This window comes from Meriones unguiculatus, chromosome 3 (genome assembly GCF_030254825.1).
Source record: "Meriones unguiculatus strain TT.TT164.6M chromosome 3, Bangor_MerUng_6.1, whole genome shotgun sequence".
Lineage (NCBI taxonomy): Eukaryota > Metazoa > Chordata > Mammalia > Rodentia > Muridae > Meriones > Meriones unguiculatus.
This window is the reverse complement of record NC_083351.1, coordinates 130,264,047-130,408,225: the sequence shown is the minus strand read 5'-3', so window position 1 is coordinate 130,408,225 and position 144,179 is coordinate 130,264,047. Positions and strand designations below refer to the sequence as shown.

The window sequence follows — 144,179 nt, the reverse complement described above, 5'->3', positions numbered from 1 at the left end:
GGTCTTTTGGGGTTGGTGAACTGGGCAGGACAGTAGGAAGAGCCGAGTTCTCAGAATCTAAAGCCAGCCCTCCCTAAAGGCCCTGGCCCTAGACCATTACCAGCTCTCCCAAGTATATTCTGGTTTTAGAGAAGGAACTGAGGGCCTTAGGGTGTTACACCCAGCTCGCAAGCACCCAAAAGATCTACAGAAATTGACTCCGTTGCAAAACACATGAGGGTCTTTTTATTGTAAATTACAAGCTGCAGCTTGGGCCCACCGCCGAAGTGGTAGGAGCTGAGCGCCCTGTGCCCAGGTTAGTTGGGTGATTTAAAGATTCTGGTCCCTCCCAGCATGCCCAAGGCAGGGGCAATTCCTGCCTGGCAAGCATCTATTGGTGCTATATCTATTGATTGGCTATAGGAAGGTCCCCAGACCATAATGACCTAGTGTCCCTCCCTAGGGCCAGTTTCCTAGCAACTGTATCTCTAGTGGGTGGAGAAAGAATGCAGTAAGGCAGTCCTTCCCCTCAGGGCATTATTAGACTTCTCCACCCACCTGCTTCAGGTCTTAATAATAGCTGCTAATTTATCTTTTGGTCTCTCAAGGGAAGACCTAAGCCCCAGGCCGTAATTGGCTCTGAAAAGCATGTTTCTGGGTTTGAGAAGGAGCTATGTCATTCTCCTTACATGAGGACCTCAGGAAAAGCCATGCTTGGTCAGGCCAGCACTCAACACAACAATGTCTTTACTTTTCAAATGGTGTCACCAGTGTCTTGCCCATGAGGCAGACCTATGCTTTCCTTGGAAGAAAACTGGACCTTTCTAGTACACCAGGCCTTGGTATTAGCTGTGACCCTATAATGCCCCATTCGGCAGATTATTAGAGGTCTGCTCTTCGATATGGAAATGTGCCTAGTGGCTGGCTGTAAATCAGAGCTGTCTCCTTTGTCATGTTTGGAGCCATAGTTCTGGACAATCCTGGTGAACAAATATGTGTATCTAAGCATCCCAATCGCTAACAGCCCTGGTTAGCATATTAGCGTTGAAAGTACCCAGCTGGTTGAGGTTACAGTTCTTGCCTGGACAGAATTGCCATTAGGAGCTCCCTTCTAAAGGCTGAACTCCCTCCCCTTGGCAGGATCCCCTGCTCTCTGCCTTGCTTCAGTTGGAGAGTGCCTTTAGATTTAGCCACACTTGGTACATGTCCTCTGACAAAGGTCTCCCTTCCCTGCGCTTATCTATATGTTAATCAATCACTGGCATTCTACTCATAGGAAGAAAGAGTGCTGTATAATGCAAATCAAGCATCCTCAAAGTGCCTGGTTTAACCAATTATGTTTACCTATTCATGGAACTCCCTAAACCACTCCCCTAGGGACACATTCTTTGTTCTCTGAAAGTAAAGTTGAAGGAGCCATTCCCTGTTACCTGGGTGTGTGATCCCTGTACATTTCTTGCTGGCCATTCCAGGCACACTTCTTGCCTCTAATCTCCAGAACGTCATGACTTCGTGGGCTTTTGGGAGGCAGGCCCCAGACCGGAGGAGAACTACATACATACTACAACGCACTAATCTGTGCGTTGATTTAGAGACAGACCTCCCTCAGCTAAATTCTACTTGGTCAGACTTATTATCTCCTAAGCAATGATAAATCCTTTACATCATCAGGTCTACTCTTTTACATCAGAGCTTAATACTGGAGTGCTACGAGACACATGGTATGCGGTTTATAACCTCCACAAAACTAACCCCAGATGGATCTTACACCTAAATGTTAAATGCCAAGGGCAGAACTAGACGAAGCTAGAGATACTAGGCCTCTCCGAGTTTGGTATCCTGCCCAGGATGTTTCTACACACAAACCCCAGCTCCAAATACTTTGTGCAGATGCAGCTTCCACAGTTAAGTTATTTAGATGCCACAGTCGGGTCCGTGGGGCAAATAGGACCACAAGGAACCTCACAGAATCTGGCTTCTGGTTCCCATTCAGCTCCCGCTGCTCAGATTCCTGCTCCTCCCGGTTCGGGGCAATGGCCACATACTCACCATGTCGCCTCTTCAAATTTTGCCTGGGATCCCCCTCACAAGAAGCGCTCAGAGCACACCACAAGAACCTTTTGAACCTGCTCAGCTATTGAGTTGAAATGCAGCCTGGCCCAGGGCATCTGGAAGAGCCCTCCTCCACTTCTGAAGGGAAGGTCCGCCTGGAGGCCGTGATTGGCCGGTGAGTCTTGACTGACATGAGCACCTTCCACAGGATTAGAGTGGGCTGAAGGAAAAAGCTCAGTTGCTCTCAGCCCAGCCTTTTAGTCCAGAGGCCGTCTGTTTCCAGATCTGCAGAGATTTGCATCCCAGTAGCACTGTGTCTGACCGCTAAGAGCGGACTTGTCTGTTTCAGCACTCTGCCCCAGAGAGGACCACTCCAGCTCCCTCTGCTCAGCCGCCTACTCCTCCCCTTTGTGGGCAGTGACGCTGTCCTCAGAGCACAGTAACTTCAGAGTTTGTCTCAGTTCCCACCACAGCTCTCAGCAGACACTTGCCCTCCTTCCTGCTGGAACCAAGGTGGGTGGATAGTTTGCACAGTCCATTATTCGGCTTACAGTGGAACGAACAGTCTGACCCACAGGTGGAACCACGAATATTAATAATTAATTGAAGAGAGATTTTAGGAAAGAAAAGATTTTTGTTCTGTGACTGGGATCAGATAAACTGCAGATACTTTTCCCCTGGTATATATGGGACTCCAGACAACCCTGGGAGAAATGCAGGAAACAGATGACAAGCACTGTAGAGCACTATTGTTAGCCACCACACCCTCCACAGTGGGAAGGGGAAACAACAAAACAAACAAACAACAACCCTCCAGGGCTGTGTTAGGAAGGGTTCTCAGTGGATTCATTGCAGTGGTTCACAGGCCGTGGTCCAACTAGTAAAACAGTGGCTGTCTATCTAGAAAGTTGAAGACTATGAGAGTGAACCGTTCAGTCCATGTGGTTGGATGTCTCAGGTGGTCTTCAGTAGATCCCAGAATTCTGAAGAAGGAGGCTCTCATGCCAGGGAAAACCAAACCAAACCAAACCAAACCAAACCAAACAAACAAACAAACAAACAAATAACTATCTCACTAGCCAGAGCAGAACAAGCAGAAAGAGAGAAAGCACTACCACCCTCAGTGACCTTTATATATGCAGGCTGCTACCAGAAGCTGTGGCCTACATTAAAGATGAATCTCATCATGTCAAAAGATCCACTTTAAAGAAGCGTTTTTCACTTCAAAAACTATAATTAAGAAAAATCCTTCGAGTACCCAACTGCTGGGGGTTTAGTTAATTGAACTACTGTAATACAGTAATATGGTTTCACAATAAATTTGTTTCTTATTCAGATTCTTGGTTCCTGGTCTGTGGACCTAAAAAAATGGCCAGTTGGGGCAATTATGAACCATCTAATATTGGTCACCTCATTACTCACTGCTAACTTCAACTACAGCCAAAGCAGAATGCTTCCACCCTCCTTCTTACTGCTCCCGTTAGTGCTGTGACTACACCTGCTTTAATGTTGGCCAGTAATGTTACCTAGTTCCCTCTTCAGTTGTAAGTCTCCAATAAAATCCAGAGAGGTTAGAGGACACTCATTCACTGGTCTTTTTTTCCCTTCTCACTGACCAGTCAAGGCCCAGCCTGGATGGTGTTGCAGAACTGTCTACCAGGCTCTGTGTAGCAGATGCAGGATTGGGTGTTCAAAGCAATTCTCAATTACACAGCATGAGGAAAGCCTGGGCTTCAGGACACATTGTTCTAAACAGAAGTAAATGATCAACAGCACTTGTGAAAAAAAAGGAAAGAAATTCTTAATCACTGGGAGACTAGAAACAATTAAGAGATGAGAGTAGTGATGCATTTAAAGAAAATCAAAGTTAAAAAGGGAAACCAACAATTGACTTTTTAAAAAGTAAATATAATTGGGGGGGGGGAAGCATAGCTATACTGACTTTGAAGAACAGGCCATTCCCTGGAAGAAGAAATGACATTAATAAGATACTGTTTGACCTTGCTCGTGTGTGCAATTTAGCTGCTGAGATCTGTAACCTGACACACAGAGCTACCTCTAAAAACTGTATCTTTACTTACTGAGCTGACTTAATTATATCAATGAGGATTACACATATCTCCATAAGACAGTGCCCTAAAGCTAAATTCAATATGCGTTGGCTAAAGCTAACCTTTCCAAATTGTTCACACAACAATATGGTCAGTCTTTTTTCACATAACACAACTTAATGCATATTGCAAAATTACAAAATCACCCCCTCTCCAATAATCAGGTTCTTTTTCATACTGGTGACAATAGCAGCTGATTTCCTACCCTGTTTCTGCTAGCCAGGTACACAATAAACTATTCCTCATCTTCTGGTCTGAAGGCAGAAACTATGTTCATCATGCAAATCCTTTACAACTTAGTATAATGAACAGTTGACTCCATGACTCAGATGGGTAATTTTGAAGCCCAGGGGTGGTACAGACCTTTACCTTAAGAATTTAGTTGGCATCCTCAAAAGGACAGCAATGTCATTGCCCTAGGGAGCAACAAGGTGGAGTCAAGAATACTTGAGTCAACATAGGAGACCTTGTCTCAGAAACATTTTTCTAAAAGGGTGGAGGTGCTGCTGTTCTAGAAATAATATTCATGACCATGACATCATTGAACACATTAAAGAGATAAGTAAAAAAACATCTCTTTTAGGATAGCATGCACCTAGCACAGGCTAATGTTCTATGAGTGGCAGGCTTGAACAGAGTATGCATTGCACATAGGCTATCATCCTTAATTCTCTTTTAGGTTCAGGCCCCAGGTTATACTTTAAATAATTTATAATTATTTAAAGTATATTTAAATAATTTATAGTAAAATAGTATAATTAAAGAGACAGGAGACTGCATCTCTAGCCACTGAGGCAGAGGGAGATTTATAAAGCAAATCTACCCTTTCGATCATGATATATGATGTAAAAGAATTAAAAGATGTATCAATGCCACAATTCTCATATGTACCAAGGACAGAGAACACAAATACAGAAAGCATCAAGAAAAAGTCACCTAACAGCACTGTGGTTATTGTTCTTGCATGAACAGCTCTGCTGGACTATTCTAAACTCAGAATTAGGCTGCTATTCCTTCTGAGCAAGCTGGATCAGAGGAAGGACACAGCTGCTTCCATTTAGGAATAGGGGTGCATTTTAACTAGTCCTGAATACTGTCTGTCTCATGGCTGTGACATCATCATACAGAATTCCATTTTTAAGCTTTTTTTTTTTATGTACATGAATGCCTGCAGTGTCTGTATGCAGTACCTGCAGAGGTCAGAAAAGGGTTTTAGATCTGTTGGGATTGGAGTAATGGAGTTGGTTAACAATGCTATTATTTCCGGGAATGAAATCTGTGTCCTCTGTAACAATATCCAATGCTCATAACTGCTAAAATATCTCTTTAGCTGCTGTTTTTTTTTAATTTAAAATTTATGTTTATACATCTCAATTAAGATATATTACAACAGTTTTTGCAATTTTTATCTTTTCAAATTCATATAATATTTATTCCTAATAATGATATGTGTGGTGGGAGCTGTGGGAAAAACATAAAATATCTATCTCCTCACAAGCTTGATTCTACAACTGACCTACTAGTTTTAGAAATCTCTTTCTATCTTTATCCTTTTACCTAGCTAGTCCACCTTTCTCCTAAGCTCCACCACATCCATGAGGGCTACTTAGCTCTCTTTCCTCAAATCCTGTTTCTCCTGTGTTTTGCCAGCTACTCCTTTGTGGTTACTGTAAGCCTAAGGGGAAAATCCCCATCTCTTACCTGGAGCTTCTTCAAGCCAAGAGATGCAAACCGAGAGAGAGAGCCCAAAGAAAGCCCCCACCAAGAGGTTCAAGTGCTATAAAGAAGTCTCTAGCTCCTCCCCTACACTCTTGGCACACTGGACCACTTCATCCTCATGGTGGGGGACTCCAAGCCAAGTCAGTAATGGACCCAAACCATTTCACAGAGAACACAAATACAGAAAGCCCTTGGTGCAAAACAAGGACATCCAGGTGATTTCGCCTCGGGTCATTGAGCAAAGATTACAAACCTCTCTCAAACAATTTGTCTTAAATAGGCAGGAACTTCCATTCTTTAGCATTCTTATCTATGAAGGCTTTCAGAGGCACTGCTAAACTGCATATTTTTGGAACACATTGAAAGAATCAGACTAACTTTGTAATCTGTTTCTTTTAATTGCCTTATAACTTATATTTGCAAGTTTTAGGCCCATGTTAATTAAAGCCTCTTACTGCTTCTCCAGAGAGCTGAGGAATGTAAAAGTTCCTGACATTAGCCATCTGTGAGGGCAGAGATAAGGAAGAGAACAAGCAGAGATCTCTACTAAATGGAGAGAAAATCACTGGCTGGCGCCGGTGAGATGGGCTTTGTTTGGAAACTGGGCCAAATGGCCCCAACCCTTCTCCTGACCTTTGATCCAAAGTCTGTAACCCCAACTCCTCAGAACAGACCTGGGATGAGTTAATCACCCTCCCACATTTAACTGTGGATGGCAGGAAATTCCAAACTGACTTGAAGATCAGATATTTACGACAGGGCTGACTGGACCTAAGGGTGACCAGAACTAACCAATTATTTTAAAAGTTAAACACCTCATCCAATCCTAAATCGCCAAGAAGGCAACCCCAAGAGATTCCCTCCTTGTGTCTTTTAAAAACCTAAGGTCTTTGTCTCCTGGTGTCACTCCTAGCTGACCAGCAGGGGTGACCCCATTGCGCAATGGTCAAGAGGAACCTCTTGCGTTTTTGCATCGATGGATGATTAGTTTCCTGAGTTCTCTTCATACCTTCTTATATTTAGGCTTTTGCTGGGCCTAACAACATCTAACATCATCTGACAAGAGCAGTATCTTTCTAAGCTTGTATATTTTGCTAACAATTAGGTTTTATATGAACTACACTTAAATTTCCTCCAACAACTTCTACCTTCTTTGTCCTCTCTCCATCTCAAATTATTTTCAGCAAATTTCTTCCTTGTTATGTATGTGTGCATATGTATTCTCAAGTATATAAATAAAACTTGCTGAGTCCATCTTTGTTGGTTGTATGTACATGGTTTCAGGACTGACCTCCCTCTACTGAATAGCCAAATGGAGAACTCATTCTTGCCTGAGGCTAATTTTCCCACTTGCAGGAGAATTCCACTCTTTAATAAGCAATAGAATTTGGGAGAACAAATCATACACAGGTCACTAGGAAAACAAGAAAAACATTAAACACACAGGGGCCTCTTCTCAATGAAGGAGATAAAATACCTGCATTCAATCCAAAAGGCTAGGAGTGTATTTTGTTATTGACCTGGTGACTTTTCTGCTGTTTGTGAAGGCAGACTTTGCCTACCTTTTGCTATAGAGGCAGACCTCTTCTAAGTTCCCCAGAATGATTATCCCAGACTCTTTCCTCTTTGAACTGTTGCCTGTCATTAGGGGAAATATCAAGTGTACTTTACGGCCTGTTGACCCCTGTGCTATTGGGCACAAAACTCATTAAATTCTAGGCATTTTAGCTGTAGAACCCACCCTCATGGGCACATCTAATTTGTTAAAGAGTTTCTTTGTAGTCATACCATAAGCTTTATTGTACAACTTCAATTGGACTGATTAGACTGATTGTTGCCTGGAAATCTTTCCCCAAGTTGTACTGTGTTTAAATATGCTGGCAATTAGTTGCCTAGTATTTGACTCACCCAAGTCTGATCCAGGTTGTCAACATCAATCTGCATGAAGTTTCCATTCTCATCTCATAGCATGGTTCACTTCCCTGTTTGATACCTGGAGGGACCCTCAACAGAAGTCCAACCACCAAGTGACTTAGAGTGCTTTGGACAAGAAACATTATTAAGAATAGGAAACTTTCATAAGTTTCCCTGCATTTTTCCCAAAGTTTGGCTATGAGTCTCATCCTCTGCTTTGATACCTTGCTGGGTATTCTTTCAGAGGCGCTCTGGTAGGCTCCTGTCCTTTTCCCCATTTTCTTCCTCTTCTGGGGTGGGACATTGGAGGAGATGAGAGTGGGAGGGTGGGATTGGGAGGGCATGAGTGAGGGGCTATAGTTGGGATACAATGTGAATAAACTGTAATCAATAAAAAATATATTAATTTTTAAAAAGAATAGGAAATTTGGGGCAGAAAATTCCCCAGAAGTGAAGAACACCCAATTTTGATTCCCAGTACATAAAGCAGCTAATTATAGTCTGTAACTTCAGTTCAGAGATTCTGACATCAAACCTCCCTGGCCAACAGAACACAAAAACACAAGCACAAAGTCCACTCATACAGTTAAAATAACAACTAAAATTTTCTTTGTGGAGAAAGAGAGAGAGAGAGCAGAAGAGAGGGGGGTTAGAGAGACAAAGAGAGAGTAAGACAAAGAGAAAGTGAGAGAGAGAACAAGTATAATAAAACATGATCATAGTTGTGTATTTTTTTTTAATCCCAGAACTCAGAACAGAGTCAGGAAGATCACTGTCAGTTTGAGGAAACCCTGTGCTATGTAATCAACATACACACACACACACACACACACACACACACACACACACACACGCACAGAGAGAGAGAGAGAGAGAGAGAGAGAGAGAGAGAGAGAGAGAGAGAGAGAGAAAGAGGATGAAGATTTAAATAACACAGATAAAAAGACCTTTGGAGAATTGGGATAATGCAATAATGCAGTACCTCTTAAGGTTATTTCTGGTGTTTACCACCAGTGCCTGCCATACAAACATTTTTAAAAATGAACATTGCTAAACATGGTAGCACTTGCTTTTAATCCCAACACTTTGGAGTTTAGTTCACATCAGTGAATCTGTAGCCACACTGGTCTACACAATCACTTCCATAATATAACCCTTCTCAAATGGATCTAAAGACTAAAAATTATCAGTATGTTGTGGTGTCAGAAACCAGGAGCAACCACCTAAATATTGAAGGGTAAAATTTTATTTTACAGCCTGGTCAAACTTGTAGTCACCTCTGAACTAGAAGAGAGAAGTGTTCCTGACTAAAAGTAAGACATCCTTTTTATGTTCTAGCTCAAGGGTGAGGAACATAACAAGTGATTTCAAAAGCACTACGTAATCACATCCATAATATAACCCATCTCAAATTGACCTAAAAAAAAAGGTCACTATTGTGTCAAAAAACCAGGAGCAAGCACTATAATATTGGATGATAAAAATTTACTTTACAGCCAGGCCAAATTTGTAGTTTCCTCTGAAGTAGAAGACCTGGTCCTGATGTAAAGCAGGGCAGATTTTTTTTTAATATTCTAGATCAAGTTGAGATACATAGCAAGTAATTACAAAAGCAGAATCTTTTGCAGTTAGTAATTTGGTTAACTATCACCCAGTCCTCAGAACATACCATGGACAATAGAAACAAGTTATGTGGAAATCACAAGATTATACAATAAGAACAAGTCAAAAAAAGTTGATCTTCACCTTGGAATCAAATTTTAATGTTATGATCAATTAGTAAAAGGAAGAAAAATAAGAAGTCAGGTGGACTGTCACAAATATCATTTTGATTTATTTTGTTTGCTTGAGGGATAGTCTCATTTAAAACACCAGTGATAGTGATTCATTAAGTACACTATAATGTACAATACACATTGAATCTGTAATACATAGTCTGTTTAATCATGTGCCTTTGGACCACCATTTCTAGTATGATAGTCTTCTACAGAAGAGGAACAAAGAAGTTACTTGAAATTGGACTGGTTAGGAGTAAAGGAGAATGTTCTTAACAGGAATGCTTCTTCATGACAGGCTAGACATGTAAATCTGGGATCACTCCTACCCTCAAAAGCGTGAGACTGATGCTACTTGATATAGGGATAGATTTAGGGAAAAAAAAATCCTCCCAAGATTTCTGTGTTCTGAAGTTCCACAGCACACACTTCTGTTTAGTGACCTCTCAGTACTGTCATGAAACACACCATGGCCTAGGCACATTATAATTGAAAGCATTACATTGGGCTTACAAATCCAAAGATTTAGATTCCATGATGGCAGCATAAACACATGGTAGTAAGAATAGCTGAGAGCTCATATTTTAAATCTCAGACAAGTGGTGGACAGCACATTGGACATGGTCAGAGGCTTTTAAAGACTCCACATGATGAACCCACATGATGCACCTCCTTCAAAAAGGCCACACCTCTATTGCTTTTCAAACAATTGCACCAACTGGAAAACAAGTATTAAAACATGTGAAACTGTAGGAGCTATTTTCATTTAACCACCACATCTTTCTCCAGTTCTTAGACAGGGAAAAATACCTTTTATCCTATCACACTCTACCATTTTCCAAAATGAGACTGTTACAATTGAACAAACAATGCCAGATGATAAACAACCTAATTACAGAAAAATTCAGAACATAGCAAAGAGTGAACAGACCGAAGCAAGACCAAAATCCAGCAGGAAAGCATCAAATCATGCATCTCATTGCTCTGCTACATGAGATAATGATGACATTGACTAAACTACAAAGGACTTAGGTATTCCCACTCTTCCAATCTGTCATCTGAAGCACACAGAGCCTGTTTTTTAGCCCAACTCCAGGATACGCATGGAGCGCTCCTCAAAGTTGGTCCACATTTCCAAAATGTCTTATGTATGATATTCTATTTTCTTTATTAAAAGTGTGTATTGGGGCTGGAGAGATCATTCATGTGGTTTCATTCCAGGAATATCCAGTGTAGACTCTGTCCACCAAATCCCTGGCTGCCTCATTCACCTGAGGCACATCTAGCAGAGGTGTGCTGCAGGTGTCCCAGATCCCCATCACCCACCTTCCTTAGAAGGCCTGCATACAGCTCTCCCTGCCAACTCCCTGCCAGCCTCATTCACCTGAGGCACATCCAGCACAGGTGATCTACATGCTGTCCCTGAGCCTCACTGCACACCTTCCTCAGGAGGCCTGTGAGAGTCTCGTGGAACATTCAGCATAGAGCTCTCCCCAACAATTCCCTGTTTATCTGGACCACCTGGTGCATAGACAGCAGAGGTTAGCTTCACTGTGTTCCCTGAGTTCCATTGTCAGTACTACTGCTATGCCTCCCTTCATGAGGATGCCTGTGGGATCCAGGAACATTCAGGTCTAGCTGGGGCACAGGAGCTGCATAAGAAGAGCCACAAAGCCAACAAATCTGGGCTCATGGACCCTGCAGAGACTGATGCACAAAGCAAGGACCATGAATGGAGAGGACCTAGACCACCTTCTCAGATGTAGATGACAGGCAGCTCTGTCTCCATGTGGCTCCCTCCTTAAGGAAAGCAGGGGCTGTCTCTGAAATGGACACTGTTGCCTCCTCTTTAATCACTTCCACCTGGTGGGGGGCCCCTTGCAGTGCCACAGAGGAAGAGGATGCAGGCAGTCCTAATGAGCCTTGATAGGCTGGGGTCAGATAGGTAGGGAAGGAGGTCTCTCTTCCTTTCTGAGGAGTAGGAGAGGGGGATGGGAGAAGAGGGAAGGATGGAAGGACTGGGAGGAGTCAAGAGAGGGTTACAATCAGGATGTAAAGTGAATAAATTCTAAAAAAATAAATTTAAATAAAAAGATATAGCTTCAATATCGGCCACAGCGTCTGGTGGCAGCCTACATATATAAAGGACATTGAAGATGGCCACTCTTTCACTATTTCTGTTTCCAACTACTCTGATTAGCAAGACGTTTTTGTTTTGTAAACTGCCATTATTGCCTCCTTCTTTGGGATTCTGGCATATACTGAAGACTGGCTGAGACATCCAGCCACATGGACTGAACCACTACTGCATTCTTCAACTTTCCATTGATAGACCGCCATTGTTTGACTAGTTGGACCACAGCTTTTGGACCAATCTTATATATCCACTTTCCTCATACAGAGATTCATTCCATCAGTTCTGTTTGTCTAGAGTACCTTTACTGATACAGCTGTGGGGTTTTTTGTTTGTTTGTTTGTTTGTTTTTTTTTTTTTTTTTTTAGTTGTTTTTCCTCTTCCCACTGAGTAAGATGTGCTGGCTAACAATAGTGCTCCTTCCTGTTTGTCATCTCTTTCCTGCTTTTCATCCAGGGTTGTCTGGAGTCTCATAAGTACCAGGTGAAAAGTGTCTCCAGTTTATCTGACCCCAGCGTGAAGTCACAGAACAGAAATCTTACTTTGTTTCCTAAAATCTCTCTGTAGTTGTTAATATTTGTGGCACTCTTATACCTGTGGAACAGATTTTTCACTCTGCTACAAGGTGAATAATGGACTGGGGAAAACTAAGCTCCTTGGTTCCAGGAGGAAGATGAAGTGTGTAATGAGTGCTATGGGAAGCTCTGGAGTAGCTACAGAGGCAAGGTCACTGCCCACAAAGGGGAGGAGCAGGCGCCTGAGCAGGGGCAGCTGGAGTGGTCCTTGAAGCTGGGTGCGGAGACAAGTCGGTTCTTGGAGGGCAGACACAGTGCTATGAAATGCAAATCTCTGCTGGTCTGTGAAAGTTCTGGTCAATCTGGTCCTTGGCCAGTAGCCTCTATGCTATGTCTCTTTACTGCACTCTAACCCTAAGGAAGGTGCTCATATCATTCAGAACTCACTGGCCAATCAGGACCTCCAGACCTTCCAGTCAGAAGAGGAGGAGGGCTCTTCTGGGTTCCCTGGGCCAGGCTGCAGTTTCAGTGCTTTTGCTGAGCAAGCTCTAATGGTTGGTGTGATGTGTGCTCTTAGCACTCCTGGTATTGCTGTGAGGGGAGCGCTGGCGAAATCCGAAGTAGTGACATGGTGAGCAAGTTGCCACTGTTCCTAACAGGCAGGAGCAGAAAGCTGAGCAGCCAGAGCTTGGGTTGTGGGTCCTCCCTGGGCTGGGTGGAACTCGTGGCGAAATTCAGCCACCTGTGAGTTTCCTTGTTGTCCTTTTTGCTCCAAGGACCCGGTGAAAGTCTCCTACAAGTGTCAGAATTAGGCTCAGGCAGGAATGAGGTCCCTAATTTTTTTATATCTGCTGCAAATTATTTGTCCAAGAAAACATACAAGCACAACAACAAGAAACGATCTCAGCAGTTTTTATTCATGTGCATACTTATTCACACATACTCAACAATAAAAAAGTTGGAAAGGAAGAATATGGGAAAGGATGAAGAAAAGACAAGGAATGGGGAGAGTAATGAAATACATTTTAATTAACACGTATACAAATAAAATTTAAATAAAAAAGCTGATAGCAAAGCAGTTGAGAGAACTGGGCATTGTTACAGAAGAAACAGGTCTCTTTCCCAGGGACTACCTTATTGTTAACAATTTCCTGTACTCCAGTCTTGAGGTGTCGATGCCCCTTTTTGGCCTTTGCAGCTATTGTGCAAAGACACATGTAGGCCAAACACCCATAAACATAAAATAAAAATAAAGCTTAAAAACTGGAATTCTTGGAGAAATGGCTCAGAGGTTTAAAGCACTGGCTGCTCATCCAGAGGTCCTGAGTTCAATTCCCAGCAACCACATGGTAGCTCACAACCGTCAATAGTGAGATCTGGTGCCCTGTTCTGGCGGGCAGTCTTACATGCAGGCAAAATACTGTATATATAATAAATCTTTTTTTCCCCCCAGTGGAATTCTTTTATTTTTTAATTTTATTTTTTTCTTATCAGTTACATTTCATTAACTCTGTATCCCAGCCGTGTCCTGCTCCCTCATTCCTTCCCAATCCCACCCTCCCTTCCTCATCTCCACCATGCCCCTTTCCAAGTCCACTGATGGGGGGGACCTCCTCCCCATTCATCCGATCCTGTTTTATCAGTTATCTTCTTGACTGGCTGGGAAGCCCTCCTCTGTGACCTAACAGGACTGCTCATCCCTTTAGGGGTGGGGAGGCCAAAGAGCCAGTCATTGAGTTCCTGTTAGAAATAGTCCTTATTCCCCTCACTTTGGGAAACCAATTGGTTACTGAGCTACCATAGGCTACATCTGAGCAGAGGTTCTAGGTTATATTCATACATGGTCCTTGGTTGAATGTCAGTCTCAGGAAAGACCCTGTGCCCAGATATATTTGGTCCTTGTGGAGCTTTTATCCTTTCCCCATCATACTAACTCCCCTTCTTTCATATGATTCCCTGAACTCTGCCGAAGGTTTGGTCATGAGTCTTTGTATCTGCTTTGAAAACACTGCTAGTTAGAGTCTTTCAGATGAGCTCAGTAGACTCCTGTCATACATTCAATGCACATCCCATCTGTCTTTCTAAACGAGGATTGATCACCTTACCCCATGTCCGCTCAATTGATTATCTTTTTTAGATGTATAGATTTCATTATGTTTATCATATCTTATAGGTCTATATAAGTGAGTATATACCGTGTTTGTCTTTCTCCTTCTGGGATATTTCACTCAGAATGATCTTTTCTAGATCCCCCAGTAAAATTCTTTACTGTGATGTCACAACCCAGGGATAGAGCAATAGGGTGAGGTAATAAATAAATAAATAAATAAATAAATAAATAAATTCACTTCTTTCTGGTCCTGTATGGAAGCAGCTGTGCCTTTGCTCTGAACCAGCATGCTTAGAAGGAAAAGCAACCTACTTTGTGGTTAGAATTACTAAGTGGAGCTGTTCATATAAGAACAACGAAAACAATGTATTTTCCTTAATTTTTCTGTATTTGTGTTCTCTGTCCTTTGTATGTGTGAGAATCATGGTGGTGATTCATCTTTCAAATTTATCATGATTTAAAAGGTAGATTTGATCTGTAATCTCCATCTGCCTCAGTGGCTAGGCTTGCAGTCTCCTGTCCCTTTTTAAATTGTTCAACATATTACCTGGGGCCTAACCTTTAAAGAGACTTACAGATGACAGTATATGTCAAATATAGAATCTCTTCTAGGCTGAGTCCTCTTTGAGCATTAGCCAGAGCTATATGCATGCTGTCATGAAGATTATTAAATTAATTTCTTAAGGATGTGGTATGATTTCTCCTAGAACAGCTGTACCTCCATCCTTTCAGAAACATTTTTCTGAAGCAAGGTTTTCCATCTTGACACAAGGGTCCTTGATCTCAGTCTGTTGCTCCCTAGGGCAATAACCTGTTGTAGTCCTGAGTAAGCTAACTAAATTCTTAAGGGCTGTACCACCACTCAGTTTCAAACTTACTGCCTTTGAGTCATATAGTCAACTGTCCATTGCATTAACTGGAAAAGAATTTGCATGTGGAGCATGGCTTACCTTCAGACCAGAATAGAAGGAGAGGCTTATTGTGTAATTCACAAGGAGAAACAGGGTAAGTACCCAGCTGCTTGAGTCACCATTATGAAGAAGAGGATCATGACAGGGTGAGTGAATTTGTAATTTCCCAGCATATATTAACTCTTGTAAGATGAAGATAGACCAGATTGGTGGCCATACAATTTGGGGATGTTAGCTTGGTCCAGTCAATACTGAATTTCCAACTAGAGGACACACCTTTGCAGATATTTCCAATCCACTTGTGGAGTTACATCAGGTCATAGGGTTGAGAAACAGGCCTTTGTTTTTATCTGTGTGAATTAGGTTACATATGTCAGCAGGCAACACTGCACTTAGGAATAAAGTCAGACAATATCTTATTGACACTATTCTCTTTGCCAGGCAATGGCCTGCTCTTTTTCAAAGTCATATCCATGTATATATATTGTTTAAATTATATTTTAAAAAGTCAATTTCACCTTTACATTTGCTTTTACTTAAGTGCATCACTGCTCTTATCTTAATTTTTCTTATTCTGAAGTGTTGACAGTTATTACATTTTTTTTTCATTTTTCTCAAATGTTGATTCATTTCTGTTTAGAGCAATGTCTACTGTAGCATAGGCTTGCTCATGCTATGTTCTTTAGAATTGCTTTCAACACTGAATTCTATCTCTGCTGCTGGGACTGGGAAGAATGTCCTGAAATTCTTCCAGAATGGGCCTTGCCTGGTCAGTGAAAGGAAAAACAGACCAGGAAATGAGTATCTTTCAACCTCTCTGTGTTTTTGGGACTGGGACTTAAAAAAGAAGATGTACTTGTACAAGACTTGAGCTCAATGGCCAACGTTTTAGTCACAGCACAGACAAGGATGGGAAAAGTATGCTGAAAACTTTCCTGCTTTATGAGTAGTTAATGTTAGCAGTGATCAGTGTTGTAATCTGAGTGTCCATTTCTCAGGTCCACAGATCAGGTAATCAAGAATCTGAATAAAAAACTGAACTTATTGTGAATGCAAATTACTATAGTTACACACAAGTTTAACCAAAATAGAAGATCTGGGTGAAATGTGCCTCTGCTTAACAGACCTATTATTTTCAAGTTTTAACATGATCATCATGAGAGAAAATGTGAGAGGAATACTTGGTGTTCTCTAATACAAATCCCTAGCCTCTGGAGCACATATCCATAAAGCCAGTCTCAATTTTCTAAAATAATTTTTATGATGATAATTACATCTTTTCCACCATCTCTTTCCTGTTTCCAATCCCTTCCACAGACTTATTTGTGTTCTAATTCATGGCCTCTTTTTGCTTTAACAACAGTTCCTGTTTGAATGTGACCTCTATTTGGCTAGAGGACTTCCCAGCTACAAAGCAAAGGGATGGCTGCACTGGACACTGAGTTTGTAATGGAATGTACACACAAAGGACCCTGTGCCTCAGTAGAGGAAGAAGAAGTGCTCTGGGAGATTGTAAGAATTTCTAAAACACCACAGACATCCCAGAGCACCAAACGGAAGAGCAAGGAGGGAGAAAGTTTTCCTACTTTGGCAGTAGTTAGCAGTAGCATGGAGTAATGAGGCCATCAATTTTAGATAATTCATAATTGCCTCAATTGGCAGTTTCTCAGTCCACAAACCAGGCAATCAAGAATATGAATAAAGAACTGAGTTTATTGTGAAACCAAATGACTGGAGTCACACTAGCTCAGCTAATGAAAACTCAAACAGTTGGGTACTGTGAGGGATTTTCTTTATTTCAGCTTTTGAAGTGGTAAAACCCTGCATTGCCCTCTGGCAGCAAGGTGTGTGAGGTTCTGAATATAAAAATTGTGTTTATTTTGTTTTGGGGAATGTTTATTGCCTTTCAAACGGCAATAATCTTAAGTTGAATGCTCTGAGAAGGACCATCTGCCCTTCATTTTCTAGAACCACTGTCATGGGTTAATAATATTTATTGTTGATTTATCTTTTAGTTAAGCAGGAGTTATTCATAAACCAGCTTTATACCATAATCACCACACAGATTTTAGGATTTATTTAATTAACCTAGAGCACAATGCTGGGCAAGTTACTCCATCCTAAACCTCCAAGCCCGCAAAGTTTGCTATCATTCAGATTTACCCATTGTACTTGCTTTTAGTCATATCTTAGGTCTGGTTCATCTCTCCTCATGGTTCCAAGTCCTGTCCTGAAGATCTCTGATCTCTCTTTCCTATTGCTCCCCCTTGCTTCCTTCCTTCCCTTCAGACCAGGATGTCTCACCCTATTCTCTCCATTGCACAGCACTAGTGGTGGTTTAATTGACAATTACAGAGGAAAAATGGTGGCTTGTTTACACAAACTTGAGACAGGTGATGCATAGAATAAGCATCAAAATGCAGTGTCCAAATTGAAATTAGTGGGGTAGAGAAATCAGCATTTGAATGAACAAGGGTAAATTGTATACATTCCATCAGAATATTATACCAACATTTCCCCTTTTAAGTCCAGTAAGAGACTCCTTTTCTTCTAATACAATAATAATTATAAAATAGTTATGAAAACTACTAGGTAAGATTTTACATGTGCAATGTCCAGTCCATGTGCAACTTAGGAGAAAGTATTTGATTATCTATCCTATCTTGACAAGTTTAAAGTTCTATACCTAAATTAACTTTTATCCTTATTGGTATTACCTGTATGAAAGCATTTTCTTAAACTCTAAACAACTTAAGCTTAATTGTGGAACTATAACTATTTGGTCTTCAAGCCAACCACAGACTTGAGAAGGAATAAAATTAGTTATTGGAAGAAATAGGAAATGCATGTTAGCAGCTTCCAAAAAAAGGGGGGGGGGGGACAGAGACAGTTTACTGCCTGAGCAGTCACCTATAACTCTCTGTAACATTGGAGCATCATCTTCAGCCTTCTGGCTCAGTGTATTTTGACAGACATATATAGAAGCAGCAAGTTATTTCAGACTTGCTTACCCTGTCTTGGCAGAGTTCGGCAGTCGACTTGTCCTACACTTAAGCTTGCCCATTTTTGGCAGATTCTGTCAGTCATGAAGTGAGGGTATTTTTTTTTTAACCAGGTTGGCAAGTTTGCCATATTTGAAGCCATTTTTATACGGAGATTCTTCGATGCTCTTTATCTTCTTTGAGGTAGATGGGGTGCTGTCAGGTGATGACCTGTCTCATTGCCAAAGAATCTTTAAAATAATAAAGTCATTTTTAAATGCCATATTCTGTAGGTCTCTGAAGTCTTTGAAGACTACCTATCTTTATGTAATTCATCTGTCTACAAAATCATATTTATATGTTAAACCTAAGATGTGATAAATTAGACTAGTGTCTGACATGAGTATTATTAATTAACTAGCAGTTAACTTGCATTTCCTAATACCCTGAACAGTTTATAATAGCAGTTTAAAAATATTGAAAGTAACCTTGAATTTGTATCAATATACTAAAATTCACCATTGTAGTAAAAAAAGACTTATTTTTGCATCAATATGCAAAATCCTATACCAGAGTTAAAACTAACCTTATTTCAGAATAACAAATAAAACCTTAAGTTGAGTAGATTCAATAATCTACCATTTGTGCTTTTATTCCTATAAGATATCCCTGTATTCCCCTTTATTTCTTTTCAACCCCTTTTCTCCTTATCTAAGAAAGAGAGAAAGAAAAAAACATAAAAGAGAGGAATCCCTGAATCTAACCTTGTTTTTTCTCTGAATAAGACCATTAATAATTTATAACCATCTCCCAATGACAATAAACATTCATAGCCACAGAAAACAACAAAAAAACCTACCCAACTCCCCTTAAGGAAAATTGGACGTATTTATCATGTATTTCTTCTAGTTGACATTTTGGACAAGCAGAAATCCTGTTAGGTTGTCCAAAAGAAATTAAGAAAAATCATTAATTAAGCAAGCATTACCATTTGTGTTCCAGTCTTCGAATGTTGAGAAATTTCAGGCTTAATAGGAGCCCTGTTTGGAACAGTTTAAAATGCTGGACCAATTGAAATTAGCAGCTTTCTTCAAAGTTCTCTTGGGAGCAGGCTTTGAGGAGGAAGAGCAATTGAAGCAGTTGAGGCAGGAACAAGCAGAATGCTGGAACATGCAGATGTTGAAACAGATATATCAATGTCTAAGTATGCTAGAAGGATAAATTCCATCAAGTTTAATCCTGCATCTCTGGTGTTCAGTTATTTTTTTATTTTATTTTATGTATGAGTGCTGTATCTGCATGTACACCTGCATGACTGAAGATGACATCAGATCACATTATAGATGATTGTGAGCTACCATGTGGTTAATGGGAATAGAACTCAGGACCTCTGGAAGAGGAGATAGTGCTCTTAACTGCTGAGCCATCTCTCCAGCACCTGGTGTCCAGTTCTTCTGAAAATTTATAATTTCTCACAAGCATTATATGTTGGGATCAGTAAGCAGGCACTACTATGGCCAGCCCCAAGGGACCTGATAGACCGGTTATCAGGTATTTTTGAAGACACCCTGACCACCTGGAATTACCTGCGCATGCCCTGGGTCACCCTATAAGAGAACTGGAGCCCTCCCCCCTCTCTCTCTCTGCCTCTCTCTCTCCTCCTCTTCTGCTCACTTCCTCTTCTCTTCCTTTCTCTCTTCCTTACTCTTCCTCTCTCTCTCTCTCTCTCTCTCTCTCTCTCTCTCTCTCTCTCTCTCTCTCCTCCCTTCCCCTAATAAACCTCCCACGTGGAACCGATCTCGTGGTGTGATTTGTAAACCCGTGTGTAACCTCCACAGGTGCACACTTCCTAACATTCCTGCTTTGGTCCTAATATTATAGAGTTCTAAAATTGTGAATGTATGAGATATGCAGGATGCATAGATCAATTAAGAACAGCTCTCTGTTCTTTCTATGAGCAGGAGAAAGATATCTGTAAGTCCTTATCTATGCCATATGAAAAGATGGCATGTACATGTCATAGGGTTTCTGTAGTCAATAACAATAATTGGCTATGCATAGACATCCATGTCTCAATCAGTTTTAGAGGTATTCCCATTATTGGGAACAGCAATGTAAGTTACCATTATTACTGAACATACAATCATTATCATGTTGAAATCAAAGCAAGGTAGCAAAAGATAAAAAATATCTTTTTTTGGCTCTTGTGTGCCTGTTGTATTAGGCCAAGCTGTTACCTATCTCCCGAGAGAAGGCCTCCCATTAGAGAGACAAGCTGGTTTCCTTAAGCAATAGAAAAGGCATGTTTTAAGTAAAATTTATGTAAACTCATTTTTAATTTTGAGTTTAAGCATACCATAGGCATCTTGTACCTGTTTGGAGGTATAGGCCTAGGTTTTTATATATGTTGTAGCTATTTTTGTCTTATCCCCCTTTCTATACAGAATGGCAGTTATGCCTTTATAGCCAAACTTTATATAAGCTCCTTTTTACATTTAGCATTTAAGCATACCATAGGCATCTTGTACTTGGATTTTTACATTGGTTGTGGCTATTCTTTGGCTTGCACCTTTTTTGATATGGGAGGGATGGTTCAGCCTTTTTTTAACATACGAATTTTAATATTTGAGTTTCTAGGACTTAAAATAGGCCAGCATGTACTTTGCCACCTGAAAGCCCCCTGTGTCTTTTTTGCATCAGGCATGACTGACATTTGCCCCTCACCCCTCACTGTGAAAATTTCTCACATTTGAAAAGATAAGCCAGCCTCAGAGCAATATGACACCTTTATCTAGTCAACATTTAAAAGTTTCTTTGATGTGGGAGACATGCAGTTTGCATGTTTGTCTCCCAGCCTAAATTTGAGTTCTTACATTGATCAACAGAACATATTCCTTAAGCCAAAATGCCCTTTTGTACCAGTTCTGTGGAGGTGCCAGTTTTTGAGATTGGCTGGCCTTTTTAGAGGAGTTTGACATCATCTCTCCTTATATAAACCTAAAATTGAAGTGAATCCAACCTTTAGATCAGTAAGGACATAACATCTATTATTAAGAAAAAAGAATTTACCTAGTACCCATGAGGAAAATTTTGTCATTTTGAATCCTAGGCTAGCTCTGCAAGTGACTAAACAGCAGGAGTTGCCCTCCTGCTTTTATTATGTAAATTAGGCTGATCTGGAACTCAGAGATCTGCCTGTTTCTTTTCACTTTGTGTTGGGATTAAAGGAATGTGCCTTCACCAACTTGTTCAAATATTTTTTTTTCTCAAATTGGTATCATTGTAACTCAAAGCCTTTAAAGGAAAATCAAGCAAAGAGACAAGAAAATTTTAAGGTTTTAAATTTTAAGTTCAGTTGTGACAGTTTAGGCTGTAACAAGCAAGGCCCAGTTGGTTGTTTTTAATTGAATTTAGTTGTTGTTACAGTGACTCCACAGACCCATACCAGAAAGATCTGACAAGCATCTTGCAGCCAGAGAGCTTTGAATTGTAGCTGCTATTAATCTAATTTCTTTTAGGAAGAGTGCCCTTTCTATTGTCTGTAACTTAGTACTCCATTCCTTGACTTTTCCTCATTTTCTCCTTGAACTTTCTTGGAGAAGGCTTGTATAAGAGCCATCCCCTTTAAACATGTTGCAACCAGATCCATGACTATGACAACCAAAACAAAGCCAAAAGGGATTAAAACATCCTCTGCCATGACATTTTTAATTTTAGATGCAGTTTTAGGCCAAGCTCTATCTAGAGTTCTGTCTGCCTCCAGTTCCTTTCTTTCCAGCCATGGCTGCTGTTATTGCTGAGTTGAGCTGAGCCAGCCAGAATATAAGAAAGCCATGCTTGTGTTCCCCTCCTGTTAAACTGTAGTGGCAGCTAGTTTTGTTATGTAAAGTCTCAGGTCTGCCCACAGTATGTTGTCTTTTGCTCATGGACCTATTTAAGAATTCTCTCTTAAAGCGACAATAATTGACCTCATGTGGTTTTAAGTTTTAAGTTTTGCTTGCATTGCTGGGAGTTTATTTTCCCCAGGAAATTACATTAAAATATGATTTAAAGGGTGTAGATTCTTTGATTAGTAGGGTACCATTTGTTGTTGATTATTAGTATTTATAATTAATTTATCTTTTAGTTAAACTATGGTTATTCCTAAACCAGCTATATACACAAATCACCACACAGAAACTAGGATTCATTTAATTAACCTAGAGCAAAATGATGGGCAATATTAATACCATCTTAAACCTCCAAGCCCACATAGTTTGCTATCATTCAGATTTACCCATTGTACTTGCTTTTAGTCATATCTTAATGTCTGGTTCATCTCTCCTTATGGTTCCAAGTCCTATCCTGCCAATCACTCTCTCTTCCCCCACCCCCTTTCACCTCCATCTCCTTCTCTCCAGACCAGGATGTCCAAACCTATTTTCTCCATTGCACAGCCCTGGCTGGTTGTTTGACATTTACAGAGAAATATGGTGGCATGTTTACAAAAGCTTCAGACAGGCAATGCTTAGAATAAGCATCACAATGTAATGTCTGGATTGAAACAAGAGAGTGGGGTAGAGAAATCAGCATTTGAATGAAAAAGGGTAAATTGTATACATTCCACAAAAACAGTATACTAATAGACCACCCTGGAGAGCACTGGGCATCTAGTCTTCTTAAGCTGTGTTTGGCCTGTCTCTCGAGTTGCCATTGGAATTCAGGGGGCTTAGGTAGTATTCTTAAAGCTCCCTTATTTACAAATCCCCAATAACCAGGTGATCTTTCATCCCTAACATTCTCCTAGATACAGATGACCCTTTACAAAGTCAAGAGTTCTTTACTTTTCACAATGAGATTTCTAATAACTCTAGCAGGCTAATCCTTTTTAACAAAGGTGGTAATGTACACTATAGCAGCTAAATAGTTCTTTAGAAGCAACAGAGAATCAACAAGATAGACAAACCCTTAGCCAAGCTAACTAAAAGGCAGCAAGACACCATCCAAATCAACAAAATCAGAAATGAAAAGGGGGACATAACTACAGACACTGAGGAAATCCAAGCAATCATTAGGACTTACTTCAAAAGTCTATATGCAACAAAATTTGAAAATTTAAATGAAATGGACAATTTTCTTGATCGATTCCACTTACCAAAGCTAAATCAGGACCAGGTAAATCAATTAAATAGTCCTATATCTCCCAAGGAAATAGAAGCAGTCATCGAAAGTCTCCCATCCAAAAAAAGCCCAGGACCTGATGGTTTCAGCGCAGAATTCTACCAAACATTCAAAAAAGAGCTAACTCCAGTTCTCTTCAAACTATTCCACAAAAGCGAAACAGAAGCAACATTACCAAACTCATTCTATGAAGCCACAGTCACCTTGGTACCTAAACCTCACAAAGACCCAACCAAAAAAGAGAACTTCAGGCCAATCTCCCTTATGAACATCGATGCAAAAATACTCAACAAAATACTCGCAAACCGAATACAAGAACACATCAAAGATATCATCCACCATGACCAAGTAGGCTTTATCCCAGGTATGCAGGGGTGGTTCAATATATGGAAATCCATCAATGTGATCCACCATATTAACAAATTGAAAGAAAAAAACCACATGATAATCTCCCTAGATGCTGAAAAAGCATTTGACAAAATCCAACATCCATTCATGTTTAAAGTATTGGAGAGATCAGGGATATAAGGCACATAACTAAACATAGTAAAGGCGATATAGAGCAAACCTATAGCCAACATCAAACTTAACAGAGAGAAACTTAAAGCAATTCCACTGAAATCAGGGACAAAACAAGGCTGCCCACTCTCTCCATATCTCTTCAACATAGTGCTGGAAGTCCTTGCTAGAGCAATAAGACAGTTGAAGGAGATCAAGGGGATACAAATTGGAAAGGAAGAAGTCAAATTATCACTATTTGCAGATGATATGATAGTATGCGTGAGTGACCCCAAAAACTCTACCAGGGAACTCCTACAGCTGATAAACACCTTCAGCAAAGTGGCCAGATACAAAATTAACTCAAAAAAATCAGTAGCCCTCCTATATACAAAAGACAAAAGGGCTGAGAAAGAAATTAGGGAAACAACACCCTTCACAATAGCCACAAATGACATAAGGTACCTCGGAGTAACCCTAACCAAGGATGTCAAAGACTTGTATGAAAAAAAATTCAAGTCTCTGAAGAAAGAATTAGAAGAAGATATGAGAAGATGGAAAGATCTCCCATGCTCATGGCTTGGCAGGATTAACATAGTAAAAATGGCCATTTTACCAAAAGCAATCTACAGATTCAATGCAATTCCCATGAAATTACCAACACAGTTCTTTACAGACCTGGAAAGAAAAATTCTCAACTTCATATGGAATAACAAGAAACCCAGAATTGCTAAAACAACCCTCTACAATAAAAGATCCTCTGGAGGTATCTCCATCCCTGATCTTAAGTTGTACTATAGAGCAACAGTTTTAAAAACTGCATGGTACTGGCATAATAACAGAATAGTGGATCAATGGAACCGAACAGAGGACCCAGAAATAAACCCACACACTTATGGACACCTGATCTTTGACAAAGGCACCAAAACCATACAATGGAAAAAAGATAGCATCTTCAACAAATGGTGCTGGTCCAACTGGAGGTCTACATGTAGAAAAATGAAAATAGATCCATACTTATCACCCTGCACAAAACTGAAGTCCAAGTGGATCAAAGACCTCAACATAAAACCTGACACATTAAATCGGCTAGAAAAAAAAAGTGGGAAATACCCTAGAACTCATTGGTACAGGAGAAAACTTCCTGAACAGAACACCAACAGCACAGGCTCTAAGAGCAACAATCAATAAATGGGACCTCATGAAACTGAAAAGCTTCTGCAAAGCAAAGGAGACCATCACCAAAACAAAGCGACGACCTACAGATTGGGAAAGAATCTTCACCAACCCTTTATCTGACAGAGGACTCATATCCAGTATATATAAAGAACTAAAGAAGCTGAAAAGCAGCAAACCAAGTAATCCACTTAAAAAATGGGGAACAGAGCTAAACAGAGAATTCTCTGTAGAGGAATACCGAATGGCAGAGAAGCACTTAAAGAAATGCTCAACCTCACTAGCCATTAGGGAAATGCAAATCAAAACAACCCTAAGATTTCACCTTACACCCATCAGAATGGCCAAGATCAAAAACTCAAGTGACAACACATGCTGGAGAGGTTGTGGAGAAAGGGGAACCCTTCTCCACTGCAGGTGGGAATGTAAACTTGTAAAACCACTCTGGAAATCAATCTGGCGTTTTCTCAGACAACTAGGAATAGTGCTTCCCCATGATCCAGCCATACCACTCCTAGGCATATATCCAAAAGAGGCTCAAGTACACAAAAAGGACATTTGCTCAACCATGTTTGTAGCAGCTTTATTTGTAATAGCCAGAAGCTAGAAAGAGCCCAAATGCCCCTCAACTGAAGAATGGATGCAGAAATTGTGGTACATCTACACAATGGAATATTACTCAGCAATGAAAAATAAGGAAATCATGAAATTTGCAGGTAAATGGTGGGATCTGGAAAGGATCATCCTGAGTGAGTTGTCCCAGAAGCAAAAAGACACACATGGTATATACTCACTCATATAGACATACAACATAGGACAAACCCACTAAAACCTGTGCATCTAAAGAAACTAAGCAAGAGAGAGGACCCTAACTAAAATGTTCAATCCCCATCCGGAAAGGCAAAGAGGATAGACATCAGAAGAAGAAGAAAACAGGAAACAACCTAGGAACCTACCACAGAGGTCCTCTTAAAGCCTCTGCCCTTCAGACTATCAAAGCAGATGCTGAGCCTGATGGGCAACTGTTGGGCAGAGTGAATGGAATTTTATGTAAAAACTGGGAAATAGTAAGAGCTGGAGAGGACAGGGTCTCCACAAGGAGAGCAACAGAACAAGAAAATTTGAACACAGGGAACTTCCCAGAGATTCATACTCTAACCAAGGTCTATTCTTGGAGATAACCCAGAACCCCTGCACAGATGTAGCCCAGGGCAGTTCAGAATCCAATTGGGTTACATAGTAATGTGAAGAGGGACTGCCTCTGACATAATCTGATTGGCCTGCTCTTTGATCATCTCCCTCTGGGAGGGAGCAGCCTTACCAGGCCATAGTAGAGGACAATGCAGCCACTTTTGATGTGAACTGATGGACTAAGATCAGAAAGGAGAGGAGAACCTCCCCTATCAGTGGACTTGGGGAGTGGCATGCATGCAGAGGGAGGAGGGAGGGTGGAATTGGGAGGGGAGGAGGGAGAGGCTTATGGGGGGATGCAGAATGAATAAAGTGTAATTGAGGAAAAATTAAAAAAAAGGGGGGAAATAATTTAAGAACCTTAAATGACTTTCAAAAGTGGAGCAAAACATGGAGTTAGTCAATTTACATGGAGCATGTCTCGCCCCCCGGGGGCAATGGTTTCCTGAACCTACTCAGACCTGGGACACTACCACTGCTAGTTCTAGAACTGATGCAAGATGTTCCAACGAGGGGGTTAAGGCTTCTCATAAATATTTCCTATAAGCCCACACCTGTGTGTTTATATCCCCCATTTTTATTCATTATTAGCCAGATAGAGCCAAGTAATTGTGATGATGATACTTGCTTTTTTGCCCAATGCTGGAATGCTAGTGAATTTAGGTATGCCCTGGTTACTCGCATGCCTCGCTGGGTGCCTGTAACCGTTGATGCCCCTCACACTATGACTCTCTTCAGACAGAAAAGGGATCTTGGAACTACAGCCTCCACTGTTACTGCCATCTCATTGGCGGCTGTTGGAGCTACCACCGTGGCATTAGCTATGAGTCATAGTGTGCAGACTGCTCAGACCCTGAATAATCTTTTAGCCAATGTAGCTCATGCCTTAGATGTACAAAAAGGAATTAATGCTCAACTAAAAGGAGGCTTGATGGTGTTCAATCAGAGGATTGACCTCGTGCAGGAGCAAATTGATACCCTATGGCAAATGGCTCAACCGGGCTGTCAATGAAAGTATGCTGGACTTTGTGTCACTAGCATACATGAGAATTTTTCCTGTGTTGCAAATCTGTCTAAACAATTGTCGAGCTATATTTTAGGTAATTGGACTGGAGAATTTGATACTATGATGGAGCAGCTGAGAGTGGCCATTATTACAGTAAATTCTACCCGAGTGGATGCAGGACTAGCCACAGGATTATCACCATGGATTGCTGCAGCCATGAATCATCTGAAGGAATTGGCGGGCATGGGAGCATTAGCAGGCCTTCTGGTGTTGGTCTCCTTGGTTTGCCTGTGGTGTATATGCAAGATTAGAGTCTCACAACAGCGTAATGCAGCCATGATCATTCAGGCCTTTACAGCCATTGAAGCAGGACAGTCTCCCCAAGCATGGTTGGCTACCATAAAAAGCTAAAATGTTATGCTCAGGATGCGAGGCTAAGCACTGCACTCAGGGTCAGCAGCTTTGGACCCAGAGAAGAGCAAGTCTGATTGCATGCAGGTTGATGCCCCAGGTCCCGCCTCTGAGAAAAAGGTATTGGATGGGTCTGATGCTCTTTGGGTGGATGACACCTAAATGAACATCGGTACAAAGTCCCAATTTATTTCTAATATCAGAGATCAGACCTCTACTCTTGCCTGATGTGTCTAAAACAAAAAGGGGGAACTGTAGAGAGCTGCGTACTGCCGCGCCTTAAAGATGGAGCTGGTTTCTGCCTTCCACCTTCCCAATGGTGAATGCTCTCTGTCACAAACAACTCCACATTTGGCTAAGGCTGAGGATCTGGCTTGCTTCCATGTATGTGGTCCTATCTGCATTGCCCACGTGGCACGCCTGGGTTGGCTACCCAGAGGCTATTTAAGCTGTGGGCTGGCTTTCCCCAGGGTCCGAGGATTGTTCAAGGTTCCTGAATAAACTGCATTGGAAAAAAAAAAAAAAGAAGCAACAGAGAACAATCTGTGAATTCATTCACATAATTCAAAATTTTTTGTTTACATTTTAACAAAATGTCCAGTGGTTTGCTTATCAAACAAACTCTGCCTGCCATTAGTGGCTAGTAATCACTGAAGCTGTGTTTGAATTTTATAAAAAACAATAAGTCTAATTAATTCCACCCTCAGAAATTTGAACTTGCAGTGCCTAATGCAGTCTAGGCTAAAATGTGTGTCTTTGCCTTCTCTGTGAATCATTTGCAAACTTCCTTTGGTTCATAAACTAAGGTTTAAGACCTCATCATGAAAATTAAGAAGCCAGCCTAAATGCACACAAATGATGAGGTGGCAAGCTTAAACTAGTGCCAGAGGAGTGACCTCAAAGAGCCTTTAGTCTCCACTTTCAACGAAGAGGTGAATGGGAAAAGTAATGCTCTTTTCTCTATTTCTCCTTTAACTTTACTTATTAGTGCTACATTTAGAATATGTGTATCGAGCAGGGAATCTGTGCATGTGCACTGTGCATTGCTTAAATCAGGTGGAACATTCTGGTAAAAGCACCATCTTCTATCAGTGACCATCATCACCACCAACACTGCCAGCAACTTCCAAATGTCAAGAGAGTTTAGAGCATCTTCCTCCTTTGTCTTTTTGTGAGTTTCATTTCTGCCAAATTACAGAGCTGCCTGTCATGCCTCCTCCCCAGTAGCTTCCTGCTTCCAGAAATCTGTGTCAGTCTTCCATACTTCTGTTGTAGTCAGAATAGTAGTGCAATGCAGACTGGCCTATTTCAAATATGCCTTTTCCAGTTCCTACAGGGCACCCAGGTGCACTTCACACTGAATTTTGGCTCCTCAGATTCTTGGAGCCTACCATGTGAACCACTCTCAGGACATATGTCTACTTTTTTGGGGAAATCTCCGTAACCACATTTTCTAGATGGGGATCATAGGAAGGTTTGACTTGTGGATTCAATGAGTATGCTGCAAAGGAAATCATAATTAAACTGTTCTTTTTGAAGGTGATTGCAGGCTCTCCAGACCTTTTTCTTCATCAAGCAGTTTTATGGCTTCCATGTTATTGCCTTTCTGGGACAAAGCAAAATGCATCATTGTATTGAATGAAGACATATCCGGTGTCATGGAGGCTCATTTAATTAGCTGTATAGGAACAAACATGCTTATTCTGGGTGAGAGATGAAGGAGTACAGAGAATGATGTTTTGTCATCTGTGTGCAACAGTGAGTACTATTTGAAAAGTACTTACCACGATGTTCATTTAGGTGTCATCCACCCAAAGAGCATCAGACCCATCCAATACCTTTTTCTCAGAGTCTCCAGACTCTACAGAAAACATACAGCTTTCAGCACCAGTGCAATTAGAAACAATTTAAAACACACATTGGAATACAGTCAGTATTTTCTTCTATGGTGTGCTTGGATGTGTCTCTGAAATCCCAGAAGTGTCTGTGTATCAATAATAATAATAATAAAAGATATACCAACAGAAAAAAGTTATTTATCTATTTTCATCTTTAATATTTCAGTGAACACCTATCTCAAAAAAACAAACATAAGGGCATCAGCTGTGGACTAGTGTCTCTCCCTCTACACTGCTCTCTATCTTTTCTCTCTTTCTTCTTACAGGGAAAAGACTAGAGCACTGCCTAGTCTTTTTAACCAAGGCCTATTTAACCAAGCCAGGTTTGGCTGTGATGCAGACATAGAAAAAAGAGATCCTAAGACATAGATGGTGTCTTCACTTCCATAACTCTGCTGACAGAACACTGAGGATTCTGAGGTCCTTGCACTAGAGGCTTTGGCAGAATAGCAGGGGCACAGCAGTTATGGCTGAGCTCAGGGAGTCAGGGGCAAGCAGATGACACTGATGAGTTAAGAATAGTTTGGGCTCCATTCTCACCTGAGAGAGCAACTCAGTACAGGTTCTGTAATGCACTTAGTGATTACTGTGTTGTGAAAAGGCTTTATCAGATTGACTATGTTAGGAAGGTTTCTCTTAAGTATGAGTTTTCTTTATATTCTAAGATAAACATGATATGCAAGGGCTTTCCCACAGTGATTATACTCATAGGATTTCTTTTTTCCTTTATGTGTTTGGAGACTACTGTGCCTTGCAAAGGCTTCACCATATTATTTTGCACCTTTGAAGATGCCATTGATATGCAAAGGCTTTACCACATTCATCACATTTATAGAGTTTCTCTCCAGTATCTGTTCTTTTATGTATTCTGAGAATACTGTGACACACACAAGCTTTACGACTTTGGTTACATTCATAGTATTTATCTCCAGTATGTATTCTTTATGTATTAAATCATAGTGACCTGCAAAGTCTTTCCCACATTGATTACAGGCATATAGTTTATCTCCAGTATGCATTCTTTTGTGCATTAGAAAATCACTGTGATGTACAAAGGCCTCACCATGTTGATTGCCAAGATGCTAAGCCTTCATCTTCCAAAGAATCAGAAGGATTCAGTCTTCTTGGAAACAACAGACACTCTGCCAGCTAGTTTCATTTATTTTATTCAAACATTATACAAGGTTAATTGGGGTTGGGAAAGATTCAAACTACCAAAGTTATTTTGCCTTTGCTGCCTTTAAGAGCAGAAAACCCACAAGTAAGAACTCCACATTTGCCAGGAGCATCTTAGGACCAAGGACAGTACAGCTGCAAGTTACCATGTAGCACCAAGTGCAGATTTTCCAGAGAGACAACATTTCTTCAATGTTCACTCTCGAGACAATTTCTCAGCCTCTACTGTCTAATCCAAATAAAGCAAAAGGTCTGCTGCAAAATTTTACACAAACACAGAAACAAAGGTTTAAAATTTTACTTTTAAAATATTTTAAAGCCAGTCAAAAGCATCAATACAATCATGTGGAAGGCATCTCTATAGTATGAATTTTTACGCCTTTGAGGACTACTGTAAGGTGAAAAGTTTTTATCACATTGATTATATCTGTAAGGTTTCTCTCCAGTATGTATTCTTTTGCATATATGGAGACTACTGTGACATTTACTATTGTGACAAGCCAAGTGTTTAACATATTGATTATATACTAAAGATGTTACACTTGTATCAACTTTTTTGTGATATAAAAAACTAACTTGATGTGCAAAATCATTACCACACATAACATTCATAGTGTTGGTTACTCTCCAATATGTATTATTTCATGATTTTGATATGACTATGATATGCAAAAGCCTTTACCACATTGATTACATTCATAGGGTTCACTCCAATATATGTTCTTTCATGTATTTGGAAACTGCTCTGATATGCAAGGCTTTGACTACGTTGACTACATGTATCAGGATATTTGAGCACATTGTGAACCCCTGGATTGTGTTCTGGAAAAACCTGTTTCTAGTTGAGGTTGGCTCATCCCTAGCATACATCTTTAATCCAAGAGCTTTCTAGAAACAAGATTAAATAACATCAACCAAGGGTCAAGAGGCAGATCAATCAACCAGTTAACAGGGAGTAAACATAAGAAAACAAGAGAAAGTAGAAAGGAGGGACATTGAGTTGGAAGGTGATAAAGAGCATGGAACAGGAGGAAGACATTTTCTTTTCTTCTGGGATGCTGGATGAGTAGGAAAGTCAGCTGTGTGTTTTCTCTGCCTCTCTGAGCTAAGAGGCTGTTACCCCAGCATCTGGCTCCTGAGTCTTCATTGGTCAAATTGAACATTTGGGATTTTTACTTTTTTTTTTTTTTTTAAAAAATTGCATTGGTGGGGTTTCACTCAGGTATGTATTCTTTTATGTATTTCGAAGCTACTTCATTGTAAAAATGCTTCATTATTGTTTAGTGCTCATTGTGCGTGCCAAAATATAGAGAGAAGCTCACCAAGATGCTATGCTTTCATTTTCCAAAGGAGAAGAGGAGTTCAGGCTTATTGGAAAAGACTTGATACCCAGCTAGTTCACCCCACTTAAATTAATCAAGCCTCATACAAGGTAACTGGGGCTGGGAAAAGTTCCACCTACCCAAGTTATCTTCCTCTTTCCATCCATGAGAGCAGACAGCCTGCACAAATTTGAATCCTAGCCATAATCAAAAAAAGAACACCAGGTTACCTAGGAGTGTCTTAGGACCAAGTTCTGTGCAGCTACAAGCTCCCACGCAGAACCAAGTGCAGATTCTCCAAAGAGACATTCCTTGAAAGTTTAAACAATCTCAAAACAATTTCTCAGCATCAACTTATTAATCCAAATATAGCAAAGGCTTTCCTAAAACATTTTACTCAATGCTAGAATAAAGGCTTTACTATACATTTTACTTAAAGCCAGGCATAAAGGCTTTACTTTACATGCCATTACACTTGATCACATTATTTTATATTTGTAAGGTTTCTGTACAGTATGGTTTCTTTCATGCCTTTGAAGTTGAGTGTGATGTGCAAAGGCTTTTCTACACTGATTACATACATAAGGTTTTTCTCCACTATGTGTTCTTTTATGTATTAGGAGATAACTATGGCGTGTAAACGCTTTAGAACACTGATCACATTCATAGGATTTCTCTCCAGTATGTGTTTTTTTGTGTATTAGTAGGTAACTCTGACATATAAAGGCTTTAGCACACTGATCACATTCATAGGGTTTCTCTCCAGTATGTGATCTTTTATGTATCAGGAGATAACTATGACATGTAAAGGCTTTACCACATTGATCACATTCATAGGGTTTCTCACCAGTATGTGTTCTTTCATGTATCAGGAGATAACGCTGACGTGTAAAGGCTTTTCCACATTGTTTGCATTCATAGGGTTTCTCTCCAGTATGTGTTCTTTTATGTATTTGGAGATTACTGTAACTTGCAAATGATTTACCACATTGATTACATGAATATGGTTTCTCTCCATTATGCATATTTACATGCCTTTTAAGATGACTGTGACGTGCAAAAGCTTTACCACATTGATTACATGCATAAGGTTTCTCTCCAGTATGTGTTCTTTTATGTTGTTGGAGACTACTGTGATATGCAAAAGCTTTACCACATTGACTACATTCATAAGGTTTCTCTCCAGTATGTATTCTTTTATGTATTAGGAGCTGACTCTGACATGAAAAGGCTTTAACACATTGATCACATTCATAGTGTTTCTCTGCAGTATGTGTTCTTTTATGTGTCAGGAGAAAACTGTGACATGCAAAGGCTTTATCACACTGATCACATTCATAGTGCTTCTCTGCACTATGTGTTCTTTTATGTGTTAGAAGAAAACTGTTACATGCAAAGGCTTTACCACACTGATTACATTCATAAGGCTTCTCGCCAGTATGTATCCTTTTATGTACTGAAAGATAATAGTGACGTGTAAAGCCTTTCCCACATTCATTACATTCATAGGGTTTCTCTCCAGTATGTGTTCTTTTATGTTTTTGGAGACTACTGTGACATGCAAAGGCTTTAGCACATTGGTCACATTCATAAGGTTTCTCTCCAGTATGTGTTCTTTTATGTTGTTGGAGATTACTATGATGTGCAAAGGCTTTACCACACTGATTGCATACATACGGTTTCTCTCCAGTATGAATTCTTTCATGACTGTGAAGACGACTGTGACGTGCAAAGGCTTTCCCACATTGATCACATTCATAAGGTTTCTCTCCAGTATGTGTTCTTTTATGTATTTGGAGACTACTATGTTGTGAAAAGGCTTTCTCACATTGATTACATTTGAAGGGTTTCTCTCCACTATGAATTCTTTTATGATTTTGAAGACTACAGTACCACGAAAAGGCTTTCCCACACTGATTACACTCATAGGGTTTTTCTCCAGTATGAATTCTTTCATGACACTGAAGATGACTGTGACGTGCAAAGGCTTTCCCACACTGATTACATTCATAACTTTTCTCTCTAGTACGTGTTCTTTTATTCATTCGGAGATGATGGTATTGTGAAAAGGCTTTATCATATCGAATACATTTGTAGGGTTTCTTATTAGTATGACTTCGTTCATGCCTGTAAAGACAATTGAAACATTTGAAAGGTTTATCACATTTATTACACTGAGGAACCTTTTTATCTGTGTCAGTTAATTTTACAATTTGGTCTAATTGTAAAGAGGAATCAGATATGAAGGTTTTATCACTTAGTTTACACTGAGGCTGTTCCCCTTCACTATGGCCTGTTTTTCATCTTTGAAGATACAAGTGATAGCAAGAGCATTTATTACATGGCTTACACTTACAGCATCCCAATTGTATATGAAGTGATTCACAAATTTGAAGAGAATTAGAATTTAGAGCTTTACCATACTTAATGCATTCATAAATTTTCCATCAAAATGTGCCATACAACATTTGAAAAGTGAGCCAGAACAAACAGAAGAATTTTCAGATTTCTAGCACTCACAGGGATTTACTGCAGTGCGAGGTTATGGACATATTCCCAACGAAGTTGAAAAACCAATTAACTGTAAACTTGTATCACATTCAAAAAGCCTATCCTAACTTGGAATTATCACATATCTTCTACTTGCTCTGGGAGAGACAGAGTTACTTTATTTCTTTCATCATCATGTACGCATACATGCCTTGTAGCCATTGTGACATATGATATATCAATGAAAGGAAGAATAACAAATCACATTGCAGTCACACCCTTTGACCTTTGCTTCTCATAGATATGTGATAAAAGCATTAAAGTTTCTCCACAACAACCTGCTTGATTTCTATAAACTGCCCCTCTCATGAAACTTAGCAATATTCCTACAAGTATATGGGTATCACCAGCTTTATTATGCACTATGTGCTTATTAGAAGGTTTGGACATACACTTAACAGTTATTCGATGTGTACAACTTTTGCAATATCTGAGTGGTACAAGACTAAGTGGATTGTCAGATCTACAGTGTAGCTCTAACGGTGCTATGATTCAAATGGTGATACCTGTAAAGACATTGTTTCCACATCTCCTTTTTTGTAAACACAAATCAGATACCTGATATTGAGGTGCATGGTTTTGTGAGAACTCAGTAATCACCAATACAATTAGAGCTCTGCTTATTTACACTGTTTCTTTTCCTTAAATCTTCCAGAACACGCTAAAATTTCCTCAGAGGCATATTTGTATCATCTTGCATATGATAATTACCTTCCATGTCTTCTAGAACTTTGACAATTTTCTTCAATATTGTTGTCTTCCCAATTATAGCCTAAAATATAGTGCCAGAAAACATACAATGTATTATTGGAAATTATGCAAAATTTAAGTTACTATCTTCAGTTAACCTTAGACTCATGCCTGATTTATTTACCTCATTCTTCCTTCTTCGCAGTTGAAATTATAGAAGAGTATCAACAACAAAAAAACAGCTGTCCTTTATTTTAAAAAGGAAAGAAAGGGTTGGAGAGATAACTCAGCTGCTAGAGGCTGGGCTCACAACCATAAAAAGGGAAGGAAAATTCACAGTCTTACCTATAGCAGTGAGGTTCCTATAGGTCTCTAGCATCACATCTTTGTAGAGACTCTTCTGGGAAGGATCCAGCAAAGCCCACTCTTGCTCAGTGAAGTTCACATGCACATCATCATAGGTCACTCCATCCTAATCATGTAGAAAACAGAAAGCATGATAGGGACAACATTGGTGATGTATACTTCATTAATAATATATTCATATACTTCTGGTTCTTCCCCAATTATTACCTGACATAGGAATTCTAACAAAATTACAAAGTCATTTTAGAAGGAAACTTAATAATGAGGTTCACCTCTGTCATTTCTGTACCCTTTGAATAGGATATAGCCTTGCAAGAGAAATGCTAAACAACAAAAATAAAAGAGGCAATCAAACAGATCAATAGTATTGAGCAAACATCAGAGAAATTGTCTGAACAATTACTAATCACAAAAAACAATGAGCAAGATGGTCTATTGGCTCATGCCTTTAATCCCTACACTCAAAGGCAGAAGTATCTCATTGAGTTAGATGTCAGCCTGGTCTATTCAGTGAGTTCAAATACAGCCAGTGGTACATATTAAAACCATTTCGATCCTCCAAAAATCAACCAATCAAACAAAAAAGGTAGAAACAACTCAGAGGTTTTTCCTTAAGTTCCTAAAAAGAACTATATATCTACTCCATTTCTGTATTCATCCTCCAGAAATCTCAGGTGCCCCAGTTAAAACAGTAACATTAATAAGATCTTACTAAAAGGGAATTCATGTTTAAACTGTTATAAATGGACAGATGAAATTATAAATATTGGTGCTAAGTTGCCAACATAGAGCAGGAGCTTTGGCTTAACAGTGAAGAGCTCTTGCTGGACCTGAAAATAAAAACACTCAATTGCCAGTACTTACATGGCTAAACATAACTATCCATTATTCCAAGCAGTTAAGGAGGTCTGAGACCAATGTCTGAATATGGTGAGGACCAGGCACAATGAGGTGTATACTCATGCATACAGGTAAAATACTCATATGCATTCCAACAAAATTTAATAAGAACACACAACAGTTAGGAAGAATGTCACGCACCTGTAATCCAGTGACTCAGTAGGCTCAGGTAGTATTAATGTCATGAGTACATGCTATCCTGGGAAATAGAATGATACTCTCTGCCAAATTTTAAAATTCAAGATGTGGGTGAAGCTCAGCACAACAGCATATGCTTGACATGTACAAAATTTTACTTTCAGGCCAATAACATAAAAGCAAAAGCTAAAACAAAAACAAATGACAGGCATATTGGCCCACTTGTAGTCTCAGCAAGCAAGAGCCAGAATGAGAAGGATCTTTCAGTTCAAGGTGTGGCTGGTCTATAAGCCTACTTTGAGGACAGTGTGGGCTACACAGAGAAACATACGTCATCAAAAACATAAAAACAAAATTCAAAATATAAAAAATTAGGCTAGCAAAATATCATACCACTGAATAAAAATTGTTTCTACTGTATCTTATGTAACATAGGAATAGAATTTATAGTGACTTACAGAATTTATGGTGAAGGCAGGACAGCATGAAAAAGAAGCTGAATAAATAGTTTCAATCACATGATATTAGACACAAAGAACAGGAAATGGGTTGAGTCTATGGACACTCAAATCCCATCCCCAATGAGGAATTTCATCTAAAAAAGTTTTTCCTGCAAAAGCTCTCATAAGCTCCCCAAAGAGAACCATGATGAGTGTTCAAAGACATAATCCTGTCTGGGAGCTTTGTGATTCAAACAACTATATTCTGATTCTTGTCATTATAGTCTCATAGTCATCCCAAGATGAAAATGTATTTAGTCTATCTCCCAGCGATCTCCTAGTTGACAACAGCCCCTACACTGTCCAAGTGTCCAAAGTCTCTTTTGATACTCTAGGAAATCACTGGACTGTCACATCTTATAAAATAACAAAACAAGTTATATTTTCAACAGACAATGGTATGGAATACCTTTTTCCAACTGAGTAGAGAGGAATGGGTACATAGTGAGGGAAGACTGGACCAACACAAGAAACCCAACAGGACAAACACCAAACCCTGAAGTTCTGTCTCAGGCACATGAAGCTTCAGTTTCAAAGGGCTTAGATGACGCTTTCACTGCAACCTTCTCATACATCTATTGGTTTGGTTACTTCCACTCCCTATGCGCAGCATCACATCAACCATTTAAGTAGCAAAACAGAAATATTGATGATTGCAACAAATGGAAAACAAAGATTTATCAAGAAACAAGAAGAAGCAAGCCTTAAAGGGTAAGAAGAGGAAACTGTCAACAGAAACTTCTCAAATCAACAAAAACTCAAGTAACTCATAACACAATGTAGTAGAATTTCAGAAGAGAAAAAATAGGTAAAGCGTCATCATTTCCTAGAGAAACAATCATAGAAGTAGATTATAAGTATTAGAATCATACAACAGATGTCACCACTGGAAAAAAAATGATAAACAAAAACAGACCTGTAAATATAACATTAATTTAACTAACAAATACAAGATTATAATCAAAATCAAAGAAATCACCTATCAGTACTCATTCTGAGCACACTGGTTCTGTCTTTTTCCTATAATAGAAAATAGATTGGGAGTGGAGGGGGCTGGCTATTTTACTAAAATTGGAAAAATTAAGAATGCTAATGCTTCAGTTTTGGAGAAAGCAGTTTTGACTACGAAAAGTATCTCATTATCTTATGATTAAGAAAAAGATGTCTATTAGCATCACTTAGAAAGCATTTTGTTTCCTATAATTGATGATTGTATTTAAGCCTGCAGCAGACTGAGGAAATGCAAATTTTAAAAACCAAAGACAAGATAAAAGATTTAAAAGAAAAAAAAAAGGATCATTTGTATTTTACAAGTAAAGCAACTTCTTTTTCTCTAATTGCTTAAGTCATAAAAGCAGTTCTGAAAATAAGTCTATCCCATTTTTATATTTATGTTTGTATGGGGAAACAGAATGTTGTCCATGTGTGTACAGATGACACAACAGAAAAGAGGGTGTCTGATCTCCTGCATCTCAAGCAGTAGGTGCTTATGAGCCTCCAGACGTGGGTGCTGGTATCTGAACTTAGGTCTATCCCCAAGAATAATACTTCCTGAGTGACCTGCTTAGCCCACATAGTAATTTTCCTTAATTTTATATAATTAAGAAAAGTGTTTTACAGATTAACAACAAAAATCAAAATAAAGAACAAAGTAAAAAAAAAAATTCCTGAGAAGTTGATCATCAGTATTAAGATGTAGGGTAAGAGACCAGGTATGATGCTTGTGGACCATCCCCCCTCTCTGTTATCTGAGATCCAATACTTAGGGTTGCCCCTAGTGCCGTATCTCTCTCTTTCCCTTTCCACACCCACTGCAGATACTACAGAACATCCTGAAAAATATGAGGGGCAGCTTCATTTCCTCCTGTCCACACTTCCTGTGCATCCAATGGACCATTCCCACCCAACCTTCCTTTCCTGCCTCATCTTAGTGTCTTAGCACCTACTTGGGTAGACACCCCTTGCTCAACCACATGCCATGCCTTCCAAAAGACCAGGTAGGCTGTCTACAGGTCTACCACACTATCTGTTACCCCAGACCTAATTTTCACAGTTGCCCCTAGTACTGGAATAGCACACCAGAGGCAGCATTCCTTCCCCTTGGCCATACCTCCTTAGATACCTAAGATCCCTAATATCATCTGAATACAAATGGAAGAAAGAATCTCAATCATTAAAGATACAATAGAAGGAAGGAAAATGTTAAATCTAAAAATTTCATGGTACAAAACAACCTGGAACTCTGGAACATTATGAGAAGCCCAAACCCACAATTAATTGGAATAGAGGAAGGAGAATACTAGCTTAAAGGTCCAGAAAATATTTACAACAAAATCACAGAAGAGAATTTCCCTAACTTAAAGAAGGAGATGCCTATCAAGGTACAAGAAGCGTACAAAATCACCAAATAATAAAAGATAGTCCCCTTATCACATAATAATTAAAACACTAAACATACAGAACAAAGAAAGAATATTAAAAGGTGCAAAAAAAAAAAGAAAAGAAAAAAGAAAAAAAGACCAAGTGAGATATAAAAGCAGATCTCTTATAATTACATCTGGTTTCTCAATGGAGACTCTAAAAGCCAGAAGGGTATGAACACATGTGCTGCAAATTCTAAAAAACCACTGATGCCAGCTCAGATTACTATATCCAGAACACTTTCAATAATCATAAATAAAGAAATTAAAGACATTCCATAAGGTTAAATTTAAACAAAATCTATCTAGAAATACAGAAGGTGCAACAATGAAAACTACAACCTAAGAATGCTAAATACATACATGAACACAGAGGAAATAAATAATCTCATAATAAGAAAAAATAAGGAAGGGAAGCATGTGTGTGCACGTGCACACACACCCACACCCACACCACTACTGCCTTCTCTAGCAAAAAAATAATAGGAATTAACAGTCACTGCTCATTTCAATATCAATGGCCTTAATTCTCCAATTAAAAAACACACAAACACACAAAGATTAACACAATGGGAGTGAAAAGAAGATCCATTCTTTCACTTCATACAAGAAAACCAGTTCAATGTCAAACATATTCCTAACCTCAGGGTAAAGGAGTATCCAAGCAAATGGACCTAGAAAGCAAGCTGGTGTGAGTATTTAAATATCTAACAAAATAGACTTCAAACAAAAATTAATAAAAAGAGATGGGGAAGCACACTACATAGCTATCAAAAAGAATAAAAATCTACAAAAGAACCTTCCAATACTTACATTTATGTCCCAAACATAATAATTCCCACAGATGTAAAAAAAACACTTCTGCAGCTTAAATCACACAGTGATGTTCATGAACTGAGAGTGGGAGACTTCAATATCTTCCTCTCACCAATGGACAGGTTCTCCAGACAGAAACTAAGCAGAGAAATACTTGAGCTAACTGATGTTAACAAACAAATGAACATAACTGAGTTTACAGAACAATTCACCCACACACAAAAGAGTATACCTTCTTCTCAGCACCTCATGGATTTTTTTTAAAGTCACCAAATACTTGAACACAAAACAAGTCTAAAAAGATTTTTAAAAAATTAAAATAACCTCCTGTGTCCTATCAGACCACCATGGATTAAAGCTCCATTTCACTAACAATAGAAACAACGTAAAGCTTACAAAGTCATGGAAACTGAGCAACTTTTTACAGAATAAAAAGTGAATTAAGACAGGAATAAATAAAGATATCAAAGACTTTCTAGAATTTGATGAAAACAAATACACAGCATAATCAAACTTATGGTATAAAAATAGTGTTAAGAGGACAGTTTATAGCACTAAGTGCCTACATTTATAAAAATGACCAATCTCATAGTAGCAAGTTAACAGCACACCTGAAAACTCAAAGTAGTAAGCATACCCAAAGGGAGGAGACAGGAAGAAACCATCTAATTAGGAGTTAAACTAAATAAAATAATAATAATAATTACAAAGAATAAAACACAGAATAGGTTCTTTTAGAAAAATTCATAAAATAGAGAAACCCATTTCCAAATTAACTGAAGGACAGAAAGAGAATACCCAAAGTAATAAAATCAGAAATGAAATAGACAATGGGGATTTCTGAGATTCAGTACACATTTTAAAATCCTACACTCCAGCTATTTAGAAAATTTGGTTCTCAATAGGTACTACATTACCAAAGTTAAAATAGAATAACATAAACAATGTAAATAAACATATAACCCTTAGTGAAATAGAAGACATCATGAAAAGTTCTGAACAAAAGAGGCCAGTGCAAGTGGAGGTTGAGACTCAAGTTTGGACAGAGTTCAGGGAATCTTATCAAAGAAGGGACAGATAGAAAGACCTGGAAGGGTCTGGAGCTCTACAAGGAGAACAACAGAACCAAAAAAAAAAATGAGCCAAGGTATCTTTTCTGAGACTGATACTCCAACCAAGGACAATTCATGGGATAACCTAGAACCCCTGCACAGATGTAGCCCGTGGCAGCTCAGTATCTAAATGGGCTCCTTAGCAAGGGACACAGGGCTGACTCTAACATGAAAACAGTGGCTAGCTCTTTGATCACCTTCTCCTGAGGCAGGGCAGCCTTACTAGGCCCAGAGGAACACTATGAAAGACAGTCATGATGAGACCTGATAGGCTAGGGTCAGATTTGAGGGGAGGAGGTCCCTCCTTATCAGTGTACTGGGGAAGGGGCTTGGGAGGAGATGAGGGAGGGAGCAGGGGTGAGACTGGGAAGGGACAAGAGTGGGGGCTACAGCTGGGATACAAAGTAAATAAATTGTAATAAATAAGAAAATATTGAAAATAAATAAATTTTAAAAAAGAGCCCATGCCAGGATCGTTTTAACTCAGAATTCAAATAGACTTTCAAAGAAGACTTAACACCAATAGTACTCACAGTATTCCACAAAATAGAAACAGAGGTAACCTTATCCAATTCATTTTATTAAGCTAAGGTTATCCTGATACCCAAAGCACATAAGGACTCAACAAAGTCCAATTTTCTTCATGAACATAGATGCAAAAATACTCAATAAAATTCTGCAAACTCATTTCAAGAACACATCAAAAGATCACCCACATTGATCAATATGCTTCATCTTAAAGATTCATGGATGGTTCAACACATGAAAATTAGTAAGTGTAATTTACTAACCAAGTAAACTGACCAGAATAAATCACAGCATCATCCCACTAGACACCAAACAAGCCTTCCTCAAAAGCCAATACCACTTCATGAAAAAAGTCTTGGAGAGATTAAGAGCTACAAGGGACATATCTAAACTTAATGAAGAAAATTTATGGAAATCGTATCGCCAACATCAAATGAAATACAGAAAAGCTCAAATCAATTGACTAAAATCAGAAATAAAACAAGGGTGTCCACTCTCACAACGTCTATTCAATATAGTACTTAAAGTTCTAGCTAGGGCAAAAATACAATGAAAAATGATCACAGGCATATAATTTGAAAAGGAAAAAGTTCAAACTGTTGTGGGTTTTAATATTTAGGATTGATTAATCTTTTGTTAAGCAACGGTTATTCCTAAAGCAGCTGTATACCCAAATCATGACACAGAGACCAGGATTTACTTAATTAACCTAGAGCACAATGCTGGGCAATAGTTACTCCATCCTAAACCCCCAAACCCACATCGTTTCCTACCATTCAGATTATACTTGCTTTTAGTAATATCTTGGGTCTGGTGCATCCTTCCTCATGGTTCCAAATCCTCTCCTGCCCACTTCTCTCTCTTCCTCCTCTCCCTGACTTCCTTCTCCTCCCCTCCAGACCAGGACATCCCACCCTATTCTCTCCATTGCACAACACTGGCTGGATATTTAATTGACAATATAGAGAACAAACAATGGCATGTTTACACCAACTTGAGACAGGTGATACTTAGAATAAGCATCACACTGCAATGTCCTGATTGAAATCAGGTAGTGGGTAGAGAAATCAGCATTTGAATAAACAAGAGAACATTATTCAAGAATATTATACTAACATTTCAAACTTTAAGTCCAATAAAAGGCTTCTTTACTTTCAATACAATAATAATTATAAAATTATGAGAACTATTAGGTAAAATTTATATGTGCATTAAGCACCTTAGGAGAAAGTATCTGATCATTCTATCTATCATGACACGTTTAGAGTTCTATACTGAAATTAACTTCATCCTTATTGGTATTACCTATATGTAAGCATTTTCTTAAATTCTAAACAACTTAAGCTTAATTGTGAAACTGTAAGTATTTGGTCTTCAAGCCCACCACAGACTTGAGAAGGAATAAAATTAGTTACTGGAGTAAAAAGGAAGTGCATGTTAGCAGCTTCCAAAAAATAAAAAGTTGACAAAGACAGTTTGCTGCCTGAACAGTCACCCATAACTCTATGTGGAAGCATCATCTTCAGCCTTCTGGCTCACTATTTTGACAGACATATGTGAAGCAGGAACTATTTATTTAGGACTTGCTTACCCTGTCTTGGCAGAGTTTCAGCAGTTGACTTGTCCTGCACTTAAGCTTGCCCATTTCTGGCAAATTCTGTCTGTCGTGAAGTAAGGGTATTCCTTTTTTTACCCAGTTAGCATGTTTGCCACGTTTGAAGCCATCTCCATATGGAGGTTCTTCCATGCTCATATTTTCTTTGAGGTAGGTGGGGTGCTGCCAGGAAAAGACCTGTCTCATTGTCAGAATTTTTAAAATAATAAAGACATTTTAAAATGCCATATTCTGTAGGTCTCTGAAGTTTTTGAAGACTTACCTACCTTTATGTAATCAACCTGTCTACAAAATCATTTCTATTTGTTAAACCTAGAAGGTATACGCCTGTGATAAATTAGGCTAGTGTCTGACATGAATATGTATTGATTAACTAGCAGTTAACTTGCATTTCCTAATAGCCTAAACAGTTTGTAATAAGAGTTTAAAAGTATTGGAAGTAACCTTGAATTTGTATCAATATACTAAAATTTACCAATGTATTAAAAATAGACTTATTTTTGCATCAATATACAAAATCCCATACTGAAGTTAAAATTAACCTTATTTCAGAATAACAAATAAAACCTTAATTTGAGTAGATTCAATAATCTACCTTTTGTCTTATTATTTCTGTAAGATATCTCTATATTCCCCTTTCTTTTCAACCCCTTTCTCCTTATCTAAGAAAAAAAAAGAGAAAAGAAAAAGGAAAAGAGAGGAATCCCTGAGTCTAACCTTGTTTTCTCTCTGAATAAGATCATTAATAATTTATAACCATCTCCCAATGACAATAAACATTCATAGCCATAGTAAACAACCAAAAACCTACCCAACCACATTTAAGGAAAATTGGATGTATTTCTCATGAATTTCTTCTAGCTGACATTTTGGACAAGCAGAAATTCTGTCAGGGGGACCAAAGGAGATTGGGAAAAATTGTTAATTAAGCAAGCATTAACATTTGTGTTCCAGTCTTTGAATGTTGAAAGTTTTCAGGCCTTACAGGAGCCCTGTTTGGAACAGTTTAAAATGCTGGACCAATTGAAATTAGCAGCTTTCTTCAAAGCTCTCTTGAGAGCAGGCTTTGAGGAGAAGCAGTAATTGAAGCAGTTGAGGCAGGAACAAGCAGAATGCTGGAACATGCAAGATGCTGGAACAGATGTGTCAATGTCTCAGCATGCTGGAAGGATGAATTCTGTCAGGTTTGATCCAGCATCTGTTTTTGTTCTGTAAACATGTAATTTCTCACAAGCATTATACAGTTCTAAACTTATAAATGTATGAGATGTGCAGGAAGAAACTAAACTGTAAGCCAATTTAATCTATGTCAATTAAAAGAATGGCATAATAAATTCAGAGGTTATTATAGCTAAGGATTTATTGGCCATGTATTGTTGGGAGTTCTGGCTAGAGACATTCTTTATGTCTCAGTTTCAGAGTTGTTTCCATGTAAAGGATCAGCAATACAAGTTATCATTATCATTGAACATACAATCAATATCATGTTGAAATCAAAGCAAGCTTGTATAGATCAAAATGTCTTTTTTGGCTCTTGGGAACCTGTTGTATTAGGCCTAGCTGCTACATATCTCCTGAGAAGGCCTCCCATTAGAGAGACAAGCTGGTTGCCTTGAGAAATAGAAAAGGCATGTTTTAAGTAAATTTTATATAAACTTTTAAATTTAGAGTTTAAGCATACCCTAGTCATCTTGTACCTGTTTAGAGGTTTAGGCCTATGCTTTTATATATGTTATATCTATTTTTGTCCTATTCCTTTTTTTATGTAGAATGGGCAGTTATTCCTTAATAGCCAAACTTTATATAAGCTCCCTTTTACCTTTAGCATTTAAGCATACCCTGGGCATCTTGTACCTGAATTTTTTTTTACATTGGTTGTGGCTATTCTTTTGCTTCGCCTATTTTATACAGAATGGGCAATAATGCCTATATAGTCAAACTTTATGTAAACTCCCTTTTACTTTCAGCATTTAAGGATATCCTAGGCATTGAGTTACTCTAACACATTTTATATTATTTGAGACTATTGTGAAGGGTGTTGTTTCCCTGATTTCTTTCTCAGTCCGTTTGTCATTTTTATATGGGAAGGCTACCATTTTTGTTTGCGTTATTCTTTTATCTAGCCACTTTCCGGAAAGTGTTTATCAGAGGAATTCGGTAATAGAATTTAGGGGTCACTTACATATACTCTGAAATCATCTGCCAATTAGGATACTTTGATGTTGGTATATTCTTGTGGAATGTACTCCTGTTCATTTAAATGCTGTTTTCTCTACCCCACTATTTGGTTTCAATGTGGTCATTGCATTGTGATGCTTAGAATAAGTATCGACTGTTTCAAGTTTGTATGAACATGCCATCATTTGTTCTCTGTTATTGTTAATTAAACCACCAGCTAGTGCTGTGCAATGGAGAGAGTAGGGTGGGACATCCTGGTCCAGAGGGAAGGAGAAGGAAGCCAGGGGAAGAAGGAGGAAAGAGAGTCAGAGATAGGCAGGATAGGACTTGGAACCATGAAGAGAGACAAACTGGACCTAAAATATGACTAAAAGTAAGTAAAATGGGTAAATCTGAATGATAGCAAACTATGTGGGCTTGGAGGTTTACGATGGAGTTACTATTGCCCAGCATTGTGCTCTAGGTTAAATATATAAATCCTAGTCTCTGTGTGGTGATTTGTTTATAGAGGTGGTTTAGGAATAACTGCTGCTTAAGTAAAAGATAAATCAACAATAGATTAAATAACCCAAAACAAATGGTACCCAACTAATCTAAGTATCCACACCCTTTCAATAATACTTTATCATAATTTGGTGGGGGGAAATAAAATTCAAGCAATAAAACCCAAACTTAAAACCTAAAAACTCCCAGGTCAATTATTGACTCTTTAAGAGAGACTCTAAAACAGGCCCAGGAGCAAAAGACAGCATACTGTGGGCAAAACTGAGACTTAACATAACAAATCTAGAGGGGTACACAAGCATGGCTTTCTTATATTCTGGCTGGCTCAGCTCAACTCAGCAATAACAGCAGCCATGGCTGGAAAGAAAGGAACTGGAGGCAGACAGAACTCTAGATAGAGCTTGGCCTAAAACTGCATCTAAAATTAAAAATGCCATGACAGAGGATGTTTTAATCCCTTTTGGGCTTTGTTTTGGTTGTCATAGTCATGGATCTGGTGCAACATGTTTAAAGGGGATGGCTCTTATACAAGCCTTCTCCAAGAAAGTTCAAGGAGAAAATGAGGAAAAGCCAAGGAATGGAGTACTAAGTTACAGACAATAGAAAGGGCACTCTTCCTAAAAGAAATTAGATTAATAGCAGCTACAATTCAAAGCTCTCTGGCTGCAAGATGCTTGTCAGATCTTTCTGGTATGGGTCTGTGGAGTCACTGTAACAACAACTAAATTCAATTAAAAACAACCAACTGGGCCTTGCTTGTTACAGCCTAAACTGTCACAACTGAACTTAAAATTTAAAACCTTAAAATTTTCTTGTCTCTTTGCTTGATTTTCCTTTAAAGGCTTTGAGTTACAATGATACCAATTTGAGAAAAAAAAAATATTTGAACAAGTTGGTGAAGGCACATTCCTTTAATCCCAACACAAAGTGAAAAGAAACAGGCAGATCTCTGAGTTCCAGATCAGCCTAATTTACATAATAAAAGCAGGAAGGCAACTCCTGCTGTTTAGTCACTTGCAGAGCTAGCCTAGGATTCAAAATGACAAAATTTTCCTCATGGGTACTAGGTAAATTCTTTTTTCTTAATAATAGATGTTATGTCCTTACTGATCTAAAGGTTGGATTCACTTCAATTTTAGGTTTATATAAGGAGAGATGATGTCAAACTCCTCTAAAAAGGCCAGCCAATCTCAAAAACTGGCACCTCCACAGAACTGGTACAAAAGGGCATTTTGGCTTAAGGAATATGTTCTGTTGATCAATGTAAGAACTCAAATTTAGGCTGGGAGACAAACATGCAAACTGCATGTCTCCCACATCAAAGAAACTTTTAAATGTTGACTAGATAAAGGTGTCATATTGCTCTGAGGCTGGCTTATCTTTTCAAATGTGAGAAATTTTCACAGTGAGGGGTGAGGGGCAAATGTCAGTCATGCCTGATGCAAAAAAGACACAGGGGGCTTTCAGGTGGCAAAGTACATGCTGGCCTATTTTAAGTCCTAGAAACTCAAATATTAAAATTCGTATGTTAAAAAAAGGCTGAACCATCCCTCCCATATCAAAAAAGGTGCAAGCCAAAGAATAGCCACAACCAATGTAAAAATCCAAGTACAAGATGCCTATGGTATGCTTAAATGCTAAATGTAAAAAGGAGCCTATATAAAGTTTGGCTATAAAGGCATAACTGCCATTCTGTATAGAAAGGGGGATAAGACAAAAATAGCTACAACATATATAAAAACCTAGGCCTATACCTCCAAACAGGTACAAGATGCCTATGGTATGCTTAAACTCAAAATTAAAAATGAGTTTACATAAATTTTACTTAAAACATGCCTTTTCTATTGCTTAAGGAAACCAGCTTGTCTCTCTAATGGGAGGCCTTCTCTCAAGAGATAGGTAACAGCTTGAACTAATACAACAGGTGCCTAAGAGCCAAAAATATATATTTTAATCTATATAGCCTTGCTTTGATTTCAACATCATAATGATTGTATGTTCAATAATAATGTTAACTTATATTGCTAATCTCTTTACATGGTAACAACTCTGAAACTGACTGAGACATAAAACACAATATGTCTCCAGCCAAAACTTCAACAATACGTGGTCAATAAATTCTTGGCTACAATAACTTCAAAATTTATTATGCCACTCCTTCATTGGCATAAATAAAAGTGGTTTACAGTTTAGTTTCATCCTGCACATCTCATAAATTTATAATTTTAATAATTATAAAATTTATAATTTTATAATAGAACTGTATAATGCTTGTGAAAAGGTGTATGTCTGCTGAACAAAAGGACTGGACACTGGAGACACTGGATCAAAACTGACAAAAATCCTCCTTCCAGCATGCTGAGACATTGACATATCTGTTCCAGCATCTTGCATGTTCCAGCATTCTGCTTGTTTCTGACTCAGCTGCTTCAATTGCTGTTTCTTCTCAAAGCCTGCTCCCAAGAAAGCTTTGAAGAAAGCTATTAATCTCAATTGTTCCAGCATTTTAGATTGTTCCAAACAGGACTCATATTAAGCCTGAAAATTCTCAACATTCAAAGACTGGAACACAAATGTTAATGCTTGCTTAATTAACAATTTTTCCCAATTTCCTTTGGGCCCCATGACAGGATTTCTGCTTGTCCAAATGTCAGCTAGAAGAAATTCTAGAAATGGGAAAGACATCTAATTTCCTTTAATGGGGGTTGGGTAGGTTTTTTGTTGTTTTCTGTGGCTATGAATGTTTATTGTCATTGGGAGATGGTTATAAATTATTAATGATCTTATTCAGAGAGAAAACAAGGTTAGACTCAGGGATTTCTCTCTTTTCATTTTTCTTTTCTCTATCTTTCTTAGATAAGGAAAAATGGGGGGGTAAAAGAAAGAAAGGGGAATACAGGGATATCTTACAGGAATAATATAATTATGCTACCCAACAGATGTGATGCTATTTACAACTTCCTCCAAAATTAACTCCATTTATGACCTCAAAATTAAGTCCTGATGGATCTTAAACTGAAATGCTAAGTGCCAACAGCAGAACTTCTAGCAGATGCTAGAGACACTAAGCTTCTCCGAGTTTGGTGCCCTGCTCAGGATGTTTCTAAACACAAGCCTCTGTTCCAAACACTTTGGGCAGTTGCAGCTCCCATAATGAAGTTATTGCGATGGCACCGCAGGGACCCTGGAGCAAACAACCACAAGGAACCTCACAAGTGCCTGCATCTGGCTTCCTATTCCCACCCAGGCCGGGGAGACCCACCACCCCAGCTCCTGCTGCTCAGCCGTTTGTTCTTCCCTGTTAGGAACAGTAACCCTGTGCTCACCATGTCTTGGTTCCGATGTCTCCTGATCTCCCCTCACAATACCCAGCAACAGCGCTCAGAGCAGGTTAGACCAATCATTTGAGCTTGCTCGGCAATGAAGGTAAACAGCAACACGGCCCCGGAAATGCCCTCCTCCTCTTCTTACTGGATGGTTCGCCTACGGGTTCTGATTGGCCAGTGAGTATTGAGTGACATGAGCACGTCCTTTAGGGTTAGGGAGTGCTGAAGGGACAGAGCATTAAGATTACTGACACAGGCTTCTAGTACAGGGTCAGACCTTTTCCAGATATATATATATATACAAATATATATATATATATATATATATATATATTTGTACTTGCGTTCCAGGAGCACTGCGTCTGACCGCTAAGAGCAGACTTGTCGGTTTCAGCACTCAGCCCTGGTGAGGACGGACCACCCCAACCCCTGCTGCTCATTCCCTGTTCCTCCCCTTTGTGGGCAGTGACACTCCTCACAGCACAGAAACTTCAGAGCTTGCCTCAGCTCCCACCATAGCTTTCAGCAGACACTTGCCCTCCTTCCTGCTGTAATCGAGGAGGATAACTTGCAGTTAATCAATTAATTTGCAGCGGAGTGAACAATCTGTACCACAAGTGTAAAGGTGTCACGAATATTAACAGTTAAAGAGAGATTTTAGGAAATGAAGCAAGCTTTTTTTTTTTTTTGTGACCTTATGCTGGGGTTAGATAAACTGGAGCTTCTTTTCATTCTTTTCATTTGCTAGGTATGAAACTCTCCACAAGCCTGGGAGAAAAGCAGAAAACAGATGACAAACACCATGGAGCACAGCACTATTGTTAGCCAGCACATTTTCCTCAGTGGGAAGGTGGAAAAACAACAACAAAAACCCACAGCTAACTTAGGAAAGGTTCTCTAGATGAACAGAACTGGTGCATCGTTCTATGTATGTAGAAAGTGGCTGTATTAGAATGGCTCACAGGCTGTGGTCTACCTAGTCAAACAATGACTGTCTACCAAGAGAAAGTTAAGGACTAAAAGAGAGGTTCAGTCCATGTAGCTGGATGTCTCAGCTGGTCTTCTGTACATACCAGAATTATGAAGAAGGAGGCTCTATTGCCAGAGGGGGGAAAGTGGTCATGCTAAGCAGAGTAGGGCAAGCAGAAAAATAGAAAGAGCTACCATCTTCAATGTCCTTTATGTATGTAGGCTGCCACCAGAAGCTCTGGTCTAGATTACAGATGGAGCTTATCACCTCAAAAGATCCAATTGAAAGAAAGGATTTTCCACTTCAAAAACAATAATTAAGAAAAATACCCTAGATTACCCAACTGCTGGGGTTTTAGTCAATTGAAGTAATGTAAATACAGTAATTTGGTTTCATAATAAGTTTAGTTCTTTATTCAGATTTTTTTTTTCTGATCTGTGGACCTGAGAAATGGCCAGTTGAGGAAATCATTTAGAATTGATGACCTCCCTACTTATTGGTAATGTCAACTACAGCCATACCAGGGAAGTTTTCACCCTCTTTCTTGTTCCTCCCTTTAGTGCTGTGACTACGCCTGCTTTACTGTTGGCAAGTGAACTCAATTCTTACACAGGTCCCTCTTCATTTGTAAGTGCTCCATAAGAGCCAGAGAGTTTGGAGGACACTGATGCACTAGTTTAATTTTCCTTTTTACTGACTAGTCAAGGCCCAGCTTGGAAAGAGATACAGGACTCTTTCCTAGCATGTGGCAATAGAGGATTAGGTCTTAAAAGCAATTCTCAATTGCAGAGCATGAGGCAAGCCTAGGCTTCAGGAGACATTGTTCTAAACAGAAATAAATGATTAACAGCACTTGTGAGAAAAGGAAAGAAATTCTTAATCACTGGGAAACATTGGAGACAAGAAACAAGTAAGAGATGAGAGCAGTAATGCATTTAAAGAAAATCAAATGGGTGGGACTGGGAGGAGATGAGGGAGGGGGCTACAGTAGGATACAAAGTGAATAATAATGATAACTAAAAAGTTTTAAAAAGAAATAAGCAAAAAAACAAAAAAAAAAAAAAGGAATAAGAAACCAGCTGAGCTGCCTGGTAGTGGTTAGAACACCTGAGACACTCGGAAGGGACACTCTTCAACTTGTTGAGGTAACATAGGCTGTGCAGCATGCTCCAGTTTCCCAGCTTTTGTGAGCTGTCACTATGCTGGAATTAGTTTGCTGATACAGCTGTCTCTGTGTCATTTGTACTTCTGTAAGTAATTGTTCATTGATATTCCTATAGGTAACCCCAATAAAACTCATGGCTCTTCAAAAAAAAAAAAAAAAAAAAAACAAAGTTAAAAACTGAAACCAATAATTGGCTGTTAAAACTATAAATGTAATAGAAAAAAACCACATAGCTGTACTGACTGTGAAGAAGATAAGGCCATTTCCTGGAAGAAGGAATGGCATCAGTAAGATAAGTTTTGACCTTACTCATGTGTGCAATGTTAGCTGCTGAGACATATAACCTGACATAGCTATAGTCAAAGGCCTGTGCCTTAACTTACTGAGCTGAGTTTGTCAGGAATGATTGTATGTATCTTCTTAGCACAGTGCCATAATCGTAAATTCAGTACTCATTGGCTGAAGCAAGCCTTCCCAAATTGTACACACAACAATATGGTCTATCTTCATTCAAATAACATAATACAGCATCACCACTCCCTCCAGTAATCAGGTTCTTTTTCATACTGGTGACAACAGCAGCTGATTGCCTACACTGTTTCTTCTGTGTACACAATAAACTATCCCTCATCTTCTGGTCTGAAGGCAGAAACTATGCTCCTCATGCAAATCTTTTGCCCCTTACTACAATGACTACATGACACAACTGGGTAATTTTGAATATGGGGTGGTGGTGGTGGTAAGGGCCTTTACCTCAAGAATTTAGTTGGTTTAATCAAGAGGACAGCAATGCTATTACCCTGGGTAGCAACAGGTGGAGTCAACATAGGAGACATTGTCTCAGAAACATTTTTCTAAAACGCTGGAGGTGCAACTGTTCTAGAATGCTTATCAATTTCCAGGGAGAAATCACTCCACACACTTAAGAGTTCAATAAAAAAAAAAAAATCTCTTTAATGATAGCATGCATCCAGCTCTGGCTAATATTCTAGGAGGGCCAGCAAGAACAGATTGTGCATTGCACATATGCTGTCAACCTTACTCTTTTAGGTACAGGTCCCAGGTTGCACTTTAGATAATTAAATAGGGCAAGGAGACTGCAAGTGTAGCCACTGAGTCAGATGGAAATTTACAGAGCAAATCTACCTGTTCGATCATGATATATGATGTAAAAGATAGAATTAAAGGATATGGCAATGACACCGTTCTCACACATACCAAAGACAGAGAACACAAACACAGAAAGAATCTAGAAAAAGTCACCTAACAGCACTGTGGTTACTGTTCTTACATGAACAGCTCTGCTCTGATCTATTCTAACTTCAGAATGAGGCTCCTTTTCCTTCTGAGCAAGCTGGATCAGAGAAAGGCCACAGATGCATTTTAAGTAGCTCCACCTGCTGTCTGTCTGTGTTACTGCTGTGGCATTACCATACAGAATTCCACTTTGAAGTTTCTTTTAAAATAACTTATTTAATTTTATGTTCATTAGTGTGAGGTGTCAAATCACTTGGAATTGGGGACACATACAGTTGTAAGCTGCCATGTGGGTGCTGGGAATTGAACCTGGTTCCTTTGGAAGAGCAGACAGTGCTCTTAACCTCTTAACCACAGAGCCATCTCTCCAGGTACTTTTTTTTTTTTTTTTAACATGTATAAATGTTTTGCCTGCACGGTCTCTGTGAAGTACCTGAGGAGGCCAGAAGAGGGCATTAGATCCTTTGGAATTGAAGTAACAGAGCTCTTTAACAACCATGTGGTTTCTGGGATTGGAATCTGTGTCCTATGGGAGAATATCCAGTGCTCATAACTGCTAAGCATCTCTCTAGCTGCTTTTTAAATTTAGAATATATTTTTATACAGTTGAACTAAAATATATTACAACAGTTTTTGCAGTATTTACCTTTTCAAATTTATCTAATATTTATTCCTAATAATGACATGTGAGGTGGGAGCTGTGAGATGGGAGCTGCTACCTCAGTGAGGTGACTTTGTTTTCCTAACTGTATTCAAAATATCTATTTTCAAGATTGATTCTACAACTAAATTTCTAGTTTATCAGAAATTTTTTTTTTCTATCTGCGTCCTTTTACCTAGCCAGTCTACCTTTCTCTTTAGCTCCTCCAAATCCATGAGGGCTCCTTAGCTCTCTTTCTTCGAATCTTGTTTCACCAGCCAGCTGCTGCTTTGTGGTTTCTGTAAGCCCAGTGAGATAATCTCTGTCTCTTACCTGGAGCTTCTTCCATGAAGGTTTTTCAAAACAAGAGAGAGGGGGAATAGGGAGAGGGGTGGAGAAGGAGGGAGGATTGGAGGGAAGGGAAGAGCTAGAGAGCAGGAAGGGGGAGATGGAGAAAGAGAGTGGGAGGGGGAAAGAAAGACAGAGGGAGATAGATAGTGAGAGGGAGAGAGAGAGAGAGAGAGAGAGAGAGAGAGAGAGAGAGGGAGAGAGAGAGAGAGAGAACCCAAATAGTACATGGACCAAGATGTCCAAGTGCTATAAAAAAAGAAGTCTCTAGCTTCTCCACTATACTCTTGGCAGGCTGAACCTAGTCACCCTCAAAGTGGAGGGGTTTGCAAGAAAGTCAGTATGGGAACAATCCTTTTCACTTCGCCCTTGGAGCCACACAAGGTGACCTGGATGAGGTCACATTGCCTATTATCACTGAGCAAAGACCATAAAACTTCTCTCAAACAATTTGTCTTAAAATAGGCAGAAATGTCCATTCTATAGCCTTCTTATCGATGGAGGCTTTCAAAGACACAGCAAAACTGAATCTTTTTAGAATACACCTAACTTTATCTGACAAGAGTACTCTTTCTAAGTTTGCATACTTTGCTAAAAATTAGGTTTTCTATAAACCATATTCAAATATTCTGCAACAACTCCTGCCTTCCTTGTCCTCTCTCCATCCCAAATTGTTCCCAGCCAATTTCTTCCTTGTTATGCATGTGTGAACATGTATGCTGAATGAAACTTGCTGAATCCATTTCTATTGGTTGTGCATATATGGTTTTAAGACTAACCACCTTGCATTATATAACCAAATAGGGAATCATCTTTGTCTGAGGCTAATTCTCCCATTTGCAGAAGAGTTCTACTCTTTAATTAGCAATAGGATTTGGGGAGTGCAAATCATCCACAGATCACTAGGAAACCAAGGAGTGTTAAACTCACAGGGGCCTCTTCTCAATGAAGGAGATAAAACATCTGCATTCAGTCCAAAAGGCAGAGAGTGTGTTTTATAATTCACCTGGAGACATTTCTGCTGCTTGTGGAGGCAGACCTTACCTACCTTTTGCTATAGAGGCAGACCTCACCCAAGTTCCCCAGAATGATTATCCCAAACTCTTCTCTCCCATTCTTAAGGGAAATGTTCCATGTACTTTATGACCTACTAACCATTATGCTGTTGGGGAGAGACCACATTAACTTCCAGGAATTTTAGCTATAGAACCATCATGGTCACATCTAATTTGGGAAAGAGTTCCTTTGTAGTCACACCTTAGGCTTTATTATGCACCTGCAATTGGACTGATTGGACTGATTATTGTCTGGAAATCTTTCCCCAAGTTGTGCTGTGTTTTAATATGCTGGCAGTGATTTTTCTGGTATTGGAATCCCCCAAGCCTGATTCAGGTTGACAATGTCAATCTTCATGATGTTTTCATTCTTGTCTCATAGCGTCATTTGCTTTCTTGTCTAATACCTACAGGAATGCTCTGAACAGAAGTCTGACAATCAAGTGACTCAGAAGGCTTTGGATAATAAATATATCAGGAATAGAAAAATTGGGGTGGAAAATTCCTCAGAAGCTAAAGCACCCATGTTTCATTTCCAGTACATAAAGCACTACAGTCTGTAACTCCACTTTAGGGATTCTGACAATATCTGGCCTCCCTGGCCAACAGGCATGACACAATCAAGAAAAATACTCATATAATTAAAACAACGATGAAAATTCTCTTTGAGGAGATAGATAGATAGGTAAATACATAGATAGATAGATAGACAGAAAGACAGAGACAACTTATACAATAAAACTTATTGTTCAGGTTGAGCATGATTGTACATTTTTTAAAAATTCCAGGACTCAGAACTCAGAGTCAGGAAGATCACTGTAAGTTTGAGGAAACAATGTGCTACATAGTCAACACACACACACACACACACACACACACACACACACAACACACACACACAGAGACATGTAGGAAATGAAGAATGAAATTACATAGATAAAAAGGAGCATTGGAGGACTGATACGATGCAATACATCTTAAAGCCATTTCTGCTGTTTGCCAACAGTGCCTAACAATAAAATGATTTTCAAAGATGAACATTGCCAAACATGGTAGTACTTATTATTAATCCCTTCACTTTGGATGTTAATTCTTAACTCATGTCTGCTAATCTGAAACCACACTAATCTACAAAATCACTTCCATAATATAACCCCTCTCAAATGGACCTAAAAATGTGGTCAAATTTCTTGTGGTATCAAAAGCCAGGAGCAACCACTGAAATATTTTATGGCAAAATTTTATTTTAGAGCTGGGCCAAACTTTTAGTCTCCTCTGAAGTGGAAGAGAGATGTGGTCCTGATTGAAAGCAGGGCAGCCTTTTTATATTACAGCTCAAGGTAAGTTACATAGCAAGTGATTAAAAATTAGAACCTTTTCCTTTTAGTAATTTCATTTATTATCAACCAGTTCTCCAAAAATACCATGAACAGCAGAAACAATTTGTGATGTACAAATCACAAGATTATGGAGGAAGAGCAAGTAAAAAAAAAAAAGTTTACCTTTAACTTGGAATCAAGTTTCAACATTAAGTTTAATTAGAAAAGAAAGAAAAAATGGAGTCAGCTGTCCGGTCACAAATATAATTTACATTTATGTTCTTTGTTTGAGACAGGGTCTCATTTAGAACCCCAGTTACCATGATTCACTAAGTACACTCTAATGAACAATACACATTGAATCTGTAATGAATATCAATATGTGTTTAATCCTATGCCTCTGGACCACCATTCCTAGCATCATAGTCTTCTACAAAAGAGGAAATAAGTCAGTTGATATCTGACTGGTTAGGAGTAAAGAAGAATGTTCTTAACAGGATTACTTCTTCATTAAAGTCTGACCGTATAAATCTGGGATCACTCCTACCCTGAAAATCATGGCACTGAATCTAACTGCTCTAGAGCTATATTTAGAAAAAAATCTTTCCTGGTTTCTGTAATGGAAGAATGATTTTCTGTGTTCTGATCATGCACAGCACACTTCTGTTTAGTGACCTCTCAGTGCTGTCACAAAACACACCATGGACTAGGCACATTATAATTGAAAGCATTACATTGGGCTTATAATTCCAAAGATGGCGTGATGGCAGCATAAAGATGTGGCAGCAAGAATAGCTGAGAGATCACATTTTCAATCTCAGACAGGAGGTGGAAAACACATTGGACATGGTCAGAGGCTTTTAAAGGCTCCAACTGCTTCCATATGATGCACCTCCTTCAAAAAGGCCACACCTCTATTGCTTTTTAAACAGTTGCACCAACTGGAAAACAAGTATTCCAACATATGAAACTATGGGAGCCATTCCATTTTAACCACCACATCTTTCTCCAATTCTTTTATTTAATTTTTATTTTTTAAATATTAGTTACAGTCTGTTAACTTTGTATCCCTGCTATATCCCACTCCCTCTTTCCTTCCCAATCCCACCCTCCCACCCTCATCTCCTCCCTGCCCCTTTGCAAGTCCACTGATAAGGGAGAGCCTCCTTCCCTTACATCTAATACTGGTTTACCAGGTATCTTCAAGACTGGCTGCAAAGTCCTCCTCTGTGGCCTAGCAAGGCTGCTCCTCCTTGGGGGGTGGGGTAGTTACAGAGCCCACCATCGATCTTTCTCCAATTCTTACATATTGAAGACTTCCTTTTATCTAATCACACTCTACCATATCCCCAAATGAGACTGTTATGTTTGAATATACAATGTCAGAGGATAAACAATCCTTTTCGACAAAGAATCAGAGCATAGCAAAGAATGAACAGAACAAAGCCAGACCAAAATACAGCAGGGAAAGCATCAAATCATGCATCTCATTGTTCTGCTACATGAGATAATGATGACATTGACTAAACTACAAAGGACTTAGGTATTCCTACTCTTCCAATCTGTCATATGAAGCACACAGAGCCTCTCTTTTACGCCAACTCCAGGACACACATGCAGCTTTCTTCAAAGTTGGTCCCTATTTCCCAACTGTTTTGTGTATGATATTCTATTTTCTTTATTAAAAGTGTGTATTGGGGCTGGAGAGATCATCCATATGGTTTCCTTCCAGGAATATCCAGTGTAGACGCTCCCCACCAAGTCCCTGGCTAATTCATTCACCTGAGGCACATCCAGCATAGGTGATCTATATGCTGTGCCTGACCCCCATTGCCTGCTTTCCCAAGGATGCCTGTGAGGGTTTCCTGGTACATTCAGCATAGAGCTCTCCCCACCAATTCCCTGTCTACCTAGACCATCTGGTGCACAGACAACAGAGCTTAGCTTCGCTGTGTTCCCTGAGCTCCATTGTCAGTACCACTGCTATGCCTCCCTTCATGACGATACCTGTGGGACCCAGGAACATTCAGGTCCACTTGGGGCATAAGAACTGCATAAGAAGAGCCACAAAGCCAACAAATCTGGGCTCATGGACCCTGCAGAGGCTGATGCACAAAGCAAGGACCACGAATGGAGGAGACCTAGACCACCTTCTCAGGTGTAGCTGATAAGCAGCTCTGTCTCCATATGTCTCCCTCTTTAAGGAAAGCAGGAGCTTTCTCTGACATGGACTCTGTTGCCTCCTCTTTGATCACTTCCACCTGGTGGGGGCCCCTTGCAGGGCCACAGAGGAAGAGGATACAGGCAGTCCTAATGAGCCTTGATAGGCCGGGGTCAGATGGTAGTGGAGAAGGTCTCCCCTCCTTTATGAGAAATAGGGAAGGGGGATAGGAGAATAGGGAGGGGTAACGCTGGGATGAGTCAAGGGAGAAGGCTCCAATTGGGATGTAAAGTGAATGAATTCTAAAAAATAAATTTAAATAAAAAGATGTATATTCAGTATAGGCCACAGCTTCTGGTGGCAGCCTACATATATAAAGGACATTGTAGACGGCCATTATTTTTCTATTTCTGCTTCCCCTGCTCTGGCTAGCAAGTCATGTTTTTGTTTTTTAACTGGCATTATTGCCTCCTTCTTTGGAATTCTGACATATACTGAAGACTGGCTGAGACATCTAGCCACATGGGCTGAACCACTACTGCATTCTTTAACTTTCCATTGATAGACAACATTGTTTGACTAGTTGGACCACAGCCTTTGGGCCATTCATATCCACTTCCCACATAGAGAGATTCCATCAGCTCTGTTTGTCTAGAGTACCTTTACTAATACAGATGTGTTCTGTTTGTTTGTCTTAGTTTTTGTTTGTTTGTTTGTTTTCCCCTTACCACTGAGTAAGATGTGGTGGCTAACAATAGTGCTCCTTCATGTTTGTCATCTGTTTCCCGATTTTCTCCCAGGCCTATCTGGAGTGTCATTACTATAATGTGAAAATATCTCCAGTTTATCTGACACCAGCACAAAGTCACAGAACAAAAATCTCAATTTGTTTCCTAAAATATCTCCTTAATTGTTAATATTCGTGGCCCTCTTATACCTGTGGCACAGATTGTTCACTCTGCTGCAAGTTGAATAATGGACTGGACCTGCTAAGCCCTCGGTTCCAGGAGGAAGAAGGAGAAGTGTCTAACAGTTCTATGATAGGAGCTGTGGGAAACTCTGGAATTTCTACAGGTGCAGGGTCACTGGCCACAAAGGGGAGGAGCAGGCAGCTGAGCAGAGGAGCTAGAATGCCAGGTCCCTGTGAAGCTGGGTGAAGAGAAAGACAGGTTAGTTCTTGGAAGACACAGTGCTACTGAAATGCAAATCTCTGCTAGGCTGCAAAAGTTCTGGTCCTGGAGTAGAAACCTGGTCCTTGGCCAGAAGCCACTATGCTATGACCCTTCAGCACACGCTCACCCTAAGAGAGGTGTTCATATCACTCAAGACTCAGTGGTGAATCAGGACCTCCAGGTGGACCGTAGAGTCAAAGGAGGAAGAGCCCTGGGCCTTGCTGCAGTTTCAGAGCTTTTGCTGAAGAAACTCTAAGGTTGGTGTGGTGTGCTCTGAGCACTCCTGTTAGGTGCTGTGAGGAGAGCTCTTGAAAGATCTGACATCCCAGCATGGTGAGCTGGTGGCCATTGTCCCTAACAGGGAGGAGCAGAAAGCCAGCAGCCAGAGCTTGGATTGTGGGTCCTTCCTGAAGTCTATATTAGGCCACCTGTGAGTGTCCTTTTTGCTCCATGAAGCCAGTCAGTCTCCTGCAAGTGTCAGAATTAGGCTCAGGTAGGGATGAACTCCCTAATTTTATATCCAATGGAAACTTTACATCCAAGAAACCATATAAGCACAACCACCAGAAATGATTATAGAAGGTTTTAGTCATATATTTGTACGTTCTTATTCACACACCCTTAACAACAACAACAAAAAAAAAAATTGGAAAAGAAGAATATGGGAATGGATAAAGAAAAGACAAGGAATGGGGAGATTAATGAAATACATTTTAATTAATACGTATAAAATAATTTTTAAATAAAAAAGCAGCCTGATAGATACAAAAGCAGCTCAAAAAACTGGACTTTGTTACAGAAGAAACAGGTCCCATTTCCAGGAAACACGTGGAATCTAACCATCTCCTGTACTACAGTCCTCAGGGGTAAATGCTGCTTTTGGCCTCTGCAGGTACTGTGCAAAGACACATATGGCCAAACACCCATAAACATAAAATAAAAATAAACTTAACAAATGGAATTATGATGTCCTGAGTGAACTATCCCAGAAGCAGAAATACACACATGGTATATACTCACTTATAAGTGGAGATTAGACATATAGGATACACCTACTAAAATATGTACACCTAAATAAGTTAGGCAAAAAGGACCCTGGGTAAGATGATCAGTCTTCATTCAGAAAAGCAAATGGTACTGACATTGGAGGAGGGAGAAAACAGGGAACAGGACAGGCTCTTGCCAGAGAAGGCCTCTACCCAGCAGGGTTTCCAGGCAGATGCTGAGACTTACCCAAACTTTGGGCATAGTGCAGAGAATCTTACAAAATAAGGTGGAGATGAAAGACCTGGAGGGGACAGGAGCTCCATAAGAAGAGCAACAGAACCCAAAAATCTGGGCACCTGTGTCTTTTCTGAGACTGATGCTCCAACCAAGGACCATGCATGGGGATAACCTAGAACACCTGCACAGATGTAGCCAATGGCAGCTCAGTCTCCAAGAGGTTTTCCCTAGTAAGGGAAACAGCAGCTGTCTCTGACATGAATTCAGTGGCTGACTCTTTCATTACCTCCCCCCCGAGTGGGGTGGCAGCCTTACTAGGCCACAGAGGAAGGCAATACAACCAGTTCTTATAAGACCTGACAGGCTAGGGTCTGATGGAAAAGGAGGAGGACCACCCTATCAGTGGACTTGAGGAGGGGTGTGGGAAGAGAAAAAAAAGAAAGTGAGGGATTGGGAGGGGAGGTGGGAAGGAGCTACAAGTGGGAAACAAAGTGAATCAACAGTAATTTGCCCCTCACTGTATGACTCTCTTCAGACAGAAAAGGGATCTTGGAATTACAGCCGCCATTGTTACTGCCATCTCATTGGCGGCTGTTGGAGCTACCACCTCGGCATTAGCCATGAGTCATACTGTGCAGACTGCTCAGACCCTGAATAATCTTTTAGCCAATGTAGCTCATGCTTTAGATGTAAAAAAAAGGAATTAATGCTCAACTAAAAGGAGGCTTGATGGTGTTCAATCAGAGGATTGACCTCGTGCAGGAGCAAATTGATACCCTATGGCAAATTGCTCAACTTGGCTGTCAATGGAAGTATGCTGAACTTTGTATCACTAGCATACAATATGAGAATTTTTCCCATGCTGCAAATCTGTCTAAACAATTGTCTAGCTATATTTTAGGTAATTGGAATGGAGAATTTGATACTACGATGGAGCAGCTGAGAGTGGCCATTGTCACGGCAAATTCTACCAGAGTGGATGCAGGACTAGCCACAGGATTATCATTATGGATTTTGCTGCAGCCATGAATCATCTGAAGAAATGGGCAGACATGGGAGCATTAGCAGGCCTTCTGGTGTTGGTCTCCTTGGTTTGCCTGTGGTGTATATGCAAGATTAGAGTCTCACAACAGTGTGATGCAGCCTTGATCATTCAGGCCTTTACAGCCATTGAAGCAGGACAGTCTCCCCAAGCATGGTTGGCTACCATAAAAAGCTAAAATGTTATGCTCAGGATGTGAGGCTAAGCACTGCACTCAGGGTCAGCAGCTTTCGACCCAGAGAAGAGCATGCCTGATTGCATGCAGGTTGATGCCCCAGGTCCCACCTCTGAGAAAAAGGTATCAGACGGGTCTGATGCTCTTTGGGTGGATGACACCTAAATGAACATCGGTACAAAGTCCCAATTTATTTCTAATATCAGAGATCAGACCTCTACTCTTGCCTGATGCGTCTAAAACAAAAAGGGGGAACTGTAGAGAGTTGCGTAATGCCGCGCCTTAAAGATGAAGTGGTTTCCACCTTTCACCTTCCCGATGGTGAGTGCTCTCTGTCACAAACAACTCCATATTTGGCTAAGGCTGAGGATCTGGCTTGCTTCCGTGTATGTGGACCTATCTGCATTGCCCGCGTGGCACGCTGGGGTTGGCTACCCAGAGGCTATTTAAGCTGTGGGCTGGCTTTCCCTAGGGTCAGAAGATTGTTCAAGGTTCCTGAATAAACTGCATTGAGGAAAAAAAAAAAAAAAAGATCAGAAAGGAGAGGAGAACCTCTCCTATCAGTGGACTTGGGGAGTGGCATGCAAGCAGAAAGGGGGGGGGGGAGGGTGGGACCGGGAGGGGAGGAAGGAGGGACTTATGGGGGGATACAAAATGAATAAAGTCTAATTAATAAAAGTTAAAAAAAATAAAATAAAATAGAAATTCAAACAAACAAACAACAACAACAAAAAAGAAATAACTGAAGTTAGACAATCTTAAAAACAATGAATTCTTTGAGAAATGGCTGAGAGGTTAGAGCACTAGCTGTTCTTCCGGAAGTCCTGAGTTCAGTTCCCAGCAACCACATGATAGCTCACAACCATCTATAGTGAGATCTGGTACCCTGTTCTGGTGGGCAAGTATACATGCAAGCTAAATACGGTATATATATTAAATCTTTTTTTAAAAAAGATGGAATTCTTTATTGTGATGTCACGGCCCAGGAACAAAGCAGTCACGTGAGGTTAAAAAAAAAAGTCACTTCTATTTGGTCCTGCATGGAAGCAGCTGTTCTTTTGCTCTGAACCAGCTTGCTTAGAAGGAAAAGCAGTCCTACTTTGAGGTTAGAATAGCTAAGTGGAGCTGTTATGTAAGAGCAATGACAAAAGTGCTGTTAGTGACTTTTCCTTGATGTTTTCTGTATTTTTTTTTCTGTCCTTTGTATGTGTGAGAATTGTGGCAGTGATACATCTTTCAAATCTGTGTTTTAGACCATACATCATGATCTAAAAGGTAGATTTGCTCTTTAATCTCCTTCTGCCTCAGTGGCTAGGCTTGCAGTCTCCTGTCCCTTTTTAAATGGTTCAACAAATAACCTGGGGCCTGACCCTTACAGAGGCTTAAGGATGACAGTACATGTCAAATGCAGAATCTTTTCTAGGCTGAGTCCTCATTGAGCTTAGCTAGAGCTGTATGCATGCTGTCATGAAGGAGATTATTAAATTATTTATTAAGGATGTGGTATGATTTCTCCCTGGGAAGGGATATTAATTCTAGAACAGCTGTACCTCCATCCTTTCAGAAACATTTTTCTGAAGCAAGGTTTTCCATCTTGACACAAGGGTCCTTGATCTCAGTCTGTTGCTCCCTAGGGCAATAACCTGTTGTAGTCCTGAGTAAGCTAACTAAATTCTTAAGGGCTGTACCACCACTCAATTTCAAAATTGCTGACTTGAGTCATATAGTCAACTGTCCATTGCATTAACTGGAAAAGATTTTGCATGTGGAGCATGGCTTACCTTCAGATCAGAATAGAAGGAGAGGCTTATAGAAGGAGAAACAGGGTAAATACCCAGCTACTTGAGTCACCATTATGAAGAAGAGGATCATGACAGGATGAATCATACAGTGAATTTGTAATTTCTCTGCATATATTAACTCTTGTAAGATGAATGAAGATAGACCAGATTGGTGGCAATACAATTTGGGGATGTTAGCTTGGTCCAGTCAATACTGAATTTCCAACTAGAGGACATGCCTTTGCAGATATTTCCAATCCACCTGAGGAGTTACATCAGGTCATAGGGTTGAGAAACAGGCCATTGATTTTATCCGTGTGAGTTAGTTTACACATGTCAGCAGGCAACACTGCACTTAGGAACAAAGTCAGACAATATCTTATTACTGCTATTCTCTTTGCCAGGGAATGGCCTGTTCTTTTTCAAAGTCATTACAGCTATGTGTGTGCTTTTTAAAATTATGTTCTAAAAAGTCAATTTCACCTCTACATTTGCTTTTCTTTAAATGCATCACTGCTCTTATCTCTTAATTGTTCTTATTCTGCACTGTTTTCCAGTCAGTACATTTTTTTTCCATTTTCACAAATGTTGATTATTTCTGTTTAGAGCAATGTCTCCTGTAGCACAGGCTTGCTCATGCTATGTACTTTAGAGTTGCTTTCAACACTGAATCCTATCTCTGCTGCCAGGACTGTGAAGAAAGTTCTAGGATTCTTCCAGGATGGGTCTTGCCTGGTCAGTGAAAGGAAAAATAGACCAGGAAATGAGTGTCTTTCAACCTCTCTGGGTTTTTTTGGGGGGGGGGTTGGGGGGACTGGGACTTAAAAATGAAGATGGACCTGTGCAAGACTTGAGTTCTATGACCAACTTTGAAGCTGGTAGAGTCAGAGCACAGACAGAGATAGGAAAAAGGGATGCTGAAAACTTTTCTGCTTTATGAGCAGTTAACACTAGCAGTGACCATCGAGGTAATCAATTTTAGATTAATAAATACCTGGAGTGTCCATTTCTCAGGCCCACAGATCAGGTAATCAAGAATCTGAATTAAAAAAAACTGAACTTATTGTGAATGCAAATTACTATAGTTATACACTAGTTTAACCAAAATAGAAGATCTGGGTGAAATGTGCCTCTGCTTAACAGACCTGTTATTTTAAAATTTTAACATGATCATCGTGAGAGAAAATGTGAGAGGAATACTTGGTGTGCTCTAATATAAATCCCTAGCCTCTAGAGCACATGTCCATAAAGCCAGATTCACTTTCTAAAATAATTTTTGTGATTATAAATACATCTTTTCCACCATCACTTTCCTGTCTCCAATCCCTTCCACAGACTCTTCTTTGTGTTCTAATTCATGGCCTGTTTTTGCTTTAACAACAGTTCCTGTTTGAATGTGACCTCTGTTTGGCTGGAGTACTTCCCAGCTACAAAGCAAAGGGATGGCTGCACTGGACACTGAGTTTGTAATGGAATGTACACACAAAGGAACCTGTGCCTGGGTAGAGGAAGAAGAAGTGCTCTGGGAGATTGTAAGAATTTCTAAAACACTACAGACATTTCAGGCTAAGGCCTGTTCTGTCCACAGGGTGGAATTGCAGAGCTGGGTAAGTCTGTGCTGTCTGAGTCATTTGATTTCTGTTCACCCAGTTGGGGAGCTGCCACTGTCCTGAGGCCCAGCAAGGTGACCTTAGGTACAGATGACCTCTGGGAAGACCTAGGAATCAGGAACACCAGTAGGATATATCCTATGGGTTTTTCCCAGGATTCTCTTCTGATGCAACTCTAGAGGCTCTGATGCACAACACAAGCTATACCATGGTGAGTGTGGGGACGACTGTCCCCAGACCAGGAAAAGCAGTTTGGCTTATTTCTCAGAGTCTGCTCTGTTGGGATTGGGATGGACTGTGAGGCAGACTGTTGCTCAGTTGGCACATGTGGTGACGTGGGCAGAGGCTTTCGAGCCTTCCTGAGGTTATATTGCCTGGGGAGGAGGATGCTCTGCAGTCCTGGCAGTGGGAAGCTGTGCTGCATATGGCAGAACTATCAGGTGTACACATATAGGCACTGTTTTTTTGTGTGAAGTGGTGAGAACAGTTTGGAAAAAAAAATGAAGGTCTGGTTGGCAAGAGTTCTGTACCTCGCATTCTGCATTCACTTTTGTGTGATAAATTTTACAATATTTTAGAAACCTGTACAAAGAAGGTGATGGGGATCATCTTCAGTAACATTTGCTCTTAATGCTTTTTACTTTTCACTACCACCAGCCACAGTGGCATGATTCAGGAAATTTCAACCCAGGGCACATGGATCCTAGAGATGCAGAGGTGTCTCAAGTATGCATGGTGTTCTGCAGGTGGAGAGGGCAGATTCTACTTCCTGTGACTACATCCATGTAGCAGGAAGCAGACATTAAATTATTCATCATTGTTTTGTATGTGGGCATCATAAATTGTTTCCATTGTTCATGGTACGTTCTGAGAAGTGGTTTATATTTAACCAATAAATAATTGAAAAAAATTCTGCTTTTGTAATCACTTGCTATGTACCTTGGCATTGAACTAGGGTGTAAAAGTCTGCCCTGCTTTTAATCAGGGCTTCCTTCTCTTAATTCAGAGGAGACTGCTAGTTTGGCACAGCTGTAAAATAGATTTTTATCTTACAGCATTTTGGTGGTTGTTCCTGCTTTTTGACACCACAACAATACTGACCATTTTTTAGGTCCATTTGAGATAGATTATAGTATGGAAGTAATTCTGTAGAGCAGTGTGGCCTCAGATTCATTGATATGAATTTACCTCCAAAGTGCTGAGATTAATAGAAAAAGTTCCCATGCTTGGCAATGTTCATTTTTGAAAATGATTATATGGATACTAGTGACAAACAGCAGAAATGACTTTAAGAGGTATGGTATTCTTCTAGCTCTCCAATGCTTCTTTTTATCCATGTTACTTATTTTTGTTCTTCTATTCTAATCTCTCTGTGTGTGTATGTGTGTGTGTCTCTGTCTGCCTGTGCGTGCATGCATATGCGTGTGTTGATTACGTAGCACACACATTTCTTAAACTCCTGCCTCTGTATTCTGAGTTCTGGGATTAAAGAAGTGCACTACTTTGCTCAACCTTTTTCCATTCATAAAACTTTTATTCCACTTATATGTACTTTAATACATGTGTCCTTAACAATTATGCTTGGATTGTTCATGAAAATTTCATAAGACATTAAAACATAGCTAACTGTCATCTCAGGTTATTTCCCTGTCAGCTATTTTTACAGTGCATGCATATTAGGCAAGTATCAAAAAATAAAAAATAAAATCACAAAAGCAAAAAACAAAACAAAAATCTTAAGAAAAATTTAAATACATGGGCTTCTGTTTACCACTGTGCTTGGTACACATGGAGCGGTGACCACCATCAATTAAGCTTACTGCATCTATACTTTTACATTTGTTCTTAGATTGACTAAAACACTTAAATACAAACAAAATGTGTAGAAAAATAATGAAAGCAAACAGCAGGTAACTTTACAAATAATGGAATGTGAACCATTTCTGCCCTTATCAGATTAAATTGGGTCACAACTTTGTCTGAGGACTACTTCTGGAGCTATGGTCAAGGGTATACATGCAGAAATGCATGATCCCAACGGGCATTCACGGGATGTTTGTTTGTACCATAACCTCATGAGTGCGGCGCCAAACCTTAAAGTACCCAAAAAAACTATACTCCTGACTGGAACCAATTACTCCTTTTATTCTCCACCAGCACAAACCAATATGAAGGCTGTTTTCTTTGCTTAGACATGGAAGCAGTTTTAACACTGGCCCCTCTGAAGCCACAATGTACCAAAGGTACTGTGCCAAACATGTATAACTCGTGTAAAAATTCCACCTCCCCATATTGGCCCCCTCAAGATGAAAACGAGTAACTCTCTAAAGTTAACTGGCTCTACTCCCCTAATATTAAAACATAAAAACACATGGGAAGTATAGAAATTCAAATAGAAGTAATGTAAACCTGTCATAAATCGTAAACAGCAACAATAACAAAACTATTTCTGGGACAGAATGGATGACAAATGGTCTACTGTGTGAATTTTAAAATGAGGCAAAGGTTGGAAGGTCAGTTAATTTTTCCCTCCTTCTGCTTCTGCTTTGTCTCCTTGTGTTTCCGATGTCCACATGTCAAGTTCTCTCTCAGTAACTCCATTATTAGCGTGCTGTCTTTGTACAGCACTTCACTTAATGTATCAAGTTCAGCAATGGCTTCATCAAAAGCTTTTTTTTTTTAATTTTTTTTTTTTCAAGAGAGCAGGCTTTCTCTGGGAAGTTCAGAATCTCGTAATAGAACTCAGAGAAGTTAAGAGCCATACCTCTTCTGATGGGATGTGTTGGTTGCATTTCCTTTTTGCTTATTTCAAATGTTTCTTGGTATACTTGCTGTGACTGGTCCACAATTCCTTTCTTGTCATCACCAACAGAAGCCTCAGCCAAGTAGCGTTGACAGTAACCCTTCATTTTCAAATAGAAGACTTTGCTTTCTGCTTGTGAAGCATTGGGGACCAAGAACTTCTCCAAAGGAGACAACACATCCTTGCAGGTGTCTCTTAGCTCAGTCTCCGTTTTCTCTCTGTATTCTCGAGCCATCTGTTGCTTTCTCTCAGCACCTTCTGTCTTTGGCTCAGTACTCGAGATGACCCTCCACGATGAGCTACGGGCTCCTACTACATTTTTGTGAGCAACAGAGAGAAGATTCCTTTCCTCATTAGATAACTCAGCTCCTTGCTCAGTTACAGATTTCATGCAGGATACCATATCGTCATATCACTCAGCCTGCTCGGCTAGTTTGGCCTTCTGCACCAGCTCATTTTTACCCACAAAGGATATTCTGTGTCCGGAGTGGATGGAGGCACAAGGACCAGTCTCGGAGTCTCTAGGCGGTGGCTGCAGCAGCTGCGAGGCTGAGACTCTGTCCCTGATATGGTTGCTCACGGGACAAGTCCCCCCCCCCCGAAAAAAAAAAACAAACAAACAGAATTTCAGTTGTTTGTTTGTTTGCTTTTTGTGTATGAGGGTTTTTCTGAATGTGTGTCTTTTTGCCCATTCATGCCTGTTGGCTAGGGAAGCCAACAGATGTCAGAATGCCTGCATTAAAGTTACAGATTGTAGCGAGCTGCTTTATGTACTGGGAATCAAAAGTTGGGTGCTCCGGAAGAAACTTTGGTCTTCTTAGCCTTTGAGGTATTTTCTGTCCCAGATTTTCAATTCTTGATAATGTTTTTTTTTTGTTTTGTTTTGTTTTGTTTTTTTGTCCAAGGTATTCTAGGTCACTTGATTTTCAGACTTCCTTTGAGGGAATCCCTGCAGGTATCAGACAGAGAAATGAAACATGCTGAGATGAACATGAAAGAGTCTTAAGCATGACAGCATATGCAGAATGGAAAACCTGTTCTAGGCTGACCCCTCTTTGAGCACTAACTAATGCTGGATGCAGGTTATTATTAAAGTGATTTGTTTAAATTAATGTTTTCAATGTTTGGAGTGATTTCTCCCTGGAAAATTATATTAATCCCAGATCAGATGTACCTCTAATCTTTCATACAAATGTTTCTGAGAGAAGCTCTCCTATGTTGACTCAGGTAGCCTTACTCCACCCTGTTTCTCCCTAGGACAATGACATTGCTGTCTTTTTGATTAAACCAACTAAATTCTTAAGGTAAAGGTCTGTACCACCTATGAGTTTCAAAATTATCCATTTGAGTCATGTAGTTAACTGTTCATTGTAGCAAGAGTTAAAGGATTTGCATGAGGAGCATAGTTTCTGCCTTCAATCCAAAAGAGGAGGATTGTGTACACAGCAGGCAAAAACAGGGTAAGCAATCAATTGGTGTTATAACCAGTATGAAAAAGAACCTGATTCCTGGAGGCCGGGGTGATTTTGTAATTTTGCAGCATGTATTAATTGATGTCTTGTGGATGAAGACAGACCAGGTTGTTGGATGTGCCATTTGAGGAGGTTAGCTCCAGACAATGCATACTGAATTTATAATTAGAGAACCGTCCTAATTGTATATGTGCAATCCCCATTGACAAAGTTATGTCAGCTCAGAATATTGAGACAGAGGACATTGGCTGTAGCTGTGTGTGAGGTTACAGATCTCAGCAGCTAACATTGCACATTGGGATTATGGCAAACAGGATAGCAATGAATTTTTTTCAATTGTATTACTCTTTTAAGAGTCATATTTATCTTCTTAAAAAGTCAATTATTAGCTTCAGTTTTTAAGTTTGATTTCTTTAAATGCATCATTGCTCTCATGTCTTATTTGTTTCTAGTTTCATAGTTTCTCCAATGTTTTCCAGTCATTAAGAATTTCTTTCCATTTTTAACAAGTGCTGATGATCATTTATTTGTTTTAATCAATGTCTCTGGAATCCAAGGCTTACTGCATACTATGTAACTGAGAATTGCTTTGAACACCCAGACTTGCCTCTATTGCTCCATGCTGGAAAGACAGTCCTGCAATGCTTTCCAGGTTGGGCTTTGACTGGTCAGTGAGAAGGAATATTAGACCAGTCAATGTCCTCCAATCTCTCTGGCTTTAACTGGGCACTTAGAAATGAAGAACGACCTATGTAAGAACCTAGGCCACTGACCAACATTAAAGCAGGTGTAGTCAAAGCACCAAAGGGAGGAGCAAGGAGGGAGAAAGCTTTCCTGCTTTGGCAGTAGCTAGCAGTAGCATGGAGTAATGAGGCCATCAATTTTAGATAATTCATAATTGTCTCAACTGGCAGGTTCTAAGCCCACAGATTGATTCAAGAACCTGAATAAAGAACTGAATTTATTGTGAAACTAAATGACTGGAGTCACACTAGCTCAGCTGATGAAAACCCAGACCGTTGGGTACTGTGAGGGATTTTCTTTATTTCAGCTTTTGAAGTGGGAAAACCCTGAATGACTGCCTCTGGCTGTCAGCTAGCTGCATTAGGTTCTGAATAGAAAACTTGTGTTTATTTTGTTTCTGGGAATCTTTGTTGATCTTTAATGGGCATGCTGTTAAGTTGAATGCTCTGAGAAGGACCATCTGCCCCTCACTTTTGAGGACCACCCTGGAGAGCTGGAGAGCACTGAGCATCCAGTCTTCTTTCTTTCTTTCTTTCTTTCTTTCTTTCTTTCTTTCTTTCTTTCTTTCTTTCTTTCTTTCTTTCTTTCTTATTTTTTATTTAACTTTCATTAATTACACTTTATTAATTTTGTATCCCCCCATAAGCCCTTCCTCCTCCCTTCCCGATCCCACCGTCCCTCCCCTTTCTGCATGCATGCCCCTCCCCAAGTCCACTGATAGGGGAGGTCCTCCTCTTCTTTCTGATCTTAGTCTATCAGTTCTCATCAGAAGTGGCTTCATTGTCATCTTCTGTGGCCTGGTAAGGCTGTTCCCCCCTCAGGGGGAGGTGATCAAAGAGCAGGCCAATCAGATTATGTCAGTCCTTCTTCCCATTACTATGCAACCCACTTGGACACTGAACTCCCATGGGCTACATCTGTGCAGGGGTTCTAGGTTATCTCCATGAATAGTCCTTGGTTAGAGTATGAGTCTCTGGGAAATTCCCTGTGTTCAAATTTTCTTGTTTTGTTGCTCTCCTTATGGAGTTCCTGTCCTCTCCAGCTCTTACTATTTCCCACTTCTTACATAAAATTCCACTCACTCTGCCCGACAGTTGGCCATCAGGCTCAGCATCTGCTTTGATAGTCTGCAGGGCAGAGGCTTTCAGAACCCTTTGTGGCAGGTTCCCAGGTTGTTTCCTGTTTTCTTCTTCTGGCTTTCAGAGGTTCTCTGTAGCAGGTTCCTAGGTTGTTTACTGTTTTTTTCTTCTTCTGATGTCCATCCTCTTTGCCTTTTGGGATGGGGATTGAGTGTTTTAGTCAGGGTCCTCTCTCTTACTTCGTTTCTTTAGATGTACAGATTTTAGTGGGTTTATCCTATGTTGTATGTCTATATGAGTGAGTATATACCGTGTGTGTCTTTTTGCTTCTGGGACAACTCACTCAGGATGATCCTTTACAGGTCCCACCATTTACCTACAAATTTCACTCTCTTTCTTTCTTAATTACACTTTATTTATTTTCTATCCCTCCCTGTAATTTCCCTCCCTCCTCTCCTCCCAATCCCTTTCTTCCTCCTCCTTCTCCATGCTTGCCTCTCCCCAAGTGCACTGGTAGGGGAGGTCTTCTTTTTCCTCCTTCTGATCCTAGTTTGTTAGGGTCTCATCAGAAAAAAATATGGAACGCTTCACAAATTTGCATGTCATCCTTGTGCAGGAGCCATGCTAATCTTTGTATCGTTCCAATATTAGTACATGTGCTGCCAAGGCGAGCACACATCCAGTCTTCTTAAGCTGTGTTTGGCCTGTCCATTGAGTTGCCATCTGAATTCAGGAGGCTTAGGTAGTATTCTTAAAGCTCCCTTATTTACAAATCCCCAATAACCTGGTGATCTTTCATCCCTAACATTCTCCTAGATACAGATGACCCTTTCCAAAGTCAAGAGTTCTTTACTTTTCATGATGAGATTTCTAATAACTCTAGCAGGCTAATCCTTCTTAACAAAGGTGGTGATGTACACTATAGCAGCTAAATAGTTCTTTAGAAGCAACAGAGAACAATCTGTGAATTCATTCACATAATTCATATTTTTTGTTTACATTTTAACAAAATGTCCAGTGGTTTGCTTATCAAACAAGCTCTGCCTGCCATTAGTGGCTAGTAATCACTGAAGCTGTGTTTGAATTTTATAAACACAATAAGTCTAATTAATTCCACCCTCAGAAATTTGAACTTGCAGTGCCTAATGCAGTCTAGGCTGAAATGTGTGTCTTTGCCTTCTCTGTGAATCATTTGCAAACTTCCTTTGGTTCATAAACTAAGGTTTAAGACCTCATCATTAAAATTAAGAAGCCAGCCTAAATGCACACAAATGATGAGGTGGCAAGCTTAAACTAGTGCCAGAGGAGTGACCTCCAAGAGCCTTTAGTCTCCACTTTCAACGAAGAGGTGAATGGGAAAAGTAATGCTCTTTTCTCTATTTTTTCTTTAACTTTACTTATAAGTGCTACATTTAGAGTATGTGTATCGAGCAGGGAATATGGACCATCTGTGCATATGCACTGTGCAGAGCTTAAAACAGGTGGAACATTCTGGTAAAAGCACCATCTTCTATCAGTGACCATCCCCATCATGTCCACCATCACCACCACCAACACTGCCAGCAACTTCCAAATGTCAAGAGAGTTTAGAGTATCTTCCTCCTTTGTCTTTTTGTGAGTTTCATTTCTGCCAAATTACAGAGCTGCCTGTCATGCCTCCTCCTCAGTAGCTTCCTGCTTCCTGACAGTGTGACAATCCTGCCTCCAGAAATCTCTGTCAGTCTTCAGTACTTCTTTTGTAGCCAGAATAGTAGTGCTATGCAGACTGGCCTTTCTATTTCAAATATGCCTTTTCCAGTTCCTACAGGGCACCCAGGTGCCCTTCACACTGAATTTTGGGTCCTCAGAGTCTTGGAGCCTACTATGTGAACTACTCTCAGGACATATGTCTATTACTTTGGGGGAAATCTTCCTAACCTTTTTTTCTAGATGAGGATCATAAGAAGGCTTGACTTGTGAATACAATGAGAATGTTTCAAAGGAAACCATAGTTAAACTGTTCTCTTTGAAGGTGATTGCAGGCTCTCCAGATCTTTCTCTTCATAAAGCAGTCTTAAGGCTTCCATGTTATAGCCTTTCTGGGACAAAGCAAAATGCATCATTGTATTAAATGAAGACATATCTGGTGTCATGGTGGAGGCTCATTTAATTAGTTGTATAGGAACAAACATGGTTATTCTGGGGGAAAGATGAGGGAGTAGAGAGAATCTATTTTGTCATCTGTGTGCAGCAGTGGGTACTAATTTTAAAGTACTTAACAGGAATGTTCTCCAGGCCCTACAGAAAACCTACAGCTTTCAGTATCAGTGCAATTAAAGACAATGTAAAGCACATTAAAATACAGTCAATATACAGTCAATATTTTCTTCTATGGTGTGTTTGGATATGTCTCTGAAATCCCAGAAACAGAGGTGTCCATGGATTAATAATAATAATAATAATAATAATAATAATACAAAAAAGACAGCTATCTATTTTCATCTTTGATATTCCAGAGAAACCCTGTCTTAAAAAATAAAAAAATAGATAAACATAAGGACATTAGCTGTGGATTAGTGTCTCCCTCTACTCTGCTGTTTTTTTTCCTTCTTACAGGGAAAAGACTAGAGCAAGGCTGATCCAAAGGCCTATTTTATCAAGACAATTCTGGCTGTGATGTAGCCATAGAAAACAGAGATCCTAAGACATAGATGGTGTCTTCATTTCCATGACTCTGCTGACAGAACACTGAGAAGTCTGAGATCCTCAAACCAGGTGCTTGAACAGAATAGCAGAAGCCCAGAAGCCACCACTGTGCCCATGGAGCCTGGGCAGAGTGGATGACATTGAGGCTGAGTGAAGAATAGTTTGGGTTCCATTCCCACTTGGAGGGAGCAACTCAGAATATGTTGTTATGCATTTGGAGACTACTGTGTTATGAAAAGGCTTTATCAGTTCGATTATGTTGTGAAGGTTTCTCTCCACCATGAGTTCTTTTTTGTATTTTAATTTAAATATGACATGCAAGGCTTTCCCACAGGATTATATATATAGGGTTTCTTTTTTCCTTTATGTGTTCAGAGACAAAATGCCTTGCAAAGGCTTCACCATATTGAATTCTAACCTTTCATATGGTTACTGTCTCGTATGAATTCTTTTGCACCTTTGAAGGTGCCATTAATATGCAAAGGCTTTGCCACATTGATAACATTTATAGAGTTTCTCTCCAGTGTCTGTTCTTCTATTTATTCAGAGAATACTGTGATGAAGGCTTTACGACCTTGGTTATATTCATAGCATTTATCTTCAGTATGTATTCTTTATGTATTAAATCAAGGTGACCTTCAAAGCTTTCCCACATTGGTTACATACATATATTTTTTTCTCCAGTATGTGTTCTTTTGTGCAGTGTGGTGATATGCAAAGGCCTCACCACATTGATTGTCAAGATGCTAAGCCTTCATCTTCCAAGGAATCATAAGGGTTCAGTCTTCTTGGAAATGAGAGACACTCTGCCAGCTCACTCCAGTTACTTTATTCAAATATTATACGAAGTTCATTGGGGTTGGGAAAGGTTCAAACTACCAAAGTTATCTTGCCCTTGCTGCCTGTGAGAGGAGACAACCCACAAGTAAGAACTCCACATTTGCCAGGAGCATTTTAGGACCAAGGTCAGTGCAGCTGCAAGTTACTATGTAGCACCAAGTGCAGATTCTCCAGAGAGACAACATTTCTGCAAGGTTCAAATAATCTCAAGACAATTTCTCAGCCTTTACTGACTAATACAAACATAACAAAGGCTCTGCTGCAGAATATAACTCAAAGACAGAAAGAAAGGTTTTACATTTTAATTTTAAAACATTTTACAGCCAAACAAAAGTATCACTACACTTTATCACATTGATTTACATTTAGAAGGTATTTCCATATTATGAATTTTATGCCTTTGAGGACTACTGTTATGTGAAAAGGCTTTGTCACATTGATTACATTTGTAAGGTTTCTCCCCAGTATATATTCTTTTATGTATATGGAGACTACTGTGACATATAGTATTATGACCGGCAAAGTCTACTGATTATATACTAAAGATGTTACATTTGTATGAATTTTATTGCGATATAAAAGTAACTTGAGATGCAAAGACATTACCACATGGATAACATTCATAGCGTTGTTTTTTCTCCAATATGAATACTTTCATGCCTTTGAATAAGACTGTGATATGAAAAAGCATTTACCACATTTATTACATTCATAGGCTTTCTCTCCAGTATGTATGTGTTCTTTTATGTATTAGGAGGTACCTCTGACGTGTAAAGGCTTTAGAACACTGATCACATTCATAGGGTTTCTCTCCAGTATGTGTTCTTTTATGTATCAGGAGATAACTATGACATATGAAGGCTTTAGCACACTGATCACATTCATAGGGTTTCTCTCCAGTATGTGATCTTTTATGTACCAGGAGAGAACTATGACGTGTAAAGGCTTTAGTACATTGATCACATTCATAGGGCTTCTCTCCAGTATGTATTCTTTTATGTATTTGGAGATTACTGTAACTTGCAAATGATTTACCACATTGATTACATGAATATGGTTTCTCTCCGTTATGAATATTTTCATGCCTTTTAAGATGACTGTGACGTGCAAAGGCTTTACCACACTGATTACATGCATGAAGTTTCTCTCCAGTATGTAATTTTTTATGATGTTGGAGACTACTGTGATATGCAAAAGCTTTACCACATTGACTACATTCATAAGGTTTCTCTCCAGTATGTGTTCTTTTATGTATCAGGAGGTAACTGTGACATGAAAAGGATTTAACACATTGATCACATTCATAGTGTTTTTCGGCACTATGTGTTCTTTTATGTGTTAGGAGAAAACTGTGACATGCAAAGGCTTTCCCACATTGGGTACATTCATAGGGTTTCTCTCCAGTATGAATTCTTTCATGAATTTGAAGACGACTGTGACGTGCAAAGGCTTTACCACACTGATTACATACATAAGGCTTCTCTCCAGTATGAATTCTTTCATGACTTTGAAGTCGACTGTGATGTGCAAAGGCTTTCCCACACTGATTACATTCATAAGATTTCTCTCCAGTATGTGTTCTTTTATGCATTTGGAGACGACTGTCTTGTGAAAAGGCTTTATCACATTGATTACATTTGAAGGGTTTCTCTACATTATGAACACGTTTATGCTTTTTAAGACTACAGTACCATGAAAAGGCTTTTCCACATTGATTACACTCATAGGGTTTCTCTCCTGTATGAACTCTTTTATGACACTGAAGATAATAGTGCCGTGCAAAGGCTTTCCCACACTGATTACATTCATATGTTTTCTCTCCAGTGTGTGTTCTTTCATGACACTGAAGATAATAGTGACATCCAAAGGCTTTCCCACACTGATTACATTCATAAGTTTTCTCTCTAGTACGTGTTCTTTTATTCATTTGGAGATGATGGTATTGTGAAAAGGCTTTATCATATTGATTACATTTGTAGGGTTTCTCATTAGTATGATGTTGTTCATGCCTGTAAAAATAATAGAAACATGTGAAAGCTTTATCACATTTATTACACTGAGGAATCTTTTTATCTGTATGAATTAACTTTACAATTTGGTCTAATTGTAAAGAGGAATCAGATATGAAGATTTTATCACTTAGTTTACACTGAAGGGTGTTCCCCTTCATTATGGGCTGTTTTTCAATTTTGAAGATACAAATGATAGCAAGAGCATTTATTACATGGCTCACATTTATAGCATCCTAATTGTATATGAGGTGATTAACACATTTGAAGAGAATGAGAATTTAGAGTTTTATGACACTGAATGCATTCATAAATTTTCCATCAAAGTGAGTCAAACTACATTTGAAAAATGAACCAGAAGAAAGAGAAGAATTTCCACATTCCTAGTACACATTTCTGCAGTGTGAGGTTACAGACATATTCCCATTGAAGTTCGAAAACCAATTAATTATAAATTAGTATCACATTAAAAATGTCTACCATTACTGGGAATTACCACGTTTCTTCTAATTTCTATGGGAGAGACAGAGGTACATTGTTTTTTTCATTATCATTTATGCATACATGCCTTGTAGCCATTGTGACATATGACATAACAATGAAAGGAAGAATAACAAATCACATGGCAGTTACACAGTTTGAAATTTGCTTCTCATAGACATGTGATATAAGCTTTAAGTGTTCTCTACAACAATCTGCTTGACTTCTATAAACCGCCCCTCTCATGAAACTTAGCAATATTCTTACAAGTACATGAGCATCATCAGCTCTACAATGGACTATGTTCTTATTAGAAGGTTTTAGACATAGACTTAACAGTTAATCAATGTGTACACCTTTTGTAATATCTGAGTGGTACAAGACTAAGTGGATTGTCAGATCTATAGTGTAGCTCTAACAGTGCTATGATTCAAATGGTGATATCTGTAAAGACATTGTTACCATGTATTGTTTCTTAAAGGAAAACCTTGCAAACTCAAATCTGATACCTGACATTGAGGTGCATGGTTTTGTGAGAATTCAGTAATCACCAATACACTTAGAGCTCTGCTTATTTACACTGTTTCTTTTCCTTAAATCTTCCAAAACACACTAAAATTTCCTCAGAGGCATATTTGTGTCATCTTGCATATGATAATTACCTTCCATGTCTTCTAGAACTTTGACAATATTCTTCAATATTGTTGTTTTCCCAATTATAGCCTAAAATACAGTACAAGAAAAGAAGTTAAGCAAAACTTCAGTTACTATTTTCAGTGAATATTAGACTCATTCCTGATTTAGTCACCTCATTCTTCCTCCTTCTGAGTTGAAATTATAGAAGAGAATCAATAACAAAGAAACAGTTGTCCTCTATTATAAAAGGGGAAGGAAAACTCACAATTTTCCTATAGTTTCACACTACCTATAGCAGTGAGGTTCCTGTAAGTCTCCAGCATCACATCTTTGTAGAGACTCTTCTGGGAAGGATCCAGCAAAGCCCACTCTTGCTGTGTGAAGTTCACATGCACATCATCATAGGTCACTGAATCCTAAATTATCACAAACATATACACAACAGAAAGCATGATAGGTACAACATTGGAAAATATATTCATATAATTCATTGACAATATATTCATATAATTCTGGTTCTTCCCTAATCATTACCTGACATAGAAATTCTAAAAAAATTACTAAGTCATTTTAGAAGGAAACTTAATAATGAGGTTCACCTCTGTCATTTCTGTACCCTTTGAATAGGATATTGCCTTGCAAGAGAAATGCTAACAACATAAAAGAGACATACAAACATAAACAACAACAACAAACATAAAAGAGACAGTCAAACAGATAAATAGTATGGATCACACATCAGGGAAATTGTCTGAACAACTACTAATCACAAAAAACAATGAGCAAGCTGGTCTATTGGCTCATGCCTTTAATCCCTGCACTCAGAGGCAGAAGTATCTCATTGAGATAGATGTCACCCTGGTTTATGCAATGAATTCAAGGACAGCCAGAGGTACATATTAAAACAAAAAGAGGAACTCCACAAGGAGAGCAACAGAACCAAAAATTCTGGGTACAGGGGTCTTTTCTGAGACTGATACAACAACCAAGGATCATTCATGGAAATAACCTAGAACCCCTGCACAGATGTAGCCCATGGCATCTCAGTCTCCAACTGGGTTCCCTAGTAAGGCAAACAGTGTCTGTCTCCAACACAAACTCAGTGGCTGGCTCTTTGATCACCTCCCCATAAGGGGAGAGCAGCCTTACCAGGCCACAGAGAAAGACAATGCAGCCAGTCTTGATGAGACCTATCAAGCTAGGGTTAGAGGAAGGGAAGGAGGACTTGGGGAGGGGCATGGCAGGAGATGAGGGAGGGAAGGTGGGATTGGGATGGTATAAGGGAGGGGGCTACAGCTGGAATACAAACTGAATAAACCCTAATTAATAAAATATAAATAAATTAAAAAATATGCAGAAGTACAAAAGAATAAATAAATAAAACCCTTTCTCTCCATGAAAAATCAACCAATCAAACAAAAAAGATAGAAACAACTCAGATGGCTCTTTTCTTAAGTTCCTAAGAAGAAATATACATCTACTCCACTTCTATATTCATCCTCCAGAAATCTGAGGTGCCCAGTTTAAACAATAACATTAATAAAATCTTACTAAAAGGGAATGAATGTTTAAATTGTTATAAATGGACAGATGAAATTGTAAATATTGGTGCTAATTAACAACATAGTGCAGGAAATACAGCTCAACAGTGAAGAGGTCTTGCTGGACCTGAAAATAAAAATGCTCAATTGCCAGTACTTACATGGCTGATCACAACTATCCATTACTCCATCAATTTAAGGTGTTCTGAGGGTATCGTATGATATTGTGAGTACTAGTCATAAATATAGGCAAAATACTTACACTCATTCCAATGTAAATTCAAAACAAACCCATAACAGGTAGGAAGAATGTCACACACCTGCAATCTAATGTCTCAGAAGGCTCATATAGTATTAATGTCATGAATACATGCCATCCTGGGAAATAGAACGATACTATCTGCCAAATTTTAAAATTCAAAATGTCGTGAAGCTCAGCAAAACAACATATACATGTACAAAACCTACTTTTGAGGCGCCACAGCCAAAAACTTAAAAGCAAAGACAAAATTCAGACATGTTGATCCACTTACAGTTTCAGCAATCAAGAGCCAGAGTCAGTTGGATCTTTAAGTTTGAGGTGTGGCTGGTCTATAAGCCTACTTTGAGGATAGTCTAGGCTACATAGAGAAACATAGTCTTCAAAAACAGAAAAAACAAAATTCAAAATATAAAAGCATTAGGTTAGCAAAATAGCTTACCACTGAATAGTAATTGGTTCTACTGTATCTTATGTGACCTAGGAATAGAGTTTATAATGGTGAAGGCATGATAGCATAAGAAAGAAATCAAATGAACAGTTTCAACCACAATATAGTAGACACAAAGAACAGGAAATGGGTTGAGTCTACAAAAACTCAAATCCCATCCCCAATGAGGAATTTCATCTAGAAAAGTTTTGTTTTTTTGTTTTTTTTTTTGTTTTTGTTTTTTTTTTTTTTTTTTTTTCTGCAAAAGCTCTCATAAGCTCCCTAAAGAAAGCCATGATGAGTCTTCAAAGACATAATCCTGTCTGGGAGCTTTGTGATTCAAACAACTATATTCTGATTCTTGTCATTATAATCTCATAGTCATCATCCCAAGATGAAAATGTATTTAGTCTAACTCCCAGCGATCTCCTAGTTGACAACAGCCCCTACACTGTCCAAGTGTCCAAAGTCTCTTTTGATACTCTAGAAAATCACTGGACTGTCACATCTTGTAAAATAACAAAACAAGTTATATTTTCAACAGACAATGGTATGGAATACCTTTTCCAATTCAGTAGAGAGGAATAAGTATGTAGTGAGGGAAGATTGGACCAATACAAGAAACCCAACAGGACAAACACCAAATCCTGAAGTTCTGTCTCAGGCACATGAAGCTTCAGTTTCAAAGGGCTTAGATGACGCTTTCACTGCAACTTCTATTGGTTTGGTTACTTTCACTCCCTATGTGCAGCATCACATCAACCATTTAAGTGGCAAAACCCAAATACTGATGACTGCAACAAACGAGGGGGGAGATTTATAAAGAAAAGAGAAGGACCAAGCCTTTAGGGGCAAAAAGGAAACTGAAAGTGTTTGTCAACAGAAAGTCCCCAAACAAACAAAAACTCAATAAACTCATAAGACAATGTAGTAAAATTTCAGAAGACAAAAATAGGTAAAGTGCTATTATTTCCTAGGGAAACAACCATACAATTAGATTATAATAATTAGAATCATAAAACATAGATTGCACCACTTAAAAAAAGATATACAAAACAGACCTATAAATATAACACTCATTTAACTAATAAACTACAAGATTACAATCAAATCCCAAATCAAAAAATCAGTGGTCAGTACACATCCTGCGCACTCTGTTCTCTCCTTTTTCTATAATAAAAAATAGATTGAGAGTGGAGGCCTGGCTAGTTTACTAAAAGTGGAAAAATTAAGATTTCTAATGTTTTAATTTTAGAGAAAGTAGTTTTGACTACTAAAGTATCTCATTCTCTTATGATTAAGAAAAAAGATGTCTATTAGCATCACTTAGAAAGCATTTTGTTTCCTATAATTGATGATTGTATTTAAGTCTGCAGCAGACTGAATAAAAAGTGAATTAAGACAGAAATAAAGAAAGAAAGACTTTCTAGAATTCAATGAAAATGAATACACAGACTTATAGGATACAATAAAAGTAGTGATAAGAGGACAGTTCATAGCACTAAGGGCCTACATTAAAAAAAATTGGAGCAATCTCATAGGAGCAAGTTAACAGCACAGTTGAAAATTCAAGAACAAAAGTACTAAGCACACCCAAAAGGAGGAGACAGAAAGAAACTATCCAACTGAGGAATGAAGTGAATAAAACAACAATACAAAGAATCAATGAAACACAAAGTTGGTTATTTCAGAAAAATTCATAAAATAAAGGTATCTGTTTCCAAATCAACTAAAGGACAGAAAGAGAATATTCAAAGTAATAAAATCAGAAATGAAAAGGGGACATAACAAGAGAAAACTGGGATTTCTGAGACTCAGTACACATTTTATTTATTTATTTATTTTTATTTTTTATATTAATCACAGGTTATTTACTTTGTATCCCAGCCATAGCACCCTCCCTCATTTCCTCCCAATCCCACCCTCCCTCCCTCATTTCTTCCCTGCCCCTTTCCAAGTCCACTGATAGGGAAGGACCTCCTCCCCTTCCATCCGACCCTAGCTTATCAGGTCTCTTCAAGACTGGCTGCAATGTCCTCTTCTGTGGCCCAGCAAAGCTGCTCCTCCCTTGGAAGCGGGTGTGTGTGTGTGTGTCAAAGAGCTCGCCATTGCGTTCATGTCAGAAATAAGGACACATTTTATAAACTTGCACTCCACCTAATTAGAAAATTTAAAGTATATATATATATTATACTTTATATATATTAATACAGAAATAATTTTCTCAATAGGTACCACATTACCAATGTTAAACCAGAATAAGCCATAATGAAATAGAAGAAATCACAACAAGTTCTGAACAAAACAATCCCAGGGCAGGATGGTTTTAACGCAGAATTCAAACAGATTTTCAAAGAAGACTTAATGCCAATACTATTCTACAAAAGTAGAGTGGTTCTACAAAACAGAAACAAAAGTAACCTTATCCAATTCATTTTATTAAGCTATAGTTACTCTGATACACAAAGCACATAATGACTCAACAAAGACCAATTTTCTTCATGAACATAGATGCAAAAATACTCAATAAAATTCTAGCAAACTCATTTCAAGAACACATCAAAAGATCACCCACAATGATCAAATATGCTTCATCATAAAGATGCAGGGATGGTTCAACATATGAAAATTTGTAAGTTTATACAAGTAAACTGACCAGAATAAACCACAGCATCATCCCACTAGACACCAAACAAGCCTTCCCCAAAAGCCAATGCCACTTCATGAGAAAAGTCTTGGAGAGATTAGAGATACAAGGGACATATCTAAACATAATAAAGAACATTTATAGAATTTCTATCACCAACATCAAGTTAAATGCAGAAAAGCTCAAATCAATTGACTAAAATCAGAAACAAAACAAGTCTACTCTCACAATATCTATTCAATATAGTACTTAAAGTTCTAGCTCGGGCAATACAATTTGAAAAGGAAGAAGTCAAAATATCCTAATTGGCAGATGATTTGAGAGTATATGTAAGTGATCCCCAAAATTCTATTACCAAACTCCTTTACTTGATAAACACTTTCAGGAAAGTGACTAGATACAAGAATAACTCAAGCAAAACCAGTGCCCTCCCAGACAAAAATGACAAATGGCCTGAGAAAGGAATCAGGGAAATAACACCCTTCCCAATAGTCTCAAATAATATAAAGTGTGTTAGAGTAACTCTAACAAAGCAAGTAAAGGAGCTGTATGATTAATAACTTCAAGTCTTTGAAGAAAAAAATTGAAGAATATACAAGAAGATGGAAATATCTCTTTTTTCCTTTCTTTCTTTCTTTCTTTCTTTCTTTCTTTCTTTCTTTCTTTCTTTCTTTTTAAAGACATTTATTATGTATACAATATTGTGTCAGCATATACACAAGTATGCCAGAGAAGGGCACCAGATCTTATTATAAATGGTTGTTAGCCACCATGTGGTTAGTGGGAATGGAACTCAGGATCTCTGGAAGAGCAGCCAGTGCTCTTAAACCATTTCTCCAGCCCTGAAAATATCTCTCATAGTTATAGGTCAGTAGAATTAACATAGAAAAAAAATGGACCAACCTAAGAGCCTTGACCTCATTGGCACAGGAGACAACTTCCTGAACAGAACATCCCTGATCTTAAGTAGTACTACAGAGCAATAGTAGTAAAAACTGCATGGTACTGGCATAGAAACAGAACGATAGCTCAATGGAATCAAATAGAAGACCCAGAAATGAACCCACACACCTACGGATACTTAATTTTTGACAAAGAAGCCAAAACCATACAATGAAAAAAAGACAGCATCTTCAACATAAGGTGGTGGTCTAACTAGATGTCTACATATAGAAAAATGCAAATAGATCCATACTTATCACCCTGCACAAAGCTAAAGTCCAAGTGGATCAAAGGCCTCAACATAAAACCAGACACACTAAACCTCTTAGAAGAAAAAGTGGGGAAGAACCTTGAACTTATTGGCACAGGAAACAACTTCATGAATAGAACAGCAACAGCACAGGCTCTAAGATCAACAATCAATAAATGGGATCTCGTGAAACTGAAAAGTTTCTGCAAAGCAAAGGACACTGTTACCAGAATAAAACAATACCCTACAGACTGGGAAAGGATCTTCACCATCCCTATATCTGACAGAGGGCTAATATCCAGAATAAATAAAGAACTAAAGAAGTTAAACAGCAACAAATCAAGTAATCCAATTATAAAATAGGGTACAGAGCTAAACAGAGAATTCCTTGTAGAGGAATACTGAATGGCAGAGAAACCCTTAAAGAAATGCTCAACATCCTTAGTCATCAGGAAAATGCAAATCAAAATGAACTTGAGATATCACCTTACACACATCAGAATGACTAAGATCAAAAACTCAAGTGACAACACATGCTGGAGAGGATGTGGAGAAAGGAACACTCCTCCATTGCTGGTATGTAAGCTTGTATAACCACTTTGGAAATCAGTCTGGCGCTTTCTCAGACAATTAGGAATAGTGCTTCCTCAGGATCCAGCTATACCATTCCTAGGCATATATCCAAAATATGCTCAAGTACACAACAAGGACATTTGCTCAACCATGTTTATATAAGCAGCTTTATTTGTAATAGCCAGAAGCTGGAAACAACCCAGATGTCCCTCAACTCAGGCTTGGATACAGAAATTGTGGTACATTTACACAATGGAATACTACTCAGCAATTAAAACAAGGAAATAATGAAATTCGCAGGCAAACAGTGGGAACTAAAAAAGATCATTCTGAGTGAGATATCCCAGAATCAGAAAGACACTCATAGTATATATTCACTTATAAGTAGATATTAAGACATATATTATAGTATAATCACACTAAAATCTGTACACTTAAAGAAGGTAAACAGAAAGGAGGACCCTGGGTAAGATGATCAATCCTCACTCAGAAAGGCAAATTGGATGGATATCAGAAGAGGAAGAAAACAGGAAACAGGACAGGAGCCTACCACAGAGGGCCTCTGAAAGACTCTACCCAGCAGGATATCAAAGCAGTTGCTGAGGCTCATAGCCAAATTTTAGGCAGAGTGCAGGGAATCTTATGAAAGAAGGGGGAGATAGAAAAACGTGGAGGGGACAGGAACACCACAAGGAGAGCAACAGAACTAAGAAATCTGGGCCCAGGGGTCTTTTCTGAGACTGATACTGCAACCAAGGACGATTCATGGAGATAACTAGAACCCCTGCACAGATATAGCCCATGGCAACTCAGTCTCCAAGTGTATTTCCTAGTAATGTGAACAGGGACTGTCTCTGACATGAACTCAGTTGCTGGCTCTTTGATCACCTCCCCATAATGGGGGAGCAGCATTACCAGGCCTCAGAGGAAGATAATGCAGCCAGTCCTGATGAGACCTGATAGGTTAGGGTCAGATGGAAGGGGAGGAGGACCTCCCCATCAGTGGACTTGGAGAGGGGCATGGGAGGAGATGAGGGAGGGAGAGTGGGATTAGGAGGGGGCTACAGCTGGGATACAAAGCAAATAAACTGTAATTACAATAATAATAATAATAATAATAATAATAATAATAATAGAAAGTTTAACTAAGACAAAAGCAAGGTCATTGCCCTAGGGAACAACTGTGTGGGATCAAGGTTCCTTGAGTCAACATAGCTTGTCTCAGAAACATCTTTCTAAAAGGCTGAAGATGGAGCTGTTCTAGAATTAATATAGCTTTCTGCAAGAAATCACTCCAAACACAATTAAAAGATTAATTAAGAAAAATCTCTGTATAATAGTATACATCCAGCTGGTTAATGCTGAAAGACATGGCAGAAACTATCCTACAATGGGAAAAACTCAGGAGGACTCTAAGAAAACAATGCCACACAAGGGGAACACAGGGTATCTCAAGGGCATTACTGACCAAGGCTATAGTGCCTGCGGGACTGAATCACAGCCACATGTGGTGGGAAGAGCTGAGTTCTTAGAATCTGAAGCCAGCCCTCCCCAAAAGACCTGGCTTCAAACCATTACCAGCTCTCCCAAGTATATTCCGGTTTTAGAGAAGAAACTCTTTTCTTATCTATACTTCAGGGCCTTAGGGAAAGCTCTCAAGACCTAGGCCTCTTGCTGTCATTGGCTCTGAAAAGCATGTTTCTGGGTTTGAGAAGGAGCTATGTCATTCTCCTTACATGAGGGCCTCAGGAAAAGCCATGTTTGTAAAGCCAGCACTCAACACACAAAAAAAAATGTTTTTAATTTACAAAAGGTGTCACTAGGTGTTTAGCCCATGTGGAAGAACTACACTTTTCTCAGATTAAAACTGGACCTTCATGGCACACCAGGCTTCGCTGTTGGCTGTGTGACCCTGTAACGCCCTATTGAGCAGCTTGTTAGAGGCTGCTCTTTGATAGGGGGCTGGGGCTAGTGGTTGGTTGCAAATCAGGGCTGTCTCCTTTCTCATGGGTTTGGAGTGTAGTTCTGGACAATCCTGGTGAACAAACAGGTGTATCCCAGCATCCTAATCGCTAACAGGCCTGGTTAGCTCAGGACTAATCTGTGGGGTGATTTAGAGACAGTCCTCCCTCAGCTAAATTCTACTTGGTCTGACTTATTATCTCCTAAGCAATGATAAATCCTTTACATCATCAGGTCTACTCTTTTACATCAGAGCTTAATACTGGAGTGCTGCGAGACACATAGCATGCGGTTTATAACCTCCACAAAACTAACCCCAGATGGATCTTACACCTAAATGTTAAATGCCAAGGGCATAACTAGACGAAGCTAGAGATACTAGGCCTCTCCGAGTTTGGTATCCTGCCCAGGATGTTTCTACACACAAACCCCAGCTCCAAATACTTTGTGCAGATGCAGCTTCCACAGTTAAGTTATTTAGACGCCACAGTCGGGTCCATAGGGGCAAATAGGACCACAAAGAACCTCACAGGTGGCAGAATCTGGCCACTGGTTCCCACTCAGCTCCCGCTGCTCAGATTCCTGCTCCTCCCGGTTAGGGGCAATGGCCACGTACTCACCATGTCGCCTCTTCAAATCTTGCCTGGGATCCCCCTCACAACACCCATTAGCAGCGCTGAGAGCACACCACAAAAACCTTTTTGAACCTGCCCAGCTACAAAGTTGAAATGCAGCCTGGCCCAGGGCACCCGGAAGAGCCCTCCTCCACTTCTGACAGAATGGCCCGCCTCGAGGCCGTGATTGGCCGGTGAGTCTTGACTGACATGAGCACCTTCCACGGGATTAGAGTGGGCTGAAGGGACAAGCTCAGTTGCTTTTGGCCCAGCCTTCTAGTCCAGAGGCCGGTCTTTTTCCAGATCTGCAGAGATTTGCATTCCAGTAGCACTGTGTCTGACCGCTAAGAGCGGACTTCTCTGTTTCTGCCCCGGAGAGGACCGACCACTCCAGCTCCCGCTGCTCAGCCGCCTGCTCCTCCCCTTTGTGGGCAGTGACGCTGTCCTCAGAGCACAGCAACTTCAGAGCTTGTCTCAGCTCCCACCACAGCTCTCAGCAGACACTTACCCTTCTTACTCCTGGATCCAAGGTGGGTGGATAGTTTGCACAGTCCATTATTCGGCTTACAGTGGAACGAACAGTCTGACCCACAGGTGGAACCACGAATATAAATAATTAATTGAAGAGAGATTTTAGGAAAGAAAAGATTTTTGTTCTGTGACTGGGATCAGATAAACTGCAGATACTTTTCCCCTGGTATATATGGGACTCCAGACAACCCTGGGAGAAATGCAGGAAACAGATGACAAGCACTGTGGAGCACTATTGTTAGCCACCACACCCTCCACAGTGGAAAGGGGAAACAACAAAACAAACAAACAAACAAACAACAACCCGCCAGGGCTGTATTAGGAAGGGTTCTCAGTGGATTCATTGCAGTGGTTCACAGGCCGTGGTCCAACTAGTAAAACAGTGGCTGTCTATCTAGAAAGTTGAAGACTATGAGAGAGTGAACTGTTCAGTCCATGTGGTTGGATGTCTCAGGTGGTCTTCAGTAGATCCCAGAATTCTGAAGAAGGAGGCTCTCATGCCAGGGAAAACCAAACCAAACCAAACCAAACCAAACCAAACCAAACCAAACCAAACAAACAAACAAACAAATAACTATCTCACTAGCCAGAGCAGAACAAGCAGAAAGAGAGAAAGCACTACTACCCTCAGTGACCTTTATATATGCAGGCTGCTACCAGAAGCTGTGGCCTACATTAAAGATGAATCTCATCATGTCAAAAGATCCACTTTAAAGAAGCATTTTTCACTTCAAAAACTATAATTAAGAAAAATCCCTCGAGTACCCAACTGCTGGGGTTTTAGTTAATTGAACTACTGTAATACAGTAATATGGTTTCACAATAAATTTGTTTCTTATTTGGATCCTTGGTTCCTGCTCTGTGGACCTTAGAAATGGACAGTTGGGGCAATTATCAAGCATTTAAAATTGATGACATCATTACTCACTGCTAACTTCAACTACAGCCAAAGCAGGAAAGCTTTCACCCTTCTACTTGCTCCTCCCTTTAGTGCTGTGACTACACCTGCTTTAACGTTGGCCAGTGAGCTCTGGTCATACACTTGTCCCTCTGCATTTGTAAGTTTCCAGTAAAAGCCAGAATTGGGCTATTTCCAAGCTCCTTTTTTTTAAATGGCAGTTGGAAGTGCTATGGCAGGATCATGGGACGCTCAGAGACCACCAGGAGATGACTCAATGCAAGAGCAAGAGAGCTTTATTACAAGAGCTATCGGACTCAGGACCTATGTCTCACTGGCGCAGCAGTAGAGAAGTGGGACCTCAAGCCCTGAGTGTGCATTTTTTTAAATTTATTATTTTAATTTTGAAGGTACGTTTTAAAATTTTTTAGTAAGTTTTTTTAATTTTAATTTTTATTAATTACAGTTCATTCACTTTGTATCCCCCTTGTAGCTCCATACCTCCTCCCCTCCCAATCCCATCCTCCTTCTCTGTTCCCCACCTGTGCCCCTCCCCCAGTCCACTGATAAGGCAGGTCCTCCTGCCCTTCCTTCTGATCCTAGCCTATCAGGTCTCATCAGGAGTGGCTGTATTGTCTTCTTCTGTGGCCTAGTATGGCTGCTCCCCCTTCAGGGGTAGGTGATCAAAGAGCAGGCCAATCAGTTCCTGTCAGAGACAGTTCTTGTCTCCATTACTATGGAACCCACTCTACCCTGCAGGGTATTGATACAGATGCTGAGACTCATAGTCAAACTTTGGGTATAGTGCAGGGAATCTTATGAAAGAAGTGGGAAATAGTAAGACCTGGAGAGGACAGGAGCTCCAAAAGGAGAACAACGGATGGAAAAAATTTGGGTACAGGGGTCTTTTCTGAGACAGATACTCCAGTCAGATTTCACTCATGGAGATGGCTGGGAATCCCTGCACAAAGGTAGCCCATGACAGTTCAATGTCCAAGTGAGCAGGGTTTTTAAAGGGAAAAACCACAAGCAGGGGGTCTCCCTGACAGCAAGCGGGGGGGGGGGTTCATGCCTTGATGTTACAGGAGAATAAATGCCATAGGGGCGAGGTGACCTTTTACATAATCACAATTGCCATTCTTCTAAACTACATCTGGAATATTGGGGAGAATTTTCCCAACCAATTCTCATTGATTATTGCCAGGGAGATTGTCTCTATTTTCTATCAAGTATTTATTCTGTGATATTTCCTGGAGGCTGTTGGCTAGGAGAGTTAACTTTGTTTTCTGCCAAGTGCATATTCTGTGATATATATCCGGGTACCTGAGTTCAGCTCCCAGTCAAGATGGCTCCTTATTTCAAAATGGAGTCACCCAGACTGACTTAAACTCTTCAGAAGGAAGTTTGCAGTGAGGGCAGACATGAAGTTCTAACTTAAGGACCTCAGTTCCGTTTCCGGTCTGCTTACCAGATAGCTGTGCCAGTGCCATTGCCAACCTCCTGAGCGGTGTTTTGCAGTGCAGGAACAGGACTGGGATACTGAGCTGCTTAAGAAGCCCCGACTTGGGGCAAAATGCAAGAGCAGGAGCGATGGGCTCACTGTAGTGCTGGAAGAGGCCAGTCTAGAGACAGTCAAGGGAGGGAAAACTTATGAGGTACTCACTTGTGACAAGTACAAGTCCGCATTGTTGAAGAATTAACGGGACCCAGGGGAAGTCAGACCAGACATCACAGATCAGATCTTACTGATGCTGATGGACAGCCCCCTGAAACGAGCTGGCTTGCCACAGGTTTATATCCACACACCTAAGAACGGGCTGATTGAAGTAAACCCCCAGACTCGAATTCCTGGAACCTTTGATGGCTTTTGCGGCCTCATGGTTCAGCTTTTACACAAACTCAGCGTCTGAGCAGCTGACGGCCCTCAGAAGCTTTTGAAGGTTATTAAGAATCCAGTAGCTGACCACTTCCCAGTTGGCTGTATGGAGATTGGCACTTCCTTTTCCTCTGTAGACGCCAGCGTGGTGGGAGACTTGGTGCCCAGTTAATGACCCAGCTGTTTTCATAGTGGGGCGTTTGCCCTTGGCAAGGTCAGTGTGGAGTACACAGAAAAGATGGTGTCCATCAGCAACTATCTGTTCTCTGCTGTCCTTACCTGTGCTAACATTACCACAGGGTTTGAGGAAGTGTGGGGCGTCATTTGAGAAGATCAGTGCCCCTTTCTCAGACAGGACTCTTGAGTCTGTTGACTCCTAAGCTGTGCTGGAAGATAATCTTCGATACCAAGATGGCCGAGTGGGGACCCCACACTGTATATTTGTTATTTGTTTTTCCTATAAAGACTGTTTTGTTTTGTTTTTGTTTTTTTTTTTTTTTTTTTTTTTTTTTTTTTAAAGACAGAATGGTTAGTGAACACTCATTCACCAGTCTTTTTTCCTTCTTACGACCAGCCAAGGCCTAGCCTGAAAGGTGTTGCATGACTGTCTTCCTGGCACTGTGTAGCAGAGGCAAGATTGGGTGTTCAAAGCAATTCTTAATTACGCACAGCGTGAGGCAAGCCTGGGCTTCAGGAGACATTGTTCTAAACAGGAATAAATGATCATCAACACTTGTGAAAATGGAAAGAAATTCTTAGTGGCTGGGAAACATTGGAGAATAGGAACAAGTAAGAAATGAGAGCATTTAAAGAAAATCAAAGTTAAAAAAGTGAAACCTACAATTGGCTTTTTAAAAAGTAAATATAATTGAAAAAAAAAACATAGCTATAACTGACTTTGAAGAAGAGCAGGCCTTTCCCTGGAAGAAGGAATGACATTAATAAGATACTGTTTGACCTTGCTCATGTGTGCAATTAAACTGCTGAGATCTGTAACCTGACACACACAGCTACCTCCAAAACCTGTCTTAACTTACTGAGCTGACTTAATTATGTCAATGAGGATTGCACATATTTTCATAGGACAGTGCCCTAATGGTAAATTCAGTATGTATTGGCTGAAGCTAACCTTTCCAAATTGTACACATAACAATATGGTCTGTCGTTTTTTCACATGACACAGATTAAAACATGCTGCAAAATTACAAAATCATCCCCCCTCCAGTAATCAGCTTCTTTTTCATACTGGTGACTCCAGCAGCTTATTTCGTACTCTTGTTATGCCCAGATCTTAAGGTCCCCAAAGACCACCAGGATCTGGATCATGTATACAAGAGCAAAGAGTTTTAGTCAGGCTTAAGCTCTGTCTTCCCACTGTCACCAATGCAGTGGATCAGAGAGGAAAGTCCTGAGCAGCCACATGGTAGGGTTATTATTGGGGTTTGAGGAAGCACCCAGAATCTCAGGTTTAACTCTTGCATGATTGGCTGACATTGAGCAAGGGCAAGCTTGTTACGACATGATTGGCTAATTAACAGAACTTTAAGTGAGCTATCTATAGACCTCAGGAATGTCAGGTATTTTTTGTACCATGAAACGTTCTACTAAAAGGTAGATGGGCTGTTCAGCACAAATGCTGAGATAAGACACCTACCCATTCTTGTGGTTATCCTCAGACTGTTTCTTGGATAGGGAATCTTATGACCTTGTTACTGGAATTGGTGACCCATGGCTTAGTTCCTTGTGACCTTGGTGTGGGGTCTGGCCTGGTTCTCTCACCATCATTTTGGAGGTTAGTTCATGTCCATGAATCTGTAGCCACGCTGGTCTACATAATCATTTCCATAATATAACCCATCTCAGATGGCTCTAAAGACTAAAAACCATCATTATTGTTGTGGTGTCAAAAACCAGGAGCATCCACCAAAATATTGTAAGGTAAAATTTTATTTTACAGTCTGCTCAAATTTGTGGTGTCCTCTGAACTAGAAGAGAGAAGTGTTGAGAGACCAAAGAATTGAAAAATAGGTTTTTGGGGCACTGAGATAAAAAGTTTAAAATGTAGCAGGCCAGTTGACCTTGCTGCTTCTATGCAGATTCAGCCAACTGCAGGGAAGATAACCTTGCTGCTCGTTAGAGATATCCTTTCCAGGAAACTAGCCCGGATGGCTCCAACTCCTTCCAACTTGTACTTTTGCTCCTGAAAATAGCACAGACTACCTAAGGTCAGCCTTCCCCATTCCAGCTGCAAATAAAGATCCTCATGAGTTTTGCAATGAACTTGACTCCCTGGTGGTCTTTTGGGGGGGGGTCTCATGAATTGGGTACAATAGTGTCCCTGATTAAAAGTAGGACACCCTTTTTATATTCTAGCTCAAGGCTGAGGTACATAGCAAGTGATTACAAAAGCACTAAATAATCACTTCCATAATATCACCCATCGCAAATGGACCTAAAAAGTGGTCAATATTAGTTGTGTTTTCAAAAACCAGGAGCTGGCAGGTAGCCCAAGGGCCTTGTAAGGCCAAACGGCCCTGACCCCTTCCTTTCTTCCTACACAGTCATCTTGCAGTAACTTGCCAGATGATGAACACAAGGAGAAGAGGCACTTGCTACATGTTCTCCAGGCCTTTCAGGAAACATGGAGTTGTTCCTTTGGCCACTTACATGTGAATCTACAAAAAGGGTGACATTGTAGACATCAAGGGAATGGGCACTGTTAAAAAAAAAGAAATGCCCCATAAGTGCTACTACAGCAACACTGGACGAGTCTACAATGTCACCAGCATGCCATGGACATCATTGTGAACAAGTAGGCTAAGGGCAAGATCCTCCCCAAAAGAATCACTGTGAGCATTGAACACATCAAGTACCCTAAGAGCGGGGACAGCTTCCTGAAGCATGTGAAAGAGAACGACCAGAAGAAGAAGAATGACAAAGAGAAAGGCACCAGAGTTCAGCTCAAGCTCTAGCCTGTGCCACCTAGAGAAGCACACTCTGTGAGCCACACGAAGGAGCCAGAGCTGCTGGAGCCCATTCTATATGAGTTCATGGCCTGATGTACAAAAAAATAAAAGACCCGGACTGTAAAGTGTGTTTACCTTGTGCTGTCTTTTCCCTGAAAGAACATTAAAGCAAAATTTAATTGTGCTATACTTTGGGAAGAGTGCAAGGAAACCTTATGGAAGAAGATGGAGATAAAAAGACCTGGAGGTGACAGGAACTCCACAAGAAAACCAACAGAGTCAAAAAACCTGGGCCCAGGGGTACCTGCAGAGACTGATACTTCAACCTAGGACCATGCATGAAGAAGAAATAGACCCCATGCTCAGAGGAAGCCCACAGCTGCTCAGTCTCCAAGTGGGCTCTCTAGGAAGGGGAACAGGGGCTGTCTCTGACATGAACTCAGTGGCCAGCTCTTTGATTACTTCCTCCTTGGGGAAGGGGAGTGCAGCCTTACCAGACCACAGGAGAAGATGATGCAGCCAGCCCTGATGAGACTTGATAGGCTAGGGTCAGATAGAAAGGAAGGAGGTCATCCTCTATCAGTGGACTAGGGAAGGGGCATAGTGGGAGAAGAGGGAGGGGGCAACAGCCAGGACACAGTGAATAAATTGTAATAAGTAAATAAACAAACAAATAAACTGGAAAAAAACAAGGAGCAATCACTAAAATACTGTATGATAAAAATTTATTTTACAGCTGGGCCAAACTTGTAGTTTCCTCTGAGGTAGAAGAAAGACCTGGCTCTGATTTAAAGCAGGACAGGATTTTTATATTCCACTCAAGGGGAGATACATAGCAAATGCTTAGAAAGGCAGAATCTTTTGCCATCCATTAGTAATTTGGTTAACTATCACCCAGTTCTCAGAACATACCATGGACAGTAGAAACAAGTTATCATGTGGAAATCCCAAGATTATAGAGGAAGAACAAGCCAAAAAAAGTTGACCTTCAACTTGGAATCAAATTTTAACATTATGATCAATTAGCAAAAGGAAGAAAACCATGGAGTTAGCTAGTTTGTCATGAATATGATTTTGATTTATTTTGTTTGCTTGAGACATGGCCTCATTTAGAACCATAGTGAGTGATTCAGTAAGTACACTATAATGTACAACACACATTGAATCTGTAATAAAAATCAGTCTGTTTAATCCTGTGTATTTCTAGCATGAAAGTCATATATTAGAGAGGGAGCTAAAAAGTCACTTGATATTGGACTGGTTAGGAATAAAGGAGAATGTTCTTGACAGGATTGCTTCTTCATGGCAGCCTAGACTTGTAAATCTGGAATCACTCCTACCCTCAAATGCATGGGACTGAAGCTACCTGCTCTAGAGCTATTTATTTAGAAAAAAAAATCCTTCCTGGTTTCTGTAAATGGAAGGAGAGATTTTCAGTGTTCTGATGTTCCACAGCACACTTCTGTTTAGTGTCCTCTCAGTGCTGTCACAAAACACACCATGGCCTAGGCACATTACAATTGAAAGCAATACATTGGGCTTACAAACCCAAAGAGTTAGATTCCATGATGGCAGCATAAACACATGGCAGCAAGAATAGCTGAGAGCTCACATTTTGAATCTCAGACAGGAGGTGGACAGCACATTGGACATGGTCAGAGGCTTTTAAAGGCTCCAACTGCACCCATATGATGCACCTCCTTCAAAAAGGTCACACTTCTATTGCTTTCCAAACAGTAGCACCAACTAGAAAACATGTGAAACTCTGGGAGGCATTTTCATTTAACCACCACATCTTTCTCTAGTTCTTAGATAGGGAAAAATATCTTTTATCCTACCACATTCTACCATTTTTCAAAATGAGACTGTTATATTTGAACATACAATGCCAGAGGATAAGCAACCTTATCACAGAAAAATTCAGAACATAGCAAAGGTGAATAGACCAAAGCAAGACCAAAATCCAGCAGGGAAAACATCAAATCATGCATCTCATTTCTCTGTTACATGAGTTAATGATGACATTGACTAAACTACAAAGGACGTAGGTATTCCCACTCTTCCAATCTGTCATCTGAAGCACACAGAGCCTCTCTTTTAGGCCAACTCCAGGATATGCATGCAGCTTTCCTCAAAGTTGTTCCCCATTTTCCAACTGTTTTTTGTATGATATTCTATTTTCTTTATTAAAAGTGTGTATTGGGGCTGGAGAGATCATTCATGTGGTTTCATTCCAGGAATATCCAGCGTAGACCCCCCTCACCTAATCCCTGGCTGCCTCTTTCACCTGAGGCACATCTAGCAGAGGTGTGTTACAGGCTGTCCCAGATCCCCATTGCCTACCTTTTCTAGAAGGCCTGTTGGGGCCTCAAGAACATCCTGCATAAAATGCTCCCTGCCAACTCCTGCCAGCCTCATTCACCTGAGGCACATCCAGCACAGGTGATCTGAGTGCTGTCCCTGACCTCCATTGCCCACCTTCCTCAGGAGGCCTGTGAGGGTCTCCTGGAACATTCAGCATAGAGCTCTCCCCAACAATTCCCTGTCTACCTGGAACACCTGGTGCATAGACAGCAGAGGTTAGCTACACTGTGTTCCCTGAGCTCCATTGTCAGTACCACTGCTATGCCTCCCTTCATGAGGATGCCTGTGGGACCCAGGAACATTCAGGTCCACTTGGGGCACAGAAACTGCATAAGAAGAGCCACAAAGCCAACAAATCTGGGCTCATGGACCCTGCAGAGACTGATGCACAAAGCAAGGACCATGAATGGAGAGGACCTAGACCTACTCCTTCTCAGATGTAGCTGATAGGCAGCTCTGTCTCCATGTAGCTCCCTCCTTAAGGAGAGCAGGGGCAGTCTCTGACATGGACTCTGTTGCCTCCTCTTTGATCACTTCCACCTGGTGGGGGCCCCTTTCAAGGCCACAGAGGAAGAGGATGTAGGCAGTCCTAATGAGCCTTGATAGGCTGGGGTCAGATGGTAGGGAAGGAGATCTCTCTTCCTTTCTGAGGAATAGTAGAGGGGGAAGGCTGAAGAGGGAGGGAGGGAAGGACTAGAAGGAGTCAAGGGAGAGGGCTCCAATTGGTATGTAAAGTGAATAAATTCTAAAAAATAAATTTAAATAAAAAGATGCATCTTTAATATAGGTCACAGCGTCTGGTGGCAGCCTACATATATAAAGGACATTGAAGATGGCCACTCTTTCTCTATTTTTCTGCTTCCCCTACTCTGGCTAGCAAGTAATTTTCTTCTTCTTCTTCTTCTTCTTCTTCTTCTTCTTCTTCTTCTTCTTCTTCTTCTTCTTCTTCTTCTAAACTGGCATTATTGCTTTCTTCTTTGGGATTCTGGCATATACTGAAGACTGGCTGAGACATCCAGCCACATGGACTGAACCACTACTGTATTCTTCAACTTTCCATTGATAGACCGCCGTTGTTTGACTAGTTGGACCACAGCCTTTGGACCAATCTTATATATCCACTTTCCTCATACAGAGATTTATTCCATCAGTTCTGGTTGTCTAGAGTACCTTTACTGATACAGCTGTGTTTTGTTTCTTTGTCTTTTTTTTTTTTTTAGTTGTTTTTCCCCTTCCCACTGAGTAAGATGTGCTGGTTAACAATAGTGTTCCTTCCTGTTTGTCATCTCTTTCCTGCTTTTCATCCAGGGTTGTCTGGAGTCTCATAAGTACCAGGTGAAAAGTGTCTCCAGTTTATCTGACTCCAGCGTGAAGTCACAGAACAGAAATCTTACTTTGTTTCCTAAAATCTCTCTGTAGTTGTTAATATTCATGGCATTCTTATACCTGTGGCACAGATTTTTCACTCCACTACAAGTTGAATAATGGACTGGGCCAACTAAGCTCCTTGTTTCCAGGAGGAAGATGAAGTGTGTAATGAGTGCTATGGGAAGCTCTGGAGTAGCTACAGGGGCAAGGTCACTGCCCACAAAGGGGAGGAGCACGCGCCTGAGCAGGGGCAGTTGGAGTGGTCCTTGAAGCTGGGTGTGGAGGCAAACAAGTCGGTTCTTGGAGGGCAGACACAGTGCTATGAAATGCAAATCTGTGCTGGTCTGTGAAAGTTCTGGTAAACCTGGTCCTTGGCTATCTCCCTTTACTGCACTCTAACCCTAAGGGAGGTGCTTATATCACTCAGAACTCACTGGCCAATCAGGACCTCCAGACCTTCCAGTCAGAAGAGGAGGAGAGCTCTTCTGGGTTCTTTGGGCCAGGCTGCAGTTTCAGTGCTTTTGCTGAGTAGCTTTCTGTTTCTAATGGTTGGTGTGGTGTGCTCTTAGCACTCCTGGTATCTGCTGTGAGGGGAGCGCTGGCGAAATCCGAAGTAGTGACATGGTGAGCAAGTTGCCGCTGTTCCTAACAGGCAGGAGCAGAAAGCTGAGCAGCCAGAGCTTGGGTTGTGGGTCCTCGCTGGGCTGGGTGGAACTGGTGGCCAAATTTGGCCTCCTGTGAGTTTCCTTATATCCTTTTTTTGCTCCGTGGAACCGGTAGTGGCATCTTTATAACTCACCATGGAAGCTGCAACTGCACAAAGTATTTGGAGCAGGGGATTGTGTGTAGAAACATCCTGGTCAGGATACCAGACTCAGTGAGACTTAATTTAAGTATCTTTTAGAAGTTCTGCCCTTGGCATTTAACATTTAGGTGTAAGATCCATCTGGGGTTAATTTTGTGGAGGTTGTAAACAGCATCACATGTATTGGATAGCACTTTAATATTAAGCTCTGATGTAAAAGAGTAAAATTGACGATGTAAAGGATTTATCAATGCTTAGGAGATAATAAGTCAGACCAAGTAGAATTTAGCTGAGGAAGGACTGTCTCTAAATCACCCCACAGATTAGTCCTGTGCTAACCAGGCCTGTTAGCGATTAGGATGCTGGGATACACATGTTTGTTCACCAGGATTGTCCAGAAACATGGCTCAGAACCATGAGAAAGGAGACAACACTGATTTACAGCCAGCCACTAGGCCCATCCTCATATCAAAGAGCAGGCCTCTAACAATCTGCTCCATGGAGCGTTACAGGGTCACAGCCAACAGCAAGGCCTGGTGTGCCATAAAGGTCCAGTTTACTTCTGCCACATGGGCAAGACACTTGGTGACACCCTTTAAAAAAGAAAAACACTGTTCTGTTGAGGACTGGTTGGTCCAGCATGGGTTTTCTTGAAGTCCTCAGGTATGAAGAATGACTTAGCTCAAAGAAGGAGCCATGAGGAGTTCACCATGAGAACAGAGAGGTATAGAGAAACTGTCAAGGCTAGACTGAGATAACAAGTAACAGGCACATGTCTGGGAAGTAGCTAGACTAGCATAATTGGGTCAGAATAGACAAATATATGCCTAGTTATAATGCTTATAAAGCCTGTTGAATTAAAAAAAAAAAAGAATGGCTGAGCTCCTTCTCAAACCCAAGAGTATTATCATAGCCTGTAACAAAGCCGTGGCCTTGGGAGGTTTCCTTAAGTCCATGACATATAGATTAAAAAAACTGAGCTTCTTCTCTAAAACCAGGAATGTGCTGGGGAGTGATGATAATGGTCTGGAGCCAGGGATTTGGGGGAGGGCTTGCCTGAGATTCTGAGAACCCAACTTTTCCCATCACACAAGGCTGTGGGATATCATTCCCAAGGCCACTGTGTTCTTGGTCAGTCATGCATGCCTTTGAGATACCCTGTATTCCTCTTGTGCAACATTGTTTTGTTATACTCCTCCTGAGTTTGTTTTATTGTAGGATAGTTTCTGCTGACTTCATAAAAGTCTCCTGTTTCCTTTCCTTTCTCCTCTGGAAGTAGTAGACACAAGCTGCTATTCTTATGAAGCTTCCCTGGCATAAAATACAGCTTCTGAGAATGGGGTCTTTCTGTTTGGAAGAAATATCAGAAGGTACTGCAGGCTCAGAAATATAACAGTTTTGGGGTCACTTTGTGTTATTTTGTGGGTGCTGTGAAGTCTGTGTTGACTTACTTTCTAAACATATATGATCACAGATAACATTGGTCAAGTTCACATTTTTCATGGCTGAGGTTCAGTATGATTTAATTGCGAAAACAAAAATGAAAATAAAACATGCTCCAGAACTGAGCAATGAATCTGAATGTGTATTAGACATAGTTTGGGATTTTGCACAGTTAGCAACTAAATTCAGCCATCTTGTCTATAATACAGGTAAAATAGAAAAATGAGCAGGAAGAACACAGAATCTAGCTGAACAATCACCTTCAAAGGGTTTTTCTAATGTTCTGTTAGTTGGTGTGTGAAGAAGGTGGAGGAGGAGGAGGAGGAGAAAAAGAAGAATTAAATGTCAATATTTTTGTAGCAAGAGTTGTTATGGAGATGATAAGTAAATGTGTAAATGATAAGTAAATATTGTAAATATTGTAAATATTGTAAAAATGCAGAAAGATGATTTATTTGGAAGGTATGAGAGCTTTCTGCCAATGAGTCATGCTGCATGAAAAAGTGAAAATGGGGTTAAGAAACAGACTGATGGGCTGGAGAGATAGTTCAGAGGTTAAGGGCACCAGTTGGCTTCTGGAGATAGACTTAAAGGTGCTTCCTGTTACGTTAAAAACATCTGTTTAATGTGTATATCTGACCCAAAAGTCATAGCTTTTAGTATGGTATTCTTAATATCTGCCATTTCTGGGGTAGACTTTGACACAGCAATATCTTAAACCTATTTCTTCTAGTTGCTTTGTTAAGGAAAGTCCAAGAATCCAGGATTTAACACTAAAGCTAGTAATGTATTTCTGCCTAACTTTCCAGTGTGAACATAAAAATGGGGGCTAAAAGTAGATGCTGAATGTATGAAAAATGTCCAAGCTCCATTCGTGGCTAATTACCAACAGCTATGCCCACAAAAAAAATGTTACTGTGGACACACTTAAGTTGTGTATAAAGGTTATAAAACAAACAGCTTACTGATACTCATTCAGTGGGATGCAGTTTTACCAGTTACTCTCAAAATGTTCAATTTGCTGATGTTATTTTTCTGAGTATTTAAAATTACGTATTTCCTTTTGTGTACTAAAATTCATATGAGTTTCAGGATCTGACCTGGATCTGGCATAGCTCAAAAGGATCACAGATGAGATTTTCCCTGATCTTTCCCATTTAATAGACAAATTTTAACTTCTGTCTCCAGTCTGAATTTGTCTCAGCAGATTTTCATCTGTTTAACTCTGTTCTGGGATCAGCTGCGGACTGCAAGCTGAAATCTGGACTTCCTGGAAACTGACATGATTGCTCCCTGCCTATTCGGGTAGATCAACTAACCAGATGCTTGGGACTGCCCTATTGCCTAGCCTTTGACTGGCATTTCAGCCTCCCTATCCCCTGATGCCTATGGTCCAACGGTCAGCATCGAAGAAGCTCCAGAAGACGGATCTTATCCCCCCTAGCAGGCTGAAATGCTAAGTCAAAAGGGGCTCCCTGGCATTATCAATTATCTTGGGCATCTGCTTAGCTGAAATGAAAACTAATATTGCAGCAACTGGGCTAAAAGTCTAGAAAAACCTTAGAGAAAAAGTTCTCCTTGGCATACTACCCCTATATTTACCCTGAAGGGACCCCTACTCATTTTAATTTTTATCTTTGGGCCTTCTATTTTCAATTACTTAATGGCTTTCATAAAAAAATGCTTGAGCAATAAAAAAATAGAATCTTCTCTCATAAAATATATACTGACCACTGTTACCCCTTCTCCACTTCTCCCAGCTTCCCCCAAACTCCTCCAGATCCATTCCCTCTCCTCTGTATCATCTTCAGAAAAGAGCAGGTCTCCAAGAGAGGACAGCCAAACAGGACAGAACAAGATAAAAAAAAAAAAAAGACAAGGCAAAATTCATCTTATGGTCGGACAAGGTTTCCCAGTAGAAGGAAAAGAGACTGAAGAGCACACACTAGTGTCATGAATCTTCTTGGAAAGGGGGAAAAGAATAGATACTGTGGGTAGACTGGAGGTGAATGGCAACAGGAGTAGGAAACAGTGGGAGATGGAATGGAGAAAAAGAGTTCAGTGTAGGAAGAAACAGCTGAAATTAGGAGGGATTTGGGGGCTAGTGTAGAAACCTAGTGTCCTTGTAACTTCCTGGAATCTATGACTGGATTGGATGACCCTAGTGATGAATATAGAGTCTGAATGGGCTATTATTTGTAGCCAAGCAGGGCTTCCTGGTAGGACTGGGTTACTTTCAGTTCCACTGTTGGCCAAGAAGGTTCCATGGAGATTCCTAAACAATCCAAGATGATGCTAGGGCAAAATTTTGTTCTCTGAAAACAGACAGCTGGGCCCCACTGCATGTAGAGAGTTCTAGCAAGTGCCAGCTTACAGACTTCACTCCTATGTTCTAGTCTCTTTGGAGCAAGAAGGTACTCTACAGCCTACAGAAAGAAAAACCTGGACACCAAGACAGCTACAAAGCTTTCCATGAACAATCCTGCAAGATATGTAAGGGATGATGGCACCGAACTTGTTTGAGTGATCCAACAATGATTGCTTTAACTTGAGGTCCAGGACAGGAGAGGGAATCCATGCCTACCACTGACTGGAAGGCCAGGAAATTCACAGGGACTTAATAGCAAGCATGGAGCTGGCATGAGTCTACACCAGGTTCTCTGTTTATTTGCTGGGGCTGTGAGGGTGGTGTTTTTGTGGGATTCCTAATATTGGGAATGGTTGTAGCTCTGACACTAGTGCATGTGCAATGTGCAGAGCTTAAATCAGGTGGAACGTTCTGATAAAAGCACCATCTTCTATCAGTGACCATCCCCATCATCATCTCCACCATCACCACCACCAACACTGCCACCAACTTTCAAATGTCAAGAGACTTTAGAGCGTCTTTCTCCTTTGTCTTTTTGTGAGTTTCATTTCTGCCAAATTACAGAGCTGCCTGTCATGCCTCCTCTTCAGTAGTTTCCTGCTTCCTGACAGTGTGACAATCTTGCTTCCAGAAATCTGTGTCAGTCTTCCATACTTCTGTTGCAGCCAGAATAGTAGTGCTATGCAGACTGGCCTTTCTATTTCAAATATCCTTTTCCAGTCTCTACAGAGCACCCAGGTGCACTTCACACTGAATTTTGGGTCCTCAGAGTCTCAGAGCCTATTACATGAACCACTCTCTGGACATATATGTCTATTACTTTGGGGGAAATCTCCCTAACCTCTTTTTCTAGATGGGGATTATAGGAAAGCTTGATTTGTGAATACAACGAGAATGTTTCAAAGGAAACTATAGTTAAACTGGTCTTTTTGAAGGTGATTGCAGGCTCTCCAGACCTTTGTCTTCATAAAGCAGTTTTAAGGCTTCCATGTTATAGCCTGTCTGGGACAAAGCAAAATGCATCATTGTATTAAATGAAGACATATCTGGTGTCATGGTGGAGGTGTATTATAGTCCTATACAACTATAATTAGTTGTATAGGAACAAACATGGTTATTCTGGGGGAGAGATGAGGGAGTAGAGAGAATCTATTTTGTCATCTGTGTGCAACAGTGGGTACTAATTGAAAAGTACTTACCAGGAACATTCTCTAGACCCTACAGAAAACCTACAGCTTTCAGCACCAATGCAATTAAAGACAATTTAAAACACACATTGGAATACAGTCAGCATTTTCTTCTATGGTGTGTTTGGATGTGTCTCTGAAATCCCAGAAATAGAGGTGTCTGTGTATCAATTTAAAAAAAAAGATATACAGACAGAAAAAAAGGTATTTATTTTCATCTTTGTTATTTCAGATAAAACCTGTCTCAAAAAAAAAAAAAAGATAAACATAAGTGCATCAGCTGTGGACTAATGTCTCTCCCTCTACACTGCTCTCTTTCTTTACTTCTTACAGGGAAAAGACTAGACCATTGCTGATCCAAAGGCCTATTTTGTCAAGCCAGTTTGGCTGTGAGGTAGCCATAGAAAACAGATATCCTAAGACATGGGTGGTGCCTTCATTTCCATGACTCTTCGGAAAGAACACCGAGAAGTCCGAGTTTCTTACACCAGGGGCTTAAGCAGAATAGGCTGTGCCCACGGAGTCTCGGCAGAGCGGATGATGTTGAGGCTGAGTTAAGAATAGTTTACACTCCACATTTGTTACATTCATAGTTTCTTTCCAGTATGTGTTCTTTTGTACATTAGAAAATCACTGTGATGTGCAAAGGCCTCACCACATTGATTGCCAAGATGCTAAGATGCTAAGCCTTCATCTTCCAAGAAGCAGAAGGATTCAGTCTTCTTGGAAATGAGAGACACTCTGCCAGCTCACTCCAATTATTTATTCAAACATCATACAATGTTAATTGGAGTTGGGAAAGGTTCAAACTACCAAAGTTATCTTACCCTTGCTATCTGTGACAGCAGAAAACCCCCAAGTAAGAACTCCACATTTGCCAGGAGCATCTTAGGACCAAGATTAGTACAGCCATAAGTTACCATGTAGCACCAAATGCAGATTTACTAGAGAGTCAACATTTCTTTAAGGTCAAAAAATTTGAAGACAATTTCTCAGCCTCCACTGACTAATCCAAACAAAGCAAAGGCTCTGCTGCAAAATTTTACTCAAAGAAAAAAACAAATGTTTTACATTTTAATTTTAAAACATTTTACAGCCAAACAAAAGTATCACTACACTTTATCACATTGATTTACATTTAGAAGGCATTTCCATATTATGAATTTTATGCCTTTGAGGACTACTGTTGTGTGAAAGGGCTTTATCACATTGATTACATTTGTAAGGTTTCTCCCCAGTATATATTCTTTTATGTATATGGAGACTACTGTGACATGTAGTATTATGACTGGCAAAGTCTTTAACATATTGATTACACAGTAAAGATGTTACACTTGTATGAATTCTTTTCACAATATAAAAAAGTAATTTGATATGCAAAGAAATTACCACACAGATAACATTCATAGTGTTGGTTATTCTTCAATATGAATTCTTTCATGATTTTGATAGGACTGTGAAAATCAAACACCTTTATCACATTGATTATATTCATAGGGTTCTCTCCACTATGTGTTCTTTTATGTATTTGAGGATAGACTACTGTGATATGCAAGGCTTTGATTATACTGACTACATGTAGCAGGATATTTGAGCACATTGTGAACTCCCAGTATGCGTACAGGAAAAATCTGTTTTTAGATGTGGTTGGTTCATCAACTAGCATGCATCTTTAACCCAAAAGCTTTCTCTAAACAAGATTAAATAACATCAATGAAGGGTCAAAAGGCAGATCAAGCAACCACTTAACAGGGAGTAAACATAAGAAGACACAGAAAGTAGAAAGGAGGGACATTGTGTTGGAAGGTATTGAAGACAACATGGAGCAGGAAGAAGACATTTTTTCCTTCTGGGACATTTGCTGAGTAGGAAGGTCAGCTGTATCTTTTCGCTGCCTCTCTAAGCTAAGAGGCTTTTACTCCAGCATCTGGTTCCTGACTCTTCATTGGTCAAATTGGACATCTGGGATTTTTGCTTTTACAACAATTACATTGGTAGGGTTTTGCCCAGGTATATATTCTTTTATTTATTTGGAGACTACTGTATTGTGAAAATGCTCCATTATTGTTTGATGTTGGCTGTGGATGCCAAAGTGGAGAGAGAAGCTCACCAAGATGCTATGCCTTCATTTTCCAAAGGGTTCAGGCTTATTGGAAAAGACTTGACACCCACGAGTTCACCCCACTTAAATTATTCAAGCCTTATACAAGGTTAACTGGGGCTGGGAAAATTTCACCTACCCAAATTATATTCCTCTTTCCGTCCATGAGAGCAGACAACCTGCACAAATCTCAATCCTAGCCATAGTTAAAAAAGAACACCAGGTTACCTAGGAGTGTTTTAGGACCAAGTTCTGTGTAGCTACAAGCTCCCGCATAGCAGCAAGTGCAGATTTTCCGAAGAGACATTCCTTGGAAGTTCAAACAATCTCAAAACAATTCCTCAGCATCGACTTATTAATCCAAATATAGCAAAGGCTTTCCTAAAACATTTCACTCAATGACATATAAAAGCTTTACTATACATTTTACTTAAAGCCAAGCATAAAGGCTTTACTTTACATGCCATTATACTTGATCACATTATTTTATATTTGTAAGGTTTCTGTACAGTATGGTTTCTTTCATGTCTTTGAAGTTGAGTGTGATGTGCAAAGGCTTTTCTACACTGATTACATATATAAGGTTTTTCTCCAGTATGTGTTCTTTTATGTATTAGGAGATAACTATGGCGTGTAAACGCTTTAGAACACTGATCACATTCATAGGATTTCTCTCCAGTGTGTGTTTTTTTGTGTATCAGTAGGTAACTCTGACATATAAAGGCTTTAGCACACTGATCACATTCATAGGGTTTCTCTCCAGTATGTGATCTTTTATGTATCAGGAGATAACTATGACATGTAAAGGCTTTATCACATTGATCACATTCATAGGGTTTCTCACCAGTATGTGTTCTTTTATGTATTTGGAGATAACTCTGACGTGTAAAGGCTTTTCCACATTGTTTGCATTCATAGGGTTTTTCTCCAGTATGTGTTCTTTTATGTATTTGGAGATTACTGTAACTTGCAAATGATTTACCACATTGATTACATGGATATGGTTTCTTTCCATTATGCATATTTACATGCCTTTTAAGATGACTGTGACGTGCAAAAGCTTTACCACATTGATTACATGTGTAAGGTTTCTCCCCAGTATGTGTTCTTTTATGTTGTTGGAGACTACTGTGATATGCAAAAGCTTTACCACATTGACTACATTCATAAGGTTTCTCTCCAGTATGTATTCTTTTATGTATTAGGAGATGACTCTGACATGCAAAGGCTTTAACACATTGATCACACTCATAGTGTTTCTCTGCAGTATGTGTTCTTTTATGTGCTAGGAGAAAACTGTGACATGCAAAGGCTTTCCCACACTGATTACATTCATAAGGTTTCTCTCCAATATGTATCCTTTTATGTACTGAAAGATAAAACTGACGTGTAAACGCTTTTCCACATTGGTTACATTCATAGGGTTTCTCTCCAGTATGTGTTCTTTTATGTTTTTGGAGAGTACTGTGACATGCAAAGGCTTTGTTACACTGGTCACATTCATAAGGTTTCTCTCCAGTATGCGTTCTTTTATGTTGTTGGAGATTACTGTGACGTGCAAAGGCTTTACCACACTGATTACATACATAAGGCTTCTCTCCAGTATGAATTCTTTCATGACTTTGAAGACGACTATGACGTGCAAAGGCTTTACCACACTGATTACATTCATAAGGTTTCTCTCCAGTATGTGTTCTTTTATGCATTTGGAGACTACTGTGTTGTGAAAAGGCTTTCTCACATTGATTACATTTGAAGGGTTTCTCTCCAGTATGAATTCTTTCATGCTTTTGAAGACTACAGTACCATGTAAAGGTTTTCCCACATTGATTACAGTTGTAGGGTTTTTCTCCAGTATGAATTCTTTCATGACACTGAAGGTGACTGTGACGTGCAAAGGCTTTCCCACACTCACTACATTCGTAACTTTTCTCTCTAGTACGTGTTCTTTTATTCATTTGGAGATGATGATTTTGTGAAAAGGCTTTATCATATCGATTACATTTATAGGGTTTCTTATTAGTATGACTTCGTTCATGCCTGTAAAGATAATAGAAACATGTGAAAGCTTTACCACATTTATTACACTGATGACTCTTTTTATCTGCATGAATTATTTTTACAATTTTGTCTAATTTTAAAGAGAATTCAGATATTAAGTTTTTATCACTTTGTTTACATTTAGGGTGTTCCCTTCATTATGGGTTGTTTTCCATCTTTGAAGATACCTGTGATGTTAAAAGCATTTATTACATGGCTCACACTTACAGCATCCTTTTCCTATATGAGGTGATTCACAAATGTGAAGAGAACAGGAAAAGCTTAAAGAATTACCACACTGAATGCATTCTTAAGTTTTCCAATGTAGTGAATCATACTATGCAAAGCAAACCAGGACCAAGAAAAGAATCTCCACATTCCTAGTAGATTTTCTGCAGTGTGATATTATGAACATTTTCCCAATGAAGTTATAAAACCCATTAATTGTAAACTTCATCACATTAAAAAAAGTGTAGCCTAGCTGAGGACTACCACATATTTTCTAATTGCTCTAGGATAGAGATAGGTACATTGCTTCTTTCAACATCACTCATGCATACATGGCTTGTTATCCATTGTGACATATAATATACCTATGAAAGGAAGAATAAGAAAGAACAGGTTTGCACATTGCAGTCACACAGATTGACCTTTTTTCCTCCATAAACATGTTGTATGGGGACTAAGGTTTCTCCACAGCAAGCTCCTTGACTTCTATAAACTGCCCCTCTTATGAAACTTTAGCAATATTCCTACAAGTATATGAGTATCACCAGCTCTACTATGGACTATGTGCTTATTAGAAGGTTTTGGACATACACTTATCACCTATTCAATGTGTATACCTTTTGCAATATCTGAGTGGTTGGTACAAGACTAAGTGGATTGGCAGATCAACAGCATAGCTCTAATGCGGTTATGATTCATATAGTGATATCTGTAAAGGCGTTGTTGCCATGTCTTCTTTCTTACAAGAATGCCTTGAAAACACAAATAAAATACATACCACTAAGGTGCACAGTATTAATAATGATCAATACAGCTAAGGCTGTGTTTATTCATACTATTGCTTTTCCTTAAAACTTCCAGGACACACTAAAATTTCTTCAGTGGCATATTTGTATCAGCTTGTAAATGAAAATTACCTTTCATGTCTTCTAGAATTTTGACAATGTTCTTCAATATTGTTGTCTTCCCAATTATAGCCTAAAATAAAATCAGAAAATGTATGATATATTATTGGAAATTATGCAAAATTTACATTACTATCTTCAATGAACCTTAAAATCATGCCTGATTAATTCACCTCATTTTTCCTTCTCAGTTGAAATTACAGAGAAACAAGAGAAAATTCAGTCTTACCTATAGCAGTGAGGTTCCTGTAGGTCTCCAGCATCACATCTTTGTAGAGACTCTTCTGGGAAGGATCCAGCAAAGCCCACTCTTGCTGTGTGAAGTTCACATGAACATCATCATAGGTCACTACATCCTAAAATATCACAAATATATACACAACAGAAAACACGATATGGACAACATTGAAGATGTATGCTTCATTGCCAATATATTCATATAATTCTCGTTCTTCTCCAATTATCATCTGACATAGAAATTCTAACAAAATTACAAAGCAATTTTAGAAGGAAACTTAATAATGAGGTTCACCTCTCTGATTTTTGTACACTTTGAATAGGATATAGCCTTGCAAGAGAAATGCTAAACAACAAACATAAAAGAGAAATCAAACAGATTAACACTACTGAGCACAAATCAGAGAAATTGTATGAACAACTATTAACTACAACAGTGAGCAAGCTGGCTCTACTGGCTCACGACTTTAATCTCTGCACTTTAGAGGCAGAAGTATCTCATTGAGTTAGATGTCACCCTGGTCTATGTAATGAGTTCAAGAACAGCCACACACATATTAAAATCCTTTCTCTCCTCCAAAAATCAACTACTCCAACAAGAAAGGTAAAAACAACTCAGAAGTATTTCCTTAAGTTCCTAAGATTTATACATCCCTTCCTGTTCTATATACATATTCCAGAAATCTGAGCTGCCTTAGTTTAAACAATAAGTTTAACAAGATCTTCTAAAAGGGAATGCGTATTTAAAGTTACAAATGGACAGATGAACGTGTAAATGTTGGTGCTAAATTAACAACATAGGGCAGGAGATACAGCTCAACAATGTAGAGTTCTTCCTCGCCCTGAAAATAAAAGCGACCATTTGCCAGTACTTACATGGCTGATCACAACTATCCATTATTCCAAGCAGTTAAGGAGTTCTGATGCCATCTTCTGAATATTGTGAGGACCAGGCAAACATGAGGTGTCTATTTATGCATACAGGCAAAATACTCATATTCATTCCAACATAAATTCAAAACAAACACACAACAAGTAGGAAGAATGTCACACCTGCAATCCAATGACTCAGAAGGCTCAGGTAGTATTAATATCATAAGTACATGCCATCCTAGAAAATAGAATGATACTCCCTGCCAAGTTTTAAAATTGAAGATGTGGATGAAGCTTAGCAACAATGTATGTTTGAGATGTAAAAAACCTACTTTCCAGGCCTTGCAGCCAATAACATAAAAGCAAAAACAAACCCAGGCATGATGATCTACTTATAGTCTCAGCAATCAAGAGCCAGATTCGTTGGATCTTTAAATTCGAGGCGTGGCTAGTCTATAAGCCTACTTTGAGGACAGTCTAGGATACATAGAGAAACATAGTCTTCAAATACAGAAAAAATTTCAAAATATAAAAATATTAAGCTAGGAAAATAGCTTACCACTGAATAAAAATTGTTTCTATTGTATCTTATGTGACCTAGGAATAGAGTTTATAATGGTGAAGGCATGACAGCATGAGAAAGTAGCTGAATGAACAGTTCCAACCACATTATAGTAGACACAAAGAACAGGAAGTAGGTTGAGTCTATAAACACTCAAATCCCATCCCCAATGAGGAATTTCATCTAGAAAAGTTTTTCCTACAAAAGATCCCATAACCTCCCCAAAGAAAGCCACCAAGGAAAGAAGAATGTTCAAAGACATAATCCTATCTGGGAGCTTTGTGATTCAACCAACTCTATTCTGATTCTTGTCATATAGTCTCATAGTCATCCCAATATAAAAATGCATTTAATCTGACTCCCAGTGATCTCCCTGTCTGCAACAGCCCCTACACTGTCCAAGTGTCCACAGTCTCTTCTGATACTCCAGGAAATCTCCGGACTGTCACATCTTGTAAAATAAACAAAACAAGTTGTATCTTACCAACATTCAATGGCACGGAACACCTTTTCCAATTGAGTAGAGAAGAATGGGTGCATAGTGAGAGAAGACTAGACCAACAGAAGAAACCCAACAATGCAAACACCAAATCCTGAAGTTCTGTCTCAGGCACATGAACCTTCAGTTTCAAAGGGCTTAGATGACCCTCTCACTGCAACTTCTCATCCACCTATTGGTTTGGTTACTTCCACTCCCTATGTGCAACATCAACCATTTAAGTAGCAAAACCCAAATACTGATGACTGCAACAAATGAGGGTGGGGGGAGATTTATCAAGAAACGAGAAGAACCAAGCCTTTAGGGGCAAAAAGGAAACTGAAAGTGTTTGTCAACAGAAAGTCCTCACACAAAAACTCAATAAACTCATAAGACAATGTAGTAAAATTTCAGAAGACAAAAATAGGTAAAGTGCTATTATTTCCTAGGGAAACAACCATACAATTAGATTATAATAATTAGAATCATAAAACATAGATTGCACCACTTAAAAAAAGATATACAAAAACAAACCTATAAATATAACACTCATTTAACTAATAATCTACAAGATTATAATCAAAATCCAAATCAAAAAATCAGTGGTCAGTACATATCCTGAGCACTCTGTTCTCTCCTTTTTCTATAATAGAAAATAGATTGGGAGTGGAGGCCTGGCTATTTTACTAAAAGTGGAAAAATTAAGAATTCTAATGTTTTAATTTTGGAGAAAGTAGTATTGACTACTAAAAGTATCTCATTCTCTTATGATTAAGAAAAAAAGATGTCTATTAGCATCACTTAGAAAGCATTTTGTTTCCTATAAATGATGATTGTATTTAAGTCTGCAGCAGACTGAGGAAATGCAAAGTTTTAAAAACCAAAGACAAGATAACAGATTTTTTTTAAAAATGTAATTAATTGTATTATGTATTTAATTGTATTTTATTAATTTAATTTAATATTTAATTTAATATTAATTGTATTAAAATGTATTAAATGTAATTAATACAATTAATTTAATTGTATTAAACACCTGAAGCAGCTTATTTGCTCAAATTCCTTCAAAAGTCATAAAAGCAGTTTTGAAAACAAGTCTCCCCACTTTTGTTTATGGTTGTATGTGAGAGACAGAATGTTGTCCATGTGTGTAGAGATGACACAACAGAGAGGAGGGTGTCTGATCCCCTGCATCTCAAGCAGCAGGTGCTTATGAGCCTGCAGACATGGGTGCTGGTATCTGAAGTTAGGTCTACCCCAAGAAGAATACTTCCTGAGTGACCTGCTTAGCCCACATAGTAATTTTCCTTAGTTTTATACAATTAAACGTCTTTTACAGATTAACAACAAAAATCAAAATAAAGAAAAAGGAAAAAAAAATCCTGAGAACTTGATCATCAGTATTAAGATATAGGGTAAGAGACCAGGTATGATGCTTGTGGACCATCCCCACTCTCTGTTATCTGAGATCCAATACTTAGGGCTGCCCCTAGTGCTGTTTCTCTCTCTTTCCCTTTCCACACCCACTGTAGATACCACAGAACATCCTGAAAAATATGAGAGGCAGCTTCATTTCCTCCTGTCCACACCTCCTCTTCATCCAATGGACCATCCCCACCTAACCTTCCTTTCCTGCCTCATCTTAGTGTCTGAACACCTACTTGGGCAGACACCCCTTGCTCAAACATATGCCATGCCTTCCAAAAGATCAGGAAGGCTGTCCACAGGTCTACCACACTATCTGTTACCCAACACCTAATTTTCACAGTTGCCCCTAGCAGTGGAATAGCACACCAGAGGCAGCATTCCCTCCACATTGGCCACACCTCCTTAGATCCCTAAGATCCCTAATATCATCTGAATACAAATGGAAGAAAGAATCTCAATCATTAAAGATACAATAGAAGAAATGGATACATCATTCAAGGAAAATGTAAAATCTAAAAATTTCATGGTACAAAACATCCTGGAACTCTGGACCATTATGAGAAGCCCAAACCCACAAATAATTGGAATAGAGGAAGGAGAATACCAGCTCAAAGGTCCAGAAAATATTTACAACAAAATCACAGAAGAGAATTTCCCTAACTTAAAGAAGGAGATGCCTATCAAGGTACAAGAAGCGTACAAAATCACCAAATAATAAAAGATAGTCCCCTTATCACATAATAATTAAAAACTAAACATACATAACAAAGGAAAGGTGCAAAGGAAAACGACCAAATAAGATATAAAAGAGATCTCTTAGAATTACACCTGATTTCTCAGTGGAGACTCTAAACACCAGAAGGGCATGGACATATGTGCTGCAAACTCTAAAAAGCCACTGATGCCAGCCCAGATTACTATATCCAGAAAACTTTCAATAATCATAAGCGGAGAAATAAAAGATATTCCATGATAAGGTTAAATTTAAATAACATCTATCTAGAAATACAGCCATTCAGAAGGTGCTACAAGGAAAACTACAACCTAAGAATGCTAAATACATACATGAACGCAGAGGAAATTAAAAAAAATCTCACAGTATCAGAAAAAGCAAAGAAAGGAAAATGCATGTGTGTGTGCATACGTGCACACACACCCATACACACCCACACCACTAATTTCTCTACTAACAGAATAACAGATACATCATTGCTTATTCCTATCTCTAAGTATCAATAGCCTTAATTCCCCAATTAAAAAAATAATGACATATACAGAAAAATTAACAGAATGGAAGGAAAAACAAGATCCATCCTTCAACTTCATATAAGAAAACCAGTTCAATGTCAAAAATATGCCTTACCTCAAGGTAAAGGGGAAGAAAAAGATATTCCAAGCAAATGGACCTAGAAATTTTTAAAAGGTATAAGTATTTTTAAAAGCTAACAAAATAGACTTCAAACAAAAACCAATAAAAAGAGATGGGGAAGGATATGACATATGCACCAGAAAAGAAAAAAAAAAATCCATAAAGAGAACCTTCCAATTCTTACATCTATGTCCCAAACATAACAACACCCACAGTTGTTAAAGAAACACTTCTGCAGCTTAAATCACACAGTGATATTCATGAACTCAGAGTGGGAGACTTCAATATCTCCCTCACCAATGGACAAGTCCTCCAGACAGAAACTAAGCAGAGAAATGCTTGAGCTAACTGACATTAAAAAACAAATAAACCTAACTGAGTTTATAGAACAATCCACCCAAACACAAAAGAATATACCTTCTTCTCAGCACCTCATGGATCTTTTTTAAAGTCACCAAGTAACTGAACAACAAGGAAGTCTAAACGGATAAAAAAATTAAAATAACCTCCTATGTCCTATCAGTACACCATGGATAAATGCTTCATTTCATCAACAATAGAAACAACATAAAACTTACAAAGTTGTGGAAACTCAACAACTGTTACTGAATAAAAAGTGATTAAGACAGAAAAAAAGAAAGAAATCAAAGACTTTCTAGAATTCGATGAAAATGAATACACAGCATACTGAAACTTATGGGATATAATAAAAGTAGTGGTAAGAGGACAGTTTATAGCACTAAGTGTCTACATTAAAAGAAAATGGAGCAATTTCATAGGAGCAAGTTAATAACACACCTGAAAACTCAAAGAAGTAAGCACACCCAAGAGGAGGAGATAGGAAGAAACTATCCAATTGAGGGTTAAAATGAATGAAATAATAATAATAATAATAATAATAATAATAATAATAATAATAATAATCAATTCAAAGAATCACTGAAACAAAGAGTTAGCTCTTTTAGAAAAATTCTTAAAATAGAGAAACTCATTTCCAAATGAACTGAAGGACAGAAAGAATATTCAAAGTAATACAATTAGAAATGGTAAGGGGACATAACAACAGAAAATGGGGATTTCTGAGACTCAGGACTCCTTTAAAAACCTGCACTGCACCTAATTAGAAAATTTAAAGTACATATATTTTATATGTTATACATATACATGAACATTTAATTTTCTCAATAGGTACCACATTACCAATGTTAAATCAGAATAACATAGAGAATTTATAGACATAGACATATAATCCCTAGTGAAATAGAAGAAATCACAATAAGTTCTGAACCAAAAGAGCCCAGGGCAGGATGTTTTTAACGTAGAATTCAAACAGATTTTTAAAGACTTAACACCAATACTACTGAAAGTATTCTACAAAATAGACACAAAGGTGACCTTATGCAATTCATTTTATTAAGCCAGAGTTACCCTGATACCCAAGCACATAACAACTCAAGAAAGACCAATTTTCTTCATGAATATAGGTGCAAAAATACTCAATAAAATTCTAGTAGAAACTTATGTCAAGCAACATCAAAAGATCACCCACAATAATCAAATATGCTTCATCTTAAAGATGCTCGGATGGTTCAACATATGAAAATTAGTAAATGTAACTTACTATAAAAAGTAAACTGAAAGCAATAAACCACACCATCATCCCATCAGACACCAAACAAGCCTTCCTCAAAAGCCAATACCACTGCATGAGAAAAGTCTTGGAGAGACTAGAGATACAAGGAACATATCTAAACATAATAGAGAAAATTTATAGAAATCCTATTGCCAACATCAAATTAAATGCAGAAAACCTCAAATCAATTGACTAAATTCAGGAACAAAACAAGGCTGTCCGCTCTTACAATATCTATTCAATATTAAAGTTCTAGCTATAATACACCCCAAAACAATCAAAGGAATATAATATGAAAAGAAAGAAGTCAAAGTATCCTAAATGGCAGATGATATATATATATATGTGACCCCCAAAATTCTATTACCAAACTTCTCTATGTGATAAACACTTTCAGGTAAGTGGCTAGATACAAGAATAACTCAAGAAAAACCAGTAGCCTTTTCATATAAAAATGACAAATGGCCTGAGAAAGGAATCCGGGAAACAACACCCTTCACAATAGTCTCAAATAATATAAAATGTGTTAGAGTAACTCTAATAAAGCAAGTAAAGGAGTTGCATGATTAAAAACTTCAAGTCTTTGACGAAAAAAATTGAAGAATATACAAGTAGGTAGAAAGATTTCTCATAGTTGTAGGTCAGTAGAATTAACAGCAAAAATGGCCATCCTAACACAATCTACAGATTCAACACAATCACATTCAAAATTCCAACAGAATAGTTTACAGACCTTTAAAGGTACATTTCCCTCCTTCATATGGAATAACAAAAACCCAGGATAGCTAATACAATCCTGAGCAAGAAAAGAACTGCATGGCATTGACATAAAAACTAGGTTATGGTCGCTTTGCGGAAGACTGTGGCTCAAAGAGCCGCCTCCATTGCCTCCTGCTACCATGAAGTGGATGTTTAAGGAGGACCACTCGCTGGAACACAGATGCATGGAATCCGTGAAGATCAGAGCGAAGTGCCCCGACCGGTTCCAGTGATCGTGGAAAAGGTCTCAGGCTCTCAAATTGTTGACATTGATAAAAGGAAGTACTTGGTTCCATCTGACATCACTGTGGCTCAGTTCATGAGGATCATCAGGAAAAGGATCCAGCTTCCTTCTGAGAAGGCCATCTTTCTGTTTGTGGACAAGAGAGTCCCACAGTCCAGCCTAACTATGGGACAGCTTTACGAGAAGGAAAAAGATGAAGATGGATTCTTTTATGTGGCCTACAGCAGAGAGAACATTTTTGGCTTCTGAGGGCCAGTGCTGGGCTAGGTGCACCGTTGCTGCTTGTGTATCTTGTAAATAACCGGCTGTTTTCAGTTACTCTACCAGAGCTTTCACATAGACCCACTCATGAATTTGTAACTGGATTTATTTCTTAATATATTAGAAGGTTTTGTCTCCTTAGATTAGTAAATTATCAAACAGTTTTATTTTCAGTTTTCTTTTTGTGCACTGTCCTCATGGCTGTATGCTCTAGGGAACCAGTACTCTGGGAAACATATTTAATGAAGATATTTCTACAATGAGGGGAGGTAGCTGTGATTTTAAAGTGAAAAGGAGGGGATGATGCATTGCTTTGAATTATGTTCGAAGTGTTAGATGGCTAAGTATTAAGAGCACCCAAATTAAATCCTTAGCAATCAAAACACCTGCTTCACTAGATTTTGCCAACTGCAAATCATGTTGGACTGAACTAATATCTGTTCTTCTTTCTGAGACTATTAAGGTAAATAATTAACAATAAAACTTTCTCTTATAAAGGCAAAAAAAAAAAACAGATACACTGATCAATGGAATTAAATTGAAGACCCAGACATAATTCCTATCACATATAGACACTTGTTTTTAATTAATTAACTAATTAATTTATCCACTTTATATCCTGATCCTACCCCCTCCCGCCTCTCTTCCCAGTTCCATCCTCCCTCCCTATACCACCCCTCCTCTACTCCTCAGAAAAATGGGGCCCTGACCCCAGCAATACACCCTAGCAAAGCAAGTTGCACCAGGAGTCAGCACATCCTCTTCCCCTGTGGCCTGGCAAGAATATGGAGCTAGAGGAACACTCCTCTTTTGTTGTGGGAGTGTGAACTATTAGAGCCACTATAGAAATCAATATGATGGTTCCTCAGAAAACTGGGAATTCATCTATCTCAGGACACAGCTATAGCACTCTTGGGCAAAAGGTGCTCCATCCTACCATAAGGACAGTTGCTCAACTATGGGATAGTTGCATTATTTATACTAGCCAGTAACTGGAAACAACCTAGATGTCCCTCAACTGAAGAATGGATGAATAAATTTGGCACATTTAAACAATAGAGTATTATTCACCTGTCTAAAAAAATTACATCATAAAATTTACTGGCAAATGGATTCAAGTAGAAAAATCTCCCCAAGTGAGATATTCCAGATCCAGAATGACAATGGTAAGTGGAGATTAGATAAATGATAATCAAGGTTCAATCCATAGACCCAAAGAGGTTAGGTAAAGAGGAAGGGCATAGGCAGGAAGCATGAATCTCCCTGGAAAGGAAAAAAAGAGAGCTACTGTGGGTGGACTGGGGGTGACTGGCAATAGGAGTAGGAGGAAACGGGTTGGGGTGGAAGGGAGGGAGGTTCAGTGTAGGAAGAAACAGCTGAAATTCTGGAGTTTCTAGGGGTTAGTATAGAAACCTAGTACACTGGTAAATTTCTGGAATCTATTAGGGTAGATCGACTGGGTACTCATAGTAAAGGAGCACATGGAGTCTAAACTGGCTATCGTCTGTAGCCAAGAAGGGCTTCAGTGGTGGGACTGGGTTACATTCAGTTGACGTGTGGGTCAAGGAGGTCTTACAGAGATTCCTATGCAAGCCATGAAGATGCTAGAACAGACTCTCTGAAAACAAACATCAGGGACCCATTGCACTGGACAACTTCCACACAGCACGCTGAATTTAGAGTGGTCGAGTGGATGCAGTCTTAGAGCCTTTACCCCTATGTTCTAGTCTATTTGGGGTGAGAATGTACACTACAGGCCACAGAAAGAAAAAATCTAGATACGAAGTCAGCTCCAAAATCCTGGACTTACAATCTGTCTCCTTGTAAGATGTGCAGGGATATGGTGGTACAGAACTTGTTTGAGTGCCCAAACAATGTTTGGTTTAACTTGAGGCCAGGGCATGAGAGGCAACACATGGCTTACATTGTCTGGATGGCCAAGAACCTCACAGGGACTTAAATAGCAAGTATGGAGCCTACATGGATCTACACGAGGTCCTAAACTTATATGTTATGGCTGTGAGGGTAGTGTTTTTATGGGAGTGGTTGTAGCTCTGACACTTTTACCTGCTCTTCAGATTCTTTTCTTCCTACTGAGATCGCTTGTCCAACCTTACTATGTTTTTTTTTTTTTCTTTCTTTCCTTCTTGCTTTGTCCTTTTTGGCTCTCCTCTATTGGAGACCTGCTCTTTTCTGAAGAGGAAACAGGAGAGGGAGTGGATCTGGGAGGCAGGAGAATAGAAGGGCTGGGATGAAGGTGGAAGAACTGGAGGGAAAATGGTAGTTGGTATATATTGAATAAGAGAACATTCCATTTTCAATTAAAAACATTAAATCAACTTTTCCTAAATTAAAATGTAAAGAAGAAAGGAAGCAATAATGAGCAAGAGAAGTGAAATTGTGAAGACAGGAAAAGCATGTTTGACAGATATGGTCCTTACTCTGATTGTTTAGAGGGTAAGCATCACATAGGGGTTTATGACAAGCTCATTCTTGGGCCTGTCTAGTTCTATGAAATCAGAACTTTTGCTCTCAGCACTGTGAAATATTTATCATGCAGGAAACAAACCTTGGGCCATTTTCTTGGGTTATCTTTTACTAGTTTGGATTGTGGAATTACAGAGATACCCACACATTTAAATCCAAAAGAATACTCTTGCTTATCTTTCAAGAAAGGTAATATTTAAATACTATTTTTAAAAAAGAGAAATATATATATGTAATATTTTACAGTATAGCTACATTAATTAAAAAATACAATAAACATACATAAACTGATACATAAAAATGTTAAATGTTTTTTTGGAAATTACCAGACTTTGGTTTATTGTAAAATTTAGCAAAGTTTTTCATATAATCCCTGACCCCTCACTCTGAAACAAAAGAAGAAACAATTATTGATTATTTTTTCCCCTCTACTTTGTCTGTGCTACTGTTAGAAAGGGAGAAGACTTATTATAATAAATAAAAATATAATTGTAACAGAGAAAAATAAATCAGTCTAGATAAATATTAGGAGCATTACCATTAGGAGAAATACCATTAAGCAGTTTAAAAATGAGCTTCTTTAAAAGGTTGCCTTATCACAGGGTCTTTTCTGAGACTGACATTCAACCAAGGACCATGTAGGGATATAACCTAGAACCTCCACTCAGATGTAGCCTGTGGTAGCTCAGTAACCAATTCGTTTCCCAAAGTGAGGGGAACAGGGACTATTTCTAACAGGAACTCAATGACTGGCTCTTTGGTCTCCCCACCCCCGAAGGGAGGAGCAGTCCTGTTAGGCCACAGAGAAGGGCTTTGCAGCCAGTCCTGAAGATACCTGATAAAACAGGATCAGATGAATGGGGAGGAGGTCTCCCCTATCAGTGGACTTGGAAAGGGGCACGGTGGAGATGAGGGAGGGAGGGAGGGACTGGGAGGGAATGAGGGATCGGGACACGGCTGGGATACAGAGTTAATAAAATGTAACTGATAAAAAAAATAAAAAAATAAATAAAAAATAAAAAAAATTCATACCAATTTAAAAGAAAAAAAAAGGTTGCCTTATTAAAATAAATCACACTAAAAATACAGCAGCAGAGAAGGATACATACAAGGTAATTGCAGTCCCATGCAAAAAACTGGATCGTTAGCCAGAGCAGTAGTACTCAGAATCCAACTTGGGATGCTTGTGCAGTCCTTTATGATGGAGCTGTCACTGAACTGATCCAAGTCCGAAGGGGTCTGATGACCTGGTACATCACTGCCAAAGTGTCCAGGTAGCTTCCTACCAAGCTGCCATTCAGCCCATCTCTACCATCATGGAGGCTGTTGTAGCTGCCAGGTAAGGAGGTGCTCTGGTTTTTCAACAAACTATACAGGCTGCCACTGAGACTGCTGCCTCGGCTGGTAATGGTGGCCTTTTCCTCAATCATCCACTTGATGGACTTGATGCTCTCATTCATGAAGAGCAATTGGCGCATGAGCTTTACATTTGTGGCTCTGAGGTTAACCATCTTTTGTCTGAGGATGTGCAGTTTGGTTTCTAACCTCTCCAGGGTGCTGGGGTGGCTATGTTGTAGAGAGCCAAAGGCAGGGGAAGATGAAGAGAAGGAAGACACAGAGGGCATGAAGCTGCTGCAGCTGCTGCTCAAAAATGTTAAATGTTTAAGCACATTCCCCAAAGCAAAAATGAAAGTGTTACCATTTAACGCTGGTTAACTGACCAGAAGAAAACAAAGAGATGAGTCACCTGTCTAAGACTATTACATTTTTGGTAAACTATTATTATCATTATTTAAATTCATACAAGTTAGTCTGTTTCTTAACCCCATTTTCACTTTTTGATCTAGTATGCCTTATTGGCAGAAAGCTCCCATACCTTCCAAATAAAGCAACTTTCTGCATTTTTACAGTATACTATAATAGTACATTTGCTTATCATCTCCATAACAACGCTTACTATAAAAATATTGACATTTAATTATTTTTCTTTGTATATCATCCCTTTGAAAGTGGTTGCTTCAGCTAGACTCTATGTTCTTCCTGTCCTTCATTTTCTATTGCTACCTGTAGTGTAGACAAGATGGCTGAAGCTCTCTCTCCCATCCATCTGACAAATGAGAGTTCATTAAAGATTAAAATCAGGTGGGAGGAAGAAGTGTATCCACACTGCTCAGGCTCCAATTAAATGCTGTTTGATGACCAACACTACACTAATTGTGGGAGTCCTTTAAAAGTGTATAATCCTTTAACCATTGCTATTGTCTTCTCTCATTTAGCACAATGTCCTCCTGAGCCATTCAGCTTGTTCTAAACAAATGAGTACTGAGGGTATTTTAAAATTTAGGCCACTGTGAATATGACTACAGTGAGCATGAGAATTCTGATACTTCTAAAGCTAATTTCAAATGTATGAAAAATATACCGAGAAGATTGCTGGGATCCATAGCAATCCTGTCACTTTATGAGAACTCTGTATACTGTAAACACACATATACATGGATAGAATGAAATCATGAGGAGAACAAGGTTGACTGTATTGTTTGTGGTAATTGGGCTACTTGGGTGTAGGTAGTATGTCCAAATGTAACAGAATACATACACTAAATATGTGTAATTTTACATCAACTATAAAAACATAATATGGTTTTAACTAAATTTAGTTGCCAACTGTGCAAAATTCCAACCTACTTCTATCAAGAATTTATTTTGCATGCTAATACACAATCCCCTGTCACATTCTCAATTATTTTTCAATTCTGGAGCATGTTTTATTTTCATTCTTTTTGTTTTCTCAATTAAATCATACAGAAAACTCAACCAGGGAAAATGTGAACGTGACCAATGTTACCTATGTGTTTGGAAGGTAAGTGAACACAGACTTCATATCACCCACAGAATAACACAACGTGACCCCTGATCTGTTTTATTTCTGAGCCTCCAGCTACTTCTGATCTTTCTTCCAAACAGAAAGGCCCCATTCTCAGAAGCTGTATTTTATGCCAGGGAAGTTTCATAAGAATAGCAGCTTGTCTACTACTTCCAGGGGAGAAATGAAAGGACAAGGGAGATTTCTATGAAGTTAGCAGAAACTATCCCACAAAGGGACAAATTCAGGAGGAGTGGAACAAAACAGTGCTACACAAGAGGAACCACAGCTCCATGTGATGGTAAGAGTTGGGTTTGCAGACTCTCAATCAAGCTCTCCCCAAAGGTCCTGGCTCCAGACCATTTCCAACTCTCCCAAGCACCTTCCTGTTTTCAGAAAAGGAGCTCTGTTTTTGTTTGTTTGTTTGATCAATACATTATGGCCTTAGGGAAAGTTCCCCAGGCTTAGGCCTCAGGCTGTTACTGGCTCTGAAAAGCAAGTTACTGGGTTTGAAAAAGAACTATGTCATTCTCGATACAGGACAACATAAGGGGAAGCCACGTTTTGTCAGGCCAGCACTCAACACACCAGGTGTCTGTCTACCCATGTGGCAGAACTATGCTTCTCTCAGAAGAAAACTGGACCTTTATGGCACACCAGGCCTTGGTGTTGGCTGTGACCCTGTAACGCCCCATGGAGCAGATTGTTAGAGGCCTACTCTTTGATATGAGGATGGGCCTAGTGGCTGGTTGCAAATTTGAGTTGTCTCCTTTCTCATGGCTTGGACCATATTTCTGGACAAACATGTGTATCTTAGCATCCTAATCGCTAACAAACCTGGATAGCATACGACTAATCTGATGGGGTGATTTAGAGACAGTCCTCCCTCAGCTAAATTCTACTTGATAAATCCTTCACATCATCAATTCCACTCTTTTACATCAGAGCTTAATATCAGTTGCTACCCAACACATGTGATGCCGTTTACAACCTCCACAAATTAATTCCAGATGGCTCTTACACCTAAATGTTAAATACCTAAGGCAAAATTTCTAGATGATGCTAGAGATACAAGGCCTCTCCGAGTTTGGTACCCTGCCCAGGATGTTTCTAAACACAAGCCTCTGTTCTAAACACTTTGTGTAGTTGTAGCTCCCAAAACGAAGTTACTCAGATGGCACCGCCGGGTCCACGGAGCAAATAGGACCACAAGGAACCTTACAGGTGGCTACATCTTTCTGCCTGTTATCACCCAGGCCGGGGAGACCCACCACCCCAGCTCCTGCTGCTCAGCCGTTTGTTCTTCTCTCTTAGGAACAGTAACCCTGTGCTCACCATGTCTTGGTTCCGATGTCTCCTGAGCTCCGCTCACAGCACCCAGCAACAGCGCTCACAGCAGGTTAGAACAACCACTTGAGCTTGCTCGGCAATGAAGGTAAACAGCAGCACGGCCCGGAAGCGCCCTCCTCCTCTTCTTACTGGATGGTTCGCCATGGGGTTCTGATTGGCCAGTGAATTTTGAGTGACATGAGCACCCTCCCTTAGGGGGTAGCGTGTGTTGAAAGGACAGAGCTTAAAGATTACTGACACAGGCTTCTAGTACAGGGCCAGACCTTTTTGAGATCTGCATTTTTGCGTTGCATTCCAGTAGCACTGTGTCTGACCGCTAAGAGCAGACTTGTCCCTTTCAGCACTCAGCCCTGGTGAGGACCGACCACCCCAACTTCTGCTGCTCAGCAGCCCGCTCCTCCCCTTTGTGGGAAGTGACCCTTCCACCTTGGCGACTTCAGAGCTTCTCACAACTCATATCACAGTCACAGTGTTCATTAGACACTCCCCCTTCAGGAGGATAGCTCGCACAGTTTATTAATCAACTTGCAGAGTAGTGAATAATCTGTGCCATAGGTGTAAGGGTGTCACGAATATTAACAATTAAAGAGAGATTTTAGGAAACAAAGCAAGATTTTTTTTTCTTTCTGTGACTTCATGCTGGGGTTAGATAAACTGGAGCTTCTTTTCATTTGCTAGGTATGAAACTCTCCACAAGCCTGGGAGAAAAGCAGAAAACAGATGACAAACACCATGGAGCACTATTGTTAGCCAGCACATTTTCCTCAGTGGGAAGGTGGAAAAACAACAACAAAACCCCACAGCTAACTTAGGAAAGGTTCTCTAGATGAACAGAACTGGTGCATCGTTCTATATATGTAGAAAGTGGCTGTATTAGAATGGCTCACAGGCTGTGGTCTACCTAGTCAAACAATGACTGTCTACCAAGAGAAAGATAAGGACTAAAAGAGAGGTTCAGTCCATGTAGCTAGATGTCTCAGCTGGTCTTCTGTACATATCAGAATTATGAAAAAGGAGGCTCTATTGCCAGAGGGGAGAAAGTGGTCATGCTAGCCAGAGTAGGGCAAGCAGAAAAATAGAAAGAGCTACCATCTTCAATGTCCTTTATATATGTAGGCTGCCACCAGATACTCTGGCCTAGATTAAAGATGGATCTTATCACCTGAAAAGAAGGTTTTTTCCACTTCAAAAATTACAATTAGGAAAAATACCCTATATTACCCAACTGCTGGTGTTTCAGTCAATTGAAGTAATGTCAATACAGTTTCATAATAAGTTTAGTTCTTTATTCAGATCCTTGTTATTCTGGTCTGTGAACCTGAGAAATGGCCAGTTGAGGCATTCATTTAGAATTGATGACCTCCCCACTTATTGCTAATGTCAACTACAGCCAAACCATGGAAACACCCTCTTTCTTGCTCCTCCCTTTAGTGCTGTGACTACATCTGCTTTACTGTTGGCCAGTGAACTCAGTTTTTACACAGGTCTCTCTTCATTTGTAAGTGCTCCATAAGAGCCAGAGAGTTTGGAGGACACTGATGCACTAGTTTAATTTTCCTTCTTACTGACCAGTCAAGGCCCAGCTTGGAAAGAGATACAGGACTCTTTCCCAGCATGTGGCAATAGAGGCAGGATTAGGTCTTCAAAGCAATTCTCAATTTCTCAGCATGAGGCAAGCGTGGGCTTCAGGAGATATTGTTCTAAACAAAAATAAATGATCAACAGCACTTGTGAGAAAAGGAAAGAAATTCTTAATCACTGGGAAACATTGGAGACAAGAAATAAGTAAGAGATGAGAGCAGTAATGCATTTAAAGAAAATTAAATGGGTGGGACCGGGAAGACATGATGGAGGAGGCTACAGCAGGATACAAAGTGACTAAATTGTAATAATTAGTAATAATATAATAAATAAAATTGTTAAAAAAGAAATAAGCAAAGGAAACAGAGAAGAAGAAACCAGCCGAGCTGCCTGGTAGTGGTTAGAACACCTGAGACACTAGGAAGGGACACTTCAACTTGCTGAGGTAACATAGGCTGTGCAGCATGCTCCAGTTTCCCAACTTTTCTGAGCTGTCACCTTGCTGGGTTTAGTTTGTGATACAGCTGTCCTGTGTCATTTGTACTTCCATAAGTAATTCTTCACTAATATTCCTATAGGTAACCCCAAATAAAACTCATGATTCTTCAAAAAAAAAAAAAATCAAAGTTAAAAAGTGAAACCAATAATTGGCTTGTTAAAACTACAAATGTAATAGAAAAAAACCACATAGCTGTATTGACTGTGAAGAAGATAAGGCCATTTCCTGGAAGAAGGAATGGCATCAGTAAGATAAGTTTTGACCTTGCTCAATGTGCAATGTTAGCTGCTGAGACATATAACCGGACACAACTAAAGGCAAAGGCCTGTGCCTTAACTTACTGAGCTGAGTTTGTTAGGAATGATTGTATGTATCTTCTTAGCACAGTGCCATAATCGTAAATTCAGTACTCATTGGCTGAAGCAAGCCTTCCCAAATTGTACACACAACAATATGGTCTGTCTTCATTCACATAACATGAATTAATACATGCTAAAAAATTAAAAAATCAGTCCCCCCCTCTAGTAATCAAGCTCTTTTTCATACTAGTGACAACAGCAGCTGATTGCCTACACTGTTTCTTCTGTGTATACAATAAACTATCCCTTATCTTCTGGTCTGAAGGCAGAAACTATGCTCCTTATGCAAATACTTTACCTATTACTGCAATGACTACATGACTCAGATGGGTAATTTAGAAACTCGGGGTAGTATAGACCTTTACTTCAAGAATTTAGTTGGTTTAATCAAGAGGACAGCGATACCATTGCCCTGTGTAGCAATAGGGTGGATTCAAGGCTATCTGAGCCAACATAGGAGACATTGTCTCAGCAACATTTTTCTAAAAGGCTGGAGGTGCAGCTGTTCTAGAATTCATATCCATTTTCAGGAAATGAATTCATATCCATTTCCACACACATAAGAGATCAATACAGACAAATCTCTTTCATGATAGCATGCATCCAGCTCTGCCTAATGCCCAAGGAGGGGCAGGCAAAAACAGATTGTACATTCCACATTTGCTGTCATCCTTGACTCTTTTATGTTCAGGTCCCAGGTTGTACTTTAAATAATTAAATAGGGAAAGGAGACTGCAAGCCTAGCCACTTAGTCAGATGGAGATTTGCAGAGCAAATCTACCTGTTTGATCACGATGTATGATCTAAAAGATAGAATTAACAGATACAGCAATGCCACAGTTCTCACACATACCAAGGGCAAAGAACACAAACATGGAAAGCATCAAGAAAAAGTCACTGAACAGCACTTTGGTTCTTACATGTAGAGCTCTGCTGAACTATTCTAACCTCAGAATGAGGCTGCTTTTCCTTCTGAGCAAGCTGGATCAGAGGAAGGCCACAGATGCTTCCATGCAGGAATAGGGGTGCATTTTAAGCAGCCTTGCCTGCTGTCTGTCTCACTGCTGTGTCACCACCATAATGAATTCCATTTAAAGCTTTTTATTCATGTAGATGAATGTTTTGCCAGCAAGGTCTGCGTGAAGTACCTGCAGAGGCCAGAAGAGAGCACTCTATCCTTTGGAATTGGAGTTACAGAGCTCTTTAACAATCATGTGGTTTCTGGAGATGGAATCTATGTCCTATAAGAGAATATACAGTGCTCATAACTGCTAACCCCTCTCTCCAGCTGTTTTTTTTAATTTAGAATATATTTTTATACATTTTAATGAAAATATATTACAACAGTTTTTGCAATATTTATCTTTTCAAATTTATCTAATATTTATTCCTAATAATGACATGTGGGGTGTGGGATGGGAGCTGTGGGGGTGGGAGCTGCTACCTCAATGAGGCAACTTTGTTTTCTTAACTTTATACAAAATATCTATTTTCAAGATTGATTCTACAACTAAATTTCTAGTTCATCAGAAATGTCTTTCTATCTGAGTCCTTTTATCTAGCCAGTCTACCTTTCTCTTGACTCCTCCAAATCCATGAGGGCTCCTGAGCTCGCTTTCCTCAAATCCTGTTTCACCAGCCAGCTGCTTCTTTGTGGTTTCTGTAAGTCCAGTGAGAAAATCCCTGTCTCTTACCTGGAGCTTCTTCCATGAAGGTCTTGCAAGCCAAGAGAGGGGAGAGAGCAAGAGAGCAAGAGAGGGGAGAGAGGGAGAAAGATGGAGAAGGAGGGAAGAAGGGAGGCAGGGAAAGAGTGAGAGTGAAGGAAGGAAAAAAGAGGAAGGGGAGATGAAGTGGGAGGGAAGAGGAGAGTGAAACACAGGGAGATAGATAGATAGATAGATAGATAGATAGATAGATAGATAGATAACACCCAAATTTAGAGCACCTGCCAAGTTGTCCAAGTGATATATATATATATACACACACACATATATATGTATATATATATAAAGAAGTCTCTAGCTTCTCCACTATACTCTTGGCAGGCTGAACCTTGTCACCCTCAAGGTGGGGGATGGTTGAAAGAAAGTCAGTAAGGGAACAATCCATTTCACTTCTCCCTTGTGGCCACACAAGTCCATCCCAATGACTTTGCCTAGCGTCACAAAGCAATGACCACAAGACTTCTCTCAAGTAATCTGCCTTAAAATAGGCAGGAATGTCCACTCTATAGCCTTCTTATCTATGCAGGCTTTCAAAGGCACAGCAAAACTGAATCTTTTCAGAATACACCTAACTTCATCTGACAAGAGCACTCTTTCTAAGTTTGCATACTTTGCTAAAAATTAGGTTTTCTATAAACCGTATTCAAATATTCTGCAACAACTTCTGCCTTCCTTATTCTCTCTCCATATCCCAAATTGTTCCCAGCCAATTTCTTCCTTGTTATGCATGTGTGAACATGTATGCTGAATGAAACTTGCTGAATCCATTTCTATTGGTTGTGCATATATGGTTTTAAGACTAACCACCTTGCATTATATAACCAAATAGGGAACTCTTCTTTGCCTGAGGCTAATTCTCCCATTTGCAGAAGAGTTCTACTCTTTAATTAGCAATAGGATTTGGGGAGTGCAAATCATCCACAGATCACTAGGAGACTAAGGTGTGTTAAACTCACAGGGGCCTCTTCTCAATGAAGGAGATAAAACAGCTGCATTCAGTCTAAAAGGCAGAGAGTGTGTTTTATAATTCACCTGGATACACTTTTGCTGCTTATGGAGGCAGACCTCACCCACCTTTTGCTATAGAGCAGACCTTATCCAAGTTCCCCAGATTGATTATTCCAAACGCTTTTCTCCCATCCTTAGGGAAAATGTCACATGTACTTTATGGCCTGCTAACCTCTATATTGTGGGGCAGAGCCCAAATTAACCTTTAGAAATTTTAGCTCTAAAACCATTATGGTCACGTCTAATTTGGGAAAGAGTTCCTTTGTAGTCACACCATAAGCTTTATTATGAACCTGCAATTGGACTGATTGGGCTGATTATTGTCTGGAAATCTTTCCCTAATTTGTAGTGTGTTTTACTATGCTGACAATGAATTGCCTGGTATTGGACTCCTCCCTTTCTAATCCAGGTTGACAGTGACAATCTGCAGGAGGTTTTCATTCTCATCTCATGTGTGGTTCGCTTCTCTGTCTGATATCTGCAGGAACCCACTTAACAGAAGGCTGACAATCCAGTGACCTAGAAAGACTTGGACAATGAGCATATCAGGAATAGAAAACTTGGGGAGAAAAATTCCTCAGAAATTAAAGCACCCAAGTTTCATTCCCAGTACATAAATCAGCACACTACAATCTGTAACTCGAGATCAGGAATTCTGACAATATCTGGCCTCTCTGGCCAACAGGCATGACACAATCAAGAAAAATACTCATACAATTAAAACAATGATGAAAATTCTCTTTGGGGAAATAGGTAGGTAGGTAGGTAGGTAGATAGATAGGTAGATAGATAGATAGAAAGATAGATAGATAGATAGATAGATAGATAGATAGATAGATAGATAGATAGATAGATACACAAAGAAACAGAGATACAGAGACACACAGAGAGACAGAAAAAACTTATACAATAAAACTTATTGTTCAGGCTGATCATGGTTGCACATTATTTTCAAACCCAGTACTCAGAACACAGAGTCAGGGAGATTGCTGTGAGTTTGAGGAAACCCTGTGCTACATAGTCAACACACACACACACAGAGAGAGAGAGAGAGAGAGAGAAGAAATGGAGAATAAAATTACGTAAATAAAAAGGAGCATTGGAGAACTGAGATGATGCAATACATCTTAAAGTCATTTTTGCTTGTTGCCAATAGTACCTACCCATGCAATGATTTTCAAAATTGAACATTGCCAAACATGGTAGTACTTATTTTTAATCCCATCATTTTGGAAGTTATTTCGTATCTGTTAATCTTTTTATTTTATTTTATTAATTACACTTTATTCACTTTGTATTCCCCCATAAGCCCTTCCCTCCTCCTCTCCCAGTCTCACCCTCCCCACTCCCTTCTTCACACATGCCCCTCCCCAAGTCCACTGCTAGGGGAGGTCCTCCTCTTCTTCTGATCTTAGTCTATCAGATCACATCAGGAGTGGCTGCATCTTCTATGGCCTGGTAAGGCTGCTTCCCCCACTGGGGGGAGGTGATCAAGAGCAGGCCAATCAGATTATGTCAGAGGCAGTCCTTCTTCTCATTACTATGTAACCCACTTGGACACTAAACTGTCATGGGCTACATCTGTGCAGGGGTTCTAGGTTATCTCCATACCTGGTACTTGGTTGGAGTATGAGTCTCTGGGAAGAACCCTGTGTTCAAATTTTCTGGTTCTGTTGTTATCCTTGTGGGGTTCCTGTCCTCTCCAGATCTTACTATTTCCCACTTCTTACATAAGATTCCATGCACTCTGCCCAACAGTTGGCCATAAGTCTCAGCGTCTGCTTTGATAGTCTGCAGGGCAGAGGCTTTCAGAGGCCCTCTGTGGCAGGTTCCTAGGTTGTTCCTAGGTTGTTTCCTATTTTCTTCTTCTTCTGATGTCCATCCTCTTTGCCTTTCGGGATGCTGATTGAGCGTTTTAGTCAGGGTCTTCTCTCTTGATTAGTTTCTTTAGATGTACAAATTTTACTAGGTTTATCTTATATTATATGTCTATATGAGTGAGTATATACCGTGTGTGTCTTTCTGCTTCTGGGACAGCTCACTCAGGATGATCCTTTCCAGGTCCCCTCATTGACCTGCAAATTTCATGATTTCCTTACTTTTCATTGCTGAGTAATACTCCATTGTGTAGATGTACCACAATTTCTGCAGCCATTCTTCAGTTGAGGGGCATCTGGGCTGTTTCCAGCTTCTCGCTATTACAAATAAAACTGCTATAAACATGGTTGAGCAAATGTCCTTATTGTGTACTTGAGCCTCTTTTGGATATATGCCTAGGAGTGGTATGGCTGGATCTTGAGGAAGCGCTATTTCTAGTTGTCTGAGAAAGTGCCAGATTGATTTCCAGAGTGGTTGTACAAGTTTACATTCCCACCAGCAGTGAAGGAGGGTTCTCCTTTCTCCACAACCTCTCCAGCATGTGTTGTCACTTGAGTTTTTCATCTTGGTTATTCTGATGGGTATAAGGTGAAATCTCAGGGTCATTTTGATTTGCATTTCCCTAATGGCTAATGACGTTGAGCATTTCTTTAAGTGTTTCTTTGCCATTCGATATTCCTCTACAGAGAATTCTCTGTTTAGCTCTGTTCCCCTTTTTTTACTTGGATTACTTGGTTTGCTGCTTTTCAGCTTCTTTAGTTCTTTATATATGCTGGATATTGGCCCTCTGTCAGATAAAGGGTTGGTAACGATTCTTTCCCAATCTATAGGCAATCGTTTTGTTTTGATGATGGTGTCCTTTGCTGTACAGAAGCTTTTTGGTTTCCTGAGGTCCCATTTATTGATTGTTGCTCTTAGAGCCTGTGCTGTTGGTGTTCTGTTCAGGAAGTTGTCTCCTGTACCAATGAGTTCTAGGGTTTTCCCCACTTTTTCTTCTAACTGATTTAATGTGTTTGGTTTTATGCTGAGGTCTTTGATCCACTTGGACTTTAGTTTTGTGCAAGATGATAAGTATGGATCTATTTGCATTTTTCTACATGTAGACATCCAGTGAGACTAGCACCATTTGTTGAAGATGCTCTCTTTTTTCCATTGTATGGTTTTGCCATCTTTGTCAAAAATCAGGTGTCCATAAGTGTGTGCATTTATTTCTGGGTCTTCTGTTCAGTTCCATTGATCCACCATTTTTTTTCTATGCCAGTACCTTGCAGTTTTTATTACTTTTGCTATTATTATAGTATAGCTCAAGATCAGGGATGGAGATACCTCCAGAAGATCTTTTATTGTAGAGGATTGTTGTAGCAATTCTGAGTTTCTTGTTATTCCATATGAAGTTGAGAATTTTTCTTTCCAGGTCTGTAAAGAATTATGTTGGTAATTTGATGGGAATTGCATTGAATCTATAGATTGCTTTTGGTAAGATGGCCATTTTTACTAAGTTAATCCTGTCAAGCCATGAGCATGGGAGATCTTTCCATCTTATGATATCTTCTTCTAATTCTTTCTTCAGGACTTGAACTTTTTTTCATACAAGTCTTTGACTTGCTTGGTTAGGGTTACACCAAGGTACTTTATGACATTTGTGGCTATTTTGAATTATGTTTTTTCCCTAATTTCTTTCTCAGCCCTTTTGTCTTTGTATACACTGATCTATTCAATCATTTCCATAATATAACCCATCTCAAATGGATCTAAAAAATGGTCAAAATTGTTGTGCTGTCAAAAACCAGGAGCAACCACTGAAATATTGTATCGTAAAAATTTATTTTACAGCTGGGCCAAATTTTTGCTCTCTTTTGAATTAGAAGAGAGATATGACCCCGATTCAAAACAGGGCAGCCTTTTTTATATTCCAGCTCAAGTTGAGTTACATGACAAGTGATTAAAAAAAGCAGAATCTTTTGCTGTTAGTAATTTCATTTACTATCAACAAGTTCACAGAAAATGCCATGAACAATAGAAACAATTTATGATGTGAAAAGCACAAGATTGTAGAGGAATAGCAAGCCTCCAAAAAGTTTATCTTTTACTTGAAATCAAGTTTTAACATTAAGATTAATTAAAGAAAACAAAATCAGTCAGCTGGCCTGTCACAAATATAATTTTGATTTATTTTCTTTGTTTGAGAGAGGGTTTCATTTGGAACCTATGATTCACAAAGTACAATATAATGTACAATACACTGAATCTGTAATAAATAGCAGTATGTGTTTAATCCTGTGCCTTTGGACCACCATTTCTAGCATAATAGTCTTCTATAGAAGAGAAACAAAGAAGTCACTTCATATTGGACTGGTTAGAAGTAAAGGAGAATGTTCTTGACAGGAATGCTTCTTCATGGCAGCCTAGACATGTAAATCTGGAAACAGTCCTATGCTCAAAGGCACGGGACTGAATCTAACTGCTCTAGAGATAGATTTAGAAAAAGTCCTCCATGTTTTCTGTAATTGGAAGAATGATTTTCTGGGTTCTGATAATCCACAGAAGTTCACTTCTGTTTAGTTACCTCTCAGTGCTGTCACAAAACACACCATGGCCAAGGCACATTATAATTTATAAATATTTATTTTAAAATTTATTATTTATTAATGTTTTATTAATTATAGTTTATTCAATTTGTATCCCACCTGTATCCTCCTCCCTACTTCTTTCCCAATCTCATCCTCTCCTCCCTCCCCATCCATCTGACCCTAGCCTATGAGGTCTCATCAGGACTGGCTGCCTTGTCTTCCTCTGTAGCCTGGTAAGGCTGCTACCCCTTCATGGGGAGGTGATCAAAGAGTCAGCCACTGAGTTCATGTCAGAGACAGTCCCTGTTCCCATTAATAGGGAAGTCACTAGGAGAATGAGCTGCCATGGGCTACATATGTGCAGGGGTGCTAACTCCATGCATCATCCTTAGTTGGAGTATCAGTCTCAGAAAAGACCCCATATGTCCAGAGTTTTTGGTTCTTTTGCTCTCCTTATGGAGCTCCAGTCTCCTCCAGGTCCTTCTATCTCCCCCTACTTTTGTAAGATTCCTGGCTATGAGTCTCAGCATCTGCTTTGATTACCTTGTGGGTAGAGTCTTTCAGTGGTCCTCTGTGGTAGGTGCCTGTCCTGTTCACTGTTTTCTCCCTCTTCCGATATCTGTCCCATTATCTGAGTCCTTCTTTTTGCTTAGCTCTTTTAGTTATATAAATTTTAGTATGTTTATCCTATATTATACATCTAATATCCACTTATAAGTGAGTGTATACCATGTGTGTCTTTCTGCTTCTGAGATACCTCATTCAGGGTGATCTTTTCTAGTTTCTATTATTTGCTTGCAGATTTCATGATTTCCTTCTGTTTAATTGCTGAGTAGTATTCCATTGTGTAAATGTACCACAATTTCTGTATCTGTATCCATTTATCGATTGAGGGACATTTGTGTTGTTTCCAGGTTCCGGTTATTACAAATAAAGTTGCTGCAAACATGGTTGAGCAAATGTCCTTGTTCTATACTTGGGCATATTTTGAATATATACCTAGGAGTGGTATAGATGGATCTTGAGTTGGCAGTATTCCTAATTGTCTGAGAAAGCACCAGATTGATTTCCAAAGTGGTTGTACAAGTTTCATTCTTACCAGCAATGGAGTGGGGTTACTTTTTCTCCACATCCTCTCCAGCTATATTGTCATTTGAGTTTTGATCTCAGCCATTATGATGGGTGTAAGGTGAAATCTCAGGGTGGTTTTGATGTCCATTTTTCTTTTTTTTTGTTTTTTTTTTTTGTTTGACTGAAGATATTTTATTTCTATGTTTGTTACTGATATCAAAAAGAACACAAAATAGGAATGGTAGTTCAGGTTTACCATTGATGGGTAATATAATAACCATATTACAGATGTAGAAATGCATCAATAAAATATGTATCTCAGACAATTCAAGCAGTAAATTTAAGCAAACATACCATTAATAGTGCATATTGTACTTGAATTGATGTCCATTTTTCTAATGACTAAGGATGTTGAGCATTTCTTTAAGTGTTTCTCTGCCATTCAATATTCCTGTATTGAGAATTCCCTCTCTACCACACTTTTAAATTGAATTATTTAATAGGTTGCTTTTTATCTTCCTGAGTTCTTTCTGTATTCTGGATAATAGCCCTCTGTCAGACACAGGGTTGGTGAACATCCTTTCCCAGTCTATAGGCTGGCATTTTGTTCTGATGACAGTGGACTTTGCTTTACAGAAGCGTTTCAGTTTCATGAGGTCTCATTAATTGATTATTGCTCTTAGAGCCTGTTCTGTTGGTGTTCTGTTCAGGAAGTTTTCTCCTGTGCCAATGAGTTCAAGGCTCTTTCCCACTTTTTCCTCTAACGGATTCAGTGTGTCTGGTTTTATGTTGAGGTCTTAGATCCACTTGAACTTTAGTTTTGTGAGGGTGGTGAATATGGATCTATTTGCATTTTTCTACATGTTGATATCCAGTTAGACCAGCACCATTTGTTGAAGATGTTGTCTTTTTTCCATTGTCTGGTTTTGGCTTCTTTGTCAAAAGTCAAGTATCTGCAGGTATTTGGGTTAATTTCTGGGTCTTCTATTTTATTCCATTGTCTTCTTCTAGTCCAGTACCATGCAGTTTTTTATTACTGTTGCTCTGTAGTACAGCTAGAGAACAGGGATGGAGATACCTCAAGATGATCTGTTGTTGTACAGGATTGTTTTATTAATTAGGGATTTTTAATTTTCCAATAATGCCTATTGGGGTTCCCTGAAACATTCAGTGCAGAGCCTACTCAGCCTATTACCTACTTGTCTTATCCTCCTGAGACAAAGATAGCAGAAACAGCAATGAGCCATTTCCACCTATTTCCTTCCTCATGAGCCACCTGGAGCACAACCAGCATAGCCAGCAGAGGCCTGCAAGACCTCAGGAACATTCCATTCCACCTGAGACACACCTACCAGATGTGACACCAAGGACAGTCAGATGACTATAGGCTGGCACATGAACACTATTAGTAAGAGCCAGGGCAATATGGCACCACTAATGCCCAGGAAGCCGTGGATATACTATCACAGACAAAGTAGAAAAAGATGACCTTAAATCAAACTATATAAAGATGATAGAGACCAGTAAGAGGAAATGAATAAAATCTCTTAAAAATACAGGAAAATATGATCAAACAGGTAGAGTTCTTTAAAGAGGAAACAAATCCCTTAAAGAAACACAGAAAAACATTATTAAATAGGTGAAGGAAATGAATAAAACTATTCAATACCTGAAAATAGAAGTAGAAGCAATAAAGAAAAGTAAGGGAATAGTGGTGATAGAAAATATAGGAAAGAAAACAAGAACGACAAATGCAAACATCACCAAATGAATTCAAGAGAAGGATGTGAAAATATCAGATATAGAAGACAGAATAGAATAAATTGATACATCAGTCAAAGAAAATGTTAAATCTAAAAAATTCCTGACAGAAACCACCTAGGAAATCTGGGATACTAAAAAAAGACCTAATTTAAGAATAATAGGAATAAAATAAAGTGAAGATTCCCATGTCCATTTAAGATGAAAAAAATATTTTCAAGAAATTCATAATGAAAAATTCCCTAACCAAAAGAAAGAGATGTTTATAAACATAAAAGAAGCTTACTGAACACCAATTAGATTGGACCAGAAAAGAAAATCCTTCTACCACAGAATAATCAAAACTCTAAACCTACAGAAAAAAGAAAAAATATTAAAAACTGCAATGAAAAAAGATCAAGTAACTTAGAAAGGTAGACCTATCAGAATTACACCTGACTTCTCAACAGAAATTGTAAAAGCCAGAAAGGCATGGACAAAGGTTTAATGGCAGACCATTAAAGACCATAGATGTCAGCCCTGACTACTATACCCCACAAAATTCTCAATCACTATAGATTGAGAAAACAAGATATTCCAAGAAAAAAACAATTTAAACAATATCTATCCACAAATCCATCCTACATAAAATGCTAGAAGGAAAATTCCAATCCACGGACATTTACTACATCCAAGACAACACAGGAAATAAATTATTCCACACTAGTAAAAACAAAAAGAAACAAAACAAAAGAAGAGAAACACAGACAAATACATACACACTAACACCAGCAACATAAAAATAACAGGAATTAACAATCATTTGTCATTAATATCTCTCATCAACAATAGAATTGATTTCTAAATAAAAAGTTACAGTCTAACAAAGTGGATGCAGAAACAAGATCCATCATTCTCCTGTATACAAGAAACACATCTCAATAACAAAGATAAACATTACCTCAGAGTAAAGGGCTGGGAAAAGGTTTTCCAATCAATGAAACCCAAGAAGGAACATGGAATAGCCACTCTAATATCTAATAAAATAGATTTTTAACCATAATCAACAGAGATGGAGAAGGATACTTCATACTTATCAAAGGAAAATTCCACCAAGATGATGTCTCAATTTTGAATATCTATACCCAAATGCAAGGGTACCCACATTTGTAAAAGAAACATTACTAAAACTTAAAACACATATTGAACCCCACACATTAATAGTAGAAGGCTTCAACCTTCCTCTCTCACCAATGAAAATATCATCAATACAGAAATTAAACAGAAAAAGAATGAAACTAATGGACATTATGAATCAGATGGACCTAACAGATATCTACAGAACATTCCATCCAAACACAAAATAATATAACTTCTTCTTAGCACATCAGTGAATCTTCTCCAAAATTGACCATATAGTCAGTCACAAAGCAAGCCTCAATAGATTCAAGAAAATTGAAATAACACCTTGTATTTTATTGGTACACCATGGAGTAAAGCTGGACTTCAACAACAACAAAAACAGCAGAAAGCCTACAAACTCATGGAAACTGAACAATTCTCTCTATGACCACTGGGTCATGGAGGAAATAAAGATTGAAATAAACGACTTACTAGAATTCAATGAAAATGAAGACATGCTTATGGGACACAATGAAAGCAATGCTAAGAAGAAAGTTGATAGCAATAAATACCTTTATAAAGCAACTGGAGAGATCAAATTCTAGCAATTTAAAAACATACCTGAACATTCAATAACAAAAAGAAGCAAACACACCAAAGAGGAGTAGATATCAGGAAGTAATCAAACTCAAGGCTGAAGTCAATAAATTAGAAACAAAGAGAACAATAGAAAGAATCAACAAAACAAAGATATGGTTCTTTGAGAAAAATAAACATGACATACAAAATCTTGGCCAAACTAACCAAAAGGCAGAGAGATAGCATCAAAATTAACAAAATAAGAAATGAAAAGGAAGACAAAATAACAGACACCAACGAAGTGCAAAGAAGCATTAGGTCTTACTTCGAAAGTCTATACTCCACAAACTTCAAAAAATTAAATAAAACAAATGATGTTCTTGATAGATATCACTTACCAAAGTTAAATAAATAACAGGTAAACAACTTAAATAGACGTATAAGCCGTAAGGAAATACAACAGTCCTTAAAAGTCTACCGACCAAAAAAAGTCCTGGGTGAGATGGTTTCAGTGCAAAGTTCTATCAAACTTTTAAAGAAGAGTTAATACTAATACTCCTTAAACTATTCCATAAAATAGAAATAGAAGGAACGTTGCAAAACTCATTCTATGAGAACACCGTCACCCTGATACCTAAACCACACAAAGACTCGAGAAAGAAAGAATTTCAGAACAATCTCCCTCATGAATATTGATAAAAAAAATAATCAAATACTTGCAAACAGAATCCAAGAACACCTCAATAACATCATTCACTCTGATCAAGTAGGATTCATCCCAGGGATGCAGGGATGGGTCAACATATGAAAATCCCTCAATGTAATCTACCATATAAACAAACCAAAGGGGGAAAAATCCTACATGATTATCTCATTAGATGCCAAAAACGCCTTTGAAAAATCCAACAGGCTTTCAAGATAAAGTCTTAGAAAGATAAAAGATACAGGTACATAGCTAAACACAATAAAGGCAATATACAACAAGCCAATAGTAGCCAACATAAAATTAAATGAAGAGAAAATTAAAGTAATTCAATTAGAATCAGGGATAAGACAAGGCTGCCCATTATCTCTGTATCTATTCAATATAGTACTTGAAGTTCTAACTAGAGCAGTAAGACAACTCCAGGATATGAAGAGAATACAAATTGGAAAGGAAGAAGTCAAAGTATTGCTTTTCACAGATAAAAATGGTAGTATACATAAGTGACCCTCAAAATCCTGTCAGGAAACCTCTACAGCTAATAAACACCTTCAGTAAAGAGGCTGGATACAAAATTATATACGTAAAAAAATCAGTAGCCTTCCTGTATGCAAGGGATAAATGGGTTGGGAAAGAAATTAGGGAAACAATATCTTTCACAATAGTCACCAAAAATATAAAATACCTTGGTGTTACTCTAACCAAACATGTCAAAGACTTGTATGAGAAGAACTTTAATATTTTCAAAAAAGAATTTGACAAAGGTATCAGATATCCCATGCTCATGCGTTGGTAGGATTAACATATTAAAAATGGCTATCTTACCAAAATCAGTCTATAGATTCAATGCATTTCCCATAAAAATACCAACACAATTCTGGACAGACCTTGAAAAAGCAATTTTAAACTTTATGTGGAAAAATAAAAGACCCAGGAGAGCCAAAACAATTCTGTACAATAAAAAACCTTCTGGAGGTATAACCATCCCTGTTTTCAAGGTGATAGAGAGCAATAGTAAGAAAAACTGCATGGTATTAGTGTGAAAAAAAAAAAACAGACAGGTTGTTCAAGGGAATTGAAGACTCAGAAATAAACCCACACACATAAAAACATCTGATTTTTGACAAGCTGAAATAAAGTAGTGGAAAAAAAAAGGATCTTAACAAATGATGCTGGTCTAAGGAGACCTCTCCATGGAGAAAATGCAAGTCAATCCATATTTATCACCCTGCACAAAACTCAAGTCCAAATGGATCAAAGACCTCAACATAAAACTAGATATACTAAATCTAATAGAAGAGAAAGTACAGAACAGCTTTGATCTCATTGGCACAGAAGAAAACTTCCTGAACAGAACACCAACAGCTCAGGCACTAAAACAACAAATAATAAATGTGACTTAATGAAACTTAAATGCTTCTGTAAGGCAGAGGGCACCATCAATAGGAAAAAATGTCAGCCTACCAAATGGGAAAAGCTCTTCACCAACCTTAAATCTGACAGAGGGCTAATATCTTACAATGGAGGAGTGTTCCCCTTTTTCCACACCCTCTCCAGCATGTGTTGTCATTTCAGTTTTTGATCTTAGCCATTCTTACTGGTATAAGATAGAATCTTAGAGTAGTTTTAATTAGCCTTTCTCTGATGGCTAAGGACATTGAGCACTTCTTTAGGTGCTTCTCAGCCATTCAAGATTCCTGTTTTGAATTCTCATTTTAGCTCTGTACCCCATTTTTTAACTCCTTTGATTACTTGATTTGTTGATGAGTGGAAGGAGGGTACAAAAACACAAAGACAAAACCTGTAATCCAAAAATTACCCTGCCTACAGGAAGTGTGGGGCTAATGAAGGGACAATTGAGGGAAAGTTCAACCAATAACTGGCCCAACCTGAGACCCATTTTATGGTAGAGAACCAGCCCCTGATACTAATAATGATACTGTGCTATACTGTAGCCTGGGAGGCTCCAGGCAACAGCTGGACAGATTGTGGAACTTGCAGCCCACCATGGGGCAGAGCTCCGGAGGTCCTCTGGAAGTGTTGGGGGAAAGAAGAAGGACCTGGAGAGGACAGGAAGCTCACAAGAAAACCAACAGAGACAACCAACCCAGTCCCATGGAGGCTTTCAGAGACTGAGACATCAACTAATGAGCTTGCATGGTCTGGACCTAGGTCCCCAGCACACATGTAGCCTATGGTCCCCTTGGTCTTCATATGGATATCTTGCTACTGGGGGTGTTGTTTCTAACATGGACACTCTTACCTGCTTTTGGATCATTTTCCCCTGGCAGGGCTGCCTTGGCCTCAGGGGATGAAGATGTGCTCAGTCCTGATGTGACTTGATATGCTGAGGAAGGTTGATTCAGGGGTATGGGGAATTCTCCTTTTCTGGTGGAAAAGGGAGAGTAGAAAGTGGAACAGGAAGAGTGGGTTGGGAGGTGAGGAGGGAGGAGAAACCCTTGGGATGTTAAAAAAAAAGAACACAAGAAAGATGTTAGTCACCAACTGATTCTAAGTGAGAGAAAAACATAAGTCACTCATTCTGACTGACACCAAATGAGAGAATGTTTCCCACTTGCTTATTCTGGTATCTCAGTGCTATTCTGTGAATACCAGGTTGGGACCCCAGACAGTGAAATATCCTGTAGATATCTCTTAGGTCTGGTTGAGTTACAACTTCTGTTAGTTCCATTGTATCTCTGTTTAGTTGTTGTCTGGATGAACTGTCTATTGGTAAGAGTAGGGTGTTGAAGTCTTCCACTATTAATATGTAAATTTAATGTGTGATTTAAGCTTTAGTAATATTTATTTTGCAAAGGTGAGTGCCCTTGCATTTGGGATATAGATATTCAGAATTGACACATCATTTTGGTGTATCTCTCCTTTGATTAATACGAAATATCCTTCTTCTCTCTTCCTTTGATTGATTTTGTTTGGAAGTCTATTTTATTACATATTACAATGGCTCCTCCAGTTTGCTTCTTGGGTCCATTTGCTTGGAAAATCTTTTTCCAGCCCTTTATTCTGAGGTAATGTGTATCTTTGAAGTTGATATGTGTTTCTTGTATGCAGCATAGTAATGGATCCTGCTTTTGCATCCATTCTGGTAATCTTTGTCTTTTTATCAGTAATTGAGTCCATTTATATTGTGATACATGAAAGACCAATGGTTTTTAATTTTTGTTATGTTGATGTTGGTGTTGGTAGAATGTATGTGTGTGCTTGTGTGTATATGTGTACTTTCTTTCTTTTGGTTTTGTTGATATGAAATTATTTATTTTCTGTTTTTTTTTCTTGGATGCAGTTAACTTCCTTATGCTGGAGTTTTTCGTCTTGTATATTCCATAGGTCTGGATTGTGGGTAGATATTGTTTCAATGGTTTTGTCATGGAACAGCTTGTTCTCTCTATCTATGGTAATTGAAAGTTTTGCTGGGTATAGTAGTATGCACTGGCATCTGTAGTCTCTTAGACACTTCAGAACATCTTCCCAGGTCCTTCTGGTTTTTAGAGTCTCTGTTGAGAAGTAGGGTGTAATTCTAATAGGTCTACCTTTACGTGTTATTTGGCCTTTTTTGTTTGTCATTTTTAGTAATCTTTCTTTGTCAATAACATTTAGTGTTTTGCTGATTCTGTGATGAGAGAAGTTTTTTTTTTGTTTTTTTTTTTTTTTTGGTTCAGTCTACTTGTTCTTTGGGCCCTCAATCTAGCTTCTAGTTCCTGGTTAAATAGGATGTCCTGATAGTTGCAGGAACCTCAATTTAGAACAGTCATTGGTTGACCACTTCCACAAAGTCTGAACCACCATTGCCCCAGGACATCTTGCAAGCAAGACAGGTTGTGGGTCAAAGGTTTTGTGGCTGGGTTGGTGTCCCAGCCCCGTGACTGGGAACTTTGCCTGGTTACAGAAGGTGGCTGGTTTAGGCTCTGTATCCTCTGTTACTAGGAGTCTTCACTAGGGTCACTCTTATAGGTTCCATGAAGTTTCCACTGCACTAGGTTTTTACATCACCTCCCATAAGGCCCCCAATTCCACTCCTCTCTCCCTCCTTCTTTTTCTCCCTTATGTGATCCATCCTGTTATACTCATAGATCAGTGTCAATGCCTAGACACCAGCATAAAAACACAATAAAAAACCAAAGTGTTGTTTTTTTGAAAAAATAAAAAAAGACTGACAAATCTTTATCCAAATTAACTAAAAGGCTGATGACAATATCCAAATTAACAAAAAATGTAAGTGGAAAAATGATTTAAAAGTAGACACTGAGTAAATCCAGAGAATCACTCATATGGACATATTTTAGAAACTTATACTTCACAAAATAAAAAAGCCTAAAAGAAAATGCATTATTTTCTCCATATAGCCTACTTACCAAAGTTTAGTCAATATCAGATGAGCAACTTAAACAGACCTATAACCCTGACTGAAATAGAAGTGATTAAAAGTCTCCCAATATCCTTCCCCCCAAACAAACAAACCACCAAAAACCAAACAAACACCCCAGGGCCAGATAGTTTTAGTACAAATCTAAATCAGACTTTCAAAGAAAAGTTGACATTAATACTCCTCAAATTATTTCACACAATAAAAACAGAAGAAACACTGTCAATTCATTTTACATGGCCACAGTTACTCTGATAACAAAACCACATAGACCCAACAAAGAAAGAATTATAGACCAATTTTTTAATGAACATAGATGAAAAAAAATCTCAAGAAAATACTAGGAAACCAAATGCAAGAACACATCAAAAGTTTATCCACCATGGTCAAGTAGGGTTCATCCTAGAGATACAGGAATGGCCCAACTATGTTAACTGATAAATGTAACCCACCATATAAACAAACTAAAGGACAAAAACCACTTTATCAGCCCATTACATGCACAAAAAGCCTTTGAACAAATTCAACACCCCTTCATGATAAAAGTCCTGGAAAGATTAGTGATATAAAGGACATACCACAACACAGTAAAGAAGGCTGACAGCAAACCCATATCCAACATCAACTTAATAGAGAGAAACTCCAAGGAATTCCACTAAAACCAGGAATGAAACAAGGTTATCCAATCTCTCTGTATCTATTCCATATAGTACATGAAGTCTTAGCTAGAACAGCAAGACAACTCAAGGAGAAAAAGTTGATACAAATTGGAAAGGAAGAAGTCAAAGTATCTTTGTTTGCAGAGGATGTGATGCTATATATAAGTGACCTGAAAAAATTCCACCCGGAAACTCCTACATATGATAAATACTTTCAGTGGATTAGTGCTTTCTTCAATCACTCTAGACACTTCCTCCTGCAGCAGAAGGGAGAAAATATAGAAACCCACAGTCAGACATTACACAGAGAGTGAGTGACCTTTGGACACTATTCAGCCTTAAATGGTATGTCTCCACCAAGTTCTTCCCCCTCATAACTCATATTATTCCCCTCATAACTCAGGAAATATAGCAGAAGAGGAGGTGGAAAGAGTGTAAGAACTGGAGGGGGTGGAGGATGGAGAGAAAACAAGAGCCTCTAAATCAATTTGAGTAAAGCTCATATGAACTAATTTGAAGATTAATGTAGCATGCTCAGGGCTTTCACCAGTGTGCACCAGGTCTTCTGCATTTATATTATGGCTTCCAGTTTACTGTTTTATGGGATTCTTGAATGAGAGTATGGGTGGACATTTGATTCTTGTGCATTCTCTTGGGTTCTTTCTTTTCTTTTGGTTTGTTTTCTCCAACTTTGATGTCATAGTTTTTGTTTTATTTTATTAGGTTTTATATTATTACATTTAAAAAGGAATTAATGAAAACCTACACACTAGGCTAAAGATGAACAACTGAACAGTAATTCATGGGCTAGCGAAAATCACTTTTCTTCAATAGAGTGTCACTGCTATTTCAATCAATCCAACATAGGTCTCATGTTTAGGAGTTGGCCAGCAAATAATAAATTCCACATTCATGTATGTGTGTGTTTCTGTGTGTGGACTTGTATTTGTTTAAAGTTTGTTTTTTTTTCTTTTGGGATATTGTTCTTTTTAACATTTTGGTTTTGGGTGTTCAGTTGTCTTATTGGGTTTTTCTATGTTTTTTAAGAAACTTGAGTCAGTAGGGAGAGAAAAATAATATGGAAGGACTTATAAGAGATGGAGAATAT

At 39.2% G+C, this 144,179-nt stretch overlaps 3 protein-coding genes, 1 non-coding gene and 6 pseudogenes across 10 annotated transcripts; 3 read left to right on the top strand and 7 right to left on the bottom strand.

Annotated features, from left to right (window-relative positions):
- LOC110562319 (zinc finger protein 431-like) overlaps positions 1-2,134 on the bottom strand; it is a 22,893-nt pseudogene extending 20,759 nt beyond the window's left edge.
- Positions 2,135-30,691: 28,557 nt separating this feature from the next.
- LOC110541020 (zinc finger protein 431-like) lies at positions 30,692-49,815 on the bottom strand. 3 transcript variants are annotated; one of them, XM_060380540.1, is made up of 5 exons: positions 49,683-49,813; positions 43,651-43,836; positions 35,625-35,751; positions 35,301-35,361; positions 30,692-34,166 (listed from the first exon to the last, which is right to left on the bottom strand). In XM_060380540.1, the coding sequence occupies exons 1-5, from the start codon at positions 49,683-49,685 to the stop codon at positions 32,519-32,521; spliced, it is 2,025 nt and encodes a 674-aa protein (XP_060236523.1). In that variant the 5' UTR covers positions 49,686-49,813; the 3' UTR covers positions 30,692-32,518. The 3 variants fall into 3 exon arrangements, with proteins under 3 accessions (XP_060236523.1, XP_060236522.1, XP_060236524.1); XM_060380539.1 differs by having other exon boundaries at positions 43,651-43,851; positions 49,683-49,807; XM_060380541.1 differs by lacking the exon at positions 43,651-43,836 and having other exon boundaries at positions 49,683-49,815.
- Positions 49,816-68,119: 18,304 nt separating this feature from the next.
- Positions 68,120-68,881, bottom strand: LOC110543907 (14-3-3 protein zeta/delta-like; annotated as a pseudogene).
- A 3,389-nt stretch (positions 68,882-72,270) lies between these two features.
- On the bottom strand, positions 72,271-72,374 carry LOC132653454 (U6 spliceosomal RNA). The gene has a single exon (XR_009591193.1). It is a non-coding gene; the product is annotated as a U6 spliceosomal RNA (small nuclear RNA).
- Positions 72,375-75,511: 3,137 nt separating this feature from the next.
- On the bottom strand, positions 75,512-87,965 carry LOC110564896 (zinc finger protein 431-like). 4 transcript variants are annotated; one of them, XM_060380536.1, is made up of 6 exons: positions 87,574-87,667; positions 80,592-80,629; positions 80,424-80,510; positions 78,639-78,765; positions 78,376-78,436; positions 75,512-77,233 (listed from the first exon to the last, which is right to left on the bottom strand). In XM_060380536.1, exons 4-6 carry the CDS (start codon positions 78,670-78,672, stop codon positions 75,934-75,936), a joined length of 1,395 nt encoding a protein of 464 aa, XP_060236519.1. In that variant the 5' UTR covers positions 78,673-78,765; positions 80,424-80,510; positions 80,592-80,629; positions 87,574-87,667; the 3' UTR covers positions 75,512-75,933. The 4 variants fall into 4 exon arrangements, with proteins under 4 accessions (XP_060236519.1, XP_060236517.1, XP_060236518.1 ...); XM_060380534.1 differs by lacking the exons at positions 80,424-80,510; positions 80,592-80,629 and having other exon boundaries at positions 87,574-87,965; XM_060380535.1 differs by lacking the exons at positions 80,592-80,629; positions 87,574-87,667 and having other exon boundaries at positions 80,424-80,562.
- Positions 87,966-90,643: 2,678 nt separating this feature from the next.
- LOC110564890 (ribosomal RNA small subunit methyltransferase NEP1-like) lies at positions 90,644-91,200 on the top strand (annotated as a pseudogene).
- A 2,255-nt stretch (positions 91,201-93,455) lies between these two features.
- On the top strand, positions 93,456-93,931 carry LOC110564886 (large ribosomal subunit protein eL21-like; annotated as a pseudogene).
- A 10,191-nt stretch (positions 93,932-104,122) lies between these two features.
- Positions 104,123-123,460, bottom strand: LOC110564888 (zinc finger protein 431-like). Of its 2 annotated transcripts, none has more exons than XM_060380542.1 (4): positions 123,180-123,460; positions 108,877-108,961; positions 108,660-108,720; positions 104,123-107,514 (listed from the first exon to the last, which is right to left on the bottom strand). In XM_060380542.1, the coding sequence occupies exons 1-4, from the start codon at positions 123,180-123,182 to the stop codon at positions 105,951-105,953; spliced, it is 1,713 nt and encodes a 570-aa protein (XP_060236525.1). In that variant the 5' UTR covers positions 123,183-123,460; the 3' UTR covers positions 104,123-105,950. The 2 variants fall into 2 exon arrangements, with proteins under 2 accessions (XP_060236525.1, XP_021518111.1); XM_021662436.2 differs by having other exon boundaries at positions 108,877-109,003; positions 123,180-123,457.
- LOC110564889 (gamma-aminobutyric acid receptor-associated protein-like 2) lies at positions 116,124-116,773 on the top strand (annotated as a pseudogene).
- On the bottom strand, positions 120,123-120,603 carry LOC132653236 (leucine rich adaptor protein 1-like; annotated as a pseudogene).
- Positions 123,461-144,179: the final 20,719 nt, after the last annotated feature.

Excerpts from the sequence above, each read along its gene's own strand:
- LOC110564896 (XM_060380534.1), bottom strand. Across the intron at positions 78,437-78,638 it reads CAGGAACCTCACTGCTATAG|GCTATAATTGGGAAAACAAC; the intron begins GTAGTGTGAAAC and ends ACTGTATTTTAG. Across the intron at positions 77,234-78,375 it reads AGTTCTAGAAGACATGGAAG|GCATGAACAACATCATACTA; the intron begins GTAATTATCATA and ends TTATTTTTACAG.
- LOC110541020 (XM_060380539.1), bottom strand. Across the intron at positions 35,752-43,650 it reads TGAAACTCTGCCAAGACAGG|GATGGAGTGACCTATGATGA; the intron begins GTAAGCAAGTCC and ends CTACATGATTAG. Across the intron at positions 34,167-35,300 it reads AGTTCTAGAAGACATGGAAG|GCATGAACGAAGTCATACTA; the intron begins GTAATTATCATA and ends TTGTCTTTACAG.
- LOC110564888 (XM_021662436.2), bottom strand. Across the intron at positions 108,721-108,876 it reads CAGGAACCTCACTGCTATAG|GCTATAATTGGGAAGACAAC; the intron begins GTAAGACTGAAT and ends ATTTTATTTTAG. Across the intron at positions 107,515-108,659 it reads AATTCTAGAAGACATGAAAG|GCATGAACGAAGTCATACTA; the intron begins GTAATTTTCATT and ends TTATCTTTACAG.